The 144,179-nt window shown below is 44.3% G+C and overlaps 2 protein-coding genes across 2 annotated transcripts; one reads left to right on the top strand and one right to left on the bottom strand.

Annotated features, from left to right (window-relative positions):
- Positions 1-42,736: 42,736 nt before the first annotated feature.
- On the bottom strand, positions 42,737-89,029 carry PRAG1 (PEAK1 related, kinase-activating pseudokinase 1). The gene is made up of 6 exons (XM_051965824.1): positions 88,818-89,029; positions 84,561-84,953; positions 80,409-82,045; positions 61,626-61,786; positions 49,067-49,707; positions 42,737-44,051 (listed from the first exon to the last, which is right to left on the bottom strand). Exons 2-6 carry the CDS (start codon positions 84,876-84,878, stop codon positions 43,110-43,112), a joined length of 3,699 nt encoding a protein of 1,232 aa, XP_051821784.1. The 5' UTR covers positions 84,879-84,953; positions 88,818-89,029; the 3' UTR covers positions 42,737-43,109.
- On the top strand, positions 85,000-89,402 carry LOC127541496 (basic salivary proline-rich protein 1-like). Its single transcript, XM_051966737.1, has 3 exons — positions 85,000-85,143; positions 85,283-85,425; positions 88,565-89,402. Exons 1-3 carry the CDS (start codon positions 85,000-85,002, stop codon positions 89,400-89,402), a joined length of 1,125 nt encoding a protein of 374 aa, XP_051822697.1.
- Positions 89,403-144,179: the final 54,777 nt, after the last annotated feature.

Consider the following 144,179-nt stretch of genomic DNA (forward strand, 5'->3'; position numbering starts at 1 on the left):
ATTCTGCAAGGGTGAGAAGGGCACCCACGCCAGCACCCAGAATAGCCCTGGGACTGCTGGGTTTGCCCAGAGGGAAGGCTGGCTCTGCCAGCTGGGAGTTAGGAGAAAGGACAGACTTCCCATGAAGGTGATGCTGACCTTAAGCAAAGTCAGAGAGGGGCCCAGGCTCCTGCCTCCTCCATAATTCTGACAAAGATCTAAAAGGGGCATCAAATTGAATCAAAGCTGGAAGAAACAATAGAAAGCTCCACCTTCCATTTCAGGAGGGCATAAAGGCAGCAGAAAGCACAGGGAGAAGGATTATAAAAAGGAAGCCAGAAGGAGTACAGATCGAGAGATTGGAAGCCAGCTTTGGGCCCCAAAGTGGGGCAAAATCAGGCCCACATATGGGAGCAGCAGCACTTCCCACAAAGTTCCTTCTCCAAGCTCAGGAGGGTCAGAAGCAGGTAGAAACCCAGCGGGTGATGGAGAGGCTGCTTCAGCATAGGAGGGAGGGTCGTCCTTGGAGAGGGAGGCAGTCACTTCTGCAGGCACCGAGCCAGCAGCAAAGGTCGCCTCGAGAGAGCTCTTTTTTCCTGTCCTATAGAAAATCTGGGCCCTTCCACTGCTGCTCTGGAGACCCCCGTTCACTGCCCAGAGACAGCTTCTCCCCAGAGAGGGCTTGGAGCATCCAGAAGGGCTGTTGGGAGGCGGGAGGAGCAGAGCCGGGATTTCTGGTCTGGGGGCTCCTGCATGCAGCCCATTGTTTTGAGTTCTTTCTCTTTGTGCTTTCTTTTTCTCTGAAAAATGTCAGATTGTTGAGTGTCAATGGTCAGAGAATACCAGTAGCAGCACTGTAGTAATTTAGGTGGTGGAAGGTCCTCTTGAGACCTCACTAACTCAGAGACTAAAGTTCCAGCCACTAGGCTCCCCAACTGGTCACCCACAAATTAAACCATCAGGAGAGCTGGAGATTTGGCTGATGGACCATGAGGGGCAGCTTGAAGTAGGGAAGCTTTGGGACCTCTGGGGCCTGTCTGTGGACAGTGGAAAACACCCTGGACCAAGTTAAAAAGACCTCAGTTTGGATTTCGTCCCAGACTGGCTGCTGCCTGCCTCAGTTTCCCTACCTTTGAAATGGGGATCACACCAGCACCTAGCTCCCAGGGATGTAGTGGGGATCCAATGAGAGAACCAAAGTCCCCAAAGCACTGTTGTTTGCATTACAACAAAGCAGCCGCCAGCCCGATGGGGACAAAGTCCTAATGAGCAGAAAGGGTTATTTGGAGGGCGGATCTGTGAGCAAAAGAAGGATGATCGTATCTCACTGAGACACAAATGAGCAGCCTAGGAAACAGCTGGGCTCCTTTCTCATTCGGGCTCTGGGCTTCCATGAGCCCCTTGGTCAGCTGCTGACCACATGGAGGGACCACATTTATGGGGGCAGCCGTGGAGCTGCCAAATTAGCAGACGGAGGAAGCCCCCAGGTAGTCCAAGACTACCATCCTCATGGACAGGGGCAGCTGGGAAGCTCAGGACATGCGCACCGAGGATGGAGGGCTGGATGGCCTGGTGTAAAGTGACCCGGTACTTCCTACACAACCACACTGGCCGCAAGGGGAAGCCGTTAGGTTTAGGATTGCCTAAAAGCTTGTCAAGTGCCTCCTCCTTCCTCTCCTCCTCCTCCTCCTTCCTCTCCTCCTCCTCCTCCTTCCTCTCCTCCTCCTCCTCCTTCCTCTCCTCCTCCTCCTCTCCTCCTTCCTCTCCTCTCCTCCTCCTTCCTCTCCTCCTCCTCCTCCTTCCTCTTCTCCTCTTCCTTCTTCTTCTCCTTCTCCTCCTCTTCCTCTTCTTCTCCTCCTTTTCCTTCTCCAGCTCTTCCTCTTCTTCTTCTTCTTCTCCTCTTCCTTCTCCCTCCAGGGCCAGATTTCCTGCCTCCCCCCCCCCTTACAAGAGCAGAGGGGCTCTCTACCTTCAAGAGCTTTTATTCTAATAGTGAGAAGAGGGGGAGATAATGATAATAGTAGTGAATATAAATTAATGTTAACTAACATTCTTAGAACACTCTTAAGATTACAAAGCCCTCACAACAACCCTTCGAGGCATGTTACTAGGGTTATCGCCATTTATAGGTAGGGAAACTGAGGCAGGCAGCAAGGTTACATGACTTGCCTAGGGTTGCACAGCTCATTAGCATCTGAGGCAGGATGTATACTTAGACCTTCCTGACTCCAGGTCCGGTGCCCTATCCACTGTCCTACCCAGCTGATATAAATTTGAGAATTATCTGGCAGTTCCTTGAGCTAGTGTATGAAGAAGTAGAGGCAGGAGGCTAAGACTCAGATTAGGAAGGACCTCCAAGAGTGGGCCAACAGCAGAGAGTCACAGGAGGCTGGGCTGAGCCTTTCCTGGCTGCTACATGCTGAGGAGACCCGAGGAGAGAGCTGCCTCAGAGAATCAAGGTCTTCTTGGTCTTCCAGTGACATGACCAGGGCTGGACCCTGGCTTCCTGAAGGCTGGAGGGCCCCTGGGGCCCAAAGGGCATTTGCTTTCTGTTTCTGAAGATGGAAGAAGCTCCCTGCTCAGTGCATCTGCCCTTTCCATGCGCCAATCTGTGTATCTGCCATCTGGGATTTCCAGGGCACACCAGCCCATCTGTAACACAGTCCTCCAGAAGTTCTGTGACTGAAAAACGCCTCCCCAGGCCAAGGATTTAGGGCTGTTCCTGCCTGACCCTCCCCATGCCCCCACACTCAGCCTTGCCTGCTCACTGGGCCTGGTCTGAGCTGGAGGCACCAAGAAGGCCTCGGTCGGAGAAGGACCCACTGGGGCTGCACTGCCCACCTGAAAGGACTGAATTAGGCTGCACGCCATGGCCCTGCGTGCAAAGTCATTTAAAGGACCACCCAACCACTATTAGAAAGAAGGCAGAAAAGATTATTTCCTTTAAATCTAAATATCCCCACGGCAAAAAAGGTGAGAAGCCTTGGTGTTTCCCCTTGTAACAAAATTCTAATAACTGAGATGGAGTAAGGGAAGCCTGGCCTGAGGTATAGCACACGTGTGTGTCTGTGTGTGTAGCAGGGGTTAACTGGGTCCCCAGGACTCCAGAAACAAGCCCATCCCAATGCTGCTCACCTGAGTCACGATGGGCACAATTAGTGCTGCCTGTGCTGCAAGAGCACCCCCAGAACACCGGCTGATCCCGGGTGTGGAATAGCCTGGGGAAGCTTGGCGGGATGTCTCACGAGTCGGGGGCCTTCCCAACGTGCATTATGTGGGACACGGAGTGTCTGAAATGAAAACAGATAGAAGTCATTTCTTTGTCCCGGTGCACAGGCTGTGTGTCTACAGCTCAGATTGTACCCAGCTAAAGTCAGTTACCCAAAGGCCCTCCCCAAAGAGAGATGTCTCCGCAATAAGGAGCACCAGAAATATCCGTACCAACAGCCCCTTGGCCCCATCAGGGCAGATGGAGCAGATTGCAAGAGTGAGGAAAGAGCCAGCTCCACTTTTCCACAAGGGAACAGGGAGTCAGCAAACTATAGGCCGGTGAACCTGACTTCCCTTTCCATTCCAGAATGGGATCCCTGAGCATCATGATGGGTGGTAAATGCCTAGAAGAAGGAAATGCCATAGAGCCGGCCCAGCTTTGTTACAATCAGTGAGATACAATGGGTGGGGAGGGAAGGGAGAGAGAGAGAGAGAAAATTAAAAATAAATAAAAAACAATCAATGAGATAAAACCTGCAAAGCATTTTGTAGATACAAATGTTAGTCTGTCACAGAATAATATTCGCTATTAATATTACTAGTGATAGCTATTAATAGAATAACATCATTATTTTAGTACTAGTTGGTATTTCCATAGTGCTGTGCATGTTTCCTCTTTCAGAAGGGTAAGTTTTAGTAGAGACTGAAAAGGAACATACAAGACCTTCCTATAGATAGGTCATCTCAGAAGGGAGGTCAGCGAGGGAGACCACCTTCAGAAGGTGGAGTTTTAGTAGAGACTGAAAGGAAGCCAGAGAGATCAGAAATCAGAGAAGAGGAGGGGTAGCATTCCAGGCCTGGGGGTAGCCAGAGAGAATGGCTAGAGCCAAGAAATGAAGTGGCTTTTTAGTGGAACAGTCAGGAGCCCAGAGTCACTAAGGAACAAGACATGTTGGGGAGTGAGATATGAGGAGACTGGGAGATAGGAGGGGACAATAGGGCTTTGGATACCAGAACATTCTGTATTGGATCTTTAAGGCAATAGGAAACAAATGGAGTTTTCTGAATGGGGATGGTGATGAGGGTTCTTGTGAGTGTGTTTGCAACATGGTTAGAATGGGGCTTTAAGAGGATACTGATGTAGCTGTATGAGGCAAGTCACTTAGCCCCAAATGCTTTAGCAGAAGAAGGAGGAGGAGGAGGAGGAGAAGAAGAAGAGGAAGAGAAGGAGGAGGAAGAGAAGAAGAAGGAAGAGGAGGGGAAGAAGAAGGAGGAGAAAAAGAAGAGGAGGAGGAGAAGAAGAAGAGGAGGAAGAGAAGGAAGAGGAGAAGAAGAAGAAGAAGAGAAGGAGGAGGAGGAAGAGAAGGAAGAGGAGAAGGAGAAGAAGAAGAGGAGGAAGAGCAGGAGAAGGAAGAGGAAGAGAAGAAGAAGAGAAGGAGAAGAAGAGGAAGAGGAAGAGCAGAAGGAAGAGAAGAAGGAGGAGAGAAGAAGAGGAAGAGCAGGAGGAAGAGAAGGAGGAAGAGGAGAAGAAGGAAGAGAAGGGGAAGAGAAGGAGAGGAGAAGAAGAGGAAGAGCAGAAGGAGGAGGAAAAAGAGAAGGAAGAGGAGGAGGAGGAGAAGGAGAAGAAGAGGAAGAGCAGAAGGAAGAAGAAGAGGAGAAGGAGAAGAAGAGGAAGAGCAGGAGGAAAAGAAGACGAAGAAGGAGAAGAGAGGAAGAGCAAGAGGAAAAGAAGACGAAGAAGGAGAAGAGGAAGAGGAAGAGGAGGGGAAGAAGAGGAAGAGAAGGAGGAGGAGGAGAAGAAGAGTAGGGGAAGAAGAAGAGGAAGAGAAGGAGGAAGAGAGGAGAAGAAGAAGGAGAAGGAGAAGAAGAAGAGAAGAAGAAGAAGAAGGAGAGGAGGAGGAGAAGGAAGAGGAGAGGAGAAGAAGAAGAGGAGGAAGAGCAGGAGAAGGAAGAGGAAGAGAAGAAGAAGGAGAAGGAGAAGAGAGGAAGAGCAGAGAAGGAAGAAGAAGAGAAGAAGGAGGAGAGAAGAAGAGGAAGAGCAGGAGGAAGAGAAGAGGAAGAGGAGGAGAAGGAGAAGAGAAGAAGAGGAAGAGGAGAAGGAGGAGGAGGAGAAGGAGAAGAGGAAGAGGAGGAGAAGGAGGAGAAAGAAAAAGAAGAAGGAGAAGAAGGAAGAGGAGAAGGAGGAAGAGAAGGAGGAGGAGAAAGAGGAGAAACAGAAGGAGAAGGAGGAGAAGAAGAGGAGGGGAAGAAGAGGAGGAAGAGAAGAAGGAAGAGGAGAAGAAGGAAGAGAAGGGGAAGAAGAAGGAGAAGGAGAAGAAGAGGAAGAGCAGAAGGAGGAGGAAAAAGAGAAGGAAGAGAGAAGAAGAAGAAGAAGAGGAAGAGCAGAAGGAAGAAGAAGAGGAGAAGGAGAAGAAGAGGAAGAGCAGGAGGAAAAGAAGACGAAGAAGGAGAAGAGGAAGAGGAGGAGGAGGAGAAGAAGAGGAGGAAGAGGAGAAGAAGAAGAGGAAGAGGAGGAGAAGGAGAAGAAGAGGAAGAGGAGAAGAAGAGGAAGAGCAGGAGGAGGAGAAGAAGGAAAAGGAGGAGAAGGAGAAGAAGAAGAGCAGGAGGAGGAGAAGGAGAAGAGGAGGAAGAGGAGAAGGAGGAGAAGAAGGAGAAGGAGAAGAAGAAGGAAGAAGAGGAGGAGGAAGAGAAGGAGGAGGAGAAACAGAGGAGAAGGAGGAGAAAGAAGGAGGAGAAGGAGAAGGAGAAGAAGAGGAGAAGGAGGAGGAGGAGGAAGAGAAGAAGAAGGAGAAGAAGAGGAGGAGGAGGAGGAGGAGGAGGACAAGGAGAAGAGGAGGAGGAGGTAACAGAAAAGCAATTGCTGCAAAGAGGCTACTTGATTTCATCAAGCACAGATAATGTTGGACTCTGCTCACTTTCTTTCAGGATAGGGTTTCTAAGTGGTAGACAAGGGAAATGCTTTGAATAGAGGTGACCTACATTTCTATCAATGCTATTCTTGTGAACCAGATGGGAGAGTACATAGGGGTTCATTTGAAACTGCATGAATGGCTGGGTTAATAAGCATTACCACTAGAATTATGTCAACTTGAAAAGTCCCTAGTGGAGGGTAACAGAGACTTGTGCTTGACCTGTTCAGCTAGGTAGTGTAGCGGTGGAAAAAGTGCTAGGAGTCAGGAAGACCTGAGTCCAAAGCCAGCCTTAGAAACTGTGTGATCTTAAGCACTTCCCTGAGATTCATTTTTTTCAACAATAAATTGGGAGTGATAATAATAGCACAGGGTTTTAGTAAGAACCAAATGAGTTTTGTATGATCTTAGTACACTTAGTACAATATACACTTAGTACAGCATCTGACAACTTATTAAGTGCTATATAAAATCTTTCTCCTTCCCTCCCTTCCTTCCTAGATACTTCATTCCTTCTAAATTTCCTTCCAAACTTCCTAGCTTCCTTCCTTAGCTTATTTCTTTTCTAGCTTCACTTTTTCCTTTCTTCTTGTCCTTTCCTTCCTTCCTTCCTTCCTTCCTTCCTTCCTTCCTTCCTTCCTTCCTTCCTTCCTTCCTTCCTTCCTTCCTTCCTTCCTTCCTATGGTTTGAAAAAGACACTGATAAACTGGAGAAAGTGCAGAGAGTCCCAAGGACCTGTTAATTTAGGATTGGATGTTACAAGAACATGTGAGATCTCCTCAAGTGTTTAAAGAGCTGATACATGGAAGAATTTTGCACTGTTTAGCCCTAGAGAGGGACACAGCAGCAGTGAGTGCAAGTGGCAGTCAAATTTAGGAAATGAAAGGAAAATCTTCTTAGCAATGACAGTTATGCCAAAGTGGAAGTAGCAGTTAAGGGTGTTAGTGAGTGCCCTGTCATGAGAAGTATCCAAGTAGTTTGGTTGAGTCCTTGTCTGTCATATTATAAAGAGTTGGGAATTTTTCTGAAAAGGGGAAGTGTGTAGAGTGGTTGGACTGTATGGTCACAGAGTCCCTTTCCAACCCTGAAATTCTATGAAGGCAAATGGCAGGGCAATCAGGATTGGGGTTTGGTAAGATATGAGCAATGTCAGGACAAGGGGATAAGAATGTTCTAGAGTTTTTGACGGACATGGAAAAAGGTCACAAGTGTGGTCTAGAACTCAAAAACTCCTTCAGTCCTTTCTAATCCAGAGGAGGTCTTGGAGCTGAGCAAGAACATCTCCCAACTCAGGTCATTTGTCTTATGGCGTCTAGGTTCAGAACTGCAACAGGTTTATCCCAGCAAATCCAGAAGTCCAGTATTCCCTCTCCATGAGCTCTCTAACTACCTCTATGGTGAAGGTGGATTATGGCAATAGTTAATCAGTTAACAAGCATTTATTAAGCATCTATTATGTGCTGGGCACTGTACTAAATATTGGGGCAACAAAAAGTCTCTACCCTTGGGGCAGCTAGTTGGTACAGTGGACTGATATACCAGCCCTGAAGTCAAGAGGACTTGAGTTTAAATCTGGCCTCAGACACTCAACACTTCTTGGCTGTGTGACCTTGGGCAAGTCATTTAACTCCGATTGCCTCAGAGAAAAAAAAGCAAAAATTCTATACCTTCATGGAGTTTCCCTTCTAATGCAGCAGATGCCATGCAGATAAATATGTACAAACCAGCTGGAGAGAGGACAATTTGGATATAAATAACAAAAAGGGAGGCACTAACATTAAGAAGGATGGGAATGGCTTCCTGCAGTAGGTAGGATCTTAGGTGGAATGGCCCGTACTCTTATGACTCAGGATAAGGTCCCTGGTCAGAGAAAAGAAACCTGACACCAGTTGTTCCAGAAGCCTTCCATCTCGACCTGAGTCTGGGCCATTTTGGGAGAAAGATCCCAAAACTGTCTATTGTCTATATAAATCAGTCTTTCTAGAAAACATCAGGAATTTGTACCTTCTTCTTTTTCAACTCTGAAAATAAAAATGTAGAATGCAAGACACAGGGCTCATGGAAATGGATATCCCCATTTGGCCAACTGAGGCCAAATCTTTCTACCTCCCCAACATCTCCTGCACCTGGCCCCTTCTCATTACTCTTCAACTACCAGGTGAACCAGACCCTCATCACCCCTGGCCTGGACCAACAAAAAATAATGATAAATAAATAATAAAAATCATGATAATTATGAGAACAATAAGAGCTAGTGATGATAAAATGTCAAAGCTGAAGAGTTCCGCATTCAGTATCTGATTTGATCCTCACAATAGCCCTGGGAAATCAAAGCTGTTATCAACCCATTTTATGGAATTCATTCAGTGATCAAAAGTCTCCTAATTGGACTTCCTCCCCCGCCTTCTGCAATCCATGCCTCATAGCTGCCAAAGCAATTTTCCTAAACCACAGGACCCAAAGATCACTATCTTCCTTCCTAAATTCAGCTCCCTGTGGCTTCTGTTTGACATTTAAAGCCTTTCCTATTTTTCCAAGTTTATCCATTTCTCCCCTAGTCCAGCCAAAGTGACCTTGCTGTTGATCCCATATAACCCTTGATCTCCAGCCTGTGAGCCTTTGCTTGTGTCCACTCCCATTATCCCTCTACTTCTACAAGAAGCCTTCCATAATCAGCTCTCTCTCCTTCGGAGGCTAGTGCCTTGCTCCTCCCCATCTCCAATTACTGGTGTGTATTAGCAGGCAGAGAGTTTCTACAGCAGGCTTTAAAGCTAACATATGGATTCAAGTAAACCTTTGAGACATCCTGGCTGCGTGACCCTGGCCAAGGTCCTGAACCTCTCTGCTCCAAGGAACCCGTTCAGGCTAGAAGGTCCCAACCAGCATTGACAGAGGGAGTTTCCCACAGTTACAACCCGTATTTTGGGCCCACCCGCATGGCATATGTTCGGGTCTCTCCTGTTAGAATATATTCTTCTTGAGGGCAGACTGTTCTCCTTTTGGTCTCTATTATCTCCCACTACATGGCTGAACCCGCCGAAGGCGCTTAACAAATGCCCTTTGGTGGCCTGAGTGACTGAGAGATGAGTTTGCTTTGAGTGGTCTGAAATGTTCTTGATGCCCTCTTCCCTTCCTCTCCTCATTGTGGTCACAGGGCTCCCCCCCTCTCTGCCCTGCCTCCCCAGGTCCTGGAAGGGACATTTTCAGTCAAGCTGAAAGGTTCAGGGATACTTTCAATTCTTGCTTTGGTTTCACAAGCAGTGATCTTCATTAACCAACTGTCCCTCAGGGTCTGCTTGGTAACTAAAGTAGAAGGAGGGGGAAGAGGGCAACTAAGTGTCTAGTGAAGAAGCTGGTGACAGGATGGTAAAGGATGGTGACCCCATCCAGGGGTCCTTCATTTGGAGATCAGTCCAGGGATCCAGGAGGCTCAGTGGATAGAGCACCAGGCCCAGAGTCAAGATTCTTTTTCCTGAGTTTAAATCTGATTTTGGACACTTTCTAGCTGGGTAATGTTGGGCAATTCACTTCATTCTATTTGCCTCAGTTTCCTCATCTGTAAAATGAGCTAGAAAAGGAAATGGCGAACCACTCCAGTATTTTTGCCAAGAAAATCCCAAATGGGGTCACCAAGAATCAAACACAACTGAAAGGAATGAACAACAATCACCAAAAAGGGAGTCAATCCTGGAATGATTCCCAAGGGACATGGTGAGAGTCCGCACACATAGAAGGGGAAGGGGGATGTTTTCCAGTCCTAGTCTCTCGGTTCTCTTCTAGTGGATTTGGGGCCTCTTTCACTTCTCACAAAGCCCCGAGGCCCCCCCACCCCCTGCCCACGAAGTCCCGGGCACCGAAGGGTGGATTCCCTCCCACCCCCAAGGAATCTGGCCATTATTCTTTAAACTTTTTGTTGCAAAAGCAGAGGGACAAGGGGATCCAGGATTCAAATCCTGCCTCAAACGCTCCTAGCGGTGATACCTTCCTCTCGTTGGGTCTCAGTTTCCTGCTCTGTAAAATGAGGAGATTGAGCTCCATGGGGTCCCTCCCAGCGCTGGCTCCAGGATCCTCTAGGATGGAAGCACGGAAGGTCTGCCTTCCCCGCCAGCCCGGCCATCCCATCCTTCTCCCCGCACCTCCACGCCTGCTCCCCCAGCCCTCCTGCCCCAAGGGTAAATCTCGTGGGGCATGGGGCGGAGCGAGAAAAGGGATTCACACTTAACCTTGGAGACTGGGGACCAGGAAATAGGGCGGTTGGCGTTTTACCTCGAGCTGGCAGCTGCCACCGGGTTGCTGCGACCGGGACCACGGGCTGGGCGGGCCCTGCAGCGATTCCACGAGCAGGAGAAAGGAGGGCAGGCGGGGTTTCCAGGCCCAGATCCGGGGGGGCGGCCAGGACCAGGCTGGATGGCGGGGCAGGAAGAGTGCACGGATGGATGGACTGACCGCTGAACCGAGGGAGGGAGGTGCGCGGAGGCGGGGCGGGCTCCACCTGGAGGGGGGTCTTCTCGGGAAGGGGGAACAGGCGTGCGTAATGGATGCGTGCGTGTGTGTGTGTGTGTGTGTGTGTATGTGCGCGCGCGTGTGTGTGTGCTGGGTGTGTCTGAGTGTCTGGGGCGAGGCAGCTCTCCCCCACCCCCCCACCCCCTAGTATTTGTCCAGCTGCTCTCGACCCGGCCCCTACCTGCAAACCAAATAGGGGTTTCAGCGGAGGCTCTGGCCCCGCCCTCACAGCCAAGCCCTGCCTCCTGCAGTCCTCCCATCCTCCTCCTTTCCCACCTCTTCTCTTTCCTCCCCTATTCTTCTCTTCTCCTTCCTCCTCCTCCTTTTTTCTCTTCCCTTTGCAATGTAATCTTAAGACACTCCCATTTTAGATCTCTGGGAATCTGTTTTCTCCTCTATAAAATGGGTCGGTTGGCCTGTTTGTTCTTCTAGGGCTCTTACTTGACCCTGAGGAACTTAATTCATTGTGGAACTTGGGCCCATCCACCCGGGCATGAGTGACCAGGTTGTTTTAGGTGAAGATCATGTATAATGTTATTGCACCCAAGGAAATCAAGACCTGATAAAGAAGACTGAGAAAGAGGAAAGTCACCAAAAGTGAAGGCCAGTAAAGAAAGCCAGACCCAAATAATGGACCCCGGGAATATAGTACTGTAAATAAAATGATGACCTCGTGCAGCTGGTCCGGCCTGAGGGCTGAGGACCCAAAGGAAAGTCAAACTCCTTTGGGTGTCCTGAGAAGTTCAGTCCACAATAATGGACACAAGCTTTAAGGCTACAAAGTAATTTTTGTTGTTGTTTGCTTGTTTGTTTTGTGCATGATGTCATTGTTCTCGCATTACAATCCCAAGAAATCTGAAGTACAGTTATTAGCACAGAGGTTCAAAGACCGTTAAAGCAGAAACTCAGGGTTATGCAGAGGCCTGAAACACAGGCCTTCTAGACCAGATTAGCTCACGCCATGTCCGTTGGGTAAAAATACCTCCCCACATCCTCCCTCAGACACTCTCTTGAGATGGTCATTTCCAGATTTGGAGGTAATTTTATAAATTGCTGAATGGGAGCTCCTGGGTCCCTCATTGAGGAAGAAGCACTGTGCCCTATCTGTGCCCTATCTGTCATAGCCTTCTCAAAGTGGCTGATTCCTGCCTTACAGGGGAATGGGTCCAAACCAAGACATGTTTTGCCAGAAGACACTGACTTCAACAGAGCTATTTGTCTCAGAGAATCCAGATGAAGGTGACCTGGTCCCCAAAATGTTTCCTCTGAACATTTGAGAGAAGGTAACATGAGTCTCAGACAGCTCCTGTTTTAGGTCACCTGTCAAGGGGCACCTCTGAGTTTTTTGTGTTCTAAGCATTGTTCTCATGTGGAGGAAATAAATAGTTTTTTTTTTTTTTTTTATTCCCCTTTAGTTTGGATTCAAACCAAAAGCTTGGAGTCATTTTCCTCAGATCTTTGGGATGAAAGGTAATCCAAAGACCCTGATTCCTCTTTAGAGAGGAAAGCTTCCCCTGGGAATAAAGCCAAGACCTGTCTGAGCCTGAAGCTGAGGGACCCCTTCCTGAGAGAGGACATTCCCAATCCCCTAAATTCAGCTATGAATCCTGTTACAGACTGAAAAGTCTAAGGACAGAGATGATATGTGAAGGTTCCAGGGAAGGATTTAATTAGTCTTGATCCAGGCTGGCCCCTTTATAACTTGTTAGGCTTCCTTTGTCAAAAAGACTATTTTATGGAAAATTCATACAAAGCAAGCGCTTACAAGGTAGTCACAAAAAGCAACACAAGAACACTCTCAAGGTCCCTCTTAAGAACTTTAGAATGAGTTGTATGACATGGGGGACCCTGGGACAGGACTGCCCAGCACAGCGTGCCCACATCAGACAAATGCTGTGCTCTATGAGCAAAGCAGAATTGAATTAGTTCAGAAAAAAATGCAAGATGGGTAGTTATGGTGACCCCAAATGTTCATAGGGACCATCTGTGTCCAGCCTGTGGCAGAGCATTCTGAGCTCATTGGTCTGATCAGCCTCAGTCGTACACACTATAACTCTAACGTTGTGTTGTCATTTTGGTCCTCTTCAAGAAGAAAGGAAAACAATCACTATCACTCATTAGCCAAATTTATCTTCTTCAGAAATTGTTACTCTTTTGCTCAAGAAGCTTCAAGTATTCCCTGTGGCCTTGAGGAACATCAAGGATCCAGACAAACTGAGGGTCCTGCAGCATCTAGCAGGGGACTTCCTATGGCCTGCCTCCGTGGCTGCCTAGGCTGTCCCACACACCTGGAAGGTAAGCCCCAAAGCCCTCCAAGACCAGCTCAGGAGGCCCCCTTCCCTCCCCCCAGTTCTGTGATAGTTGTAACTTCCCAATAGAAAAAAAGCTACTGGGGCCTGGAACCACTTCAATTTTGTCTTTTCCTCCTGGTACAGAACAGGCAGCCAATCAATGTATAAAGCATAAGCATCTTTGGGCCACTGCTCTGAATAATCAAGCCTGAGGTATATTTGCCAGCCAAATGCACACAAACAAAAGTATTAGGCTGGAACCCCTCACATGGACTCAAATGCAGCAGGTTGTGAAATTAATTTCAGGGTGAGCATTTATTCCTCAGAAATAGGCAAACACTAAAAACTCAGGGCTTGCTTTATTATTTGGTTGATTATTTAAACTTAAGAAAACAATAGAGAAAAGATTAATAATGTAGCTTGAACTTCAAAGTGTGTGTGGGTATTTTTTTGGAGAGCTAATTATTCAATTAATTGAATTGTCATTCAATACTCTTGATGAACCTAAGCAAAAAGACCACCAAGAATCCAAAGCCAATGTATATGTGATAACCCATGCAGAGGATGAAATGAAAGTGATATTTTATGGTCACAGAGATAGATACCTCCCCCCCCCCCAACTCTTAAGCTTCCAACCTGGAGACATCAGTTAGAATTGATGTTAATTATACTGTCACTAACCCAGTCCTGAACCAAAGTTTCCTTTGAATGAAGACCATGGCCATCACATCCAGACCAATGGGTCCTCCAGCCTCTCCTAAAAGAAAGGCATTGAGGACTCCAGACTTTCTCCAGAAAGCTTTCTTTGTTGGGAAGCTTATCATGACATCAGATCTCAAGCTACCATTTTGCACCTGCTCCATCCACATCACAGCCCTTCAGGTACATGCAGACAACTCTCGTATTCATCCTAAAGCCTCTTCTCCTGGACAAGCATCCTCTCTTATCGTCCTATGCTCTCACTCCTTCCCTGTTTTGGCCAACCTCCTCTATTGGTCAATGTCTTCCCTGAAATGTGGTACCCAGCAGGCAATGCTACTTGCTCATGGAGTCTCAGCAGGACAGAATTCAGAAGAACCATGCTGTACCTTCTCTGGAGCAGGAGGGCAGAAGAGAGGGGCCAGGAAGGAATCTGGAGCCCCAGAATCTCCCTCTGCTGCCTATGTCTCTCCAGGAGACTGCCAGCAAATCTCCTAAACCCAGCATGCTTCTTCAAGGTAACACAGCCTTAAAGTGATGGATGGGACACGACTTGAGGCCCTCTAGGTCTTCCAGGATCCAGGTAGAGACTGCATTTCTTTCCTTGGCTGCTGTATACTCCCATAGGATGGAAGGCTCTTCACCACTGAAACCGTCTTCAGAGAAGTGCTAGTGCAAAGGAGATGTCATTGGATTTGGCATTGAGATAACCTGCACTTAAACCCTTCTTCTAACACTCACCAGTGTCTTAACTTTAGATAAGCCATTTTAACCCTTCTGTGCCTCAGTTTCCCCTTCTGTAAACTGAAGGGGCTGGTTTAGCTGGCCTGCAAGGTCTCTTGCAGATCTCTTCTTATGTGACCGTGCTAGCTAACCATTCTTCTCTCCTCAGCCCTTGCTGGCACCCTGCTGACCCTGCTGGTCCAGGTATGGCTAGCTAGCACAAAGCACTGCCCTGTGGGGAGGAAGCATTTTAGTGCAAGATCCCAAGTTTCTCTGTGTGTGTGTTTGTGTGTGTGTGATTACAACCTAATATAATATTCATGCTTGGTTCCTCTGACCAAGGTTTCTATTAAATTAATAAAATAGATTAAATTAAGACAATTGAAATGATTTGAATATATGACCCAAACATTCATTTCTAAGTCTAATTACAAAGGAAAAATGTCAATATCAAGTGCCTGACTCATTCCTCTTTCTCTTTCAGATGTTTGGGATTGGGATACTTGGCCTCTGGGGGCTAAGGGAGCAGAACTTAATGAACAAAGGCAGTATTTACAATTTAAACAGAAGACTCCAGAGTAAACATTTCTGGGAAACCCCTGTAGGAACTAATATGGGAGGTGACAGAGATAAAAGGGAGAGAGAAAGAGGAGGAAGAGGAAGAGTGAGAAGGGAAAGATGGGGGAAATCATAAGATTTTGTCTGGAAGGGAGTTTGGAGGCCATCATGCCTCATCACTTCAATTTACAGATGAGGAAACTGAGGCTACCGAGGAAAAACCACTTACCTAGGGAAACCCAGTCAGTAAGTGTCAGGGGCTGCATTTGAATAAAGATCTTCCTTGCTCTGGGTCCAGGACTCTCTGTATCTTGACTGATAAAGAGATCCCAGGGTGGTCCTCCATCATGGGGTTGGACCAGAGCAGGTGACCTGTTTGCCCAAAACTCCACCATCTGCCCTATATTTATCTTATCTGTCCTGATTTTTGTCTCCCCTCATTAGACTGTGGGCTCCTATTTGTATCCCCAGCACTTCACCCTGTGTCTGACACACAGAAAACACGTGTTAAGTCAATAAACATTTATTAAGTGCTTACTGCATACCAGACACTGTGTAAATCATTGGGGTTACAGAGATAGGCAAGAGAAAATCCCTTCGCTCACAGTCTTAACAGGGAGACAACATGTAAACAACTTTGGTGATTTTGCTCTTTATTTGTCCTTCATTTCCAAAGAGGTCCAATGACGTCACAGATTTAGGTCATGAAATTGGAATTGCAGAGTCATCAGCTTCTCTCTCTCTCTCTCCCAGAGTTGGTTCTCAACTGCTTATAACAGCGAGGAAAGTCTTCATCTCATTGATAGGTTTGAGTCTCCATCTGTCAAACAGTTTGCTGGGATGTGGCTGTCCCAGCTCCACTTCCTGGAGTCACAGGTGACAGGTGGACACCAAAGGTGGATGAGCAGCCATCCCTGAACAGCCCAGGACCCCCATCCTCATCCTGGACAACACCCCCTCCCCCCAATGACTATCTTTATACATGCTACGGGATGAACTGGAAACGAACACAGAGATGGCAGGAGCCTTAAAGGGCATCAGGACAGGTTTCCTGTAGAAGGTAGGATTTCAGCAGAGATGGAAGGAAGACAGGGAAATGGGGAGCCAGGAATGGGGGGGGGGACATTCCGGGCAGAGATTGGGACAGGGGGGACAGCCACCAAGGCTCAGAGACAGGCTTACTGGAGGAATAGGAGGCAAAGGTCACTATCATGAAGAGTTATGGGGGGGGTCATGTAAGAAGAGGAGGAGGTAGGGGAGGTAATGAAGGGGGATCATATAAGAAGAGGGGAAGGTGGGGAAGTAATAAAGGGGGGAGTCATATAAGAAGAGAAGGAAGGTGGGAATGGGTGGTGAAAGAATTTGATCAATCAATGGTTTTGACTGATTTGTGGAAAGAAATAGACATCACTGCATGGGTTTCCACATGTGCTCTGCATCAGGGAAGTAAGGGGTGTGAAGACCCCTCTGACAGGCCCAGGAGTACATGAAAGGGTCCTATTCTGGCTCAAGGGGCCACGCTGACCCCGATTTCCTTCTTGCTACTGTAGCAGCTGCAGTTGCTTCTTTTGCAAGGTCTAGCAGCAGCAGAAATGCTGCAGGGATGGGGAGTATAGGAATGGGTTCATTCCTGGGAAGGAAAAAATATGAGAGGGGAAGGATGGCCCTCATGCTGTCACTTGCTGTGACTGATCTTTTTTTGGAGAGACCATTGCACCGAGGGGGTCTGGGGCCCAGGCCAGACTTTCTGCATGGCCTTAGAACCACAGGGCTGCTTCCTAAAAATAAATAGCCCTTGGAAGATGCAGATGGTTAACATTTACATGACTCCTGCAGGGTATCACACACCAGGCTGAGCACTTTACAAATGGTGTCTCACTTGAATTATATAACAATGTGTGAAACAGGTGCTATGGTGATCCCCATTTTATAGATGAGGAAACTAAGGCAGAGTTAAGTGACTTGTATAGGGTGACACAACTAAAGTCAGACTTGAACTCAGTTCTCTCTGACTCTAGTCACTATATTGCCTTTTATCAGGTACCAACCGTCTGGCCCTGGTTGCAGGATTACTCTGTGTGGATGCCCTCCTGCCCCACACATGGTTTGCCCTGAATCCTGAGTCAAACAGGAAAGGGCAGAAGGCAATCATGAGGTCTGTGGAGTCCAAGCCTTGGTTCTGACATCCCTCACTGAGTGCAGTGGCTTTGTGGGGGGGGGGGGTCTGTTTGGTGTGGGGCAGAAATGTGCCCAGGGAATGTCCAAGATGGTCCCTGGCTGCAGGCGGGCACATGCTAGTGCATTCTACCGACTCGATTTGTTGTTCAGCTGTTGTTCCGATTCTCTGTGACCCCATTTGGGGTTTTCTTGGCAGAGATACTGGAGGGGTTATTTCCTTTTCTAGATCATTTTACAGATGAGCAAATTGAGGCAGTTACTTTCCCAGAGTCACACAGGTAGAAAACCTCTGAGGTCAGATTGAACTCAGGTCTTGTCCAGAATCCTATCCACTGCACTACCTGCTGCCTAGTGACTCCTTTTACAGGACGATAACTCCTGCTCTGAAAAATAAAATCTCTTAGAAACTTGACTTGAGATGAGAACTAAGAAATTAGTTTTTCAATTTCATGTGTATGAGAACACTAATTTAAAAAAGCAAAACCAAACCAAACCAAACCAAATGGGCAAATACTTATGTTTTTGGAGGAGTAAAGATAAGTACAGTATAGATTTAAAAATGGAGAAGGCTGAAATGAAACCAAAATCAAATGTTCAAAAATGATTCTTGAACAAATACAGGGTCTTAGAACTGGAAGGAATGAGAAGTTTTCTATCCTCAAACACTTTGATATACCCTGATACTATTCAATATTGTTTTTAATGGAAACCAATTGAGCTCCACTTGAAAAACTTCAGTTACCTCTTAAAGCAAGGAATCCCTTTTTGAGATACTCTCATCACAAGGAAATCATTCCTTATATTAAGGGCAAAATCTCCTTGTAACTTTTACTCCAACCACCATACCTCCTGAGCATTCTATCCCTCACTTACCATCAAGACTTTTAGCAGCATGTGGTCCAAGTCATTGTCCTGTCTTATCCACATCTGAAGAAGAATTCTCCTCACTAATCTCCTGATCACTGGTCCTCCAACCTTTGTCTGAAGACCCCCCAAGTGAGGTCCTGCCTTCCTATGCAGAACCCTCCACTATCTCAGCCACTCTATTTAGATGATCTCTCTTGTAAAACATGGGACCCAGAATCTCTTTTCCCAGCTCTTCTCCAGATGTGATCTAACCAGAGAGGAAAGTGAGCAGGGATGTCCCACACATCTCAGAGGAGCTGCTTTTTGTGCTGGCTCATGTCAGACCCCCAGTTCTCTGAATTCACCTTTTTCTGGTGGCCCCAGGTAACCCACGATGGCTTCCCCAGAACTATGTTCACCATATGGATTGTTAAGTCTAGACTTTATTTACATCTGCCCTGATCAATGACTCTTTATTAGACTCAGCCTGGCAAGACCCCTTTGGTGAGCACCCTGGCATTGGACCTGGTTGTCTTCCAAGACAAAGCCCTGATCTTTCCTTCACGCCGTGGGTAAGCATGAGTGAACATGGGCATACTCATGAACACATACAAGGTGGGGGTGAGGGGAGAGAGAGAGACAGAGACAGAGAGACAAAAAGAGAGGGAGAGGGAGAGACAGAGACAGAGAGAGAAGAAGGAGGAAGAAGGAAGAGGAAGGAGGAGGAGGAGGAGGAAGAAGAGGAAGAAGAAAAAAGGAGGAGGAAGAAAAAGAATAGGATAACGAGGAGGAGGAAGAAGAGAAGGAGGAAGAGGAGGAGGAGGAGAAGGAAGAAGAGAAGGAGGAGAAAGGAGAAGAAGGAGGAGGAGGAGAAGGAAGAGGAGGAGGAGAAAGTGAATCCCTGGCTTCAGTCTTAAATACATAGCTATGAAATATACACACATGCAGAGATCTCCAGGTTAAGAGTTTTCCTCCTTCTCCTCTCCTAGAGCCTTTCTGGAGCCCATTGCCAACACTTCTTTCCATCATTCAGATTCTCAGGTGACCATCTTCCCATTTCAATCTGTGGGGGTTTCCTCTGTTGCTGGCTATGACTTATGCCTCTGGTTGGCAGTGAGAGCACTGAGGGATCTCCCACAGTTTCCTAGACTCCTCTCCCATCAGAATACTCAGTCCCTGGAGAACAGGACATTTACCATAATCACTAACATTTAAAAATTAACATTAAGTGTTTTAAGTATTGCAAAATGCTGTAAGTTTTATCTCATTTGTGACTATTATCCCATACTACAGAAAGAGGAAACTGAGATAGGATTTGGATCCAGATTTTCCTGGCTCCAAGTCCAGTCCTCTGGACACTATGCAGTCTAAGTGTCTCCTAAGAATAAGCATGGAAAGGAATCAGAGATACCTATCTGTGGTGGAGGGATGAAGGAGTAGGGCATAGTAGTAGTAGGAGTCTCCCTTGTCACTAGGAAGGAACAAGATTAAGAGATCTAACTCTGTTTGATCCAGCAGCCCCAAGCCCTTGGAGGGGACATCTGCACATGATCAGTGTAGCCCACCAGGAAGGACATATGTGAGACGATCGTTGGCCATCTTTTGACCTCTAATATTATTGGAACCCCAGTGCCCATTGCTGTGGGATCTCCTCACTGATCTAGGCTTGCACTCCCCCTTCAGGCTGAAGGAAAAGCCAACAGGAGAGAACCTGGCCTTCTCCATCATGTCCCTGCCCCCAGCTTGCTACACTACAGATTACAGGGAGGTTCCCCTTGGGAGCTAGTTGAGTTACCTGGCTCCTTCACTCTCTGGCTGGTATCCATTCTCCTAGGTCCGCCTTCTCTGGTTTCTGTTTTGCTATCAGCTTGAATAAACGGGTTTCTTTGCCATTCACTATGTGTGTTCATTGTGGGACTGATATTTGGAGATGAAGGGGTCAAACCTTGGCTATAAACCTCTCCCGCTTCCCCAATTAATGAAAAGTTTATCTTGAACATGAAACTCCTATCTCTAGGCTAGATTTTTAAGGAAGCAGAGGTATGTCATTCTAGCCTGGTACCCCCTCTCTCTGAGGAGAATAGACCCCAACCTCCTGCTTCCTCTTCTACCAAGAAATAAAGCTTCTCTTAGAGAAAGGGAAAAGGGAAGAGGGCAGAGATGTCCATTCTGCCTCCTTTGGAGCTACAAAATGACATTTCATGCTACTATTGGGACTCTAACTGATTACACTAGATGGGTGGCTGACCTCCCAGAGAGGTCGCAACTCCCTCCTTTCCTCCTCATTGCAATTGCTTTTCTTTGTGTTTCTGGTTCATAGGATATTCCCTCTCCTCCTTCCGAACCCTTTGAAATGTACTCCTCCAGAACCTGGGGAGCATGCATGTGGGGGTCTCCTCAGATTTCCTTTCTTTCTCTATCACAAAGTAAGATGTAAAAGCTGTTGCCTTTGATGATTCTCATTTCAGCCTCAGAAACCAGATCCTCTCTCCTTTTTTATCTGAGGAAATGTGATGAAAGAGGGACCACCATCCGTTGTGCCGTGGCCCCCTCCGAGGACTAGGGTTCCTTCCCGCCTGATGTGCAGCTGAAACCTGCCCTTTGTTTCTCCTGCCTTCGAAGTGGGACTTCGAGGGAGCCCAGGACCATCTGACTTTTAGGCTTGCTCCCCAGGGGGTAGCACAGGGCAAAGGAGTGTTTTCCTTCAGTCCCTGCTGGAGAATGGATCCTTTGAGACACTCGCTTATGGCCATATGGCCAGGATCCCAAAAGACTGCCCCTGCCTCTCCCACAAGATATTTCTGGGGTATCCCTGGGGACAGCCATAGAGAAATCAGACAGCCCCTGGTTTCTAGGGCGGCACGTGACAAAGTCTTGGGAGTCTGCTGGGATAAGACAGAGTGTGTGGCTCACTGGGCTCTGGGTTACTTCTGCTCTGGGGACATTTAGGCAGATCAGCAGGGAAGGGGAGGGCACTCCTGGGATGGTCATTTCTAAGGTAGAATACACCATTTTTTAAAGGATGAATGGATCATTCAGGGCAGACAGTACATTGCAGATGTCTTAGATCCCAGGAAAGAGCCATTCAATCCATTTATTTCCTCTCAGGGGCGGCACAGACCTATATTCAAACCCAATCTCAGATACTTCCTAGCTGGGTGACCCTGGACAAGTCACCTTGCCTCAGTTTCCCAAACTGCAAAACAGAGATGACAATTCCTTCAGGATGTTTATAAAGTACCTGGCACACAATAGGTGCTTATTTCCTTCCCTTTTTTACAACAGAGGAAACTGAGACTGATGAGTGGGGTAGCGACATCCAGGGTCAGCGTGGTGGTGAGCCTCACGGGAATTGTGTGTGGGGGGAGGAGGGGGTGATTGACCCCGGAGCTGGGGCCCATCTGGAGGGCTGGGGTTCCTGGGTCAGGCTAGAGGACCTGCCACACTTTTCCCCGCCCTTCCCCCCTTCCCCACGTCCTCTGTGACCCCGGAGCTGGGGCCCATCTGGAGGACTGGGGTTCCTGGGTCGGCCTAGAGGACCTGCCACACTTTTCCCCGCCCTTCCCCCCTTCCCCAATGACCCCGGAGCTGGGGCCCATCTGGAGGACTGGGGTTCCTGGGTCGGCCTAGAGGACCTGCCACACTTTTCCCCGCCCTTCCCCCCTTCCCCACGTCCTCTGTGACCCCGGAGCTGGGGCCCATCTGGAGGGCTGGGGTTCCTGGGTCGGGCTAGAGGACCTGCCACACTTTTCCCCGCCCTTCCCCCCTTCCCCCCTTCCTCTGTGACCCCGGAGCTGGGGCCCATCTGGAGGGCTGGGGTTTCTGGGTCGGGCTAGAGGACCTGCCACACTTTTCCCCGCCCTTCCCCCCTTCCCCACGTCCTCTATGCCCCGGAGCTGGGGTCCATCTGGAGGGCTGGGGTTCCTGGGTCGGGCTAGAGGACCTGCCACACTTTTCCCCGCCCTTCCCCCCTTCCCCCCTTCCCCAATGACCCCGGAGCTGGGGCCCATCTGGAGGGCTGGGGTTCCTGGGTCGGGCTAGAGGACCTGCCACACTTTTCCCCGCCCTTCCCCCTTCCCCACGTCCTCTGTGACCCCGGAGCTGGGGCCCAACTGGAGGGCTGGGGTTCCTGGGTCGGGCTAGAGGACCTCCACACTTTTCCCCGCCCTTCCCCCTTCCCCACGTCCTCTATGCCCCGGAGCTGGGGCCTGGGGCCGATGCCTTCACTGTGCCCTTCTCGGCTCCCACAACTGCCGCCCGGGATGTGTCTCGTTTGCGTTCAGACCAGCGATTGTTCCACGTTGGCCCGGTAGCTCCTTGGGGGGCAGAGACCCTATTTTTGCCTTTCTTTGCCCCCACAGGAGTAACAAGAGGCAGGAAGCCGAAGTTCGGGGTTTGACTGACAATCAATGTTGGGAAGAGCTTAGATGGGGGCGGGTAATGTGCCTTCGTAAGATCACATGACTTCAAGGTCGGGGAGGGATTTGATCCCGGAAATCTCGCTTCGAATCCTCCTCATTCATAAACATCCCCGGCGAGGTGGAGTGACTGACAGCAGTTGCAGCCAATAAGAGCTCGGCCTTGAAAGAAGCCTTTCCCCCCCCCTCAGGGTGTCTAGTTACGCCTTTGTATCGGAAGCGACATATAACCAATCAGAGATCCCGGCCTGGATCATGCGATCTCTTTCGTCATAGAGAAAAACAGTAAGCCAATGAATAGTCTGATTTAAATCACGTGATAAATCAATTGTCCAATCCAGAACAGGAACGGGAGGGAGCGGTACCTGTGACATGAATCAAAATTCTCTCAAGAGGGTGGAACAGATTAAACATGTTGGCCACGGACATGAGCACGGTTTCCGGCTCAGGCACGGGCGCGCGCGCGTGCGTTGCCAGGGACTCTTCGCCTTACCTCCTTCCCTAGAATTACGCGCTCTGTTCCAGCGCCCCGCCCCGTCCCGCCCTCTGTGAAGAGCACGCTGCGCGCGCATCTGGCGACTGTGGCTTAGCGGTAGAGAGGATTATTCCTAATTAAGGGATAAGAACGCGCAGGCGCACTTTCCCTCCTTGTCTTGCTGAACGCATCCTCCAGGGGTCCTTATTTCACCGTGGAGCAAACTGCTGTGGGAACTCTGGGGGATTTGAATCTAGGTGGTCCTTAACCACACAAACACGGTGTTTCGTGGCGCTCCAGCGTCCACCTGCACACGCTCAGCCCGTGATGATGAAGATGATTGAAATGCAATGATAAAAATAAAAACAATATTAAGAACCCAGCACTCCCATGGCGCCGAAATCTCTCTGGCTTTGTGAATTTTCTCATGTATTGTTGAACCACAGTTTCCCTAAATTGTTCTGCCTCAGTTTCCCTAAATTGTCCTGCCTCAGTTTCCCTAAATTGTCCTACCTTAGTTTCCCTAAATTGTCCTGCCTCAGTTTCCCTAAATTGTCCTGCCTCGGTTTCCCTAAATTGTCCTGCCTTAGTTTCCCTAAATTGTCCTGCCTCAGTTTCCCTAAATTGTCCTGCCTCGGTTTCCCTAAATTGTCCTGCCTCAGTTTCCCTAAATTGTTCTATTTCCGTTTACCTGAATTGTTCTGCCTCAATCCCCCGGGTTCTAACCCCCTTTCCTGACTATTAGGACTGATATAACTTAGAATTGACTACTTTAGGGTCATAAACTGTAAATGTTTAATCTCAGATAAGGGGGAGATCTTCTATTTCAGACATCCTGGCTCCTAAATCCTCCTGAGTTATCAAGAATTTATGCTTCTCACCCCCCAACCTGTCAGAACCGGATTTATGGTGGTTCCTGGAAATTCCTGCTCACCAGTGCTCACTCTACATGCCCCTCCCCTGCCTTTGTGTCCCTTGATTGCTAGAACCCTATAAAAATCATTGGAACCTCTCATTCGATGCTGAATCCTTTGAGATGAAAGTCCAATTCATCCCTGAGGGCAGGATGGATTCTGCTCTGCCCCCAGACAATCACTCCCTCTCAGAAATTCAAATAAAAGATTAAAAACTCTCTAATCTCTATCTTGCCTCAGTTTCTCTGGCATTAACAAACATCTAAATCTGTCCTATATAGCGGTTGTTCCTATTTCTCCCCTTATCAGAGACTGTGGATTAATCATTGCCCTTGGAGATAGCCTATCCTGGGGCAGTGCATCCAGAAACAGCTTCTAGAAGAAAATGCTCTCCGAAGTCCTTAGGCTGAGGAGGCAGTGAATCCCCAGCATCTCCTCTTGGGACTTGAGCAGCCGCCTCAAAACAAGCCCCATGGTCAAGGATACTATGAGGACCATTTGGCTCAACTATGAGAGCATTGTGTGATAAATGGTGCTTCAGCCTTTGCTTGAAGACCTTCAGAGAGAGGGAAACTACCTCTTCCTAAGGCTGTCCTTTCCATGCTGGTGATAGGGTACAGCTTCTAGGGGAAGTAATCCTGAGGTCCCCTGACCTGAGAGTGCTATTGTTCTAATAATCTGTCTGTCAATGATTCTAAAGTCTTCCCACTTTAGGACAGTCCTACAAACATTGCTGAAGTCAGATAACTTGATGGTCATTGATAACCAAGTTCCTGAGACACAAGTGAATAGATCACTCTTCAGTTCTACCTCTGGACCATAAAATTATCGTATCAATGAAATGAAGAACCAAATCTCTCTGTCTTTTCCTATAAATTTGTCTTTTTGCTCCTGGTTCTTTGCTAAATTCTTTTGGAACTTAGCCTGCTTCAATGGGTGTTACAATTACAATAAACTTTGCCCTTGACTTGGAGATGGGTTCAGGTCTACAAATTCTTCTGAGACACCTCATGATACTGGTTTGTGACCCCAACCTCTTGGGGTCTTCTTTTGAACCGCAATACTAGGACAGCTGTCTGTGATAGGAAAACTCTCCTTTGCTGCACCCCCATGACTCTTGGCAACATCTTCTGGGGCTGAGCCCAATCAGGATACTTATTCTCCTACATAACAGCTCTTCCAGACAGCTCTTATGTTCCCTGTCTTCATAAACATAGACTGAAGGCCTCCCTCTACCTTGTTCCCTTCTCCTTCTGGATGGGTTCCAGCTTATGCAGGGCCTGACACTGTTCCATGCAAACCTGACCCTGCCTGGCATTCCAGATGTGGTCCTGCCAGTTGGGACTGCCATTATGATTCCTGAACGTCATGGCCCAGGAGCTTGTCTGCACCGGCTGTCCTGACTGCCTGGAAAAGCTGCCAGTGCACATTGACCTTGCCTGCAGGTCAGACTCTATCCTGCCCATCTGACATTTATGAAGTCAACTTTTCAAACCCAACCATATCAGTTTACCTTAGTCCCCTTTGATTTATTTATTTTTTTTCTGACACAATTGGGATTAAGTGACTTGCCCAGGGTCACACAAGTAGGAAATGTTAAGTGTCTGAGACCAGATTTAAACTCAGGTCCTCCTGACTTCGGGCTGGTGCTCTATCCTCTGCACCACCTAGCTGCCCCCTTATTTTTTTTTTTTAATTCAAACCTGAGCAGATCTTTTTGAATCCACTTTAGTGTGTTCTTCTCAGTCCTGTCTTTGTGTCTTCATATCTGCTGAACCCGATTTTCTAATGGAATGGTGACGGGCCTGGAAAGTAGACCTGAAGACGACCTGCGAAAGAAGCTGGTGGTAATCAGTTGAGAACAGTTGCAAAGGGCCTTGTCACTTAAAGTAGGTAAGTAAATGTGGGTCTCAGGCCTCTCCGGTTGTGCATTGGGAGCACAGATACAAACATGGAAGATTGGATGACCTCACAGACCTGACTTTTGACTGGGGCTGCATCAAGCAAGGTAATAAGAGTAGGGAAGAAACTTGAATTTCTGATAATGAGATGATAAGTTTTCCCTTAGATGGAAGTACTTGAAACTGCTTAAAATGAAACTCAAGGAGATGAGAAGGACATTCATTTTGGTCTTGGGACACAGCTTATGCCAGGATGTGGAGGCAGGAGCTGGAATTTCAGACTTAGAGAAAAGGCTAGCAGACCTGTTTGAATGGATGTAATGAACCCAAGGGGAAAAATTTGAAAATTTGGGGCTAGCTAATGAAGGGTTATAAATATAAGGTTTAAAATATAAGGCTGAAGAGTGTATTCTTTATCTAAGAGACAATATGGAGCTACTAAAGTTTACTTCAGGCGATATACCCAGACCTATATCTTAGAAATATTAATCAGACAGCAGTGTGAAGGCTCTGTTGAAGAAGGAGTAAACCAGAAGTCAGGCAATGTATAATAGTTCCAGCAAGAAGTGATGAGGGTCCAGTTGTGTGAGTGGAGAGGAGTGGGTGGCAATAATATTCTGATGGTAGAATTGACAGGAATATGGTGGGAAGATGAATAGGTGAGGACTCGATAGGCCAACAAAGTTGTGAATTATGGTGTCTGGAAGAACACCAGCTGACCTAGAGTCTTGTGTGTACATTGCAACATTTCACATGCACAATGAGTTTGGACAGTAAAGACTCTTCCCCAAGTCTAATGTACCTGACCATCAATGGTGCCCTCGACAATAATAAGCAATTAAGGGGAGAAGATTATGAGCACCAGTTGGTTACATTGGTAGATTGGTAACATAGCTAGGATATTTCAGGGAGTATATTATTGACCATGTGGGCCTAGGGTGCAGGAGAGAGATCAAGGCTCGTTATGTCATCTCTCTGAAGACAATTGGACCCAAGGATGGTAAGAATCAGAGAGAGACAGAGAGACAAGATAAAGGCATTAATCTCCTGCTTCTGGGACAGAGAGAGAAGGAGAGGAGAGGGAAAAGCGAGAGAAAATGGAATCACAACAGAAATGAGAGCTTCCCCCCTCCCCCCCAATACTTCCTGGAGAGCAGATGAGTGATGAATCAACAAAGCAAGTTGAGAAGCAATAGAGTCAAATAAGTTAGAAAAGATGGTTAATAATGAATCCAGTAATATCCAGAAGGGGCAGGGTAGGTGACAGGCAGTGCCAGAAGCATCACAGAAGTTGAAGAGGAAGAATAGGATGAGCAAAAGCCATCCGAGACAACTAGTGACCATTTATTTAGAGAAAGTGGAGGACTGGGGAAGCTGAGGAGTGAGCAGGAAACCACATGAATACATCAAATATGCTTCTAGAAATGCCTATTGGAAGGGAAGCAGAGGTATTGGAGTATGGCCTGAGGGATGTAGGGTCCCGTGAAGGTGACCTGGGCAGGCTGTTTCAGAGATCAGCCCTAGAAGGTCAAGCTAGGACCAGGGAGGGGAGTGGAGACCTCCTACCTCGCAGGAGCCTCGTTAAGCCTGGATAGGCTAATCCCTTGTCAGGAGGTTGCAGAAGGGCACGTTAGAGCAGATGCCCAAAGATCCTCTCACAGTTCAGAGAGTCCACAGCATCCAGCCTCCTCAGTGACAGCCCCAAGGAGGCCTGGCCAGTGGAGAATTCTGGCCCCTCCTGCCCTGAGTCAGATGCTAACACCAAAGTAGGGGTCTGCCTGGCCATCTGCATTCTGTTCTCCTGAGTTAAGTGCTTCCAGAGCTCAGGTCCTTTGTCCTGCTTGTTGGGTCGTTTCTGATGATGCTTTAGAAGAGGAAATGCTTTAGTTCTCTTCTGAACTCCCACAGGGAGGCAGTTGTGGGAAAGTGCATGGAGCACTGGGTCTGGACTCAGGAAGATCTGAGTTCAAGTCCCAGCTGAGTCATTTCCTAGTGCCCAGTGTCCCTGAACAAATCACTTAATCACATTTCCTCAGTTTCCTCCATATTAAAATGGGGATATTAATAGCATTGACCTGGCCAGGTTATTATGAGGATCTAATGAGATAAAATGTTTAAAAGCGCCCAGCACATAGTGGGCAATTTTCCCCTCTTTCTTTTGTTGATTGGGTGACTGTCAATAGGTCACCTTCTGTCAGAAGCTACCTGGGAGACCCTCCTGTTACCTTCTCATAGTGTCACTTAAGGGTATTGTCAAAAAAAAAAAAAGATATTGTCATCAGGACATAGATCCTGTCTCTCACAGGTTTTAAAAATGAGATGGACTATGTTAAGCACTTTGCAAATCTCCATGGTGGGGAGAAAGGGGAAGGAGGAGGAAGTGGAGAAATGTGGGTCAGCAGTTAATGACTCTGTCACAGTTGACTATTTCTGATAAACATCACTGTGGTTTCCTGAGCTACCCCCACTTTTAGAAGGGGAGATGAAGGCTTGTTGACATAGCTGCCTTCAGCCTGAATCTTTGTACATAATTTCCTTAATTCTCACTTTGTCTCAAGTGCCATTCTGCTCCCACAGATTATTGGGTGGTAAAGTCCAGAAATATTGGACCCACCATCGTCACTGAAAAGAAGAAATACCTGTAGAAATCATTACAGGATGGCCTGGGTTGTTTTTTTTTTTTTTTTTTTTTTAAAGCCAAAGTTGTCCCTGGGCAGGTCTGAGGGAGACAGTTTGAAGATGCACTATGAGAAGGCAGTGTTGCCAGGATGTCAAGGTCCTTGCCTGCCTCTCCATGAATAAGACAGCATGAGATTCAGACAGCCAGTGAGGGATCCTGTAGAAAATAGATGGACATGGTGGGAGGGGGCTCCCAATTTCACATCTCTCCACCTCAGCCAGGGGATGCACAGAGAATGACTGTAGCTTGCAGAGCAGTTTGGGATCAAATTAAATGTGGCAACTGGACAGGACAGAAAAGGTAGGGGAAATGGATATTTAGAAAGAGAAGATGCTTGAATTATTGCAAGAGAAAGAAAGTATCCTTTAGTGTAGCCATTTGCAACAGCACAAAGGAAGCGGTATCTTTTTTTTTTTTTTAAGTCAGTTGGTTAGCCAACATTTGTTAAGCCCTGACGTGCTTTATTGGAGAAAATAAAGGGAAGTGGGTGAGTTTCTGGAATAAGTCCTTTGAGATATCTTTTATAATAGAGAAGTAATTGGGAGAAGAAGGGAAGTGTCAAGCAGATGTTCAGATCCTACAAGTCACTTTTCAGACGTGGTTACCCAAACTCTAGTACTGACTCTAGTTCATCCTGGACTCAGGTTGGGTTTTAGAACCTTTTAAAGCTTACCATGTCACAGCCTAGGCTATCCCATCTCCCACTCTCCTTCTCTAAGATCCTAAAGAACAAACACAAATGCATAAAGAAATAGAGCAGCCATGAGTTCAAGGAACCTTGGAGGCCTGCAGGGAGAGACTTTCTCCCCATTCACAGGCTTATAGCTTGCTTTCTTTTAATCACTACCAGGAAAGAGAGCATTCAGTTCTTAATTTGCAGCTAATTAAAAGGCTTTTCTTCCCTATTCACTAAGTGGACAGAAAACAGCCACAGTATATATTGATGTACATTGACCAGGAAGCAGCAATTTCTATCACACATCCTCAGGTTCCCCACACCTCACCATGGAAGGGGGCAGCAGGCAGACCCCTCTCACATAGGTTTCCAGGACTGCAAAAAAGCACATTCACACATCACCACCACCAGTGGTCAAGACCCTTCCAATTAAAAATTTGGGATAGTAACACACAAATGTTCAAACCCACAAAATGAGCATCAGAGCAGGATTGCTCATCAACTGCACTCTTTTCTTTAACAGCCTTTTAACCATATTTTCTCTAAACTTTTTCTTCCTGTTGAGAATTTTGCTTCTTTTGGTCATTTCTATTGCTGCTTTGAGATTCTCCATCTTATTCCCTCTCCACTTTCTCAGAATTTTCTTCTGTTGCAATAAAGAAAAAATCTGGGGTTAGGGACTGGATGGTCAGGGGGGAAGACGGAAAGAGGGGGGAAGGGAATATCACAAGATATTTTTTGTGGTTTTGCCAAGACTAGCAGGAAGCAGTATCAAATCAGGGTCTGGACATGTTGTTAACCATAGCACCACTGAAGCTGTCTGAAGCTCCAGGGGTACCAATGGGGGAAAGGAATTATAGGGTCAAACAGTTATACTGGTCAGCCAGATCTACCTCTATTGAATATGGACTAGTTTTTGTTTTGTTTTGTTTTATTTTTGCAAACTGGCTTCATCAAGATTGACCTTATCAGCCTGATGGTGATGGTGAACCACACAGCTGTATTTTGATAGAAAAGAGTCACACAAGCTATTTAAGATTAAAATGAACATGAGATAGCTGGATATTGTGAACTGTGAGAACAATAGAATGCAGTGTGTCCCAGAAATGGACTAAGGGGTGTCACTAAGAGTGACTCTGTCAACAGCAATGAATTGGACTGATTCCTACAAAAATTTACCATTTATTATTTTTACAATATAATTTTATTGATAATTTTCATTTTACATTGCCTAAATTTCGTCTCCCTCCTTTCCCCTCCCACAGAATCATCTTTTATAACAAAGAATATTTTTAGAAAGAGAAAAAAACAAAGAAAAAAACAATAAACTGATTAATGCATTAAATAACATCTGATATATATATATGCAATATTCCCCACTCATAGATATGCAACTTGCAAAGAGTGTGTGTGTTTGTGTGTGTGTGAGAGAGAGAGAGAGAGAGAGAGAGAGAGAGAGAGAGAGAGAGATGTCCTCCTATCTTGTTTTCTATAATTCTGAAACTTTATGGACCATGACACTGAAAGGGAAGATCATATCTAAGAAGCACTATGGGTTAACTAAGAAGAGGTTATACCATATTAAGACCATTTCTCATTTTTGGCGTTCCTAGATCTGGTTCAAGTCTGCTTCTGATGGCTGATCTTATTGTTTGTCCTTCATTTTTCCAAGAGGACCAATGACATCATGGGATTGTGTCTTGATTTTTACATTGAATTGGAATTAAGTGAGGCAGAGATGCACAAAGTTGTCAGTCTTATTCGTCCTTTTATAGTAATTGAAATCCAATGGCAATGCAAAAGTCAAAAAGATTGGCAATAACCCAGGATGAAGTGGATGACCTTGCAGTCTTTGATGTCTCACCAAGCTCTGAGTGCTCCAAAGCACCTGCTTTAGCTGCTTGCATGGACCTTGGAACAGATTGTTCTCATCTACCCATTGTTGGGGTTAGACTCTTTCCTAATTCACTAATGGGTGAGAGACCTGTCAGTTACTCTGACTCTTGTTTGGCACTTCTTCCAAGATGATTTACTTCCACTTCCAAGACCAGTCAGCACCTTCTCTGCAATTTAGAATGTTAGAGAGCTGCCTCTTATCCTATAAATGTAGAATGTATTGTATGGAATATCTGTTGATATAACATATGTGTGATTATAATACTATCCTGTCTCTTTTCTCTGCCAAACTCTGATTCTGACTCCCTGAACCTCTCCATCACACCTCTGCTGCCTTCTCACTCTGGAAATTACCTTACACTTGTGACCATCTCACCTCAGAGCATCCTTCTGCTCTGATCCCCTTGTGGCATTGGTGAGTTGCTCTCAGAGCCTCCATTTCTGAGGAAGGACCCAGCTTGACATCCTTCATTTTCACTCCTGGCTCTGATTCTGATTTTCTGGGCTTTGCTAGTGCACTCCCACTCTGCCTTTCTTCTTCTTTTTAAAAATTAATATAGCTTTTTATTTACAAGACATATGCATGGGTAATTTTTCAGCATTGATTCTTACAAAACCTTTTGTTCCAACTTTCCCCTTCCTTCCCCCCTCCCCTCCCCTAGATGGCAGATAGACCCATACATGTTAAATATGTCAAAGTATATGTTAAATACAATATATTTATACATGTCCATTCAGCTATTTTGTTGCACAAGAAAAACCAGATTTAGAAATAAGGCAAAAATAGCCTGAGAAGGAAATCAAAAATGCAAGCGGACAAAAATAGAGGGAGTGGAAATGCTATGTTGTCCCACTCTACTTTTCACCATACAAGTGGAAGTTCCTCCAGGTCAGATATGGGTTTTCTTTTGGCTGTTATTTCTGCCCCAGCACCTAGAATGAAAGCTGGCGAGTGGAAAGTGTTTAACAAATGCTTATTGGCTTGGCTTGACTATCCGAGGTATCAGTAATTTTCTCCAGATCCCAAAGTCAGCATGTGTCAAAAATAGATTTGAATCCAAATCTTGCATGACTTGGATCAGGGTCCTATTGACTAAAGACAATTTGGGAGACATGGAGTTACCTCTTTTTGCCACCAGATGGCTCTTCTGTAAAGGGAAGATAAAACCTGGTTGTAGAGTATTGTGGGTGAGACGGAGTTGAAGGGGCAAGGCACAGATCAGGGAGGTTTTAATATCAATTATCCTTGATGCTAGTATTAAGAGTGCTGAAGGTGGAGTCTGAGAACCTGGGCTCAAATCCCACTTTGTGACCTTGGACAAGATATTTCAGTCTGGGCCTTAGTTCAGAGACAATAAGGGGTGGGTGGTCAGAAAAAGAATATAGGGGACCCTTTGCAGGCAATGGGTGCAGCTCACGCTGACTGGCAACTCTGTTGCCTATATAGACATCTGAGTCACAATTCCAGGGTGGAGAAGGGCTCTTGTGTTCAGTCACAAGAGAGTAGAACCCCAGGTCAGGTCCAAGGTCAAGAGGAATGGTGGTGCTTATGACAGTAGAGGAGGAGAGGTCTTTCATAAGAAAAGACTAGAGTGCAGACCTGGAGAGCAAGGACCACCTTCTCCGGGGATCATACCACTTGGTTAGCTCCAAAAATTTTCAGACCCCCAGAGTCTGCTCCAAAAACAATAGCATGAAAAAGCTTGAAACTTGGGACAATGCCTCCCGAGCCTGAGGTGAGCAGAGTCCAACTTTAACAAAAAGTTCAAAGTCAAGAAATAGACTTGAAAAATAAGCAAATAATAAAAGAAAAAAAACCTTGACTATAAAAAGCTACTAGGGTGATAGACAAAAAGTTGGGGGGGGGGACTAATGTTAAAACACCTGCAAGCAAAGCCTCAAATTAAAATGCAAGTTAAGCCCAAATTCATCAAGAATTCCTGGAAGATTTAAGGAGAAGATAATGGTAGAGGAAAAAATGAGAGAAAATGATAGTGATGTAAGAACATTTAAAAAAAGTAAATTAAAGTTTGATAAAAAATTTTAAAAGCACACAAAAATAATGAAGAAACAACACTTCACAGATATGGAACTAGCTAATGGTAAAAAAAAAAAAAAAAAAAAAAAAGGATACAAAAATTCACTAAAGAATGCTTAACAGCAGAATAGATCAAATGGAAAAAGAGGTATAAAAGCTCACTAAGGAAAATAAATCCTTAAAAATTAGAATCAGGCAACTGGAAGCTAATTACTTTATGAGATAACAAGGAACAATAAAACAAAGTCCAAAGAATGAAAAGACAGAAGAAGATGTGAAATATCTCATCAGAAAAAAAATTGTTCTGGAAAATATTTTAGGAAGAGACAATTTAAGAATCATCAGACTACCTGAAAGCCATGATAGAACAAAGAAAGAAAGAAAAAACAGCTTAAACAATATATTCCAAGAAATTAGAAAGAAAAACTGCCTCAATATCTTACATCCAGATGAAAAAAATTCATCATTATTCTCCTGAAAGGGATCTCAAAATAAAAACTTCCAAGAGTACCATAGCTAAATTCCAGAGCTTCCAGAACAGGGGGGAAATATTGCAAACAATCAGAAAGAAACAATTCATGGAGTCACAGTCAGGATCATACAAGATTTAGCAACTTTCATGTAAAAGGAGTGGAGGGCTTGGACTACAACATTCCAGAAAACAAAGGAGTTAGGATTGGAGCCTCATGAAAACACCAGAACTGAATGGAAAATGTGACATTCAAACACAACATTAAAGAGAATAATAAAAAGCTCATGTAAAGACGAGCATATCTTGTTCAGCTGCAGGGCTGTGATCTCTGACCCTCAGTTTCTTCATCTGTAAAATGGGAGCACTTTTCAAACTTATCAGGTCACTTGGAAGGAAGTCCTCTCTACCTTATCATGATAATCTGAGCTGATATTTTGCTGATCAGGAATGACATTTGTTCCCCTTTAAATTAGTACAAAACCAAATGAACCAGATTAAACTCAAACCAAGTGACCAACTCAATGATGGAATGACCCATGGAGATGCCAGGAAGCTTCTCCCTCTCCCCCCCAAATAAGGGTAAGAATGATGCTCTGGGAAAAGGAGGGAAGGAGAGTTTGAAAAAAGTTTTCTCACAAAACAGACATTCAAGGAAGAGATTTTAAAGAGGAACAGGAAATTGCAAAGGGTGTGGGGAGCCAATGCTTGAATCTCACTCTCATCAGAACAGGTTCAAAGAGGGAAGAATATATATTTACACATTCAGTTGGTTATATAAATCTGACTCAATAGGGAAATAGAAGGGGAAGGTGATAAAAGATTTGGGAAGGGGATAATAAAAGGGAGGGCAGATTAAGGTATTCAATGGTTAGAAGCAACACAGATTTTTGAGAACAAGACACCAGAATCCAATATATTGTTTACAAGAACCAGAGAAGAACATATACATAGTTAAAATAAAGTGCTGGTACAGAATCTAATGTGTTTGAGCTAAATTAAAAAGGCAGGAATAGCAATAATGATATCAGACAAGGCAAAAGCAAAAACAGACCTAATTAAAATGGATAATCAGGGAAACTACATTAGGCTGAAAGGTAGCATAGAGTAAAGTAATATAAAAATGTTTACACCAGTTTCTTTGATAAAAATTTCCTTCTTAAATATATAGGGGACTTAGTCAAATTTATAAAAATAAAAGCCGTTTCCCAATTGATAAATGGTTAAATGATATGAACAAGCAGCTTTCAGAAGAATAAATCAAAGCTAAATATAGTTATATGAAAAAATACTCTAGGGGCACCTAAGTGGCACAGTGGATGGAACACTAGTCCTGAAGTCAGGAGAACCTGAGTTCAAATTAGGTCTCAGACACTTAACACTTCCAAGCTGGGCAAATCATTTAACCCCAATTGCCTCAGCAAAAAATAATAATAATAAAAATAATAAAATAAAAATCTAAATTACTATTCAAAGAAATGCAAATTTAAACAACTCTGAGATACCAAGTCACACCTATCAGAAATGACAAATGCTGGAGGGGTTGAGGAAAAATAGGTATTCGAATGGCAGAGTTATGAACTAGTCCATTTATTTTGCAGAGCAATTTGGAACTCTGTCCAAAGGGCTATAAAACTGTGCATTCCTTTTGACTCAGCAATACTACTACTAGGTCTGGATCTGAAAGAGATAAAAAAAAAAAAAAAAAGGAAAAGGACCTATAGTTTTAAAAAAATTATATCTTTTTTTTTTTTTTTTGGTAGTGGCAAAGAATTGGAAATTGAGAGGATGCTCGTCAATCAGGGAATGGCTGAACAAGTTGTGGTATATGATTATGATGGAATTCCAATGAACTATAAAAAATTATGAGAGGACTGATTTCAGAAAACAAAACATGGTAAGTTCTATATGAATTAATGCAAAGTGAAGTGAGAAGAAACAGGACATCACTGTGCACAGAAACAGCAATATTCAGCAATGATTAAGTGTGAAAGATTTGGCTACTTTGATCAATACAACGATTGAAGAAGATCCCAAAGGACTCAAGATAAAAAAAAAAAAAAGCTAACTATCTTCGGAGAGAGAACTGATAAACTTTTAGTGCAAACTGAAATATAACTTTCTCATCTTTTTAAGCAACATGGCAAATGTGGAAAAGTTTTGCATGATTTCACATGTATAATGATATCATTTTGCTTGCTTTCTCAGTAGGTGAGGGAGTTGTGAGAAGGAAGAACTCAAAATTTAAAAAGAAAATTATAGTAAATATTTTTTTTAAAAGAAAGGAGAAGAAAAATAACTTTCTAATAAAGGAAAGGATTTAAATCAACTTTAAAGGATATAAAGTACTATCCTTTTGTATTTAAAAGTTTTGATTATTTAAAAAAAACTTGCCTGTGAAAAACTGTTAGAATATATGTATAAAGAAATACAAGTTTTCTGTTAAATCTAAGATCCAGACTCGTAGGAGGACTCTTTAGAGAACAGAGGGGACTTTTTTGAGGACAGAAAAGTGACTGAAGGCTATTGTGCTCCCACAACTCATTTGCATATAATTTTTTAGAACTTGAGAAATCACTCTCCCTTTTTCTTAAAAAAAAAATCATTGTTATAAGAGATGGCTTTCTGTGAGGGAGAGTAGAGTAATATAGGGGAAATTTTGGCAATGTAGAAACAAAAATATCAATGATTTAAGAAAGTTTATTTGTTACACTGAGGACAGGGCCTCTTTGCCTTTATATTCTCAGTTCATAGGACAGTCACATAATAGGCATTCAGTATTTTTTTTTTCATTAAAAATATTTTTAAAAAGTTAATGTGTGTATTATTATGGTTGATTGATTCTTTGTAAATGGAAAGAACACTAGGGGGGCTAAGAAATTAGTGGTGAGTGTGAGTATGCCTTCCCCTATATAAAGTTACCCCAAGAACCCAGAATTTGAGCTAAAGTCGCCTGATGATGTTCCTTCTCTGGGAACCCAGACCTGTTGGTGTGAGGGTAGACTGAGGTGAGTGAGCCAGCTCAGAGAAGCTGACCTAGAGCCCCACGAGAAGGGAGACACATCATATCACAAGATAGACACATTATAAATACAAAGTAACTTCCCAAGAAGTGGGTAGTGGAAGTATTAAAAACTGGCAATCAGGAAAATACCTCTTGAAAGAGACAGTACTTGAATTGAGCTGTGAAAAGAGGTAGAGGGTTGTGGTATATGATTGTGATGGAATACAATTATGCTGGAAAAAATGACAAAGGGGATAGTTTCAGAGAAAACCTGGAAAGATTTATCTGAACTAATTCAAAGTGAAGGGAGCAGCATCAGAACATCTACATAGTAACAGTGTTATTTTAAGGATAATCAAGTATGAAAGACTTAGTAACTCCAATCAACACAGTAATTCACTAGAATTCCCATAGGACTAATGAAAAATACTTTCCTTCTCCAGAGAGAATTGATGTTTTGATTAAAGCAACTTTTTTCACTTTATTTTCCTTGCTTCCCTCTCCCTCACGACTAAAGTAGAAATGTTTTGGATGAGTGTATATGCATAATAGGTATCATATTTCTTGCCTCCTCAATGAGTTGGGGAGTAGATAGAGGGAGAGAATTTGGAACTGAAAACAAAATTTTTTAAAAACTAAAAAAATAAAAGAGGTAGGGGTTTCCAAGAGGCAGATAGGAGGGAGGACATTCCAGAAATGGGGTTCAGTGTGGTATGGAGGCAGGATGTAGCATGTCATGTTCTGGAATGTGTGGAGTTAGAGGGGCTGAAGTGTAGAGTATGTGCCTGGGAACCATGTTTGGAAAGTCAGGCTAGAAAAACAGATTGGGCAGGACCTTAAGGGCCAAGTAGAGGAGTCTGCATTTGTATTTAAGAAATACAGGGCAGCTAGTTGGTGTAATGGATAGAGCATCAACTTTGAAGTCAGGAGGATCTGAGTTCAAATGTGATCTCAGACATTTAACACTTCCTGACTGTGTGACCCTAGGCAAGTCACTTAACTCCAATTGCCTCAGTAAAAACAAAACAATAATGCAGATTTCTTGAGTAGGGAAGTACCAAGGTCAGTCTTGTCCCTAAATGAGGGTCCACACTAGCATGAATCTTTGGATAAATTACCTCAGAGCTTTCTCAGAGCTTTTAAGCACATGGAGAGAATAAGTGTGGCTGCAGATAATGCATGCCTGTGATGCTGATTTCTTCCTTGTTCCTTTGGATGTATTCTAGTTGGAGAATCTGTTTGAAGGGCTGCAGGACTGCTGTCAACCCAGGTCAGCCTCTGCCTAACCACATAGCCCTAGGAAGGGGCTCAACAGCAGAGGGAAAAGTCCGGATCTCCTGTTCTGATTTTTCCTCATTCTCTCATCATCTATATGAGAGAATGGAAGAGGCTTAGGATTCAATAACTGGGGGAACTCACCCCCAGAGCTATTTGGCTGTTACCAAATAATCACACATGTCTTATGACTTATTCTTCAGAGATGAATTGGGATGTATGGGAAATGTGCACCATGAAACGTCCCGTGGAGGTCCTCTCAGAGCTTCTTGCTCTGCTTTATCCAAGAACCAAGGAGGCTTTTTGCCCATCTCGGACAATGGGGTTTCTATTTTTTTCTCACAGCTGGGTAAGTCCAGAGTCTGCCAGCTTTCCACTGCCCCATGCACCTCATCTTCACATAGCTGCTGTGGAAGGTCTCAGGTCAGAAGCACTCATGATGGGATACCATGGCAAACAGCATTCTCTCTGAGAGGTCCAATTGGACTCCCACGAGCCTTGTGACTTTCCCTAACCTCATGACTCAACTCCCAAGGGAGATATCTGTTTGGAGGAGGGAGAGGGGAAGCAGCGCACCAGCTGAGCTTCTGATCTCAAAGTGTGGTTCCTTTAGATTGGCATTAGTGTTGACCTTAGACTTTTTCATGCTTGTGTTAGGGATCTTGAAGGTCCCATCTTGTTTTTGTTTTGTTTTTTTCCTTCCCCAACTCAGTGAGCAGGGCCTGCTGATGTGGACTCTCCATTCTTCAATGGAACCCCGGCTTTTCTCCATCTGCTTGTGGGTTTGAGGTTTCCCCAAAGGAATTTACCACAGGATTAGGGGATTCCTGTCCACCTGACATCCCATGAGTCCTTCCTCTGCTGATCATGTTTCCTAGAGATGACACAACTTCTACAGCTTTTGGGCTGTGTAATTTTCTATTGGTAATATACTTATGCACAGTATGTATCTCTCCACTAACCTACTTGGTAGCACTGTCCTGGCTCCCATAGTTCCATTTGGCCACCATACCTGGAAGTATATGTGTGTATATTGGCGGGTGGAGGGTTTATGATGAATTGGGCACACACTAAGACAACAGGGGCTCAAACCTATGACAAATGGACCCTCCAGAGCTCGTTACCTGTGACTACTTGGATGGTGGCTCTATGCAGCTTCTGTCCTTGGGGTTCCTGTATGGAGTGTTTTGGTAGACATCCTGTGTCTCTCGAGTTTGTTTGTATCTTATATGAGTCATTAGGGACAACAGTCTGAGTCAGGGGACCGGGCAGTGACAATTAGGGCTTGTCGAAAACAGGTCTCTTTGGGTATGTTCTGACTCCCTACCCTGTGTCCTAGTGCATTAGCTCTGGAGAGATTGTGTAGTAGACAATATTTTCTTTGTTCTAGTGGAGTTCTAGGACTCCGGACCCTGGGTATGGGATGCCTACAAAAAGCCCACTGGGGAGCATACTGGATTGTCTGCATATGCACTTTGGAAGGAAGGATGGGATTAGGGGCTGGGGGTTCAGTATTATAGGAGAAAAGTCCACATGGTCATGTTAGAGACAAGCTCACAGCTGGCTCCTGTGGGGAGAAACCGTCCTTCTACCCCCAAAGGCTGTGGTTGGTCACACACCCCTTGAGTCAGGCCCCTACTTTGAAGGCTACAAGGCTTGACATGGATCTCTAAGATTCTTATGAGTCTCTGACTGCTGGGCTGAGTAGCAAAGGGGCCCATTGGACCACAGGGTGGCCACTCAAGCTCAGAGCCAGGAGGCATAAGTCTGATTAGGGTGAGGGCCTAATGAACCCTTCTAGGGAGGAAGGAATGAATCCTTCTTATCCAGGCTGAGGCAAGTGGGGTAGGCTCCTGGAAGCTTCAGATAACTGCTTAAAGAGACAAATGTGAATGTGATTCACATGATCCCAGGAGCTCAAGTTGAGGGCTGGGGACAGGGGACTGGGGAGGCTCATGATTGCCCCTAGCATGTCACTTTAGAGAAAGTTAGTGGTCAGAGGTGACTTATTCAAAGTTAGCTAGCTAGCAAATGTCTGAAACCCGAGAGGAATAAAGGGCTTCTGCTTCCGAGGCAAGATCCTTACTTACTACACCACACTGACAAGTACAATCAAGTAAAGTAAAAACAGTATTCTAAATAACTCCAAAGAACTATGGTTTCTCCTAATTTTTCTCTGACCCAAACTACACTTGAGACATGAGAGCAGCCCAGAAGCTTTTTTATAGTAGGTCACCCAGGCCTTTCTTTGAACATCTGGCTGCTGTGGTGCTATGGCCACGGTGCTGACATCTTCCACTGGCCTGGCCCAGGAACATTAAATATCCTGTTCCAAGGACTGCCAAGCAAACAGAGAGTAGATGTGAGGCTGGTCTGGTATGTCTCCTGGAGACAATGGTGCCCAGCAAGGGGTTGCCCACCCAAGCTGGCACTGAAGGACTGTTTGTACATCTCTGCTCACAAGCCTCTGTGTTCTCTCTAGAGGCAGACCGAGACGCCTCGCTGAAAGTGACCTCAGTGGCCATTAAGGCAGACCCACGCTGGGGCAGGAATCCCCTGGAGTGGGGCCCAGCATCCCGAAGGATGGGGGAGGGGTGGAGGCAATCCCTCCTTTGCTCTGATTATTACCAAGTGTTTCTGGCTAGAACTGAAATCTGCTCCCGAATCTCAAAGAATGTGCAAAAGAATTAAATTCCCAAATGAGAAAACATCCAGAGGAGCCTAGAACACAGAGGATTAATGGCATGGCCATGGCCCTAGTGAGTTTGCATTAGAGGCAGGCAGTGAACCCTGGGTCTTCATGCCTAAGTATAAGTGTATAGATGGGAGGGAGGCAGGAGAGAGACAGAGACAGAGAGGGGGGAGAGAGAGAGAGAGAGAGAGAGAGAGAGAGAGAGAGAGAGAGAGAGAGAGAGAGAGGGAGGGGGAGAGGGAGAGAGAGAGAGAGAGGAAGAGGGAGAGGAGGAGATGGGGGGAGGCAGAAAGAGACACACAGAGAGACAGAGACAGAGACAGAAAGGATACAGACAGAGAGATAGACTCAGAGAGAGACAGAGAAAGACACACAGAGAGACAGAGGAGAGAGAGAGAGAAAGGGAGACAAGACAGAGAGACAGAGACAAAGACAGATACAAATAGATATAAAGACACATACATATAGAGATAGAGGTAGCGGGAGAAGGTAGGGGAAGAGAAATAAACACACACAGACACACATACAGAGAGAGAGAGAGAAGGGGGCTTAGAGGAAGCAGCTATGTTTTGGTCACATGTTGTATGGATTCGGGTTTTAAAGAGAATTCGAGCATATGTACACAACAGGAAAGGAGTTATAAGGGGAGAGATGCTCTCCTCACCTCCCACTTCCATCATCAAATCTTTAATTTGCCTACATTCTTGTCTGACTTAATTATCTGTGGACATTTTTCATTCTTTAATAGAAAGCAAACGTTGTGAGAGCAGTTTTTTTTTTCCTCTTTGTATCTCTAGAATTTGGCACACAGTAGGTTCTTGATGAATAGGTATTAGTTGATTCAATAGTTGATGCAGTAAGGTGAGTGAGAAGCTGGATGAAGGGCCCAGGGCTGGGGTGAGATGGAGGGGCTTTTCACCTTCTGATGACAGGTATGGTCCTTGCAGAGGATTTTAAGATAGGGAAGATAAGGGTTCTGGGGGTGGAGGACCCCCACCTATTTTGTGAGGTAACAAGATATGCCATTGCAGATGGGGCATACAACTGGAGACCTGAGGAAGGGTAGGGTTAGATTAGTAGCTATGGGGAACATAGTAGGGAGTTGTTTGTTCTTCATTCTAGAAGAGAACAAGGAAATCAGGGAGGTGCTGCCATGATATTGGAGTGAATTGAATTTAAGCGAGAACAGGGCGGACTGAACAAGGTCACCTGCCTCACTTTCTCCTCCAGAGCCCTTTGGGTCCAGGGGCCAGATACAGATCAGGATGCCTGGAGATGGTTCTGGATGCAGTGGGGGACCTTGGCCTTTTTAAGCTAAGATCTTCAACAGGTCTCAATTTGGCTGAGGTTGAGTTAATTAGTGACTTAGAAAAGCTCTAGTTACAGGTAAGGCTCTAACTTAAATTGGGAGTGTCTTTAGTCACTCCACAGGCTGCTTAAAGGAGATAGCAAACTTCCTATCCCTGGGGGTTATTCAAGCAGAAGCGGGATGAATTCTGGGATCTTAGGAGAATGACTCAGTTCTGACTTTGCTGGTTCATTGGCTCCTTCAAACTCAGAGTGTAAATAAACTTATCAAGTCAATGCACAGAAAGCAATGGCCAAGTTTGTCACCAAGGAACTCCTTTGGGTTTGGATTTAGAAGAAGCAGGAAGCTTCTGTCTTGAGCCTTTCATGAGGCTTCTCATTTCTCAGGGATTTAGCTCTCAAGGTTGTATAATCCAATTCTTTTCTTGTGAAAATGAGGGAACAGGTGACCTGCCCATGAGCACCAGCCTCAGAGGCTGAGCTGGGAAGGCTCTGGAACCACCTCATCCAACCCCATATCTACTTTGAAGATGAGGAAATTGAGGCACAGAAAGGTGACATTCATCCTGAGCCAGGATGAAAACCCAGTGTTTCTGAAGCCACTTATGATGGTTTTTCTCCCACAGCTGCCCTTTTTGGTGGAACAGAAATGGGCAATGACCTAGAACTGCTGGAAGGTGAAGGGAACCAAGTCCTCCTCAGAGCAGAGTAGGGGCAGAGTAGAGCTTACTGGGACCCTGCCCTCTCCCCCTACCTGACATCCAGGGTGGTGCAGTGTATTTAAGTATTTAAGGACTTGGATCTGAATTCCAGTTTTGCCACTTATCACCTGGGTAATCTGGGCAAGTCCCCTCTGGGCCTATTTTCTTATCTGTAAATGAGGATTTTGATGACTACAGAGGACCCAGGAAGAAGCCCACCACCGGTGATGCCTGACAGAGGACTATGGCTGAAGGAGCCCCACATTCTGGACACAGCCAATCCTGCTCCAGGCTCAGCCTGATGGTGCAGTCATCCCCAAAGTCTCACTTCTTTTTTCTTTCATTTTTTTTTTCCCTCAGTGGGGAAAATAAAGACTCATTAATTTTAAAAGGTAGAATGAAATAAAAGTTCCATTAAAAAACAAACAAACAAACAACAGGGGGAGGAAGTGGGCTAAGTCGCCATGGAGGTCCCTTGCGCTGTGGAGGTGCCTGGGTAGGGGCCACAGTTCTGAGCTGTCCATGAGGGACAGAAGGAGGGCGGGTGGCCAGTCCCCACCACAGCCCGGCTGTGTGATGTGAGAGGAGTCTACAGGCCCCAGAGTGGACATTACCATTAACAGAGTGGACAGGAGTGACTCAGTGTGTGTGTGTGTGGGGGGGGCACACTCTGGGGGCCTGGGTGTGTGGGGCCAGGGCTCACTTCAGCTGCCCTCCTGCGCATATGCGCGCTCCGGGTTGGGCGGTCACAGGGGCTGCAGCAGTCTCAGCGTCTGCAGCAGGGCCCCCGGCTCCGCGGATGCCAGGTACTGGCAGCAGAGCCAGTCTCCAGCTCCACGGCCGCGCCGTCGTCCAGCGCCTTCTCGGCCAGCTTCATCATGAGCAGCGCGCGCTTCATGTGCAGCCAGTTCTGCAGCGGGCCCTGCAGCAGCTCGTGGCGCGGCCCCCACAGCAGGCACTGCAGGGCGCGCTTGGCTTCCGCGATGTGCAGCCGCTTGATGGGGTCGGCCTCGAGCAGCCTGTGGGCCAGCCGCTGCAGGCCGGCCGAGTAGAGGGACAGCGCGGGCAGGGGGGGCAGGTCCTCGGCGCGGTAGTCCTGCTGCTGAAGCTGGGCGCGCTCCTCGAAGGGGTTGGGCTGGTGCAGCAGCTCGTAAATGAGGATGCCCGTCTGGAACTCGTCGAACTTCTTGTACTGGGCGGCCGCCAGGATCTCGGGGGCCAGGCGCGCCTGGGTCCTCCTCTGCTGCTCGTCCGTTCCCCCCGCGCCGCCCCCCCGGGCCTGCTGCCGGGCCTGCAGAAAGTTGCTGATGATGAGGCGGGGGAGGGGCTGGTCCCCCGGGGAGGCCCCCGGGCAGGGCGCCAGCAGCAGGTTCTCCAGGCACAGCGCCCGGTGCGTAATGCCGTGCTCCTTGAGGCTCTCCAGCCCCTGGCACAGCTGCAGCAGCAGCAAGCACACCCGCCGCTCGTAAGCCTCGGGCTCGGCCCAGTGGCGGGAGGCGGAGTCCCGCACGAAGTCCGCGGCCGTCTGCCGCGGCACCTCCCGCGTGATCACCACCACGCAGTCCTGGTCCTGGGGCTCTTCCGGAGACGGCAGCATGCTGGACGGCACCGAGGCTACGAAGTGGCCGCAGTCCTGCTGCAGGTTGAAGTGAACCGGCACCGACAGGGCGCAGTAAGAAGCCCCCTTGGACACGGGCATTTTGCAGATCTACGGGGAGAAGAGAGAAGTCAGGGCGGCCGGGTTCCGTGGCCGGGCCCAGGTCCGGAAACTACCGGAGCTTTCTGGCGCCCAGATTCCTCCCCTGAAAGCCACTAGGGCTGCCCTGGCCAAGCGCTTCCACATCAGGAGCTCAGCCCTGTCTCCCCTCCCTCCCCCTCCCAGCCTCAGTTTGCCCATCTTAAAAGAGGTGGCCGACCTGATGGGCTCTAAACTCTTGGGATCCTAAGCTCCCCTTCCACAAAGAAGGTTGTGCAGAGCTCCTGGGATCAAAATGACTCGCGATTCCTGGGCAGGTGGGCTCCCACCTTGCCTCACCACCAGCCGGCCCTCCATCCTGACACTGGCTCCCAATCCTGACTGAAAAGTAGAGCTCAGAGACTGGATGGAAGCCTGCTTCTGCAGCAGTACCTTGGGCAAGGGGTCCATCGACTATGGTCACGCTTCTGTTACCAATTTGGAGACCTGATGGACCCTGCAGCCTTAGAGCAGACAGACAGCAGCAGGGCCACGTGTCCGCAAGGCTCCTTCTCTAAAGCTCTATGTACCCTGTGGGATCTTCTGGGTAATTAGAGGGGGGGGGGGGAAACCATTCAGTGACTCTTGGGTAAAATACAGACTCCTTGTTCTGGCATTCAAGGGCCTTGACTACACTCTGAATATTTACTTTTCCGGATTGTTTTCATGCTGCTTCCTTTCTTGCCCTCTGGTACTAGTCAAATGGAATTCCAGCTAGATTCCAATGAGTGAGAAATGATGGATCCTTTGATGTAGTTAAATGTATTCAGTTTTGTATTATTTGTATTTGATGACATAAAAATGGTAATAGAACAAATTAAAAATTATTTTTTTTAAAGTGGTAAAAGGTCCAGTGGAAATAGGCAGTAAGAATTTGATTAATATAATCACTTGGAGTGGGGACTCAGATCAGGGTGGCAGAATCTATATTTGTTGGGACTAGGATGTGCTATATAGTCCCCGACTTTTCCTGACCTCTTATTTGTTTGCATAGTATCTGTTAAAATATTTCTCTAAGAAAAAAAGAAACCCAGTCCTGAAGTCAGGAGGATCTGAATTCAAATGTGACCTCAGACACTTAACACTTCCTAACTGTGTGACCCTAGGCAAGTCACTTTATCCCAAATGCCTCAGAAAAAAAAAAAAGTTTTTTTTTTCCTCCTTCTAAATAGGAACCTGTATCTGAAAGACTTCTCCCATGAAACCTAAACTGAGAATGGGTAAAAAAGGGAGACTTTTGGGAGAGAAAGACACAGACATAGAGAAAGAGATAGGGAGAGAGAGAGGGAGAGAGAGAGAGAGAGAGAGAGAGAGAGAGACAGAGACAGAGACAGAGACAGACAGACAGACAGAGAGAGGGGGATTGTGGAAAGAGTGGTCTCAAAATCCAAAAGTGACTTGGAGCCAGGAGAAATTCTAGCTTTAACAGTAACTGTGTGACAGTGGGTAAGATATGCAAACTCTGAGACCAAGTTTCATTTCCTATAAAATGAGAATAATAAATAATAATAGTATCTATATTACACAATTATATGTAACATTAGGGACTCTGGTTAAAACTCCTAGAGGGTTCTTGCTTAAATGAGATCATGAATTTATTTTGTGAACATTCAAGCATTATGCAAATGTTAATATAAAGGCTGTCTTCTCATGTTTACTGGTCCTGGCCAGGGCCAAGAATTCCCAAAATGCACTTGGGTTCCCTTGGGAAGCACCCGGGTTTTAGCTGTGCTCATGTTTATACCTCCTTAATTAACCACGAACAAAACCCTGGAAATGGGCCAGCAATGGCAATCCTGGGCTATTCCTTGCCAGCTCCCAGGTACAAGTTGTCCTTTTGCCTTCTTGGGAGCTGATGGGGACAGCTGAGGCTTTTCCCAGTTTGGAGGATAACTGTCACTTGGAAAGAAGTGGGACTTGAAGGTTTTGCTCTCAGAGAGAGGGAATAGAGCAGCCCTCAGGATACGTAGGTTCTCTATCATCTAAATCAAAGTAGGTATGTCAGAGATTCCCAGTTCAGGTTTTCTGACATCCTAAATAGGATGTCTCCCATTTGTCCAACGCTATCATAAATGTCTTCAAAAAAAAAAAAAGGCTGATCAACTGTGATGAACTTGGCTCTTTTCAACAATGAGATGATTCAAGAAAATTCCAATAGACTTGTGATGGAAAGAGCCCTCCATATCCAGAGAGAGAATTATGGATATAAAGTGTGGTTCAAATCACAGTATTTTCACCTTTTTGTTGTTTTTGTTTGTTTGTTTTTTTTTTTTGTTCTCGTTTTTTTTTTTTTTCTTCTTTTGATCTGATTTCTTGCATAGCATGACAAATACAGAAATATGTTCAGAAGAACTGTACATGTTTAGCCTATATCAGATTGCTTGCTGTCTTGGAGAAGGAGGAAAAGAAAGGGAGGGAGAAAAATTTGAAACCAAGATTTTGCAAAGATGAATGTTGAAAACTATCTCTGCATGTATTTGGAAAAATAAAATACTATTTAAAAAATCATAGGGGATTAAATAGAGAAAAACTTCCGAGAAGAGTGAAGAGTCTTAAGAGCTGAGCTTCTTAATATTCCCCTCAAAAATGCAATAGAAACATCCAAGCTAAACTACCAGAGAGGAGGAGAGTTGGAAAGCTGGAGATATACCACTTTGGGGATTCTAGAGTTTCCCCTCACATACCCCCAAGATGGAAAATCTAAAGCCCAGGAAGGCTAACAGACGCTTGCCCAGAACCACACAGATAGATAGCTCCTTGAATATTAAATTCAACATTCTTTCCATTATAGCAGGTTCCTTTAAAAATGCTTTAAAAAAAAAATGAACAAAAGAGCTCTGACCCAATGAAAAAAACATGGCTACAAAGGAGCTGGGGAAAAAATAACAAAAGAAAACTAAACGACATTAATTGAAACACCAGAAATGAGACCAAGATTTTCTGCTGATAATAAACTAGTTAGTCAACACATGGAAGAAATTGGAAGGAGAAATGAAATTTGCCAAAGAAAGAATGGAGAATAATGGAGAATCAAACAATATGTAGAAATATCTATGGAAAAGATCAAATGATGGATCTGAAGAAACCAGAATTAATTCCCTAGAAGAAGGAATGGCTAAAACAAGAGCAGATGGGAAAATACTTGGCATGGATACAGGAAAAAAAAAATGACAGGTCTGGAAGGGAAAGCAACAAGGAGAAATATACAGATTTTAGGCCTAGCCCCCCAAACTACGTGCAAGGATATAACTATTTCATTTCAGGAAATGGAAAAAGAAACATTCTCAAAGATAGCGAAAGAGTTCTGAAATCAGGCCCCATCAATTTGGAAGATAGCTTGGAAGATACGGTGAGAGGGATAGAGATAGGGCTAACACTTTATTTCCCCCAAAAAAAGAAAGAAAAAAAAAGGCATTTAAAGAAAAATAGCATAAAATAAAATATAGGAAGTCCAGAGCAAAATGGACAGGTAAGAGCAGACTGGAATTTAAATACTGAATTGATTAAAAGAGAAGCAGCTGTGTGTGTGTGGTGACTTAGATCTGCTCTGCTAGTTTTTTGTGAAATACTCTTTCTGTTCTATTTTGGATGTGGAAAATCCATTTGTGTTTGTTAAGCTCAGAGTACATATTATTATAAAACAAAGAGAGGTGAGGGCTTCTCATAATGCTTACCTCCTTCCCTCATACATCCCTTAGAGATCATAAAGCACTGTGAGTCACATAGAGATAGGGAACCTTGGGCTTCAATGGATGGCTAGTGGGCTAAAGAACACAGCAAGAAAAACGATCCAAATCATCTATTTTTAAAATAAGGGAGAAGTTCTATGAATGCTCCAAGGGCAGGGGCTGTTGATGGTACTCTCAGTACTGAGCACAGGCTTGGCACACAGTGGGAGCTTAATAAATGCTTCTTGACTGATGAGAAAGGCAGGAGACATAAACCTTTGGACACGGCTACTGAAGTGAAGAAGTGGATGTCTGGTCTTTGTCTTCCCTCCTTTTTTTTTATTTTTTTGGTTCAATGGAGGTGGGCAGAATAAATATGGGCAAAACCAAACAGATCTGAATGACCATGTGAATGACAGAAGAGCCTCAAGCTTTTGTCCCTGGCTGGTGATTTTGTCTATGAGGTGGGCACAGTTGGCAGGTATGGGTACGTAGCTACTCTTGTGGGACCTGGGGGCCCTGAGATGAGACCTTGCTCAAGATCACCCTTGGGGTACTGAGGACAGAGGGAGGGTTTCAGGAGTTAAGCTGCCTCCTCACTCATCTCCTGTCTTCTGAACAAGTCCCTTCCCAGCTACTGCATTCAGGGAAACCCTCTGGTACAGCAGAGAGCCTGGTTCTCACACTCCTGGGACAAAGATTCTTTCTCCTGCCAGCTCCCTCCTGGCCAGATTCTGTGACTCTTCTAGAGGAATCTTTGGATTTTCTTTGGGCCTTTTTTCCCCCCTGAGCCAATTGAGGTTAAGTGACTTGCCCAGGGTCACACAGCTAGGAAGTGTTAAATGTCTGAGACAGATTCGAATTCAGGTCCTCCTGACTTCAGGGCTGGTGCTCTGTCCACTGCGCCACCTGGCTGCCCCTCTTTGGGCCTTTCTTGATCTCAGCTGGAGCATGGGCTTCTGGTGTAGCTTTCTTTCTGCCCGCCCCAGATCCTCAGACTGTCCCCCCCACTGTCCATCCCCTCCTGCTCCTGCCAGTGAGCCCTCAGGCTCGGACCCTCGTGCTGCTGCCATGGCCTTCCCTCCCCCCCATGCTCCTGCTTCACATCTCATCTCCCAGGCCCCAGCGTTTACTAGGAGAGGGGTCTCATCTCCTGTTGCTCCCCCCCATCCGCCCCTGGCCTGGCCTGGAGCTCCCTCCCGTGCACCCTCCTCTCTGTGACTGACGGACCCCTACCATCCCTTCCACGCTGACCACCTGGACCAGGGGCCTCCATCTGAGCCGGCCGAGAGTCCGGCCCGCCCGGTGGGAGGGACGTACCTTCACGGCGTACGGCCGGGAGGGGTCCTCGGAGCAGGTGGCGCAGTAATAGACGGCATCTCCCGAGTCGCAGCAAGGCTTGTTGCACGTTAGCTTGAAGAGGGACCAGCTGTTCTCGTTGAAGTGGGGCTCCGCGGCCTGACTGCCCATGAAGTGGCGCTCGCACCTGGCGGCCAGGCGCACCAGGGACTGGGCGTAGAGGCCGCTGAGCTTGGTGTACGTGGCCTCCTTGCTGGTGATGCTGCTGAGGAGGCTGTGGGGCTGCTGCTGGCCGCTGCAGGCCGAGGTCTGGCTGGACACACTCAGCTGGGAGGAGGAGGGGGAGAAGCCCTGGGACCCCTGCAGCTGGGCCTCCGGGCCCCTGGCGCGGCCCCCCAGCCCGGCGAAGCGAGACTCCTCGGGGTAGCAGATGTTCGTTTCGGAGTGGCTGGGGTTCAGCCTGGGGCTCGCGGTGCAGCGGCCTGGGGAGCCCTGGGCCAGGAAGAGGCCGTCGGGGGAGGACGCGGCTCGGCTGACCGTTTTCTTCTGGGGCAGCGGAGGGGGCTGCAGGGACCCACGTGGAGAGCCATCCTCTGAGGGGTGCCCTGTAGAGGCCGCAGGAGGGAAGGGAGAAGGGCAGGGGGCCGGCTCACAACAAAGTCCTGAAATAAAAGAGCAAAATCGTCACCCTAAGTGTGGTGCTGGGTCGGGGTGGGGGGTGGGGGGAAGGTCAGGCTGGGCTATGGGCTCCAGCAGCCGGAGGGAGACCCTGCCTCCCTGACAAAGGAAGGGGGCGGGGAGCTGGGCCACACCAGGGGAGTGGAGGGAGAACCAAGGGACAAATGTCCTAAAAACAGGAGTGTAAAACATAGAAAGACAGTGATAAAATACCCAGAAGATTTGGCTTTTTTTCTTGAGAAGCAATTGAGGTTAAGTGACTTACCCGGAGTCACACAGCAAATAAGTGTTAAGATCTAGGGCCATGTTCGAATGCTGTTCCTTTAGATTCCAGGACCAGGGCTCTATCTATTCTGCTACCTAACTGCCTCAAGGATTTTGTTTTTTTTATCCTTGAGAAGCAACCAGGGTTAAGTTACTTGCCCAGAGCCACACCTCCGTAAAATGTTATCTAGTGCTATCTGTGATGCTATCTAGTTGCCCCAAGGGATGGCTTTTAAAAAATAATAATAATTTTTATTTTCCACAATATATGCAAAGATAGTTTTCAACATTCACCCTTGCAAAACCTTGTATTCCAAAATGTTATCCCTCTTTCTCTCTCTGCCCTCCTCTAGACAATAAGTAATCCAATATAGATTAAACATGAGTAATTCTTCTAAACATATTTCCACACTTATCATTCTGCACAAGAAAAAATCAGATCAAAAGGGGGAAAATGAGAAAGAAGGAAGCAAACAAACAACAACCAAAAAAGATGAAACTACTCTGCTTTGATCCACATTCAGTCCTGGCAGTTCTTTCTCTGGATGTGATTGGCTCTCTGCATTGTAAACCTAATAAAATTAGCCTGAAATCACCTCATTGTTGAAAAGAGCCACTTCTTGTTGCTGTGTATATTAGGTTCTTTTAGTTCTGCTCACTTTACTTAGCAGAGTTAAGTGGTTCTGCTCACTTTCACTTAGTGAAGTCTTTCCAGGCTTTTCTGAAATCAGGGGTTTGAGTTTAAAAAAAAAAAAAATAATGAACTCTTTTGGACATATTGAGTTGGCGATTTTGGGGGAACATCCACCTCAAAGAAGTAGTCGATGCTGTAGACTCAGAGAGAGGGAGCTGGAATCAGCTGACTGAGGAGAGTGAGCTTTTAGGGAATGGAGCAGAGGAGGGTGACTAAAAATATTGTAGGAAAAACGATTAATCATTTTGTTCAGAAAAATTATTTTGCTGTTCCAATCTAACCCTATATCATCTGACCCTGGGATGATATAGAGGGATATTAGAGAAGATTACAAGGTATTTTGGATTGCCCCCATTTTTTGGATGCATCCAAATCATTCTTATTTTGGGGTCACCACATCCAGGACTTGTGATGGTGTTTCCTCAAGTTTGTGTTTTGGTCAACAAATATAGGTAAACCTTATATAATATAAACCTTCCACAGTCATATCCCCTTCCCTTTCCCTTTCCCTTTCCTTTCCTTTTTCCTTTCCCTTTCTTTTCTCTTCCCTTCTCTTTCCCTTTCCCTTTCTTTTCTCTTCCCTTTCCTTTTCCATTCACTTTTCCCTTCTCTTTCCCTTTCTTTTTGTCAAATTGGATAATGACCTCATAAATTTTTTTCTTAAACTATTTCAGATTTTGGGATCTGTTCTCATGAACAACAATATCAAGGAAGATTAGGGAGGGGAACAAGTCCTTTGGAGGAAGAATCAGGCAAAAGGAGAAAAGCAGTTAGCAAGAAAAGGCAAAGTAAATGAGAGGCACATGACGCTGTAAGAAGATAGAGCCAGTGGGAGATAGACAGATGGCAAACCAGGACAAAGGACAGGAAGGTACATGAGGGCTACGAAGCAGGAGAGAATGAGGAGAAGAAACTGAGACTCTTAAGAGGTGATAACTGGCTATATAAGACTTAACTAGAGGGCGAGGGTCATAAGTGATTACCAATCACAGAAAAAGGATGAAAATCACCATGATGGAAAATGCCATTGTCTATATCTCAGGCTGAGGCAAATGACAAGGAAGGATGGGAGAAGGAGAGGGGATTCTGAGGGTAGCTCTTCACTCTCCACATTGCTAGGAGTAATGAAGGATTCCTAAAGCAGAGGTGGGGCTGGGGTGGGAAAAGAAGGGACATGAATTGGAGGAAGGAGAGCTGGTCTTTGCTGGGAAGGAAAGGTTGTCCAGACAATCAGAGCAAACAAAGAGATTTAAAGGTCTTTCTGAAGTAGAAAGAGCAGGATTCTCTGAGAAGTGGGTAAGTTTGGTCATGGGAAAGCAGAATTTGGACCTCCTCCCCGAGAATTGGTGAATGAAAGCCATGATTTCAATATGTCCATTGGATAGGTACATGCTCTTCAAAAAAAAGAGAATGGCTACAAAGAGGTGGGAGCTGGACAGCATTGTGTACTAAGACAATGAGCTCACAAGAAGAGATCCAGGACTCAGGAAAGCATATAAGAGAGTATTTGGATGATGGTTAAAGGAGAGAGAACCAAGTAACTTGGTCAATGGAGTTTACTACAGACTACTCAGGCAAAAAGAAGAAATGAGATATTTGGGTAAAAAGAGTATAAACTGGCACGAGTAGAGACCTCAATTATCCAGACTGCTGGACATTTCTCTCTACCAAAATGAAGTAGCTATTATGCATTTCAGCACATATAAAGTACAACTGAGTAGATAGAAATGATGGGAACCTTGAGAGATGGAAGGGGAGGAAAAGGAGAATTATAGAATTTGCATTGGCAATCTGGGATTGGTTTGACAAGCAACTTAGGGTTTGGAAAGGAGATTTAATTCAAAGGATTCAAAGAAAGGTTAAGGAAGATGTGAAGGGCTAAAAGAGTATAAGGGGGTTCGGCCAAAGAATGACATTCTGAATACAAAATCATTAATTGCAATAAGGAGACTAGGTGAAATTTGTTTGAAGAGACCAGAGTGGTTGTGATGGGGACTTAGTCAGAAAGAAGTGCATCTGGCTACCATCAGATATAAGCAATTCCTAGACTATCCCGTTTGTATAGCGTGATTGTGAAAATGGAACCTTTATCAACCTCTATTGTATATCCCACAACCTGTGTGCATCTTTAAACAACCTTTCAGCTATTGATTAGCAAATCTTTAGACAAGTCTGGAACCTGGTTTGCCAGGGCATCCCATCTAGCTCCTTGATCCCTGCCCTTTTGAGTTCCAGCCTTAAAATTTCCCTGATTTCTCAAAGAATCTCAATCTCTCTCTGTCTGTCTCTCTGTCTCTGTCTCTGTCTGTCTCTCTCTCTCTCTGTCTCCTCATAGTGTCTTTCTTTTTACTCTAGTTAACTGGCTAGTCTGCTAAAATCCTTTATAGATCTAAACTGCCAGTCAATGATTTACTCCCACCTCATGGAATATTTCCCTTCTCCTGGTTAATTGTGAGTTTCCCTGGAGAATTTGTCTTTTCCTTGCTAACTATATGCTCTCCCAACTCCACTTCATATTTGCTACTTCTGATGCCTGTTTTACCTTCTGTTTTGTCTGTAACCACTTCCCTTAAATAAACCTACCTTTTGGCAAAGAGAATGGCTATTGTGAAGTTGTCACATGTATATTATAATAATATAAATTAGGAATTATTACCCAGGTTCATCAGCTACACAGAGAGGTCACCAACTAATTTAGATTTTTAAAAGAATTGTAGGAAAAAAGAAGCAACTCTACGAGGGGCAGGGAAGATCTATGTTAGGGGAAGAGTTCGAGACCAAACAAGGAAAATCAGAAGCTAAAACTATTTTACATAAACATAATGCAGTTAAAATTATGTGTGAAAGTTAACTGGAGAAAAAATTTTTGCAACAAGTTTCTGTGATAAAGGTCTCATTTCCTGGATATCTAAGGCACTGGTTCAAATACATAAGCTTGAAAGCTGTGCTCTAATTGGTAAATAGTCATAGAATATGAAAAGGCAGTTCCCAAAGGAAGAAATACAAGCTCTGAACAACCAATATGAAAACAAACAGAAGAGGAACTACGGATAGGGTTACCAAAATACATTAAAAAAAGAAGAAGATAAGAGGGTTATTGAAAGGATTTTTACAAATGCTCTGAACAGAACAGGAGGAAAGTCTGGTTTTTAAAAACCAGACACGCCAAGCAGGATAATTGTAAAATAACGTTGATTTTGTTGTCTACTTAGGATGCAGAAGAAGTTCAGTCCTCTATTCTGGCTCTGTTTTGTATGTGGAAATGCTTATCTCATTTGGCATTTGATATTTGGAATTTTTAAAAAAGGAAGTTAAAAAAAAAAAGGTCGGGGGTGTTAAATTCAGAAGAGAATGGTAAGGGATGGGGGAGAGACCTTGCACAGGCGTCTGAACTACATACATACTAGCTCCATGCCCACAGAGCTCAGTGAGCCCCAAAGAGCCCTGGATGTCTGGCTCCTCCCTCCCTTTCCCCTTTTAGCTCCAAGTCACACAATGCCTCGCATTGTTACTCAACTATTTCCTGTGTATAGGTCTTGGTCTCTCTCCAAGTAGAAGGGACCAGTTTTACTATTCTTCGGTATCACCCTCAGTGATTTTTACTGTCCTAAGGGCCCTGTAGGCATTTGTAATTACATCCTTACAAAAATAAGTAGTTTAAGTGAATGAATGAATGAATGAGTGTATGGATGAACAACTGAATGACCTGAATGACTTCAGTAACAGTGCTGGAAGGGGGGAAATATTTAATTGGCTAATTAAGCTACTAAAAAAGCTGCTAAAAAGGGAATAGAAGCAAGGCCAGGTGAGAGAGAATAATGGGTGACCATGGTTTTGGGAGGGTTGTGCCCAAGTGGCTGCATGGGGAAGTCAGTGATAGAAAAAGGTATTTCTCAGGTACGCCGGGACCAGAGGAGCGACAGAGGAGGAGTAGGAGCTGGGATCTGGGCACCTGGGGTGGATAATGATTTACTAACTGGCCAAAGGGAGAAGATTCAATACAAATATGGCTTCTGGCACAGCCAAGATGGAAGATGATAGCTGCCCATTCTTTCTGGCCCTGATGGAAGAAATGGTTCACTGTTATGGATCTGTGAAAGGTCACAGAAAAGGAAACGGCACCACGGGATTGCAGAAGGGCAAATATGGCCCTACTTTCAGAAACGGAAGAGAATAGATAATATTTGTAAGGTGCTTGGCACAGAAGAAGCACAATATCAATACTAACTATTATTATTAAATAAGGATGGGGCAGTGAGCTTGATTGAGCTTAGAGTGAGCATTCCAGAGCCAATAATTAAAGAAATTGCTGGAGAATATCTAGGAAGGAAACCAAGAAAGCAGCCTTTCTTCATCAAGCATATGGCATGCCATCTGAGCCACTTTTTTTTTTTTTGTGCCAGCATTAATAATAGTTAAGGATAATAGCTAACATTTAGTTTTTTATTTCTTTTCTTTTTTTTTAAATTTTATTTTTTATTTTCAAGACATATGCATGAGCTACACCCAAAGAAAGAACACTGGGAAATGAATATAAACTGTTTGCATTTTTGTTTTTCTTCCCGGGTTATTTCTACCTTATGAATCCAATTCTCCCTGTGCAACAAGAAAACTGTTTGGTTCTGCACACATATATTGTATCTAGGATATACTGTAACTTATTCAACATGTAAAGGACTGCTTGCCATCTGGGGGAGGGGGTGGAGGGAGAGAGGGGAAAAAATCAGAACAGAAGTGAGTGTAAGGGATAATGCTGTAAAAAATTACCCTGGCATGAGTTCTGTCAATAAAAAGTTATTTAAAAAAAAAAAGACATATGCATGGTTAATTTTTCAGCATTGACAATTGCAAAACCTTCTATTCCAACTTTTCCCCTCCTTCCCACCACCCCTTCCCCCAGATGATAAGTAGTCCAATACATGTTAAATATGTTACAGTATATGTTAAATACAATATATGTATACATATTTACAGAGTAATCTTGCTGCACAAGAAAAATCGGATTTAGAAATAAGGTAAAAATAATCTGAGAAGGAAAACAAAAATGCAAGCGGACAATAACAGAAGGAGTAGCTAACATCTATATAGCACTTTGAAGGTTTGCAAAATGTGTGTATGTGTGTGTACACATTCTCATTCGGTCTTCACAATCACTCTGGGAGGAAGGTGTTATTATGAACCTCATTTTTACAGAAAAGGAAACTGAGGCAGAGTAAAATAATATACCCAGGGTCACATGACTTCTAAGTATCTGAGGCAGGATTTAAATTTAGGTTTTCTTGATTCCAAGAGTGGTACTTTACCTACTGTGTCAACTTAGTTGCTAAATTTATTAAATTTAGATTAGACACCAGCCCTGAAGTCAGGAGGACCTGAGTTCAAATTTGACTTCAGAAGCTTAACACTTCCTGGCTGTGTGACCCTGGGCAAGTCACTTAATCCCAAGTGCCTCAGGAAAAAAAAAATTAAATTAGAAATTAGATTAATTTAAATTAGCAGAAGAGGGGAATGCTATAGATAAATGATGTAGAATTAGGCAAAGCTTTTGATAAGAACCTGACATTACTCTTATAGAAGAGAAGGTTAGGAAATAAGACAATTAGATGCATCCAGAAGTCTGTGTTAAGGCTTCCATGTCAATGAGGCAGGAAGTCTCTAGTGGAGTATTCCAGGGATCTGTGCTTGCTCCTTTCTATTCTTTTCTCTTTTTTTTCCCCTTCTTTTCTTTATTATTATTATTTTTGCTGATATATGGGATGTGCAGATGACAGAAAATTAGTAAGGTGAGCTAAGAAAGTAAATGGCAGAATCAAGATAGAAAAGAACCTTGTTTGATAGGCAAGTACATTGGGCTGAATCTAAGAAGATGAAATTAAATTGGGATAAATGTAAAGTTTCATACTTGGATCAAAAATTCATTAACACAAAATATAACATGGGGATGGTGTAGATAGGCAGTATTTGAAAAATAGTTTGGGACCATTATAGACTTGGCCTAAAAGACTATAAAACCGTGTAAACCCATTGATCTAGTAATACCATTACTAGGTCTATATTCCAAAAAGATCAAAAAAATATTTATAGTAGCTCTTTTTGTAGTAGACAATGAGGGGGATGTTGACCAACTGGGGAATGGCTAAACAAACTGTGGTTTATGATTGTGATGGAACACTATTGTGCTATAAGAAATGATGAGCAGACAGATTTCTGGAAAACCTGGCAAAATGAAGTGAGCAGAATCAGAACACTGTACACAGTGACAGAAACATTTGTGTGATGATCAACTGTGAATGCTGCTATTCTCATCCAGAGAGAGATCTGATGAACTCACTACAGATTGAAACAAATTTTTTTCACTTCATTTTTCTTCTTCCCTTTTTTTTTTTTTTTTTTTTGGCAACATGGCTAATGTGAAAATATGTTTTGTGTGATTTCACACATACAATTGATCTCATATTTCTTGCCTTCTCAATAAGTGGAGGAAGGGTAGGAGGAAGCGAATAAATTTGGAACTCAAAATTTTTTTTAAATGAATGCTAAAAATAAATAGCAAATTAGAATTTTTTTTTTTTTAACAATTGAGAGTTTTAGTAGACCGCAAGCTCAATGTGAATCAGCAGTCTGAGTGTGATTTGGCAGCTAAAAAACAAAAACTGTATTAAGAGAGAGCTCCCAGGAATAGGAATGTGATGACTACACTGTCTTTTTTCTCTCATCAGATCTTATCTGGATAATGGGTTTAGTTCTATGTGCCACAAATTAGGCAAGGCAGTTAGGATGGTGGAGTCCATTTCAAATGAGAATGGGCTACAATAACTGGGCTTAGCTGGGGAAGATAGAGGGGTAGACATTATGGGGAGAAGACAGCAGACTGGGTTTTCTTGGCCAAAGAGAACAGAGCCAAGAGCAGTGGGTTCAAGTGGCAAAAAAGCCAACTTAGGACAGATGTCAGGAGAACCTTTGTAACTCTTAGAGTTGTCCCAGTGTGAAGTAGCCCGTCAGAGGAAGGAGAGAGAGAGAGGGAAGCCCTTCCTTGATAGCTGCACATTTGTCAGGTGTGTTCTCATAGGGGTTCCCTTTTAAGGTCTTGTTTGGACTATCCTACCACTGAGGTCACTTCTGCTGGTGAGATTTGATGAAAAAAAGGCAAAATCAGAGAAGAGGGCCCAGAGGGCAGGGGGTGTGTCCTGAGAAAGAGGGATGTGGATGAACCAAGCAAGGAGATGAAGAAGGCACAGTCAGAGAGGTAGGAGGAGAACCAGGAGAGACCATGTCCAGATGACTCAGAGGGAAGGGAGTATCCAGGAGCAGCCATGAACCCTGCCAATGGCTGCAGAGAAGTCATGAAGGAGAAGGGGGCAAAGCCCTTCATTCAGCCTTTAAGAGCTCACTGGTGGGACAGCTAAGTGGGGCAGTGAGCACTGGCCCTAGAGGCAGGAGGACCCAAATTCAAACCTGATCTCAGATACAAGATACTGTGTGACCCTAGGAAGCCTCCCCCCCCAAAAAAAAAAAAAAAAAGAACCCATTGGTAACTTTGGAAAGAGCAGGTTTGATGAGAGGATGAGGATGGAAGCCAGACTGTAAGGAGTTAAGAAAGGAGGGGAAGGAAAGCTGTGGTGTGATACATGAAGGGATGGACCCAAGCAGGATCAGGGGAAGGAGGGATGAATGAGCGCCGGTCGTGCTTGGGGGCAGGAGGCAGGAAGTAGCCCATGGAGGAGAGACAAGCCTGCCGGACAGATGCGCTGGGGCTGGGCAGCCCTAGGCTGGAACGGTCTCCTGGTCCAGGCAATGAACACTATGACTCCCTTTCATAAGAATTGCCCGTCGGTGAAGTCACAGGTCCATTCTCACTGCTCACGGCTCTAGAGCACAATGGCAAAAGCTCCTTCCGCAGAGGAGCACATTGGAGCCCACAATAACAATAACTGTATGCCCCTTTTGGAGAGGAGGAAACTGTTTCTGAGAGAAATGACATGGCATGTAATTAGCATCACCTTGGCTCTTTCTGATTCCATGTCTAACACTGATCAATCACTGAGAGGACGCTCTGCTGGAGGATATGGGAGATGGCCTTGTCCCTCGGGAGAGTCCCCTTCTCTCATTTCTGAGCTGCTGGGGCTATCCCCCCCCACAGCCAACAGGGGATGGCAGGTACTATGGTTTGGGGCTCTGGAGCCCTATCCCTGAGCACAGTACGCCATATGGGGGTGAGTAGTACACTCTTCAGCCCCCCAAGCCCAGTCATTTCTCTGGGGGACTACTATGAGTGTTAGGAAGATTTTCCTGATGGCTCCCCCCGTAATTCTGTCCTTTGGAACTAAGCAAGATTCCTTCCTCCAAATGACAGCCCATCAAACATTTTAAGACAGCTCTCAGGGCCTTTGGGCCTTCTCTCCTCCGGGCCATCTCCTTGCACCAATCCTAGGACGGGCTCTGCATTGACCACCCCGGCTGCCCTTCCTTAGAATTGTCCAGTTCTCTTCAGCCTTTCCTACGCTGAGCACAGCCCTCAAAGCTGTGGGCAGTATAATACATCAGGAAGGATGGAGGCTCCTTCCTGACCTCCCAGACCCCTGGACACCATCTACTCCCCTCTGCTTCATAATACTTTCTGGCTTATCGTAGCTGCTCTCTGCTGGCTCCCGCCTCTGTTCCTGGTACAGATGTCACCATCCACCACTCCCTTATTGCTTATATATTAGGACCCTATCCTAGACCTTTCCTTTCTTTTTTTTGGAAGCTTATTAGCTCCTATGGACTAATTATCATCTGATAATAAGGAACCTTGCCTCCCATTTCTAGTCAGATGTCTCTGAGACAATTATACACAAGCCCTAATCTCCTTCTTGTACTTGAATTCTACATCATCAACTGTCTTGGACCCTTCAAACTGAATATCAGAGATATCTCAAACTCAACATGTCCAATTTAGATCTTTTTATCTTCCTCCCCTAAGCCCACTAACTTTCGTTTTGAACATCACTATTAATATTACTGTAGATATATAAAGGTGTAGGATTTCCTATAATACCCATTTAGTCACTGGCTATCCCCTGGGCTTGTTCTCCCTTCCCACCCATACAGGCAATCTCTCACTTCTTTTAATTCTCAAGTCAAGTGTTACCCTATTTGCATATTCCAAATCGCTTTGCAAAATAGTTCCCTAAATTTACAACTAGATCAACAATGTATTAGTGCGCCCATTCTTCCACAACTTCTCCAATATTAATTAACTATTGCCATTCCTCCCTCTCCCCCCATTTCTGTCAACTCCCTCAGGCTTGTTTCGATTTGGATTTTTCTTATTATTAGAGATTTGGAGCATTCTTTTAAGTAGTTTTAAGACTGCAGCCCTTGAAGAAGTGTTTAGTCATGTCCTTTAATTACTCATCCATTGGGAAATGAATGGCTGTTTTTCTAGGATTCCTCATAGCTAGCTGTGCTATTCTGTGCTTTTCTTCTCTGGACCTGTTTCCTCATGTAAGATCTTTATATAGATGATTCTATTCTCTCTAAGGTTATTTTTTAAATATTAGAAAAATATCTGCTTTCATGATAATTGTATAACTATGTATATATATACATTGGATTTAACATATTTTTAAAAATATGTTTAACATATATTGGATTACTTGCCATTTGAGGGAGAGCGTGGGGGGAAAGGAGGGAAAATTTTGGAACACGAGGTTTTTCAAGGGTCAATGTTGAAAAATTATCCATGCATATGTTTTGAAAATAAAAAGCCATAATAAAAAAAAAAAGGGAAAAAAAACACATCTGCTTGACACAAGAGTAACAAGATCTACCTGGCCCCCAGGAAGGCTCAGAGTAACTGACCCTTTGACATTTTCCTCTTTTCTCAAATCCCAGGACCCCGCATTATATCATCCTTCTTGCTGAGCCAGCCTCGGCACTGACCATTCCCAGCATCTGCCACCTTTCCTCATATTCACCTGCTGCTAAATGAAGCTGGGAAAAATCACAAAGATGAGCTAAGTTCACTACAAATTGATGTTCCATACCAGCTGTGCCCTGTGGCATTCCTCCCTAATAACTGCCCATCTCTCCACGCTAGCAGCTTTTCCAAATTTTTTCATCCTTCTCCCATGGCTCCCCCATCCACCATAAGTTTCAGCTGAGAAATTTGTCTCGAATTTTACTGAAAAACTGGAAACCATTCTCCAAAAGTCCTCTCTTCTCCTCTGCTCTGCATCTCCCTTCACTCATAGATCTCCTGCCACACTCCCCTTCTTCACTCCTGTCTCTCTTCTCCTTGCCAAGACTAACCCCTCTATGTGGACAAATGACCCCATTGCATCTCTTCTTCTCCATCATCCCCACTCTCTCACTAATCTCTCCCCATCTGCCGGCTCTTCCCTCCTGCCTACAAATGGGCTCATGCATTCTCCATCTTCAAACTCTCCCCTTAATCCCTCATCCTTGATAACTATAATCCTATGTCATCCTCCATCTCTTCCACCCTTTGTGGCAAAGCTCCCCCAAAAGACATCTCCGATGGACGTCTCTACTTTGTCTCCCTTTGGTCTCCTTGTAACTCTCTGCAGTCCGGCTTCCGGCCCCCTCGTTTAGCTTCTCTCCAAAGTGGTCAGTCCTTCAGAGAGGGCCTCAAACACCATCAAGAGGGACAAAGAGAGTTGGCAGTGAGGGAGGCTCAAAGCCTGGCCAACTGCTTTCTGCCATCATTCCATTTCAGAACCCATCAGACTTCATCTCAAGGATGGACAGATTTTGACTAAACTAGCCGGACATTATAGATAGAGAGCTGGCCATATTCAGGAGGAAACCCTTTTCTTCTGTCTTCCCTGCAGCTTGTGATAAGACTGGCCAGTGAGGTTTCCTTGCCCCAGAAGGTACAGAGGGAATACTGGCCAAGGAGGGGAGAACCAGAGCCATATAGATGTGCTTGCAGTAGCTCACCTCCATCGCTGCAGGTCTGGGAGTCAGAGGTCAGGCTGTCCGTGGAGCCAGTGGTGAAGTGAACATGGATGCCGCTGAACCCAGAAGGGCTGAGGCTCTCTGCCAAGCCAAGGCTGGCCTGCTCCAGATCAGAGCTGCTCTTGTTCATTCTCAGAAGATGCCTGGAAAGAAGAAGTCAGCAGAATGAGTGCTTGGTAAGAAGAGGGAGCCCAGGATGGAGTCATGGAACTGGAGTGGTAGAAGGGACTCAACCCACTCATATGTCATCAACAAGGGGACTATCATTGGCCTCTCCTTGGAAACCCCCCAGGAGGGAGCCAGCATCCCCCCCAAGGCAGACCCTTCCCCTCAGGGAAGCTCCCTTGTTGGGAAATGGTTGGAGGGTTTTCTCCCTTGCATCAGGTTTAAATTTATGCCTTGGACACTCTCCCTTTTGCTTTAAATTGTGTCCGACAGACCAAGTGAAATCCCTTCCTTGAACACTGGCCCTTCAGGCCACTGAAGATAGCTCCCCCTCCACAAGAATCCTGATATATTTATCAAAAGCTTTGCTAAAACCGAGGCAAGATCTCTCTACAGAAATCTTCTCCTCTACAGATCAGTAACACTGTCCTCAGTGAAAGCGAAGTGACTTTGACATGATGTGGGCTGGATTAAGCCTGGGAGGCTCTTTGGAAGCGCTGCTTCCCTTTCTATATACTAGGGAAGCATCCCTTTAATGATCCTTCCTACAATGCAGCGACTGAACCCATTACCCTTCATATCATAGTATAATAAGGGCAGAACCCCGTTTGTCACCCAAGAGTCAAATGCCTTGTTCAAGATCTCCTGTCAAGCCTTTCTGATGTCCAAAGAGAGCTCAGGGTCACCAGGGGTCAAAGAACAAATACCAGTATGATTAGACCAAAACAAAAGGAGGAGTGTAGGATTCGAAGGGGTCTGGAAGAATGTTACCCCCGTGCTTGACCCTGATGTCCCAAAGAAAGGAGCTGACCAGCACAAGGGCAGAGGCAAAGTTTTGCATCTTTTTGTAATAGCACAAAACTGGAAATCAAACCCATTTGTTGCAGAATAGCTGAATAAATTATGATCAAACAAATAAATGGTGGTCACATCACACTGTGATAGTGTATCATTGTGCTCTACAAATGACAAAGGAGATGATTTCAGAGAAATCTGGGAAGATTTGAATGAACTGATGCAGAGAGAAGTGAGCAGAACTAGGAGAACTATGTATACCAGGGTTTATTGAACTTTTCCCTCTCTCAATCCCTTCTTGCCCAAGAAATTTTTATGTAATCCCAGGTATATAAGTATATAATATTGGTATACAAATCAAACATTTATTGATAATAAATCATAATTTCCTGACCCCACATTCAGTAGGGTTGAGACCTACAGTTTAAGAAGCTTTGATCTATGAACCTGAGTTCAATTCCAGATCAGGACACTTAAACACTTACTAGCTGTGTAACCTTGGGCAAATAACTTAAACTCAACTGCCTTAAAAAACAAAGGAATCCGCCCTCAAAAAAAAAAAAAAAAAAGAAGCTTTGATCTATACAATGACAACAACTTTGTAAAAACAAACTTGTCTGAAAGACTCAAGAGAAGAGATCGATCACAATAATGGGAGGTTTGTGAAGAATGCTACCGGCCACAGAGTTATCTCTGTCTGGACAGGGACAATGACTTTTATTTGACTTTGCTGATTAGTTATAAGTTTGAATCCTGCCTTTTTCACTGTATGGCTTCACCTCTCTATACCTATTTTCACTTAAATATGAAGGTTAGACTTCACTGCCTCTGGTCTGGAATCAGGGAACTTGCCCTTTAGTCACTGGGGGCTGTCATTGATAGTATCTATAGCTTCATGAGTCCAGTGCCTTGTCAATACTTCTGTGGCATAACCCAGTGTAGGAACTGATTCATGTCTTTGACAATCTCACAATACAACAAACAGTATCAGAAAAAAAAGGAGTTGGACATAGAATTCAGATTCTCCTTGGAAAGCCACATAAAGGAGTTAGAGAAGGACCTGGACATTCTATCTGACTGTGTCCATAATGCAGTGCTCTCTTCCTGCTAGCTTCCCTGGCTCCTTTCACATCCACCTTCTAGAAAGAGTCTTTCCAAATTTCCTTTAGCTAGAGTCCCTCACTTCTCACCTCCTCTCACCCTCCAAATTACCCTGCATGCGGTTTGTACATAGTTGAAAGCATGTTTCCTTTCCTTTAGACTATTAGAACAAAGATCAAAATACTACAAATCTCACAGAGAGAATTCAAAGGTGAGAACAAGGTGCAAAATATTGCTAAAGCGAGTCCATCCTGACCTGAAAGAAGAAGTAGGATATGGATATGCAAAGGACAGATGCCCAAAGCAATGATGTCATATAGAAGTTTAAACTGACATTTAACTGCCCCATTGGCTTCCTTTCCATGTGGAAAGATGACCTTCAGAGGAATCATTGCTTTAGAATAAAAATATATTTGTGAAGTCTTACTGAGAGGGATGGTTTAGAATTCTGAGAAGTATTGCCTCCTAAAGCAGATGGGAATAGAAGCAGAGGATAAAAGTCATTTAAGGAAGGACTGAGAAGAGACCCAGCTCTGCCTTTGAGGGTGATGGTGGAAGAAGGACATACAAAAAAAAAAAAAAAATGGAAGCGATCTGGAAAGATTTTCCAACAAGGAAAATTTGTTTCCCCACCAGGAGAAGACAGGGTCATCCCTGGTTGTCATCCCTGCCATTGGCTCTTGGCGTCATCTCTGTATCATTCAACACTGACCATTTGAAAGCAATCAGAGAGCAATGAGCACATCAAGGGGGTGGCTGCCAGGTGAAGCCTGACTACCTGGGCAAGCAGTGAGGGGGTTGGCTGACATGGCACTTTAGGGAGGGGAGATACCAAGCATAAGGAACAATACCTGAGCCTCACTATGGGGAAAAAGGTGATTAAGTGCGTCCACAACCACTGGCCATCCGCTGCCTTCTCACAAGCCCTCTGAAGGGGGTCTCCATGAGGTTATTAGGTGGCAGGAGCCAAGCCACCAATTCCCTCTGTCCTTTCACACGGCTGGCCCTTCCTGGGAGGGATAACCAGACCTGGATTCACAGAGCAGAGCTGGTCCGCTCTTCTGCAGGGTCTCAGGGCACACACTGAAAGCTCCATGTAAAGAGATAGTCTTGTCCAGACAGGGCACGTAACTGAGCTAGTTGCTCACATCTGCCATCCTCACAAGGGGATCAGTGCAGGCAAAGTGCCTGTGGGTGGAAAGATTCTCTGGGTACCCTGTTTGTCCACTATGCTGGACTCCTCTGTCCCCACACTAGGATCTTTCCCAGTCATTTGTCCCTCCCCATCTTCACTCTCCTGCTCTGCAACTTCAGCTCAGGTGTTAGGACACTCCTTGGCACATGGGGCTCCAACTAGAAGGAGGGGGGCGAGCTCAGGACCTGAGAAATAGGGACAAGGCAAATGTGTGTGCATAAGTGTGAGGGGGGCGGGCAAGTGGGAGAGAAGGGGACCTGTCTCTTTTCCAGGCTAAAACTCTGGGTATAGAGGTAGGGATAGGAAGGTACAATTTGAGTCTTTTTGTTGCAAGGGGAAGGAAATGTTTGCAGAAACACTGAACCTCAGATATGATGGAAACTTTGGAGACTCCCTCTAGTCCAATCAGTACCTGAAGAAAAATCCTTGCTATTAGCTGCCCAACGGGCAATCACATGGGTTTTACATGAAGCCCCCAGAGAGCCATTACTCACCCTCACTATGTATCAACCCAACTTGATGAGCATTTGTTAAGTGCTGACTGTGTGCTGACACAAGACAAAAGCAAGAGAGGCTTTGATCTTATGAGGCTTATAAGATGGGATTGGTGGACAGTAGAAGCAGAGTGAGTAACAGGAAAGAAAGTGGGTTTTGGTTCTCATGAAGGAAAGATCTGGCAAGTCTTCCCTTTATTCTGTTCTCCTCTCCATAACCTTCAGGGCCATAAACTGTAACCAAATCAGCTCTGCTTTAGATGGGGCTAGATGGGGCAATGTGCCAATCTACTTCTCAAAAGCCCCATGTACGCTCCCAGACCACCATATGTAAGCTCCTTGGGGACAAGGGCTGTCTTTGCCTTTGGGGAAAACTTGGCACAGTGCTTAGCCTGAAGCCATTTAAGAAATGCTCATTTATTCATTCATTCTGTATTTTGTATTTCCAGGCTCAGACTTAACTAGCTTTGGATCTTAGACATATCAGAAGAGAGAACACTGGCTCTGGCTTCAGAAGTCCTGGGTTGCTTTGTACTTTGGGGGCAGATCTGTGAGGTTTGTTTTGGGGAGAATGCCACACAGAGACTGGAGAGGTAGGGGGCACAGAATGGTAGAAGCCCTCTCTTCTCCTTATGTTATTAGGAGTTAGGTCTTCCCCTCTCAGATTTTTTTTTTTTTTTTTTTGACTAAGCCATTCCTTGCCTCATGTGAAACATGCTAACTATGTAATATTCCTCAGAGCCTCAGTCTTCTCTCCTTATAATGGTCAATTTACTCATGTAAAGACAAGCTTATCTTGTTCAGCTGCAGGGCTGTGATCTCTGACCCTCAGTTTGTTTATCTGTAAAATGGGGACACTTTTCAAACTTATCAGGTCACTTGGAAGGAAGTCCTCTCTACCTTATCATGATAATCTGAGCTGATATTTTGCTGATCAGGAATGACATTTGTTCACCTTTAAATTAGTACAAAACCAAACAAACTGGGCTAAATGCAAACCAAGGGACCAACTTAATGATGGAATGACCCATGGAGATGCCAGGAAGCTTGCTCGCTGGCCGGCCACTCAGCTTTCCTCTTGGGATGGGCCTTGGTCACAGAGGAAAGGGCCTCCCCATGACTGCCATGGCCTCTTCTCCTGCCCCCGGCTGCCTCTCCCCCACACTTCCTTCCCTGCCTCTGGCTGGCTCTCAGCCGGCCGCCAGACCTTGGGAGAAGTGGGGGGCAGAAATTCCCGGGCCGGGCAGCCTCAGCGCCCTGCTTGCTGCAGCTGCCGCACGGATGCCTAGAATGGGGTTTTCCCCCCATTGTGCTTGGGAGGGCTGGCTCGGGACTGCCCGCCCCCAGACTGGAAGCCGGCTCAGAGAAAGCCAGAAAAAGCTGAGCTGAGCAGGAAGAAAGGCCATCTGCTCCACTTCCTCATTCATTCTCAGGAACAAACCACAGCTAAAAATATTGCGGAGCTGGGGAGCGACACAGGCTGCAGCGCGCAGGGCTTCCCGGCCCCGGTCGAGCCCTCCAGAGCTGGGTGCTAGGGGCGCACCTCGGAGCGGGGCGCGGGGACACTCTCGCTCCGCTGCTCATTTCCCGCTCCCCTAGCGCACTTCGGCCGACGTTCCTGCCCCGGGGGGGCAGAGGCACGACCCTCAGACCAGGCTCACACGCGAGGCCGCCTCGCACATCCAGGGGCGCACAGCCCCGGCCTCAGGGCGCGCGCGTGCAGGGCCCAACAAAGTACGGGGCCAAACAAGAAGACTTTTTTCCTTTGTAGTTGTGCAAGAGGAAATTGAAATGGCACTTCCCAGCCCCCTCCCCGCACCGTCCTTCCCCCTCCCCCCCGGGAATCGCGGCTCCCTTACCATCCTAACCCGCGGTGGCTCAGGGCAGCTCGGCTCTCCGCGGCCCTTGCCGCACCCCGGGGCAGCACGGAGTGGGGGGCCGAGGGCTGCCGCGTGGGTCCCCGCTCCGCCGGCTGCCAGAAGATGACAAGCAGTTCCTCCCCGGCTCTTTCTATAGAATGCACTTCCTCTGCCTCTATGACCCTATGGGGTTGGCCGTTCAGCCAAGGCTTTCCAATCTGGTGTGACTGACACTCCCGAGTCGTCATCCGCTCTACACATCCGCGCCCCTCAATCGGCGAACGAGGAAGGACGTCTCTGACAAGGGACAGTGCCCACAAACGCTTTTCATTCATTTATTCATTCATTCATTCACTCATTCATTTAAATTTCATCTTCTGGTTTATAGGGACTACCTCCAGTCCCTCCGGTGTAACCGTAGCCTAGGGCAAATAGTAAACACAAACAGGATGCCTACCATGTCCCAGACACTATGGCTAAATATTGGGGATACAAAGAAAGGCAAAAAGTACCCAGCAAAATGTCACAATTTCAAGTGCCTTCTCTGCTGTAGACTCTGCATTCGCTCCCTCTGAGGGAGTTCTGGGAAGCTGCAGAGAAGGAATCTGCCAGCTCCCATCATTTAATTCCACTTCTATATTCAAATACTGAGCTAACCCACAAAAGCTATTCAGCTCCATTCCCTTTGTTCACTCCCCTAGTAAACGCACACTCTTGTGGCCCCAGGTAGAGCCCTTAGCTCCCTTTTCCAATGGTTCTAGCAGCTTCTTAGCTGGGCCTTCTTAATATGTCTTAATTATAGTCACATCCAGGCCAGATGAAGGTGAAATGGGGACAGCAATCCTTTCAAAAAGATTCCTGGCTTGGCCTTTGCAAGCTTCAGGGTGAGAAAGCATCATCTTCTCCACTTGGGCACTGGAAGCAATGAGGGTTGAGAATGCCTAGGGGAGCTCTTGGTTTTCGCCCCTTGGGAATATGCCTGCTCCCTTCCCTGCTTGGGCCACATCCATCCTTTCAGGTCCAGCTCAAACATCACTTCTCCTTTTTCTTTCTTTTTTTTTTTAAATTTATTTTTTTATTAAGGCTTTTTATTTTCAAAACATATGCATGGATAATTTTTCAACAAAGCAAAACTTTGTATTCCAAAATTTCCCCTCTTTTCCCTCACCTCCTACCTTAGATAGTAAGTAATCCAATCTCATCTTTCTTAGACCTTAATTTAGTCCCATCAGATTTCTAACCCCAAATTAAACCTTCAATGACTTCCAATGTTGTTATATTTCAATCTTGAGGGGCAGTTAGGTGGCAAAATGGATAGAGCACCAGTCTATCAGGAGGACCTGAGTTCAAATTTGGTCTCAGACACTTAACCCTTCCTAGCTGTATGACCCTGGGCAAGTCACTTAACCCCAATTACCTCAGGGGAAAAAAAGATTGAAGAGAACCATGACATCAGGGAGGTGATACCATGACATGTAATGAATTAGATTTAAGTGAGGTAAGTCATCTGCCTCACCTTGCCCTCCAGAGCCATCTGAGTCTGGTGGCCAGGCAAAGATCAGGATGACTGGAGATGGTCTTGGATATAGTGGGAAACCTTTACCTTTTTAAGCTAAGGTCTTCAACAGGTCTCAGACTGACTGAGGCAACATCCATTCAGTGATTAAAACTGGGTAAGAAATGAGGCAAAGAATGGTTTCTTCAAAAAAAAAAATCTGGGAGGAGAAGACTTGATTCCTAATAATTTAACAAAGAAAGGAGAGAGGGTCTCTACCATGGTGCCCCCTGCCTCTCCAATCTTATTCTGGACTTCCTCCCCAAAACAAACTCCATAGATCTGCTCCCAACATACTTGTTTGCCCACCATTGCGCTGAGAATCTCTTTCTTTCCCTTCTCTGCCATCTCAATTCCCTCTCTCCTTCTGAAGCACAACTCAGTTGTCTGATCTTTGAGGGGAGTTCTGGCTGGCCTTCCCCGCTGAACCACTTGGGTTCGCAGCATAGAGAGCTGCATATCACCCATCTGAGGTTCTACACCTGGTACATAGCAGGCGCCTAACAAATGTTAGGAAACAGTGAGAACGTGCAAAAATGTAGCAGGTTATTTTTTTTTTGGGGGGGTAGCAAAGAATTAGAAAATTATTGATGTCCATCAATTGGACAAGCTATGGTATATAAAGATAATAAAATACTGTTGTTAAAAAAAATGATGAACAAGCTGATTTTAGAAAGGCCAGGAAAGATTTATATGAACCAATGCTAAGCGAAAACAAGAACACCAGGAATACATTGTGCATAAAACAGCAAGAATGTGCAAAGATCAAGTAGGAAAAGCTCGGTTCTTCTCAGTGGTTCAGTGATCCAAAGCAATCCCAATAAACTTTGGATAGAAAATGCCATCTGCATCCAGAGAAAGAACTAAGGAGACTGAATGTAAATCAACACATACTATGTTCATTTCTGCTTTTTTTTTTAATCTCTCCCATAGTTTTTCACTTTTACTCTGACTTTTCTCTCCCAACATGATTCATAAAGCAATGTGTGTTAAAAATAAATAAGTTTACTAGAAGTCATAATGAGGGCAAAGACCAGGATTAGGAGAGCGAGACATATCAGAGATGGAACAAAGAGCTGGAATGGCCAAAAGAGAGAAATGTCAAGAGTTTTGACTGAGGAAATACAGCCCTAAGGATGAGACCTGGGAGAGAGGGATGGGATTACAATCCCAGTTTGGGTTGAAAATGGAAGCGAAAGATACAAAGGTCATCTCACCACTTAGCAACAGAAACAGGATGGTTCAAGGATTTTCAGACAGTAACATGAATGGCAAAGGGTCATCTGGGGGAACCCAGGGGAGTGTGTGGATGCCAGAAAGCCAAAGGATCACAAGGAACATGAAAGGAAAAAGCCAAAAAAGAAGGGAATAAATGAATGGATGGATGAATAAATAATGAATTAAATAACAACCACACAAATCATCAGCATTTCTATATCTTACCAATAAACCTCAGTAGCAGGAATTAGAGCAATTCCATTTAAAATAATTACAGACAATATAAAGTACTCGGGAGTCTACCTGCTGAGACATACATATGGACCATACGAACACAATTACAAACACTTCTTACACAAATAAAAATCAGAACTAAATTATTGGAGAAATATTAATTCCTTATGGGTAGGTTGAGTCAATATAATAAAAATGACATTAACTAAATTAACTTACTTAGTGAGTGCCATACTAATCAGACTGCCAAAGATAGGGCTAGAAAAATTAATAATAAAATTTATCTGTAGGAACCAAAGGTCAAGAATCTCAAGGGAAATAATGAAAAAAAAAGTGGGCAGTACCAGCTCTACAACTATAATACAAAGCAATTATCATCAGAATGATTTGGTCCTGATTAAAAAAATAGAGAACAGACTGGGTACACAACATAAATAAATGAACCTAGTACCCTAATATTTGATAAACCCAAAGAACTCAGATACTGGGGTCAAGACTCACTACTTGATAAAACCTGTGGGAGAACTGAGCAACAATGTGGCAGAAATTACATTCAGACCAGCCCCTCATATACCAGATAAAAGATCCTATCATAAACAAATTCAGATCTATGTATGACCAATCATGGAATATAAAATCTTACCAAAAATGACAAGGACAATTCTATTTATATAAGATCAAAAAGATTTTGCACAAAAAAATCTACTTAATATTAGAAAAGAAACAGTTAACGGGGGAATGGAGGCACAAAGTTTATGGCTAATAAGGGAGAAGAACAATCCATGCAGCGAGTTCTTGATAAAGATCTCATTTTCAAAATATACAAGGAACTGATTCAAATGTAAAAGAATAAGAGCTTTTCCCCAATTAATAAATATTCTAGAGATATAAACAGGCAGTTCTCAAGGGATGTAACCTAGGCTACATAAAGCCTGAAAAGAATGCTCCATATCACTAATAATTATACAGATAAAAACTGAACCAATAGTTACTTTAATGCAGTGTTGGAGGAGCTGTGACAAGATCCAATCATTCTGGAAAGCAATTTAGGATATCATAAAACTACTAAATTGTACATGCCTTTGGATCTAGGGAGGCTATTACAAGGGTCCTCCCAGTTCAGACTATGAAGCTGGTGGCCATGGATGGGTCACCTGTTTCCCTCATTTCCACAATGAAAAAATTGGATTATACAACCTTGGAGAGGTTGTATAATCACCCATCTCCCCTACTGCAGTGCTAAGTCTCTCCCTCTCTGGACCTGTGTCCCGGTCTGAGAAATGGGAAGCCTCATGAAAGGCTCGAGACTGAACTTCCCTGGTCCTTCTAGCTCCAAACCCAGTGGAGTCCCTTGGTGACAACCTTGGCCACCGCTTTCTGTGCGTTGACTTGCCAAGTTTTATTTACAGTATAGTTTGAAGGAGCCAATGAACCAGCAAGGTCAGAAATAAATCATTTTCATAGGATCCCCAAGTCATCCAGCTTGAATAATCCCCAGGGATAGGAAGTTTGCTTCTCCTTAAGCAGCCCTGGGGAGTGACTAAAGCCACTCCCAATTTAAAATGGGCTTTCCCTGTAACAAGAGCTTTTCTAAGTCATTAATTAACTCAACCTCAAACTGAGACTTTAGCTTAAAAAGGCCAGGTCTCCCCGGGCATACAGGGCCATCTCCAGGGTTGGATATCCTTAGGATTGGAAGAGTAGCAAATGGTGGAGATTTCTAGCCACATTTCCTAGCACATAGCAGATGACTGGAAAATGGAAGCTGAGAGCTTTAGGCTTCAAAATCCAAGAAAGTGATGGTGGTAGTAGGCACAGGTCTCTGGAGCTCTGCCAGTCTCTTCCTTGAGGAGAAGAATGGGCTGGTCAAGTATCTGCCTACAAAACATTCCATTTTGCCTCTCTGCTCTTGCCTTCCCAAGACTCCACTCAGGTACCACTTCTAGTCCAAGACTTTTCCTGATTCGCTCAGGTGAACTCTTTTCCCCAACCACCCTGATCTTCCTCTGTATTAATTTTTGATGTATTTTGTATTCATCTCTTTGTTCACACACTGGGTCTCCCAGTGTAAATAAATAAATGAGTAAATGAATGAATTCAGCTTTCCTTAGAGCTTCTTATGTGCTAAGCTCTGGGGACACAAACCAAACAGGCGCTCTCTTCTCCTTCTCCAGGTTTATTTTGTCTCGATGGCTTATTTTTGTCTTTGTATTTCTAATGCCAGAACCTAAAAAATATTCGGTTAATGGAAGAAAACCATTAGCCAGCACTTAGAATGAAAACAGAGCTGAATTTGGAATTAGCAGGCCTGAGTTTGAATCCTGGTTAGGTCACTTTTAACTTTCCTGGGTCTCATGGCTATCCTCCATTGTAAGAGATGAACCTGAGTCTTGAGGGAAGGAAGCTGGGATTCTCTCTCTGTCTCTCTTGTCTCAATCTGTCTGTCTGATTTTACCAGCTCCAAGAGTTCAATGATAATCTCCAAATAAATGCCTCCTAGATCTCTAAATCCAGCCCTATGCCCTAATTCCCCTGATGATCTCCAGCCCAATATCACCAACTGCCTGTTGAACATTAATCAATCAATCAATAAGCATTTATTAATGATTATTATGTGACTAATTGCCCAAATAGAAACTCTTCCAACCTCCACCTTAATTACTCCAAAGTGTGCCAAGCTTAATTGCTTATTGATTGATTGATGAGCCCCTTTAATCTATCTTGTGGTCTGCCCACCCCCTTGGAGGTAAGTTCCCTATTCAAATACAAAGTGGACATACTTATTATCCAGTATTGCAGAGAAACACAGCCCAACTTTAAAATGATTTCATGCAAACACCACAGGCAGCTCAGAGTTACCTGGAGGAAAGGGGGAGACAATTGGATCAGAACACAGCTGTGCTTTTGAGCAGTCAGCACTCATAATGTAAAGCTTAAGAGGAAAAGAGATCAAAGGGAGATGAGACAAAAGGGGACCCTAAGGAAGGTGGGGTGCCACGAAGGGAAAGGGAGGGGAGGGAATAAGCATTTAAGCAACACCTAGTGTGCACTAGGCTCTGTGCCAAGGACTTTTTACAAATATTATCTCCTTTGGCAACTCCCAGGTAAAAGAGACATTGCAAAGATGGCCTCCAGTCTCCAGCCTCCCCACGCCCAAAGGCTTTATAGCTCCACAGTGACGTAGAGAGCAAGGGGGATTCCATCCATCAATGGCACTCATTGGTTGGTGTCACATGTTAGAGTGGTCCTGCCCCAGTCCCAGCAACCCACAGGGTTCTCAGACTAAATCATCACTCGGGGACTGGAGCTGCTTGGACTCTGGGGAAGCCGACAGTATGTCATGTTGCACAAAAGTCATGTTTTCATACTAAAAAGATCACAGCAAAGCCATAACCTGAGTCCCCTTTCTTAGCCTGCATCCAGATCTCAGCTCTGTCCCCCCCACACTCCCCATAGCTGGGTGGACTTGGCCACGGTGTCCACCCCTATAAATTAAGCAGGTGTGGCTCAAGGTCCTCTGACAGCCTTTGGGAAGGCACTGTGGTCTCAGAGAGAGTCCAGAAGTCCTGGATGCAGATGCCTTGCTCTTGATGATCAAGTGAGATGATATGTACATAGTAGGTACATAGAAATGCTTATTCCTTTTCCCCTTTCTCACTTTCTATGTGACCTCACGCAGCCTTCAGTTTTATATATGGATATAAATATAAATATATATACGCATACACATATTTTCTCTCTATGGAAAAATATACACACATATACAATATATTATATATATGTGTGTGTGTGTGTGTATATATATATTCTATAAAATGAGGGGCTTGACCCTGATGACTTCTAAGGACACTGTTAGTTCTGACAGTCTGTGAGCCCAGGACCTCTCAAATGCAAGGATGTTAAAGCGTGTCTTACTCATGCACCAGAGAGTGGGGTAGAGAACCCAAGGAAAGGATTGGACCAAGTCCTTACTGTTGATCTTTTCAGATGCCACGGAAGAGCAGGAGCCCACTGCCTAGGTCTGCTCTCCCATGAGCTCCCTCCACCCCCTCCATCACCCTCCCCTTCCTCCTCATGCTCAGGTCTCCCCCTCCGCCAAACCTGACACTTTCTTCTTCATCACGCAGGTTCATATGTAACCTCAGGGGTCCTCCTTGCTCTCTCTTTCATCCTGCAGCATACCCCCACAGCCCATCAGTTGCCATGTGGATAATACCTTCCCAACCGACTTTTATTTTTTTTTTTTTTTACTTCTGCCCCCTGGTCTTGGCTCACACATGGCCGCCGCTCAGGTCCCCAGCTTCTCTCCTTCTTGTCCAGAGGACCAGCCCCGCCACAGGCCTCCCTGCCTCGAGTCCCTCGGCACTCCAGGACATCCTCCATATTGCTGCCAAGGTCACCTTCTCCAGCTCTCAGACCTGACCACCTCACACCTCTGTTGCCTTGAGGATCAGGTCCAACCTTCCAGCGTGATATTGAAGCCCCTTCTAACCTGGCTCCAGACTTTCTCTCTAACTAGCCTATAGCCCTGAATTCACTGGATAGTGGACACAAAGGGCTTTCTTTCTCACAGTGACGTCTTTCCAAGGCTGCTCAGACAAACTCTGTCTTTGCCCTGGAGGTGACGCCTGCTGTGCCAGTCGGTGCTAGGACAGGAGCATTCTGGATAGGGTCCAGATGGCCCCCTCCCTCCTCACTGGGGTGGGGGCTCTCCTAAGAGCCCCCTCAAGCCGGGGATAGCACATACGGGATCACCTGGGAAAGCCTCCAAGGATTGCACCAGGGGAGGCAAGAAGAAGGCCAGAGAAGCCCAAACTGGAGCTGGGAGGGCAGCAAACATTGATGAAGGGCCTAACTATGTGCCACCTTGCAAAGTGCAAAAAAGAAGGCTTAGGGTTTACTGGTTTGACCACAGTAGGAAAACTGGGACAAGCTGGAGAAATAGATAGACTACTAGGCTCCAGATCAGAAAAGCCAACCAGAAGAATGGCCAGCTTCCCTAGACAAAGCAGGATGGTTCCAACCTAAGCAGCCTTAGGGGTGTTCCTGTCCTGGGGAGTTGTCTAACTGCTCTCCATGATGGGTCTCTCCATTCCTGGAGGTCTCCAAGCTGGGACTTTATGGTCACTTATCAAGGATGTCCTAGAGGGAATCCAGTCAGACTGGTTCTGCGCATCTGAAAAAGGGATGGCCGGAGGTATCATAGACCCTCCTAATCCCAGTGGTTGGGGGAAAAAGAGAAAGTCCTTTCATCTATTGTCCAGAGCAATAAAGGGGAAATTTTCTACGTTCCTACCCCCACTCCTATCTGTGATCATCCCATTTCTCATTCCCCATTCTGCCTCTTATCCAACACTTCCATTTCTACTGTGGCTCCTGCCTTTTTCCCTCTCTTTTCCCACATCCAAATTCCACCACCAAAGTGTGGACGCTTGGTTAAATGCACAATAGTCAGTCTATTATTGTGCAATTGTTTTCTCTGGCTTAAAGAATGATCCTTGAATTGGAAAAAATGAAACAGCAAAAGTCAAGAGGGAGATGAGAGAGAAGGAAGGACAGAGATAATAGAAGGCTTGGCTGAGTCCAAAGAATCCAAGTCACTTGGCTCAGGTAAATATCCTTGGGCTCTGAAAGAAATGGCCAGCAAAAGGTCTCAGTCCCTGCCAGTGATGTTTGGAACATCACAGGGAATGGGAGAAAAGCACCCAGATGGGACAAGGGGAAAAGGCATTTGAGTTTTCAGAAAAAGGAAGAGAAGTTTGTCAGCAAAAGACCAGTGAGTGTGACTTCAATTCCTGGCAAAATTCTGGGACCAATTGTGAAAGAGATGGTTAGAGGAAAACTAGAAAGGGAAGTAGTGATAACCATATGACCAAGAGCAGGTCATGCTAGGCTGACTTTGTTTCCTTTCCTGGCAGGGAAAGGATAAGACTGAGTCATGGGAAGCTAGAGTTCCTACTTAAAAGCATCTGCTGTTCGCTCCTGAGTATTGATGGTTTGGGTAAAGCCATGGAGGGAAAGCTCATCAAATCTGCAAAGAACCCAAAGAGAGTGAGCAAGGATCGAATAAAAAAAAAAAAAAAAAGGTGGAAGGTGCACTGAATACTCCGAGCCACAGAATAACCTGGTTATTAACGCTGGGGCATGTTGGTCAACAATTAGCAGCTGGTGCTCTGAAGGAAAGAATGCATGTATGGCATACTTTTAAGTTTAAAATGCCTTATTAAAATCTCCTACATCACTTTCTTAAGCCCTAATTTGTCGTGTATGCTGATTCCTGAGATGCAAATGTTCCCACTGAAAATTAAACAATTGGCTCCAGATTTCAGGTGTAAGCTGGTGCCAACAAAGTCTGGCTGTAGGGTTTTCCTGAAGGCAGAGGGCACTGGCTACCTGCAAGAAGCGGTAGCTGTTTGTCCTCCAGCCAAGGAGGATGCAGAGGATTGGGGAGAGCTCCTCTCCCAGAAGAAGATCCCTGGAATTGGTGACTTCCCTCAGAGGGTGCCTGAGGTTATTTGTTACCCTGCTAATGATAATAGAGAGGTACATGATCTTCCAAGGGTAATCACCTAATAAGGACCAGTAAACATGTTGTAAACATGTTGTAACTTGGATTCTTGAAAATCTTTAAATTGAGAGGTGGATAGAACACCAGTCCTGAAGTCAGGAGGACCTGAGTTCAAATCTAGCCTCAAACACTTAACACTGCCTGGGCAAGTCACTTAACCCCAATTGCCAAAGGAGAAGAAAGAGGAGAAGAAGAAGGAGGAGGAGGAGGAAAAGAAGGAGGGGAGGAGGATGAGGAGGAGGAAGAGAAGGAGAAGGAGGAGGAGGAAGAGGAGGAGGAGGAGGAGGAGAAGAAGAAGAAGAAGAAGAAGAAGAAGAAGAAGAAGAAGAAGAAGAAGAAGAAAGAAAGAAAGAAAGAAAGAAAGAAAATCTTTAAATTGAAAAGAAAGGTAGAAAGAGAAAACTGTCAAATAGAGAGATAGGTGGATAACAAATAGAGAGATAGGTAGAAAGATAAAAAGACAGATTTAGCCAAAGATAAATAATGGTTAGTCTTTTCTGGCACAATCTAGGGACCCCTTCTTAGAACAAGATTTTTAAATGAATAAAACCAAATATGCAGAATTATGAAGCCAATTATACTGAAATACAGTTATCTAAATATTTTAAAAATAAATGTACACAGACTCCAGGTTAAAAACCTCTGCCATAGAAGATGGGAAGATGAATAGCATTACAAATGCCCAGAAGTTCATAAGATACAGAGATAATAAGGACAAGGAGTCAGGAATAATACTTGGCACAGCCTGTGGCATTAGCAAGTGGTGAAAATGTTTGGACACCGGGCATTCCAGGGAAGATGAATCCCGCAAGACTAAAGAAAGCTGGAAGTGACTGCCAGATGCTTTCCCTGGGGAAAGCTGGGGTAGGGTCTACGGATGCCCCAGCAAACAAGGCAGTGGGTGATGGGAAGCTCCTGCCTCCTCTTAATGCCGACTGTCTTTCTGCAGAGTGTAAAGAGCAAACAAGAATGTAGAGGAATTTAGCCCTATTCTTAGACAATGCACCTGAGGAGATGGGCACAGATCATGGGGCTTTGCTTAATAAGAGTGACTTGGGAAGGAAGGTCAGTCTTGCACCTTAGAAAGTCTGGGACTTAAGAATCTCCATCTAACATGTCCCCAGTTTTTGGTTCCTGGGTCTGCTGGGGCTGGTCTAGGAAAGGGCTGTGCTCAGGGCTCCGACCCATGTTCTCTCCAGTCTGTGGCCTGGCTGCCATTCAGATCCAGCAAAGTCTAATCCATCGGCCCAGGGCTGCAGCTCCCCATAATGCTATATACACCCTTTCCTGCCACAGCATCGATGGACCCTAGAGATCAGCCTGCCTCAAACCAATGTCACTGAAGGCAGAAACGCTAAGAGAGCCGGCATTTCACTAATGCTCTTGTTTCCATGGCCAGGGATGGATCTGTAAAGCACTAGACCTAAAATCCCATGGGGCATCTCGGAGCTCGGCATCCTGGTCCTACGCACCTGAGCCCAACAAAACCTGATCTCTGATTGAAGTCCTAATGGAGCATTTCCCCAGTCGGGTTTCTATGGCAACCTGGATTCCCTCCCAAAGGCCAGAATTCTCAGACAGTCCAGCTTTAATCGCCACCGTTGCCAGGGTTCAAGTCTCTCATGGGACTGACCCAGGCTGGACTCTCGAGAGAGAGGGGAAGGTAAGAGGGAGAGCAAGTTCATTTGTCCAGTACAACTGAAGAAACTCCGTTCCCACACCCATCATTCCAGCCCTGTTTTGGTTTATACAACTTGGCCCCAGGCAGGGTCTGTGCCCCCCATTCAGTGATGGACAAGACCGGAAATCAGAGAATCCTAGCTTCTAATCCCTTCTCAGACACATGCTGCCTTTTCAACCTTGGGCTAAGAAAGCTTCTCTGAGATGCCAGTTCCTATCTGTAAAGTGGGAATGATAAAAGCCCCTTTCCTCACAGAGCTACTGGGAAGAGGCCCTGATTGGAAGGTAGAAGCCCCAAACAGCTATGGAAATGTCTGATTTCTGTCGCCAGTGACCTCCCCAAGCATGAGCAGAGCAGCGAGACCCTAAGCAGGCCCTAAGTCCAGGGGTCCAGCCTTCCAGAGAACTGCCATCTCAAGAAACAAGCAGGCTTTCTCATAGGGGGGAAAAACCCCAAAACTTTGATCTGACAGAGAGAAACCTTCCCCAGACTTTAAATTCCACGGGCAAGTTCAAAAGGACTTTTATTCTCTTTTCCCTCAGGAGGGATTTTGAAGAAGGAAAGCAGCAGAAGTCCCATCCTACAACATCTCCTTGAAATCCCCCTATCTCTGGCAAGACAGGGAGCTTGGTCCTGACTTTGCAGATATAACTGAGTGCATGACCTGCCCCCTTCCTACAGCCCACGAGGCTTCAGATCTCAGGCTGGAAGGGCCCTCCGTGGTCAAGGAGTCCAGAACTTTCATTCTCCAGAGGGTTAAGGGGCAGCGTTCTGGAGGCAGGATTCCCATCCGGGTCTCTCCTGTCCTAATGCCAGCCTCTGCCATGTGCCATGCTTTTCCCTTCTACTTCTAGGGCTCCTCCCTTTTTAGTGTAAATGCCCTCAGATAGCACACTGTCCAAGGTGACCGGAACAAGCTGACCACTGGACTCTTGCTGGGTGCTTGGGGTAACACTGTTGCTACTGAGAACAGCCTATGCTACAAGGCCTCCAACCTGATCCTTGGCACCTAAATCCCCCTTTGGCCTTTCCCTCCAAAGCACAAAAGACATTAAGTGACTTAGGAAACCTTGGGATCTGAGCCTATGATGAAGTCTCAAGCCAGCCTGGTGGAGGCAGGGGAGAGACCCGGGGAGAGAAAAGGGGCTCTGGGAGCCCTAAGAACCAGACCCCAGCCTCCAACTCGCAAGACCAAGAGTGCCCAGGCTGGCAGCACTGCCCACCCTGTCCAGGCCCCACAGGGAGCATCCCCTGGAGAAGGGACCAGGCTCCCACTCACCACCAACCAGCTGCCACCCCTTCGGTGGGCAAGCCAGGCTGGTGAGGCAACACCCCCCCCCCCCGACTACCCTCTCCCTTTATTCACGTGGGCAAAGCCCATACACGATGCTAGGCCCGGGAGCCCTCCAAACCCAGCTCAGGTCCCGCTACCATCGTCCAGGGCAGCCCAGCCTTGGCCATCACTCCTGCAGGGCTTGGGAAAGCATGTTCTGTTCTGTTCCTCAACGCCCTTGGTTTATCACATATTTCAACATCAGAATTATTTTTATCAGATGCCATTGAAGAGGGTCTATTACTATTGGCTTTGCAACTAGTGACACCCTGGGGACCAGGAGAGCCTCAAAGCTGAGAGCAACCTCTCCAGATGGGCTGTCTCTTCATTAGGAAGGGACCTCCCCCAGAGTCATGAGGACCCGAGTTCAAATCTGGCCTCAGACACTTGACCTTGGGCAAGTCACTTAACCCCAATTGTCTCAGAAAAAAAAAAAAAAAGAAGGGAGCTCCTTGGGAGAAGCACAGGCGAGGCTGTGGGCCCGGGTGCCAGCTCTGCCTGTGTGACTGGTGGGTGACCCTTGCCCAGCTTTGGTGGGCTGAGGGTCCAGGTTCCCTGTGCACCTACCTTGACTTTGGAGGAGGAGGAGGGGGGGAGAACTTCTCGGCTTCGCTCCTGTCCTTAGGGAATTCAAAGGCAAAGGAGGCAGATTTGCTCATGCCGGGCCCTGTGCCTCCCTCAGTCCGGCTGGGCTGCTCCGAGATGCTTTCGGCCCGGGGCCGCTGGCTACAGCTGCCTCTCTCCATCTCCCTCGCCATTCCTGGGCTGGGGGGGTCCAGTTCCCCCTCCCCCTCCTCCTCCTCTATCCTGCCCTGGTAGTTCCTGGCTCCCACCTGGAAGCGGGGTCTTCTCTGGTCCCAAGAGGAAGACTGAGTGGGCATGAAGCAGCGGGCGAGCTCCCTGGCGCTGGAGGAGGAAGAGGAGGATGTGGAGGACAGGGTGTCCGTGGGGTCTGGGATACCCGGCTGGCTCCAGTAGCCATCCTTGAGCTGGGCTAGGGGAGAGCCCTCCAGGGATCCGTGAGACCCCCCGGGGCTCCCCTTGCAGACCTTGGGGGGGATGGCGGGGCATCCCCTTCCCGGGTCCCCGCCCCTCGGGCCAGGCAGGTGGTTGTGGAGTGGCTGCTCCCGCGGGCTAGGCTCTGGCATTCGCGGAGAGGTGTCCTCCGGGCCCGGCCCAAGGTGCCCACAGGGCCACTGGACCCCCACAGCCGAGTCAGGGCTGCACAGGTAGATGGTGCGCTGATCATCCTCCGTGTGGGTAGCCATGATGGTCACCTTGGCCGCCACCTGGGGGGCCCCGTCGGGCCTGGGCCTCCAGCTTCCCCCTGCTGAGTCCTGGCTGTGCCCGGCCTGCCTGTTTGTGCTTGGCAGGCTGGACGAGGCCGGGCAGGGTTTCTTTCTCTTGGTGATCTCAGCATAGATGGGCTCTGGCGGGCTGCTTTCAGGGGGCTGGGTTGGGGACCCTGGGGGTTTGCTGGGGCTCCCCCCGTTGGGGCGCGGGCCATGGGATCTCCTCAGCTCGGGCTGCCTTGAAAGGGAGCAGTAGTCGCTGTCTGTGTGGCCAGCAGGAGGGCTGGATAGGCCATCGGACAGACTGGCTGCCTCTAAGGCCTGGGGGAGCTTCCTCTGGGCCAAGGTGAAGGGGCAGCTGTTCTCTGGAGAGTCCTGGCAGCTGTGTTCCTTGCTGCTCAGGCTGGGGCCCCAGCTCTCCTCATGTGGCGAGGCAGTCTCATTTGTAGCCCCAGGTACGGGCCCAGCCTTCCCGTGCCCACACCTGGGGCCCGGCCCCGCCGCCGGCGTCAGGGCGCTGGGAGGGCACCAACTGGCAATGGAGCAATATTCCCCCCCGTCGAGGTCTTTGCTGGGAGACGCCTGCAGATCCTTGTCCCTGGAAGCAGCGGGCAGGACTCCGCTGCGGGGCGTGGTGCTGCCCCCCGCCCGTTCTAAAAAGGCCGCCAGCTTCTGGTGGAAACTCTGGTGGGCAGGGGGTGGGGACTGCTGACGGGGAGGGGAAGCGCCCTCCTCCAGGCCCCCTTTGTCTGGAGGGACGGAGTCCTTGCTCCCTGGCCTTACCAGGCTGGGCAGAGCCAGGCGGGGGCTGGTTGCCAGGCTCTGAGGGCTGAGACCGCCGCTGGAGAAAGTTCTCGGGCTGTCTCGGGACTCCGGGAAGGGCAGCTTGCTGGGCGTGGGCCTCCAGAGCACCTGCACAAGTCCAAGGGTCAGAGATAACTATTAGGAGATAGGAGCCAGACGCAGGACGCCTTCCCTCCCTGCCCTGTCTGCCCCAACCCCACTCTGCGCCAGGCCCACCCCTGTCTCCAGCCCTCATGAAAGCAGGCAGCAGCCACCACCCCAAGCCTCAGTTTGTTCCTCTGTCAAATAAGGGTGATATCATGAATATAATGGAATTACTATTGTTCTATAAGAAAGGATGAGCAGCAGACCTGTGGAGAAGGAAGAGATTCATGGTCAAAGAAGAACCAGAGAACATTATGAAATGGAAAAATAGTTAATTTTGATTATATTTAAGTTTTTGCACAAACAAAACCAATGCAGCCAAGATTAGAAGAGAAGTAGAAAAGTGAGGAAAAAAAATTTCACATCCTAGAGTTCTGATAAATATATAGAGAATTCACTCAAATTTGTAAAATAAACTCCAATAGATAAACAATCAAAGGATATGAAAAGACAATTTTCATGGAAGAAATTAAAGCCATTTCTAGTCATGTAAAAATGCTCTAAATCATTACTGATCAGAGAAATGCAAATTAAGACAAACCTGAAGTACCATTTCACACCTCTCAGATTGGCTGAGGTGACAGGAAAAGATAATAATAAATGATAGAAGGAATGTGGGAATATTGAGACACTAATACATTGGTTTTTAAAACTTTTTAAATAGCTTTTTATTTTCAAAATACATGCAGTTAGTTTTCAACATTCACCCCTGCAAAGCTCCAACATTAATATATTGTTGGGGGAATTGCGAACTGATACAACCATTATCTTAAGAGATCTTAAAGGAGGGGAAGGGATCCACATGTGCAACAATGTTTGTGGCAGCCCTCTTTGTAGTGGCTAAAAATTGGAAACTGAGTGATGCCCATCATTTGGAGAATGGCTGAATAAGTTACAATGTATGAATGTAATAGAATATTATTGTTCTATAAGAAACAATCAGCAGGATGATTTCAGAGAGGCTTGGAGACTTACAGGAACTGATGCCGAGTGGAGAATGTTGTACATAGCAACAAGAAGATTATGTGATGATCAACTCTAATGGACATGGCTCTTTTCAACAATGAGGGAATTCAAGACAATTCTTATAGACTTGTGATGAAGGGAGCCATTTACACCCAGAGAGACTGAATATGGATCAAAGCATAGAGTTTTCACTTTTTTTGTTATTGTTGTTTGTTGTTTTTTTCTTTCTCATGGTTTTTCCTTTATGATCTGATTTTTCTTGTGCTATATGACAAATACAGAAGTATGTTTTTAAAATTGCACATGTTTAACTTATATTGGATGGCTTGCTATCTGGGAAGAGGAGGAGAGAAAAGGAGAAAAATTTGGAACACAAGATTTTACGAGGGTGAATGTTGAAAACTGTTTCCATCTATTTGGAAAAATGAAATACTACTAAAAAAAAACAAAACAAATCTAAGAACCTATTTGAAACAATGAGGGTGATACTGTGTGTCTACATTCCACTGTCAGGAGGGTTCAAGTGAAGGGAAGGGTCCCAAGGACACAGGACTCTGGAAGCAATGCCCTGACCATTTTGCCATGCTGCCTCCTCCCTTTCTGGGGCAGAGAGCAAAATGAATGGGAGAAAGGGGAAAAAGAGAAGAGCATTTATGTAGCACTCACTGCATGTGTGCTAAATGTTTAAAACATTATCTCATTTGTTTCTCACCAACAACCCTGGGTGAGGAACTGCCATTGTTATTTTATGGATGAAGAAACTGCAGCAATAAAGTAACCTGACTAAGGTCTGGATTTGAGGCTGGATTTGAACTCGGTCCTCCTGACTCCAAGCCCCAAGTTCTGTGCACTGTGGTGCCCCTTAATAGCCTCTGGTTCTTTTGGCCTGTTTCCACTCCATGGAGGAGTGAGACAAGCCAAGTTCACTTCCAAGGAGATTTAGCTTCCTGATAAGGCACTCAGCCGACCCCTCAGTGCTTAGCTGGGCCAAGGGGACTCTACTTTTGTGGATCCCATTTTTCTCATCTGTAATTGGCAGGGGGGTGGGGAGGGCAGCCGGAAGACCTCTAAGGTCCATTTCTAACCCTATGTTCTACAAACAGGTTGGGTTATCTTGTACAAAAACCCAATCTCTTACTGGGGGGATGAGAAGGAGTGTAAGGTGGGCAGGGCTGAAACCCCTCCACAATCCCCAGCCAGAGTCAGAGATGGGAAAGGGAGAAGCCCACAGACCAAGGTGGAGGGCTTCAGAGTCGACAATCTGGACCAATGGAACTCTTCAGGAGAGATCTGGGGGGCCACAAGCTGGAAGGGACCCTCAGAAGCTGGGGAAGCCAAACCTATCCATTGTATAGATATGGCGATCAAGGCCTGAAGAGAAGGGAAGAGATGGCCACAGGGTGTAATGCAAACCTGGCTGTCCCTGACTCCAGAGTGGAGGGAGTCCCATCTCTGACTCCCAGCCTCCATGGATGGAAGATGCAGGCCCTAGCTCCACAATGCCATGTCTCACCTGAGGGGCCTCAGAGCCCGCCTCCATCCCGGGCCGGGCTTCAGTGCTCTCTGCGCTCATCATGGTGGGCTTCACAGCGATGGTGGGCTTGGTGCAGGAGGCGGGGCCACAGCCCTCCTCCTCAGGGGGGCCCCTCCTGGGCCTGAGCGCGAGGCTGGGGGCCCCAGGCTGGACCACGGAGGACGAACGCTGAGGCTGGTGGTCACTCTGCAAGCCGAAGCAGTTCTTGCAGGAGCCTGGTTTCCAAATGTGCTCCACAAACTCATTGCAGGCGGACATCTTCAGGAGCCCCGTGGTCAGAGGGTCAGCCTGGTGCATCTTGGGTGGGAGGTCCCCGGGTTCATCCTGGGCTGAGCTCCCCACTAGGGTCTCTGCCTGTCCTTGACGTGCTCCCTGCAAAGAAAGGCCAGACGGGGCCTGGTCAGTGACTTCCAACGGTATGGCCTTCAAGGCTGCTACTGCAGCCTTTCACACAGCCACTGTCCACCTGACCAGGCCAGGGAAGCCTGAAACCATTTCCTCAGCCAAAGGGTTCAAATTCTGCTCCCTCCCTGGGCCTGGCCCAGACCAGATGGTCCCCGAGGTCTCCCCCTTGGGACCACAGGCCTTAATTTCCACTTCTGTCCCTCGAACCCTACATCCATCCCTGTTAGCCCACAGCCAGACACTGGACCCAGCTGGGCTAGGCACCTGGGACAGCTCCATAGCACCCCCCTCTGCAGGGGGGCAAACTCCTAGCCACAACCCCAGGGATGACCCCTGCTAAGCCCCGACCACCTCCAGACTGCGCTGTGCAACACAAGGGTCTCCTGGAGGGCCAGACCCCCCTCCTCTGGACAGCTGGGCTGAACCGGTACCAAAACAAGTATGGGATTGTTGATTGGACTCAGCCTGTGCGCTGGGCAAGTCATTAAATAGCAATTGGGGAGGAGGGGGGACACACCCTGCCCTGGACGAACTCACAATCCAGTGGGGGAGACCGCCTGTAACCAACCATGTGTCCCGAGCTCTGGACAAGATGAACTGCTGATAGTCTCACCGGGAGGGAGGGAAGGCCCTAGCCTTGAGGAGGACTAGGAAAGGCAGGGGGCATTCCGGGCATCAGGGACATGAGGGCAGGAGATGAGCAGGCTGGGCAGCATCCCTGGTTCCTAGGGCTCACAGGAGGATCAGGGTGGGAAAAGATAGGAAAGGTGGAGGCAGGGAGGCAGGTCATGAAGAGCTTTGAATGCCGAGCTGAGGAGTTTGTATTTGATCTCAGAGTGATTGGGAGCCCCTGCAGTTAAATGAATGGGAGTGGGGGGAGACTGACAAGGTCAATCTTTGATAACTTTGCTATCTGGTTCTCGGGAAGCCCCTGGATCAGCCAACGGTGACCTTCTATCTACAGCTAGGTGGCGCTGAAGCAGACAATTCTGGACCTGAAGCCAAGAAGTCCTGAGTTCAAATGCTGCCTAAACTGTGGGTTAAACATATGGTGTCACATAACTGAATGGGGGAGTTGTGAAATTATGATTTATTATCAGTAAATGTTTGATCTGTATACCTATTTTATATATCTAAATAGCCAGGGATGTATAAAAATTTCTCAGACAAAAAGGGGTCACAAGTTAAAAAAATTTAAGCCCTGGCCTATGCTAGCTGTATAATTCTGGTCAAGTCACTTAGCCTGTTTGTCCATTTCCTCATCGTAAAACTGGGATAATAATAGCATTTACCTCTTGGTATTATTGTAAGGATCGAACGAGATGCTACATGAGGTGCTTAATTCATGCAGTGCCTGGCACATAATAGGTGCCATATAAATGTTAGCTTATCATGATTTTTCACAGTGGCACAGAGAAAGTTCTTTTTCAGGGCCTCCCTCTGCTGCCCTGATACACCACCCAGGTGGCACGTACAGTAGACAGCGGGAGGAGCTGCCCTTCTAACTTAGTCCGGGCTTGCTTCCTCTCCAAGGAAGGCATTCAGAGGATGGGTTTCTGCCCAAGTCCCGGCTCTCCTGTCTTCCTGCAATCCTTTCTTCTGAGACTCTCCTGGCACCTGGTGTCCATGACAACAATGATATATTCTCACATCTACACACCTGCTAGTTGGGCAACCTCTCTTAAGTTCAGTGCCTCAGTTTCCTCACACATAAAATACGAGGTCTCTCGTCCTTTATGGCCGTTGGCTGGCTGCTGCTCAGATGCTACCAGGGAAGCCTGGGTTACCGCTCAGCCTCGGCCCGCTCCAGCTAACCTGGGAAGGCCGGCACCTTGCCAGCCCACATTCCATACCTCTGAGGAGAGAGGAGGCTTCAGAATTACGCAAGGCCCCCTCGGCAGTGGGAGGGAGGCAGGGAGGCTGCGGAGGAAGAGAAGCCCACTCTATGAGCAGCCCTTTAGGACCAAAGCTCTGAGAGGAGGTTATTGGGGTCTCCACAGGAGGGCTCTTGGTTTGAAGGGTCACTAGGGGAGTCCCTCAGTGGGACAGAGATCCATATATTGTCACGAGAAGACCTCAGGCAGAGGCAAGCAGCAGCCGACCAAGTTCCCCAGACCCTACCCTAGAGTTTAAAGAGCCAATTTCCCTGTAGAAGCCAAGCCAGGCCAAAATGAAGCGCCAGACCCCCTGGCTAAGTCAAGCCGGGCTAGGCAGGCTAGGTGTCTGCCCAGGAAAGCACTTCCATCTGGGGGAAGTATATGTATGTCTGCATTTCCACACCCCCCAGCTGGCCTGGGTGAGTTATGGAGGAAGTGACAGCCTTCCACCGGGGCTGGGGGAGGGACAAGTCAAGTCATGATGGTCCCATGGGGCTGCAGAAGCTTTTCTCTGCCCCGGGTAATCTAATCTCCAGGCAGGAATGTCGCGGAACACCCCCTGCAATCTAACTCTGCAGGATCCCCACCCCCATTCACACACCAAAAATAAACAAAAAATCTTCAAGGTCTCTTGTGTCAATTCCGTGGGGTTCAGGAAAAAACCCCCAACAACCCACCAAAGTTATATTGGCAATTAAAAGCACATGGTTGGGTCGGCACGGTCTGCAGCCCCCAACTTTGCAGGCAAGGCCTCTAGGAGCCTAGGGCTTTTGTGACCTGCTGGCTACCAGACAGGGGGCCAGACACTGAACCTCAAGTTTCCTCCTTTGTGAAACTGGGTGGAATCAAAGTATAGAGCGGGGCAAGCTCAGGAACTGTGATGAGGAAGGGATGGGGGGGAGCTACTTACTGACTGGTCCCCCACACCATCCCTCCTGCCCTTCCCAGGACCTGCTCATAAAGCAAAGGGGGAGTGGGGAGACCCAGAAATTCTTGCTGAGCCCTCCCTCCCCACCCCTGGCTGGAGGGAGCTCTGCTGACCAGATTGGAGGCTGAGAAGGCTCTGAGCCAAAGGTTCCATACAGGGTGTGAGCTTCCCCCTCCCAGAAGACCTTATCTCAAGCTATTTCCCCTGAATCTACTCCCTCGCTACTCCTGCCAGAATGAAGCTGCCAGAGTTTGCTGGTAATTTCCCACCTCCACCCCTTTGCTTCCAAGGTCTCCAGGGCCTCCAGCCCTCCAATCTCTCCCCATCCAGTGCAGCTCTCTGCTAGAGATCTGCTTTTCCCGGTGAGCCTGCCTACCCTAATTTCCCTGGGACCCCTCTGCCTGACCCTAAAGTGTCCCTCCCCGGTTATTTTCATTTTGTTATATATACGTCATTCCTCCTGGAGGTGGGCAGGCGAGGGGCTCTCTGCACCCCAAATTGGGCTCAGTGTTTGCACAACAGAAAGGAGCCCATTCAAACAAGGTTCAGGACTCAGGAAAACTGAGATCCAGGATGGGGCACGGTGGGAAGGCAAGATGGCACAATGGCTAAAGCAATGGACGTGGACCCAAGGGGCCTCGGGTTCAAGTCCCGTTTCAGACATTTCCTACCTGCGTGTGACCCACCCACCCCACGCTCTTCATTCTCTTCGACTTTGCCTGGCCTCAGTTTCCTCCTCTGTAAAATGAAGGGGGTGGTCTCTGAGGTTCCAGACCCCTGCAGGTCTCGGAGGGTGGGAGCCCCGATCTGGCCAGTGGCCACAGCCTCAGCGCCTGTGCCTCCCTGGCGCCCTTCTGCAGGCCTAAAGGAGAGTCTCCCCGGACTCTGGGAACGCCCCCCTCCCCACCCCCAAGCTTCTCAGCTCCCGAATTAGGCGGCTGGCTCCCACCCCCAAGGGTTCACGGTTGCCTCAGTTTCCCTGACTGTGGTCGGAGCTCCCCTCTCCAGCGTAGCTCGGAGACTCACCTGCAGCCGCCGCCTCCGGATCCCGGGACCAGCCGAGCGGAGGCAGGACCCCAGCCCCGCAGAGCCCCCGGCCGGGACACCGGGGGCATTGTTCCCGGGGCGCGCAGGCGCGCGTGTGCCCGCGTGAGTGTGAGCGCGTGTGTGTGCCCGCGTGTGAGTGTGAGAGCCCCGGTGGGAGGCAGCCCCGCCGCTGCTGCAGCCGCCTCGTGCACTCGCACCGGGCCGGAGCCCCAGCCTCCCGGGCCAGATCGCGTACCGCCCCGCCCCGCCCCCCTCGGGTCCTCCCCGCCCCCGAACGCCCCCGCCCTCGGACCGCCCCGATCGGCCCCGCCCCGCCCCCTCGGATCCTGCCGGACCTCCCCCGCCCCCTCGGACCCTCCGAGGCCGCAGACAGCCCGGGACAGCGCCCCCTCGGACCCTCTCCGGACCTCCCCAATCCCCCGCCGCAGTCCCCTTCGCGCCAGCAGTCAGGCAAGAATGCAGAAGCACACCTGGCAGCCGGAGACTGCCCCCCGCACCCCGCAGTCCAGGCTGACCCCTCAGGGCCCCCGGGGTCGAGCTCGCGGCCCCCTCGATCTCCCGTAACTTTGTGCCAGAGCCAGCCGCGCTCCTCGCTGTGCTCCGCAGAAAGTCAGGCTCGGCCTGGAGAGGTCCGGTGCGGGCTGAAGGGAGCAAAGGCGCTTTGGAAGTGAGCCCAGCGTCTCAGCCTCGAAGAGCTAGGGCCTGAAGGGTCCTCAACAACCCCGCCCTTTACAGCTGGGAAACTGAGGCTCAGAAAGAGAAGGAGGCTGGTCCAAGTTCACGCACAGGATACTAGATCTAGAGCTGGGAGGAATGGCAGGTGCTGTGGGCTCCAGGGAAGCCTGGCTTGCTGTCATAGACAGTATTAGGGCAGGATTTGCACACAGAGTAAGAGGGCAAAAAAACCAAACCACTTATGGCAGGTTACACGAGGGGTTCCCAGTTCTGATCGCTGCAAAGGCCAAGTCTAGCCTCTCTGGGTGATGGAAAGAGACAGCAAAGGGCCAGTGATCCTCTTTACCTTGCTCCCCTCTTGTGTCCTTTCTCCAGAATCACAGCATTCCTCTCCTCCCTAATTACCGCCTTTGGACTTGGAAATGTCATTCCAAGTCTTCACTGACATCTTTGCAATATTAACTCCACAGTGGCTCACCCTTCTTACTGACCAGCCACTTCTCTGCTTTCTTGTGGGCAATGCTCTGGTGACATGTTTTCTGCCTTCCAGAAGAAGGGCTCCTTCTCAGCCCCCTTCACTCAGTCATGATTCATCTCCATACTCCCATGTGATCATGCCCCAAATTTCTGTCCTGGGACACCTTTCTCTCCACCATCTTTTTTTTTGTCTACGGAATTTGGCCCATGGGTTCAAATATTAAGTTCTCCTCCTTTGAAATAGGCCTTTTGCTCCATTCCTATAACTTCATGATGGCCAACTTTGCTGTGATGTCCCTCAAATGTCTTCCATGTCAAGAATTCATCCTCTCCCTCTTTAAGCTTGTCCCTCCTCCAAACTTCTGGTTGCTGAGGTTGGTAAGCTCTAGGATCCCACTCCGGAGATTTTTCACTTTCCTTCACCAACCTTTCCTTTGACCTCATGTTTTCTGCCTCTTTCTCTCCTGTCCTTTTAGGGAAGAAGGGGAAAGTTGATGGAGAGTAGGACTTCCTTCTGTTTTGTCCTAATCTCCAGCTTTCTGTGGGAAGAGCAGTGAAGTAGCCTCTCATCTGACCTTGTAGCTCCCTTCTAATAATACTGTACTTTTGTCCTTTGAGAAGAAGAGGGGTGCTGTTCACACAATGTCGACCCTTCATATTCCTGGTCATACTCTTCACATACCAGATATGCTGAACTCCTGCGGATCATATCTAAACCTCATTCCCAGACTACCTCCAATTCCTTATTCCATCCTTTTTATTCTCTATCCCAATGGTTTTAACCAAACACAGCACAGGCCTTCCCCTGTGTTCTCTGAAATACTTGTCCACTTGTTTGTGGCAGCCTTTGTTGTAGTGGCAAGAAACGGGAAACTTGAGTGGATGCCTACCATCTGGAGAATGGCTGGATAAGTTATGGTATATGAATGTGATGGAATATTATTGTTCTGTAAGAAATGACCAGCAGGATGATTTCAGAGAGACCTGGAGAGAGTTACATGAACTGAGTAGAACCAGGAGATCATTGTAACTGGCAACAAGATTATATGATGATCAATTTTCTCTTCAGTAATGAGATGATTCAGACTAGTTCCAATGATCTTGTGATGAAGAAAGCCATCGACATCCAGAGAGAGGACTGTACGAACTGAGTGTGGATCACAATATAGCATTTTCATTCTTTTTGCTGTTGTTTGCATTTTCTTTTCTTTCTTTTTTTTTTCCTGTTTGATCTGATTATTCTTGTGTAGCAAGATAATTGTATAAATATGTATGCATAAATCGGATTTAGTATATATTTCTACCATGTTTAACATATATTGGATTGTGTGCCATCTGGGGAGGGATAGAGAAGGGGGACAGGAGGAAATTGGAACACAAGGTTTTACAAGGATTCATCCATACAAGGGAAAAAAAAGAATCCTCTCTTCCATCTTGACTTTTTGGTGAACCAATTTGGTGAACTCTATACTGTCCTCTTCTTTTGAAAGCCCAAATCTCTTATCACACCAAAGATTATATATTCAGCCAAGTCTCAGCCATGGACCTTGCTATTATTCACCATACCATTGCTTATAAATGCCCTGATCTAGAAAGATCTTTTTTTTAATTAAAGCTTTTTATTTTCAAAACATATGCACAGATAATTTTTCAACATTAACCGTTACAAAGCCTTGTGTTTCAAATTTCCCCTTCTTTCCCCCACCCCCTCCCCTAGATGGCAAGTATTCAAATATATATTAAACATGGTCAATTCTTCTATATATATTTCCACAATTATCATGCTGCACAGAAAAAATGGGATCAAAAAAGGAAAAAAATAAGAAAGAAAACAAAAGAAGCAAACAACAACAAAATAGTGAAAATACTATGTTGTGATCCACACTCAGTCCCCACAGTTCTCTATCTGGGTGTAGATGACTCTCTTTATCTCAAGACCATTGGAACTGACCTAAACCATCTCATTGTTAAAAAGAGCCACATCCATCAGAATTGATCATCATATAATCTTGCTTTTGCCTTGTACAATGATCTTCTGGTTCTACATGCCCTCAAGAGATCTTTAGGAGATGCTACAGTCACCTCTAGCCACTGTCCTAAATCTCTCTTCCTTTTCACAGCCAAATTCTTAAAAGCTGCCTAAGGATGGTTTTCATTCCCCATTCAGATCTACTTTTCAGCCAGACCTCATCACTCAAATGAAACTGCAAATGATCTCTTAAAGGCCACAGCTGGGTGGCGCTGCAGTGGATAGAGCACCAGATTTAGAGTCAGAAAGGCTCATCTTCCTGAGTTCAAATCCAATCTAGCTGTGTGACCCTGAGCAAGTCACTTACCTCTGTTTACCTCAATTTCCTCATCTGTAAAATGAGCTGAAGAAGGAAATGGCAAAACCATTTCTGTAGCTCTGCCAAGAAAATCTCACAGTCAGCTACTGCAACAAAAATGATTGCTTATTCTTTTTGACTTCTTACATGCATTTCCCCTTCTTTTTCCTAAAGCACCCTCTCCTCTGAGATATACATGATCTGATTTTTCCCCTCTCTGACTGTTCCTTTTTAATTGGTATCAACAACTTCTTCCTACTTCTGTAAGCTCCAAAGCTCCAGCTTGAGTTATAGTCTTGCTTCCTTCTACACAGTCTCTTGGAGACAGTCTCTGCATTCATAGCTTTTAATTATCATTTCTATGCTCATTACTCTCAAAAAACAGCTAGCATTTGCATAGCACCTATTATGTGCCAGGCACTGTACTAAGTACTTTAAAAATAATACCTTATTTGATCATCACAACAACCCAGGCTGGAGTGGAGGAGGAGGAGAGGGCTGTTAATTATTCCCATTTCCAGATGGGAAAAATGAGACAGACAGAAGTTAAGTGACTTGTTCAGGATCACACAACAAGTGTTTGAGGCAGGCCGTGAACCCTCATCTTTCTGACATTAAATCAATCAACGTATCTGAAGTAGATCTGACTGGTTAGCCTCTCTGCTATCTTTACCTACAGAAATTATTTTGTCTCATGTTTTTTTTTCCTTTTTGGTATAATTTTTCTGGTGCAGCAAGATAATTGAATAAATATGTATGCATATATTGGATTTCACATATATTGGATTACTTACTATCTAGGAGAGGGGGTGGAGAGAAGGGGAGAGAAATTGGAATACAAGGTTTGAGAGGGTTAATGTTGAAAAATTATCCATGTATATGTTTTGAAAATTAAAAAGGTTTAATAGAAAAAAAATGATTTCATACTCTGGAAGCATATTACAAACTTTTTTTTTTTAGCTTCTCTAGAAATCTAAAGAAATGATCCAGACACTAGGAAAAGGCCCAGGTTAAAAAAAAAAAAAAAATGAGTCTTAGGTCTTTCTTAGGGAAGTGCATTAAGAGTGATGATTACATTTTACTTTAATTTTTAAGTGATCAATGCTGTCCTCCACCCTTCTCCATTGAGAAAGAATTAAGATCTTTTCTGCAGCTCTCCCCAGGAGAGGAGAGTTTCTGCTCACTCAACAATACTATAATGTTAGCTCTGGTTCTATTTTTACACGTTGTGACCTTTACCTGGTTCAAAATTCCTAAAAATATTCCTGAGTTGCATTGAAGGGCATGGATTTACTGTGTAGGTCTGAACTTCTCTCTAAAGTAAAAAGGCATGGATTGAAGTGATGTGAAGTGAAGTGATCAAGAACCAGGAGAACATTGTATAGAGTTATAGTAACATTGTGTAGTGATGGATTATGATTGATTTAGTTCTTCTCAGCAGTTCAATTATCCAAGTCCTGAAGGATTTATGATAGAAAATCATCCATCTGCAGAGAAAGAACTGATGAAAGTCTGAATGCTGACTGAAACACACTATTTTCACGAATCTTTTCTTTTGGCCTATTTCTTTTACAACATAACTAATATGGAAATGTATTATATATATCATATATTTTACATGATTGTACATATATATAATATCCATCAGAATCATATACCACAACTCTTTTAACTATTCCCCAATTTATGGGCATGGTCTCAATGTCTAATTCTTTGCCACCATACACATACAAAAAAAGCTGCTATAAAAACTTTTGTACATTTAGAGTCTTTCTCTTTTTCTTTGATCTCTTTGGAGTATAGCTCTTGCAGTGATTTTGCTAGGTTAAAAGATATACATGGTTTTATAGTCTTTGGGACATAGTTTCAAATTGTTCTGCAAAATTATGGGATCACTTCATAGCTCTACTAACAATTCATTAATGTACCCATTTCCTTTTAACCTCTCCAGCATCTGTCATTTTTCTTTCTTTCTTTCTTTCTGTTTTTGGACAACTTTGTCAATCTGGTGAGTGTGAGATGATACTCCAGACTTGTTTTAATAGTGATGTAGAGTGTTTTTTCATTGAGTATCAAGAGCTGAGATTTCTTTCTCTGAAAATTTCCATATCCTTTGACCATTTTGCCAATAAATTATTATATATAATATAAACTATATAAAATTATATATACTACATATAGGCTATGTTATTATATTAATATGCTCTTCTATATTATACTTGTTAAAATAAATAAATAATAAATAAATAGTATAAATAAATAAATAAATAAAATGATTGTAGACAGTATTTATTGAAGTAATTGGAGCTGTGACTTGCCCAGGGTCACACAGTTAGTAATTGTCTGAGGTTGGATTGGAACTCAAGTCTTCCTGATTTCAGGGTTGATCATCTATCCAATGTAACACCTTGCTGTCCCTTACAGTTTTTGTAAATGGGATTTTTTTATCTCTTCTTGCTGGGTTTTGTTGATATTACACAGAAATGCTGATCATTTATGTGGTTTTATTTTACATCCTGCAACTTTCCTAAAGTTATTAATTGTTCTAGCTAGTTTTTTAAGTTGATTTTCCTGGATTCTCTCTATATAGCATCATATAATCTATAAAGTGTGATTGTTTTGTTTCCTCATTACTTATTCTTATTCCTTCATTTTCCCCCTTATCTTGCCATAGCTAGCATTTTGATTACAACATTCAGTAATAATGATGATCATGGATATCATTGCTTCACTCTTATTGGGAAGATTTCTAGTGTATCCCCATATGACATAGATTTGTAAAATAATCTTCAGGAGATGGAAACAAGTTCAAGAAACAGAAAATAAATAGGAAAGCCTAGCATTAAATAGTGTTGGAAATACTAAAAAAGCTCAGATTGAGTTGATGCTTGTGAGAGAATCCAAGGATAACAAAATAGGGCTCATTTTATTTTTTAGTTAAATTGAAGGAAAAAGTAACCTTGAAGAAGGGATAGGATCCTGAATTGGAGTGGATGGAACAATGGTAGTTGATAATGGGGAAGAAAAAATGGCGAATTCTCATTTTGTTTTCTATTTGTTCTGCAAAGGAGAAAGATGGAACAAAAATTACTAACAGGGAGGAGATACTCAAGTTAAGTAAAACAATCCCTAGCTACCATGGTAAATTCAAGTATCTTGGCTCAGGAGAACTACACTCTTGGATCCTAAAAGAAATGGCAAATGGAATAGATGAACCATTGTCAGCGACATCTCAAAGCTTGTGGAAAATGGGACTGGGGGGAAAAGGAAATGTTGACCTAATTTTCAAAAAAGGAAAGAGTCAGAATCTATAGACCAGTGACTTGGCAATTCCTAGGAAACTTTTAGAAATAGCCATTAAAAAGATGGTTGGCAAACATGTAGAAAGGAAAAAAGAAGTGATTACAGTCAGCCTGGCTTCCTCACACACAAGTTATACCTGTTTGGACAAGATGACTTAATTAGTAGGAGAAGGAAATGTGGCAGATAGAGATTACTTAGATTTGAAGATCCTAGACTTATAAATTCAGAGCTGGAAGGGATAATAAAGGTCACGGAGTCCAAGTCCTTCATTTCACAGATGAGGAAACCAAGACCCAGAAGCTTGGGTGCTGCATATAGGGTTACATGGCTATTAAGTTCCTGAGCTGATTCTAAGTCTTCCTGACTTTAAGTCCAGAATTCTAACCCTCTCATGATGTTCTTGTAGAGAAGATGAAGAAATATGAATCCGACAGCAATTAGATGAGTTTAGATCTCATTGATCACTCATTCTCAAAGTAGAGAGTACTTGTTAATGGTTCTATGAGAGTGGGGGTTCAAATCTGTGATATTTAGCATTTTTATCAATGACTTAGAAAAAAGTGCTCATTGGATTTGTAAATTCCATCAAATGGCAAGGGATGGTTGACACAACAGAATCAAGACCCAAAAGGATATGGACTAAATAGTACATAGGGTAAAATCTAATTAGAAGAATTCAATAGGGATAAATTTCAAGTCTCACACTTGGATATAAAAATTCCACTTCTCAAACAGAAGATGGAGGAGACATGACTAGACAGATGTTCTGAAAAATATTTGGGGGTTTGAGTGGACTACAAATACAGATGAGTCAGCTGTGTGATGTGGCAGACAAGAAAGGTAATGGAATCCGAGCAAGGGTGCGGCAGAGCCAGCGCACTTGAATTAGTTCATAAAAGCCAATTGTTAAATTTTCAGCATGGACATTTATACCCTGTGTACGCCTACATTTCCTCCCTCTTTCACCCCTTCAGGGCCATGGGTTAGTTGTTTCTAGAGAATATTCCTGAGTCTGGGGCTGCATTAGAGAGGCAGGAGATGAAGGTCCTCTTTGGAGGTATCATTTTCAGCTCTCTGTACCGAGGTTTATGAATGATATTGAGAAACTAGAGAAAGTTCAGAGAAGGGCAACCAGTCTGAGGAAGGGCTTTGGAATCCATGATATATGAGGACTAGTTAAAGGGCAAGCTTGGAAAAAAGAAACCTGGGATGGGGAAGAAGCCCTGTATTGAAGACCAGGATCAGGCTTGTTTGTTTTGACCCCAGAGGGCAGAACCAGGAGCAAGAGGTGAAGCTGGGGGAACCACAAGGAGGCCCTTTTAGGTTTAATACCAGGGAAAAGCTTCCTGTTTGGAAGAGATGCCCAAAGGTGGAGTGGTCTGCTTAGAGAGGTTGTGGGTTCTTCAAGCAGTAGGATTCCTTTGGTGTATGCTTTGGACTTGAAGCTGAGAAGGCCTGTTTCAGCTCTCAGATTCTGTAATTCTGTGATTCCTCCCTGAAACCTCCCCCCAAACTCCCAGCTCTCTGAAAGCAATCTCTTCCTCCTGCAATATCTCCTAGCACATTGCATGATCCTCTCTCTCCTCTTATCTTTTCTTTGTATTATAGACATGTATATAATCTTGTAATCAAACACTCTGAGAATTAAAAAAGCCCAGGGACACCTGATAATTTTCTCTTTCATTTTGCTCAGTCTTCTACTTAGTAAACTTACCTAAAAAGGCAGCTGTACGAGAAAAGCCAAAGTGATTTCAGAAATACTGGGGTGCAACCTGGCTCACTAGCCCATGTGAATGTCACTTTTCTGTACCTCAGTTTCCTCATCTTCAAAATATATATGGGATTGGATAAGGTAGTCTAAGGGCCTTCCCAGCTCAGACTCTGAGGCTGGTGGTCATGGGCAGGTCTCCTGTTTTCTCATTTCCACAATGAAAGGATTGAATTATACAGCCCCTACTGCTGTGCTAAGTCCCTCCCTCTCTGGACCTGTGTCCTGGTCTGAGAAATGGGAAACCTCAAGAAAAGCTCAAGCTGAAAACCTTCCTGCTCCTTCTAGCTTCAATAGAATCCCTTAGTGACAAACTTGGCCACCACTTTCTGTGCACTGACTTGCCAAATTTATTTACACTCTGGGTTTGAAGGAGCCAATGAACCAGCAAAGTCAGAACTGAGTCATTCTCATAAGATTTCAGAATCATCTAGCTTCTCCTTGAATAACCCCCAGGGATAGCAAGTTTGCTATCTCCTTTAAGCCCTGTGGAGTGGCTAAAGAGTGACTAAAGATACTCCCAATTTAAGCTTACCTGTAAGGAGAGCTTTTCTAAGTCACTAATTAACTCAGCCTCAGTCAAACTGAGACTTGTTGAAGACCTTAGCTTAAAAAGGCCAAGGTTCCTCATTGCATCCAGGATCATCTCCAGTCATCCTGATCTGGACCCAGATGGCTCCGGAGGGGAAAATGAGGCAGGTGACCTTGCCCAGCCCTCCCTCACTTAAATCTAATTCACTTGCATGTCATAGCATCACCTCCCTAATATCATGGTCCTCTTCTAAAACAAAGGACTAATAATTCCCTACTTTCAATAATTATTCAAGTAGGAAAATGAGGGGAAGGGTACAGACTTCTAACTTTGCTGTAGATGGTATAGAGGACTGGGTAGAGAGCCAACCTTGGAATCAGAAAAACTTCTCTGAGATATTTCCTGGCTATATGATTCTAGGTAAATCACTTCTCCTTTCATTTTCCCCACACAACTTTCTAAGCCTGCAAGTTGTGAAAGAGGTTCCAGTCTGCGCTGATAGGGGGAATTTCTTCACCTGGGGAGGTACCTCCACCAATGAAATCAAAGATTCAATTCTTAATCCCTTTCCCCCTCATTTGATTGGAGGGTAGACCATATATAACTTCCATCACTGAAATGAACATTGACTTTGCACATAGCTGTCACTGAAAATATTTCTTAAAAGTCTATGGCTGCTTCAATGTTTCCTCTCAGTTACACGCAAGATTACTTACTATTGAGGTAACTTACATATTTAAAAACCATAGCTCTGAGTCCCTACTAATATAGGTATCAGACCAAACCAGATAACACAGTAATTCAAGTCAAAAGATATTTAATTAAATAGAATAGAAAGGCAAATCATAAAGCAAAATCTCTACTCTATAAAGAGCCACAATATCCCACAGGTTCTCATGCTTACTGTCATTGAAGATTGGCATAATTCTCCGTGGATGACTCACAGCTAGGACAACATCTTAATTAGAACTCTAATGGTTCTCCTCCCTTCACCCATCTCTGATTCTCAGTTTCTTTGTTTTACACTTAAATTGCCATCACTCTTTCCCCACAGAATTGCTAGATTTTCTGTCCCTTCTGCAATTACCCTATATTGAGTTGCTACTATTTGCTGGAGACATCCTTAACTTCTGGGACTTTTTTCATGAAAGGGAGTATTTATCATTTCTGTGTGACACTACTCATGCCTAAGAGCTATTTTTGCTCTTTTGTTGCAGATCCATGGCCAGCCCCATTCAGCCAGCACAAGCAATTCTTTAGATCATTCAGGGGAGAGATGGGGTAGACCTATGGCTTTTTTGGAACAGAGAATTCTCAAGTGAGGAACTTCTCTCTCCCGAAGCAATTTCTTATCTTAGAGAACTTCCTACACCACAGAAATGTAAAGGGATTTGCCCAGGCTCACAGAACCAATAAATGGCAATGAGAGTTTTCAAACTGTGGTCTTTCTGACTTTGAGGTCTATTCTCTAATTACTGCTTCAAACATCCTCTCAGCCCCAATGCTGCAGCCAGCCAAGCAAGGAGGCTTGGGGCACAAAATTTTTGAACAGTTTCATTTCTGCTAAGTGGGAAATCCCCTATTTCTTTTCTTGATATTTAGGGTGAGCTGAATAAATTCTTTTCAGTTTCCATCATGCCTCTAGCTACAAGAATAAGAAATAAGCAAATTGCTTTATAATTTCATGTAAAGCCATATATTGCTCTCCGTGAAATCAGTGAAAGGTATTTCTACAGCCAGAGTTGAGGAGACTGTACTTCAGTCATGGGAGATGTCCTGAACAAATGCATGGAAGTAGGAGAATGTGGGGCAAGAGCTACAAACAGGAGTTAGACTGAAATCTAAAGTATGTTAAGGATACTTAACATGCATTGGACTACCTGCCATCTACGGAAGGGGATTGGGGAAAGGAGGGGAAAATTTGGAACACAAAGTTTTGCAAAGATCAGTGTTGAAAAATTACCCATGCATATGTTTTGTAAATAAAAAGCTTGAAAGAAAGAAAGAAAGGGAGGGAGGGAGGGAGGAAGGAAGAGGAAGGGAGGAAGGAAGGAAGGAAGGAAGGCAGGAAGGAAGGGAGGAAGGAAGAAAGGAAGGAAGAAAGGAAGAATGGAAGGAAGGAAGGAAGGAAGAAGAATAAGAATGTTAAGGGAAAGATGAAGGAAAGTAAAGGGTAGAGGGAAGACTGTCTGTGGTGGCTTCATGCCAGGCTGAGATGCTTATATTTCATTCTATGGCCCCTGAGGAGATTTTGAGTAATCTCCTTATGATTCGACAGACCTGGAAATTAGGAAGATTGTTCAACTCCAGCCTCTGTTTCCTTTCCTTTAAAGTGAGGAAGCTGGGCTTGGTGCTCTACTCTGTAGGAGTTTCCCAAAGCTGGTGTCCTTGGTTCTGTGAGATTCATCTGCAACATCAATGTGCCTTTGTTTACCATTCAAAATTCATTCAGGGACAGCACGTCCAAGATGTTGGGCTAGGGGCCCCTCTCTGATTGTCCACGAGTCCCTGGAAATGGATCTGGCCTTTGGCTACACCTCCTTATGCTTCTGTTTATGTTCTTATCTTTTTCTTCCTTCCCCAATCTTTCTCCTCCTTCTTCCTTCCTACTGGTAATCAGATTAAGGAGAACACATAGATTTTAATGACCAATTCAGATCATGTGGCCCTTGTAAAGCAGGGGTTTGTTGTCACACATAGGAAAAAGTGAATAGGAAAGGTCACCCTCTAAGACCTGGGCACACTGAGACAAACACCCCCAACCAGAGCATTCTCCACATACGATCATGGACATAGAAACCAGTCCTTGGGTGGTATAATGTGAGGCACATTGAGTATGGACCAAGGGCTTGAGCACACGCTCAGAGGGATTATTATTGGGGTGAGAGAGTTAAAAAGGACAGTGGGAGTCAGTGAGCGGGATTGTGGGTATAAGCCAAGTGTAAAATTCCAAGTATGTGTATTCTTGGAAGTTTGGGGTGTATCCTGGGGCAGCACAGAGACTAGAACAGTTCAGAGGTCCAGGAAACTCAATTTGCATATGGGACCTCAGTGATCTCTCTTTGAGTATTCTAGCTTTCCAGAAGGATGAGGATAATTTGCAAGGGAGATAACTAAATGATCCTCTTCTGAACCCCAAGTAGTCTCTTTGTGGGAAGGAAGAGTTCCCAAGGATGAGAGAGGGGGGCTTTTATGGACTTAGGGACATAAGTGTCAGATTCCAGAGAAGCCCAAGCAGGGCTCTGGTAGGCCCAATAGAACCAATGCTCCTGGAAATTACAGAGGAAGACATCTCTGAAGGGTTGGAGGGAGAAGACAAATAATAGACTTGAAAAATAGCTTGCATAAGGGAGCGCTGGTTCTAGAGTCTGAGGTTCTAGTTTTGAATCCTGACTCTGTCACCACAGACAAGTCCACCATTAAGTCAGGGTTTAATTTTCCTCTTCTTCAAAACGAAGGAGTTGCATACAGTGGGGAGGGGCCCTGCAGGTTGTGCTCCATGGATCTAGGGAACATTGGTGTGTGGCTCTGTACAGGAAGAATGCAGAGAAGCATGGAATATTGAGTGCCCCTGATGCAGTGAAGCAGAACCCAAGTCTGCAACCAGGGCAATGCACATAGAATCAAATCAAAAAAGAGAGAGGAAACTGTATTTCCCTTTCTTCTTTGCAGAAGTGAGACTGCATGCAAGAGGGCCTTTACAGTTACTGGCAAGCTCAGCTGGCAGGGTGGCTCATTCAGCCAACTTGCTCTTTTTCTTATTAAGTTGGTGCAAGGGAAGCTCCCTGGGTAGTAGAGAGAGGGAGGGATATATTGGAAATGATGGTGGTTTTATTGTTCTTCAGTAGTATCTGACCCCACTTGGACTTTTCTTGGAAAAGATACTGGAGTGCTTGGTCATTTCCTTCTCCAGCTCATTTTATGGAGAAACTGAGGCAAAGGCGGTTAAATGACTTATTCAGGTTTACATAGCTAATACGCGTCAGATTGGATTTGAACTCAGGAAAATGTGAATTCCTGACTCCAGACCCACCACATCGCCATGAAGTGGAAGTGAAGCAAGAACAATGAGGAAAGCCACAACATTCAGTCCAGGTCCACCCTCCTTAAAAGGAGAAGTCAATCAGACAAACTCTGATTAACTTTCAGCACCCCAGGCCCTTTTCCTCATTTCCTCAAGTCCCCATTCCGTGGGTCCCATGATCCTTCAGTCCCTCCTTTTAGCTGATAAAAACTAATACTGTGCACCTTTGGAGCCCCTTTCCCAGGACTTACTCACCTCCCTAAGCAGCCTTTTGTCAATACTCAGTGTCTCCTGTTTGTCCAAATCAGTAATGGCGCAAAGAAGAGGCGCCATGATAATCCCCTGGTCTTTTGAAGTTCCCTGGCCTTTTTCCGGAGCAAGGAAGTTCAAAATTTTACTCATTTCAAATGGGGAATGGCCCTCTCAAAAATAGCCTCCACAAAGCGGAATGTGTGACATTCCAAAGTCCAAAAGGAGCATTGTTCTGTCCCCTTGCAAACAGGACTTGCCCAAGAGGTGAGGGAAATGTCAGGGAGGCAACACCCTGGGTGAATGGAACTGCCCAGGACAGAAAAAAGAGGGGTCCCAGAAGGAGCAAGTGGGAATAGAAGGAGCTCAAATTGATGGCTGGACACCTTGGTGAGGCTCAAAAGGGAAGTCAGGGTTGGACAAGGGTTTTTAAAGAGATTAGAAAGAGAAGGGGCTGAGAACAGAGTCCTGGGGAACCCCACCACCCCCAAATCATCAAGCCTAACTATTAGCAGTAATAGTAACTCTATAAACTCCTGGGGTGAGAGAGTTCATGGCTTCTCAGGAGAGCTGAAAAGTGTCCTTGCTTTAAATCATGTCTGTCTAAACTTCAGGATACTGGGTTCCCTTTCCTTACCACGGCAGAGGATCTACTCTGTGACCAGTTTGTGGATTTAAGTGTTTTACTGGGAAAACAGTAGGAATGAAGTAACATGCAGCTCGCCTCTGTAGGGTGGACATTGGACTTGTAAAGAAGAGCCACATTCAGATTTGGCCCCAGACACCCATTTTCCGCCTTTGTAAAATGAGGGGCTTGTCTTCCATGACCCTGAGTTCCCTTCCACTTTTCCGTCAATGGTCCCATGGTCCTAGAAATCTGTAGTTCTCGGCTTCCTGGGAATCTCTCACCCTCATGCCATCACATGTCAGACACAGTCCACTAGCCTTGCAGTGACCAATGGCTCGGGGCCATGTTGCCAGGCAAAGGAGAGGGGCAACGAGACAGGCACGGGCTCACAAAGGAACTCCCGGAGAATGGCTCTTTTGAGTGAAAAGGCAGGGTTTTTTTTTTTTTTTCTCTCCGAGATATGTGGGGATCAGGGGAGGAGGAGAGGCAGGATAAGGGTCAGAAGACACTGCTTCTTACACAGGGATTGACTAACAAGCTGCCTTTGTCAGCAGCGGCTGGAGGGCTGGCACCTGCAGCTGATGCCAGACCGTCTCTCAGAGCAAGGGCTGGGGCAGCACAGGCTCCCAAGGGATTCTGAGAAAGAAGAGGCCATCTGGACCTTTGTGAGGCAGTGGGGCAGGAGTCCTGAGGCTGTGGGGTGCTTGGTTCTCCTCAAACAGGGACCAGAGAGAGCATGGACCAATTTCAAGGCAAACATTTTTTGAAGTAGTGCTTCCCCTAACTACTGGCACATAGTAGGCACTTAATAAATATTTATTGACTGACTAATAGTAGCCATCCATGGTGGAAGCACTGGAATAGCTTACATTTATATAGCACTTAAAGATTTATAAAGACTTTACATATATATATATATATATATATATATATATATATATATATATAATCTCACTTAATCCTCACAATACTTCTATGAAGTTATTGTTCAGTCATTTCAGTTCAATCATTTCAGCTCTTCATGATTCCATTGGGTTTTCTCAGCAAAGATACTGAAGTGGTTAGCTATTCCATCTCCAGCTTTAATAACTTGCCCAGTCACTTAGTGTCTGAGGCTAGATTTGAACTCATAAAGATGGGCTTTACCGATTATAAGCCAAGGTTCTCTTTATTGCTTCCATTTAGCTGCCCAAATCAGAAAGTTCTGATTTAGGAAAACTCAAGTTCAAATCTAGCTTCAGATTCACATTATTAGCTGTATGAACATGGTCAGGTCACTTACTCAACTATAAAATGAACACTTACCTTGCAGGATTGTGGTGAGGATTAAATGTGATAATATTTGTAAAGTGCTAACCACAATGTCTAGCCCATAGTAGGAACACTATACATGTTTGTTCATTCACTTATTTAATTTTTATCATTAATCATTTCTTTTTATTTTAGATTTTTATTGAAGTTTTTTTTTATTTTCAAATGATATGCAAGGATAATTTTTTCAACATTGACCCTCGCAAAACCTTGTGTTCCAATTCCCCCCCTTTCAACCTCAACCTCCTCCCATAGATGGTATGAAATCCAATATATATTAAACATGGTAACACCATAAATATTTATTTCCTCTTAATTTTACTATATCATCTTACTAAATACTTTGCTCCAGGAACTAAAAGGGAGGGAACAGACTAGTGGGGGCTCAGGAGTCAGAATTAATGCCCTTGGAGTTATCCCTGAATCCTGAAAGTAAGTTATATTTGTTTTCCAGTGATCCCAAACTTTATTTTGCCAGTGTGATTTGAAGAAAGTGGTCCCAGACACATCTGTGTGAGCCTTCTAGCACTATGATCTCAGGCTCCACTTTTCTCCATTCCAAATAATCTTCTCCAAGAAGCACCTGGAAAGAGATCTTCCTGGGTGGGCTCTTGATGTCTCCTCTTGGAACATGATAAGATTAGTGGATGAGATTGGAGGACAGAATTGCTTTCAATGGTGCTTTCTAACCCCAGAATTGCCTCTAGGTCTTTCTTCTTTTAGTGAACTGGTACTGATAAAGCTCAGCTGGGATATCCTGGCCCCTCCCCAAATGACTCAATTTAGATAGACCTCATACACCAACGCAGCCTCTTGTGGAGTAGAATCAATAGCTCTGAACTGGATTCCTGCCCCTGACACACCCTTGAGCACCTTATCCAAATCACTTCTCACTAATGAGCCACTTGCTCTCCTTACTTCATGGGCAATTGGGAGGCAAATGCTCAGTGAAGAGGCGGTGTGAAGAGATTACTGCTTTGTGAGAAGGAGGACCCAGATTTCCTGTCCCTGAAACTGGATTGAAAAGACAATGTATTCCATAGGAGGAGTCCATCACTCTGGAATAGGCATAAGTACTGGGAGCTGATGGGCAACATGAAGCCACTTCAGACAAGTTTGTGCTTGGATCCATGCCCACCAAATGGGCACCAAAGTTTTCAGTTTGTCTTGATAGCTGCTGGTCATTCTTGGGGACATGATGAATAGGGGCTCTCCATACTTGGGGTCAAGGGGGAAGGAAACACCTTGGACTCCAGGTATTTTTTTAGAATAAACATCCCATCTTTTGCTCAAACAAAAATTGGGCAGGTATGACCGACAGTTTCCCTCCTCCTTGGTTTCTTTAGCTATTGAACTCATCCCACCATTCAGTGGGAACTTCCTAAAGAATACTGGTTCTAGTCCCGCAGGGGATGGTTTGCTGAGGAGAGATGGCAAAACTTTTTGATTAAAGTCTTTATATTCTTGACAAGAAAAACTTGTTTATATTCTGGTGACTTCTCATATCTCTGGATTATCTCCCATACATACCTGGGAATTTCAGTATCTGAATCTCCTTCCTTCCAAGAATTGTTACCAGCTCCCCTTAAAAGCACATAGTTTTATAAGGCTCAAATGGCCTGAATGGTTTTAATTATAAGCTAACTGAAACAAATTGGCTATATGCCAGTGAGCAATACTCCCCTAAAAACCTGTGGGTTTTTTTTCACTTAGAGTACAACCAGAAGAGTTTTATCTGGGAGCACTTAGGTTTTTTCTCTCCCTATAAATGCTCCCCTGCCCATTTTTTTGGTCTCTTTCAAATTATTTATTTAATTTATTCATTCTTCCGGGTCTTGGGACAGAAGACAAATCCGAAGAAAAGAACCTTGGTCTCTTTGTCTCTGTATTCTACAGCCAACAGGAAGCAGCAAAGCTTTCCCCAATGTTCCCAGGTTCTTGCGCAGACATTCTGAGATGACCACCTATATTACTGCTCTGAAACCTTCACTCCTCTGTTTCCCATACTTTGGGATAGTAATTAAATTTGCAGCCCCAGCACTCCATCACAACCATCTCCCTCAAATCCATAAATGGATCCCAAAGGAAGCATTTGTTTTCCAAACTGGAAAATACCAATAGACAGGAAAAAATTTATCTGTGTGACTATGAGTTGCTAAAGACAGATCACCTACTTCAAGAGCAGAACTTGGCCACATACTTAAGGTCATTTGGTGCTGTGAAAAAAGCAGCTGTCCTGGGGGATAGGAGAATAACTTCTAGTCCTGGCTGTGGCTACTGTGGGAAAACTTTAGCTCCCCTGATCTTGGTAGAGTTGGGGTAGAGTGGGGTTTAAGGGTGGGTTCTGGAAAGGATAGTGTGTGAGGTAGAGGATTAACACCATCTGGATCATTATTGGGTAGGAGTTTGTGACATGGAGTATTACTACTCAAAAGAGTGCTGTCAGAAAACCCTTTAACACCAAAATGCTGTGGGAATGAGTTACCCTCTGGTAAGCCAGAGTGCTTTAGAATAAGGTCATATATTTAAAGAAGGAAAGAGATAGAATCTAGAAGTTAATGAGTCTAATCCCTCATTTGACAGATGAGGAAACTGAGGCAGACAGCGGCTAAGTGATTTGTCCAGGATCATACAGTTATTAAGAGTCTGTGAGATTTGAATCCAGATACTAAGCAGAGTTGGGCGGAACCTTTAGGAGTTCTGTTTGTCAAATTTATAGCTCCTAGGGAGAAGATTCAGAAAGATGTCTGGATGGCTGCAATCTTCCTGCAATCTTCCTCTTGCTTCCATGCTTGGGTAGAACCCACAGAGCTAAATCTCCCAGACAAAACTAACCTAAATCTTCCTGGTGTTAAACAGCATGTCCCTAATGATCCATGTTCTTTCATGCTCCAGAAAGGACTCTATTAAGCTCTCATTGAGCCAAGACAGTTGGCCAGGTCACAGCAAACCAACCATGGACAGAGTGATTGCCAAACCTCTCTCCTTGGTTACTCACATTCTTCTCTTTATTGGGAAGTGGGTCTTTGAAGGTATATATATTTTTGCTTAGATACTCATACACACATATCCACAGAAGCACACACTCATATATACACAAGCACACACACATACATGCACAACCTGCGTACAGATAACATGCACACATACAATCTTGCCAGAATTTTGTGTTTCTGACTTTGCATCCTCAGAAGGTCCATTGTTTTTCACACTGTCTGGCTGTTCAGGGGTCCCACACTACATATACATATATGGGCACTGAGCAGTACTGTTGGGGATTCAAAAATGTTGACCCCATCTGAGAGGGACCCTTGTTATCTTCCTTCATGTGGAATGATGGCTGGGTAGTGTGGTGGATGGAGCACCAGGAGGTTCCTTCCTGTGGCAGATGTATGACCTATGGATGGTAATTTCCCCTCCCTGGTTCTTGGTTTTCTCATCTGTAAAATGAGAGGGTTGGACTCAGTGGCTTTTGAGCTCTAGTTCCTCACCATACTGTCTGTTCCTGACTCAAATCCTGTCGCCTCCAAGAAGCTCTCCTGCCTACTTGGCTCAGAAATGGCTTCCCCCGGTCTCCTCCATGCTGATATATGGGGCCATATCTCTCTAACATATATCATACTGAGATTTGGGTTCTTCAAGGGAAGGGAACATGTCTTATCTCAGCCCCAAGGAGCATGAGGACACTGGGTAGTTTTGGGAAAGGGAACCTGGTTTGGTGGAGGGCAGAGGGGGTTGAACTGGGATCAAGTCTCACCTTTAATTGTACTGGTGCTGTAACTCTGGGCAAGACTCCAGCCGGGTCTCTTAGGCTTTCAAAGGGAGAGGAAGTACTGACTCACATGGGGGAAGGGAGGGTTCAAGTCTGGCTCCTTTCTGTGGGTAGGAATTAAGTCCATGTTCTGTGCTTTGGGCAGAGATTTATTTTATGTCATATGGAATGGCATAATGTGGAGTCAGGTCTGGTGCATAAGGTCAGTAACTAGGTTGAGGTCACAATGCCTTGATCCTAGGATGGTGAGGCTGTTTTTTTCCAAGAAGGCTCCCCACACCATTCTTTAGATAGTTAATGAATAAGGATTTGTTAAGCAAGAAAGTCAAAAACAGTCTTTGTTCTCAAGGAGCTTCTAATATGTTGGAGAAGACAAGATCTAAATGCCTATGGATAGACACAATCTCAATCCAGATAAGCTGGAGATAGGCTGAGAGGGAAGGCATTAGCTTTTAGGGGGATCAGGAAAATCTTTCTGTAGAAAGTGGGTTTTGAAGCCAGCAAAGTTGGGGGGCAGAGTTGAGAAGGAAGAATAATCCAGGCTTAAGTGACAGTGAAAATGATAAGATAGAGTATCTAGTTTGAGAAACAGTGTTACTAGATTGAAAAGTGTTTCTGTTTCTGGTTTTTTTTTTTTTTTTTTTTTTTAAATTTTTGTTTTTTGCAAGGCAGTTGGGGTTAAGTGACTGACTTGTCCAGGAGTCATATAGCTGATGAGTGTTAAGTGTCTGAAGCTGGATTAGAAATCCTGCTCCTGACTGCAGGGCTGGGGCTTTATCCACTGTGCCATCTAGCTATCACCTTGAAGAGTATTTCTGGAGATAGCATAAACCCTGCAATCTCCAGAGAGCCTGGAGGGTTTCAGGCCCTTGTGGAATGATTGTGAATAAGTGGCTAGATGAATTGCCTCCTTCCCTGTGGCCCCTCTAAAGAATGTGCAATCCTGTTCCATTTACAGAAACACACGGGGCATTTGGGGGTTTCAAGCTCTTGTGGAATGCACCTTGATACACTTCAGGGCACATCAGTGGGAAGATTTATTTTTTTCAATAGTATTTTATTTTTTCCAAATACATGCAAAGATATTTTCAACATTCACCTTTGTAAAATCTTGTGTTCCAAATTTTTTTTTTCCCTCTCCTCCCTTTCCCTTTCCCCTTTCCCAAGACAGAAAGTAATCTGATATAGGTTAATCATGTGCAACTCTTCTTATCAATATTTCCTATCCCTCATGTTGTGCAAAAAAAAAAAAAAAAAAAAAAAAAAATCAGATCAAAAGTGAAAAAAACAAGAGAAAGAAAAAACAAGCAAACAAATAACAACAACAACAAAAATTTAAAAATACTATGCTTTGATCCACATTCAGTCTCCATAGTTCTCTCTCTGGATGCAGATGGCTCTTTCCAAGTGGGAAGGTTTATTTCACCCAGGGTTACCAGCTCAGGGTGAGAACAATGAGGAGGAATTTTCTGGATAAAAGCCATTTCCCAAGTGTCCCAACAACACAAAGGAAATCCTCCATCGCTCTGCTGTGCTCTTGATCCATTCTTCACTGATTTTTACTCAATTATCAGAGGAAAAGACAGAGACATCTTGATCTCATATGTCATTGGTCTCAGACTAAGATAGATTCTGGCCATTGCTTGTCCACGGAGTGGATGGTAGAGACCCCAAACCAAAGGGACTGTTCACTTACATTTTCTCATTTATTGATGCACTCAGCACATCCTCCTCTTGCCTGGAGGCCCAGCTATTGTTCTGAAGTATGATTGTGTGGCTTGAGAGGAATCATTTTGGTAGATTTTATGTCTTCTTTCCAAGCTCAGGAAGTCTCCTCTGTCCCTCCATCTTCTCTTCTCCCAAGATGGTTATTCTGAATATTTCCTTTCTTCCTCAAATGTCCCAGTGCCCTTTGTCTGAAAATTTCCTTTTGAATCCTAGTCTTCTCACCTGTACTATATTTATCTGTGTAGATATCATACACCCCAAACCCCCATCCTGGGACACCGAAAACTTCCTTGAACTGAAACTCCCATATGCTTTTTCTTTTTCTCCCTAATGCCTAATATAAAGAATACTAGGTGATATAAATAGCTATCTCATTAAGATAGCTCCTCCATCTTAGTGATTCCTTTGGTTCCTGGAGTAGTTGGAAAGGACCACAACATCATTCAAACTTTGCACCCCTTTTGTTGACTGTCACTTTAGTGTAGGTGGTCATGTATGGAGACAAGCATGGAGAAAGGGTAGAGGCAAGCAGGCAGGAAGATATAGGGTCAGGTAGGAAGGTATGGAGGCAATTGGAAGGTATGGAGGCAGGTAGGAAAGTATGGAAGTAGGTAGGAAGATGTGGAGGCAGGTAGGAAGGTATGGAGGCAGCTAGGAAGGTATGGAGGTATGTAGGCAGATAGGGAGGGGGCAGGGAAGTATGGGGCAGGATGATATCTCCATTTATAGCTTTATTGACTGGTTCCTGAGGAGTGAGGAAGTATACGATTCTCAGCATCATTCAGCACCAAGTGCATTCTGTGGCTATGACAAAACCTCAGGGGTTTGCTGATGGGCTCACCTGCTTTTGACCTTGGCAACAAAACCAAATTCCTCCAAGTCTTCTTCCTGAGGAGAATTGATCTCAGAGACAAAGCTCTGGGGTTTCCTTACTTAGATGGCGTGACCTTACTTGTGGTCACAACGGATAAAAAACAATATTATCACTAAGTGCTTTTTCCATTATGCTGACCAAGGTAGCAAATAGTATCATTTTTAGTAGTGTGACCTTTGCCAAGAAAACCCTAAATAGTTCACTGAAGAATTGGCCACAACTGAAATGACCAAACAACAACAAAGAATGATTACAATGTCCTCTGGCATTCAGTAAATAATTGTTGAGGGTCTTTAGAAGGCTTTGAGTTGCTGAGCTGATGCTGGGGGAGGGGGGTCTTCCCTGACAGCTGTGCATTCATGACTATATTTAAGCCCCAACTCTTGAAGGAATTCACTGCTGGGTCCTGGGCCTCCAGGAACCCATTTTTAGATCCTCAGCTGGTATGTTCATCAAGTCCCAAGTGATTCCAGAAGGACTCCACTTCTAAGAGACTAAGATGATCTGGGATATAGATGACCAATGGAATTCTACTGGTGCAATCAATCTTTCTCTCTCCTTGAACATAAAAATGTGGATCCTGGGTAAATTCAACTTGAGTAGCTAATTTGGGATGGAAGAAGAGGAACTCAGGAAATTATGTCTTCCCAGAAACCATTAAATGATAGAATTGAGATTGGTATAGAGAGGGGTCTCTTCCTGCTGTCACTGGCCCATGCTGAAATTTGATCCATCCCGACTACCCCCCTTCTCTAAAGTCCAGCTGGCCCTGACAGCTGTTTCCCTTAATAGAGCAGAAAAAATCGGGGGCCGCTAGGTTAGATATCTATTCTAGGTATGGCAGTCACGTACTTCATGGACTTTAAAAAATATATTATTTTTATTTTCAGTTCTACATTCTCCCTCATTCACCCCTCCCCTACTCATTGAGAAGGCAAGAAATAGAATACTCATTTTATCTATTATACTCATTCAAAACATACACATTAGCCATGTTCTAAAATAAAATCAAGAAAAATACAGAAAGGGGAAAAAATACTTTAATCTGCACTCAAAGATCCACCATCAAATCCTCTCTTTCAGGAAGTGGATAATGTTTTTCATCACAAATTATGGAGGGTCATTATATTGATCAGAATAACTAAGTCTTTCACAGTTGATCATCATATAATATTATTTATAATTTTCTCCTAAGAGAAGAAGAATGCAGGACTGAAATTTTACTTTGTATCAGTTCATAATAAGTTTTTTCCAGGTTTTTCTGAAATTATCTGCATCATTTACCATAGCACAATATATTCCATCACAATCATACACCACAACTAGTTCAGCCATTCCCAACTGACAGGCAGTCCCTTGATTTCCAACTCTTCACCACTACAGAAAGGGCCACTCTAATTATTCTTGTGCATACGTCCTTTCCCTGCATTGACTTTTTCCATCTTATCCCATGGTAGGGAAGGACCCTAATTTGAGGTCAATGTCTCTTACCACTGAATCCAATTCTCTCATTTTCCAGAGGAGGAAACTGAAGCTGAAGAAAGGAAGTGGCTTGCTAGGATAAAGCTGCAAGTCAAGCCCTGAATTCAACTCTAAGTCCTCATTCTAGCTCCAACTTTTCTAGGTAATAGAGGACTAAGGTAAATGGGAAGAGGTCAGAGGGTTCATGGCCTCTCTGCCAGAGAGAGAGAGAGAAGAAGAAGAGGAGGAGGAGAGGAGGAGGAGGAGGAAGAGGAGGAGGAGGAGGAGGAGGAGGAGGAGGAGGGGGAGAGATTCCATTGCGTATTGTGAGTTCTCTCTGGTTAGCCCAGAGGGTCTGGTTCCTCTGTCTTAGTCTGGGGATCTGGAAGCCTGCATCGGGGCAAAGGCAGGGAGAGGAGAGGAGGGAGGAGAGGAAACAGAAGAGTGGGCTCATGACAAGAAAAGAGAATTAAATAATCTGGAGACTAGACACTGCTTATGAAGGGGATGCTCATTTGAAGAGACCATGTGACTCAATTATGACATCCAAATAGAATCGTTGCTGTTAATTGAATTAGCTTCTCTCTGCAACCCAGATCTGAGCATTAGAATGAAAAGAAATCATAAAGGTATCGGTAAACTTGTGAATGAAAAAGGGGAGCTAGCTGGCTTCCAGGTGGAAGAGCTGACTTCCTGTCATATTTCTTTCTTCTCTTCTCCCCACCCTGTTCAGTGCTGGGCTCCTCACTCTTCACAGTGAATCTTTCCTATCTCAAGTCTTCTTATACCCTTCTCCTCTCCACATACTCTAGGATCTGGTGAGCATCTTGGGGATACCTATGGTTCCCATTCCAAGAGAATGAGCTTCCCCCCAATCTTTTATTTCATTTTATTTTGGTTATACATGGGCATTCACTTTTTTAAAATACATATTTCCTTATGAATCTTGTTGAGAGAAAAACATCAGAACAAAGGGGAAATAACACAAGAGAAAAAAAAAAGAAGAAAAAGGAAAAAAAAGTGAACTAGCATGGTTGATTTGCATTCAGTCTCCATAGGTCTCTTTCTGAATGAAGATGGCATTTTCCATTCAAAGTTCATTGGAATTGTCTTGGATCATTGAACTGCTGAGAAGAACCAAGTCACAGACAATGATCTTGTCATCAGAGTATCTCTCTTCTCTCTCTTCTCTCTCTCTCTCTCTCTCTCTCTCTCTCTCTCTCTCTCTCTCTCTCTCTCCTTTCTCTCTCTCTTCCCCCTCCTCTTCCCCCTTCTTTCTCTCTCTCTTTCTCTTCTCTCTCTCTCTCTCTCTCTCTCTCTCTCTCTCTCTTCTCTCTCTCTTTCTCTCTTTCTCACTCTTTCTCTCTCCTCTCTTTCTCTCTCCTTTCTCTTCTCTCTCTCTCTCTCCTCTCTCTCTCTCTCTCTCTCTCTCTCTCTCTCTCTTCTCTTCTCTCTCTCTCTCTCTCTCTTCTCTCTTCTCTCTCTCTCTTCTCTTCTCTCTCTCTCTCTCTCTCTTTCTCTCTCTCTCTCTCTCTCTTTCTCTCTCTCTCTGTCTCTCTCTCTCTCTCATACACACACACATACTGCTGACTCAGTTCTACCAATTTTGCTTGTAATTATCACCCTTTGGGGCAAACTCTTTGTACTCCATGGACTGCCTGAGTTTGGATTCAGATCCCAGCTCTGCCACTGTACAGCTAAGTCCCTATCCCTCTTTGGGGATCAGTTTCCTCACCTGTCAAAGGAGGTGATTATATTCTATGGTCTCTAGGGCTCCTCTCAGCTCTAGATCCAGGATTTTGTGGCCACCTAATTTTGTCCCTATGGAGAGTCTCCAAGAAGTTTCTATAGAGAAATACTTGGCTTGCTTAGTTCTTGGCTAACAGGTTTCTCCTGAGTATGGAAAAAGTCAAGTGCTCTCTCTGGTTAGGGCTCTCTCTGGGACAGTTTACTGGCTAGGAAAAGGAAGGCTCTGTGTATAAATGGAGGGAAAGGAAGCTGGTAGGAAAAATGAGCCCTAGAGCTGTCTAGTGGACTGATGGCTGAATGTGCAAAATATGTGCAGCACTGTGTATGTGTTATGCTTGCTTGAGAGGGAAGGACAGAAGCAATGGGGCATAATGAATGAGGTACCAGATGAGAAGACTGGGTTTTCAGTTACTTCCCAGCTGTAAGATCTTGGGTGTCACCAAACTTCTCTGTGCCTCTTTCTTCATCTGTAAAAATGTATACTATGGCCTCTGAAATTTCTTCTAGCTCTAAATCTGTGATCTTATGGGAAAATCAGTGTGTTGATGGGAAGGTTAGGAGGTGGGTAGCAGTTGTTTACACAGTCATGGTGGCGAGGATGAGCAAAATATTTCAGTGGCCTGGCTGACCTAACTCTTTGCAGAACTCTTGAGTGGTATACAAGAAACAGAACTAGGGACCAACAGGGCCTGCAAAAGGAAATCCACTTTCAAGGGCACCCAGATCCCTGATCCTGGCAGGCACTCTTGACATTTAGGTCAAGGCTAGGATTCCATGATGGAGGAAGTCAATGCAGATGCAGAATGTTTTCTGCAGAAGAGGGAACTCCTAGCAGTATGGAAATGGATTTATCAGATGGGCAGGTAATTATTTCCATACTTGTGAGCTAGAGAGATTGCCAAATCAAGTTTCCCTTGGGAAGGTTCCAAACATTTTTTTTAATTTGGCACTTCATGGGGCTGTATGTATACACTTTCTCCCACCCCAACTTAGATTCGGGGCTCTCTCTCTCTCTCTCTTTCTCCTCTCTCTTTCTCTCTCTCTCTCTCTCTCTCTCTCTCTCTCTCTCTCTCTCTCTCTCTGCTGTCTCTCTCTCTCTCTCTCTCTCTCTCTCTCTCTCTCTCTCTCTCAACTGGGCTTAAGTGACTTGCCTAGGAAGTGTTAAGTGTCTGAGACCAGATTTTGAACTCAGGTCCTCTTGACTTCAGGGCTAGTGCTCTATCCACTGCCCCAACTAGCTGCCTCTGGGACTCTTTTTTAAAACTGTGGTAACTCTAAAACACAACAACTGGGAAGCTTATTTCTACTCATCTATCTTCTAGATAGAAGAGTCCAAGGGGTCACTGGGAGATTTGAGGAGGGAAATAGAGACAGAGAAAACAGTCACTTCTCTTCATGGTTCCTGAATTTCTAGGAGATGCGTACTCAGAGGTTAAGGGAAGGACTAAGCATTTCATCCTGGTGCTGGATATGTGCTTGCCACAACCACCAAGACCAGCAATGCTTCTGCTATAGAACCAAAGTAAAGGTTCTGCCTAGGTTTATGCCCAGCATGGTGGCTAATAAGGCTCCAAGGGTTGGTATCCCTTATCAACCTCCATCCTTTCTTGCTCTCTCAGTTTTCCCTATGTTCATTTTTTCAGGGATGTCTCCTCTTCAAGAGAAGACATAGGCTCTCCGTGCTTCTTCAGATTCTTGGGGAACAATTTTATTTTGGTCTCTAGTCTGAAGGTTATCCCTCTGTTTCCACCTCATGCTACCCCTACCAGAACTCCAGCTTCAGGGAAGAGTGAGACGTTCTTGCTGGGCACACCACCTGAAAGGAATCATCGAAGTGCTATGTAAAGCTGACTCCATCTGTGCTAGCACAAGACAACTTTGACCTGCAATTGTCATCTTGCTCTCCCAATTGGGATATAGAGACTTTTCTGCCTCCTGACTTCCAGTGAGTCCCAACAAAAATCCCACCTTCTATAGGAAACCTTCCCCAATGCCTTTAATTCTAGTGCTTTTCCTCTGTTGTTTTATGTTTAATCTGTATATAGCTTGTTGTTTGATTGTCATCTCCTCCATTAGATTGTGAGCTCCTTGAGGGGCATCCTTTGGCTCTACATTGCTTAGCACAGTGTCTAACAATCAACAGCAAATGTGATTTTGTTTTGCTTCTGTCTTTTCAATGTGGGGTTTTTCCTTAGACAGATGATGATGTATCTCCCACAATAGACAATCCCCAACCCCTTGGATGCTCAGGAAAGGGGAAGATATGTGCTGCCTTTCGAGATGGCTCTGCTATTTTCTTATTGGATACTCTTGGAAATTGGAAGATTTTCTACTTGTTTGCTGTTGACCATTGATTATGTATTTTCATCTTAAAATGCCTTCTGGGTGACTTGAGGCTTTCTTCAAGTGTTTTTTTAAAAAAATGTAGTCACTTTGAGAGCCTCTGACTTACCCATGGATGACATTTAGGGCACTCTTTTTCCAATTGAATGATTATCTCTATCTCCTAATAGAAGAATTCCTTCATTCTCTATTATTTGGTATATATTCTCTTTTGTCTATCTTCTCTGATTTCGATTTTGCTATTGACTTGGATTAATGAGGTTCTTTGCTACTTCCCATGGGTATTCAATGGGAAGGCAGCCAAGCCTTAATATAAATTGTGGGGTCCTGCTCATTTTCACATTAAGAAACAATGATTTTAGTTTGAAATTTAGTTTGAACCTGAAAATTATATCCCATGTAGTAATAATATTTAAAAGAACAGATAGATATCAGTCTAATATGATGTCCCCTCTCTTTGAGGAGAGCAGAATGGCTAAGCAGAGTGACCCCAGCCTCCTGCCTTCTCATCTGGCAGGAATTAAAATCTTCCTTGGAGAAAGGTGGGTAAGAAAAGGCAATATTTGGTTTTATTTGTACAAAAGCTTTGAATTTTAAGCTATTAAAATTATCTGTTTTATCTTCCATGGTTCTCTCTATCCCTTCATTGATCAGGAATGTTTCCCAAATCTGTTAAGTAGAAAAGGCCATTTTTTCCTTGCTCCTCTCATCTGTTTATGTTGTAGCCTTCTGGAATAAACATGTGACATCATATATCAAAGAAAGCTTTCAATGAATGAATGACTTAGATGTGCATCTTATTTCTAGAGGACAGCTTTTCACTTTTCCTGGTAGTTTTTTTTTTTTTTTTTAAGTGAATCCATTGCCCAGTAACTGTGATATTTGGATTTATTTAATATCAGGCTCCTAGGTTTGTTGGCTTTTGAATGTGGTACACCATTCTGTGCCATTCTATCCAACTCTGTCTTAACCAAACTGAATAATCATTGTGATGGCTATTGTGTTGTAGTAGAATTTGAAATCTGGTACTGATAAACCCAAATGTTTCTTACCTTTCCCCATCCATTAATTCTCTTGATATTATTAAGCTTTTGATTTTCCAAATGAATTTGTTAATGCATATGTATGTATTATGTGTATGTGTGTACACATATATAATATATATATAATCTTTAGGTAATTTGGTTGGCATGGCACTGAACAAGTAAAGCAATTTATATTAGTAGTTCAATTTTATTATATTGTTTCTGCCTTCTGATAAGCAATTCTTATTTCTTAGTCTCAGAAGAAAGGCACTAAAATTAAGGAGGTTCAGGAAAGGCTTTCTGCAGCCAGTAGGACTGTCATCAAAGATGTGAAGAAAGCCAGGGAGGCCAGAAGGGAGAGGTAAGGAGGAAGCACTGCAGGAAGTGGGGACAGATCAGCTCACAGAGTGAGCTTTCCTTGATTACATCAGCAGAAATGAGGATTCTCTCTCCTTCAGTGGTTTCAGACGCTTCCTTTTTTTCTCATATCTCCCTCCCTCATGCAAGAATGATCAAGAAACATGCTTCCTCAGTAAAAATATCTCCAATCAGTCAAACCATTCTAGAATTTACACAAGAAGTGGACTGCTCTTAATAAGACCTGTAGTCCTGTGCTTGCACTCCACAGGAAGGCTACGTGGGCTAGTTTAATCACTAGTTTCTCAGACTTATGTCTTTCCCTGTGTTGTGACCTTCTAGAACAACAAACTTGTTACACACCACGTACCAAAGAAAGCTCCCAATGGATGAGTGATTTAGACATGCATCTTACTTCTGGCTTTTTACTTTTCCTAGTAGTTTTTTTTTAAGTGAATCCATTTGCCCAATAACTGGAAATTGGGTTTATTTGACACCAGGCTCCTAGGTTTGTTGGCATCAGTCCCATGAGGCAGGAGTCCCAGAGGTAGAAACAGAGGGGCCATTGACCTGAAAGTGAAACACCCTAAGGACAGAAACTGTTCCTTCTGTATGTAGTATGTGTGTGATGCAAGCCCATCTCCAGCCCCTGGTCTTTTCCTGTTAGAGTTTAGCCCATGGCACACAGAGCCCATACCCTGGCTCTATACTGAAAGATCTGGTGCCTAAGTATGATATCCAAAACCTTGGATGGTGTCATGGACCCCAAGACAGGGGCAGGAGTACTATGCCATTAAAAAGGGGAGAGATATTCCATATGACTGTCTTCCTTTGTGTCTCTGAAATTTCTAGTCCAAACTACTCATTTTACACTTGTGGAAACTGAGACTCAGAGAGGGGATTTAACTAAGGTCACAGAGTCTCATGGAGTCGGCTCCAATTCAGTTCTCTTTTTACTATATCACTGCTTTTCAATCTGGATGGAGTGTCCCATTTCTGTTTTCAGATCCATAGGGCCTTTCCATCTGCCAAATTATCACACTTTCTAGATCCCTAGGCTTTACCATCCCTCTTGTCAATGAACCTGCAAATCCAGCTAAGAGCTATGGAGCCTCTCCAAGTACTCTTCAGCTACCCCTTCTCTATGGGTTTCCTTCTCCATGTGAGATTCTCAGGAGCAGAGATTATTTCACTTTTTTATTTGTTAATATTCCAAAGGCTCTAATTAGTGCTTGGTGATTGGTAATCAAAGAATTGATTGAGCTCCTGATTAGACACATTAAATATACCTAGGAGAGCGGGGATCAAGTATAAACCAACCAGACTGAAAGGTATTGCTGCTGAGGTTCAGAGAGCAACGGGGTCATCCTCCCTCCCTCTCTGCCTCACTGCTGGGGCTTGTTGACAAAGGGTGAGGCAGCAGATTGTTCATAGGGCCAGCTTCCCAGGGAGACCACATCACATCCAGTTCCGAGCACTGGAGGTTGGACTCACCCTGGGGGCAGCTTTATATTCTGGCTGTGCAGAGAGAGTGCACAAAGCTTAAGCTTGGGCCAATCCAAGACCAGGAGAAGAAGGAAGAGGTGCTTCACGGGGCCTCTGGACCCCCTCTCCACACAAAGAAGTCCCCACTAATAGTGGCTAATAATGATAGCTACCATCTTATAGCATCTGAAGGTTTGCAAAGTGCTTTATAGGTATTATCTCATATGATTTTAACATCATGCCCAGGAGTTAGGTGCTATTATAATTCCCATTTTATAACTCAGGAAATTGAGGCTAAAAGAGGTAAAATCATTTATATTATGTTATGTTATGACTTTAATTTAAGGTCACATAACTATTAAATGGTCTAAGGCAAGATTTGAACTCAGATCTTCCTAGTCCCCTGCCTAGTAGAGACTATGTCCTTTGGGAACTTCTAGTGTTGATCCTGTAACGGGTCAAGGAGATCACAGCGTTGCTAGTCTCAGTGACATTTAGTGGGTGATCCTGGGGGATAGGAGCAGGGGGCATGGAGAGGAAATCAGTTTCAACAGATTGGCTTTTATTCTTATTAGTGCTTAGAATCAACAAGTATTGATTAAACAGTCAAGGTTCTAGGAACACAATCAAAACAATTCCATTTGGAAAAACAGTTTGTTTGACAGGTAAACATACTCCAAATATCTATAAAATACCAGATAATATTAATGGAGGAACTGCCCCTTGCAGCTGAGGAATGAGAAGAGGTCTTTTAGTGAAGGTGGTGTTTGGGCTATTATACAAATGGGGAACTGAGTCAAATTAATATTTTTTAAAAGCCATTTTCCAATTGATAAATGATTAAAAGATACAAACTATACTAAAAGATATAAACTATACACATATCCTTTGACCCCATAATAGCCAAAAGACATTAGAAAAATATTAGGAAGGAGGGCACTTGAAGCATGAGGTACAGCCTAGGCAAAGGCTCAGAGGTGGGATATGGGATGTTGTGTTTGAGGGGCAGCAAGAACACTACTTGGACTGCACTCGAAAGTGAGTATAGGAGAATTTTTATAGAATACATTTGGAAAGGAAGTTTTGAGTCAGCTTGTGAAGGGCTTTAAATGTTAAAAGAGTAAATCTACTTAATTTTGGAGGTAGCAGGGAGCCACTGGAGTTTATGAAGCAGTTCTTATGAGGCAGGCTTATTTATCAGGAATATCGCTCTGGCCATCACATGGAGGATGGGTTGAGAAGTGCAGAGAGCCAAATTTGGAGGTCATGGCAGCAGCCTAAGGGAAGGGTAAGGAGCACCTGCACAGGACTATGGCAGATATAGGATAAAGCTGAAAGAAGGGGGATGGATGGAAGAGAGATTTTGAGGTAGAATCCACTAGATCTGGCACCAGGAAATGGATCCTAGTAAGAGCATGGGATTTGGAACTAAAACTCCTGGCTTCCTATTGGGGCTTTGGGACATTATCGGCTGTGGGACATCGGTCTGAGCCACGGTTTTTTTCTCTGGAAAATGAGGAACTTAATCTCTTTTTTTCCTAGGACTGAAAAGTTTCCACCATTCCCTTTCTCCAGACTGACCCAGGGAGAAAGAGTTGGTGATTGCCAACGGCTCCCAGAAGCAGGTCTCTGGGATTCCTGGGCTCTGGCTCTGCTTGCCAGGAAGCTCCAGCTTGGGATGGGAGGGAAGATGGCACCTGTGAAGTGCCTGGGGCCCAGGAGGACTATGCAGGAGGCTGGGCCTCTGGGATGTTTGCTGCCTGCATAGCTGAGACGGGTGTGTCAGGGCCTGGGACACGGGGAATGTGGGAGGGCAGGCTGCTGTGGCTCAGCCTTGGCACAGGTACTGGCACTTCTCCACTTTCTCCATTTCCTAGCACAAGAAAGTTGCTCCCTGGAGATCCCCGACCGAGGACTCATCAAGCCAGGAGGAAGACCAGATTGCCTCTGAGCAGGGAAGCCCACCATTGAAGAAGCTCAGTGCAAGGGCACCTTTGAAACCTCTGTGCCAACAGCTGTGTATTGGGTTCCAAAGTCCCCGTCTCCTGGGCGTCCTGAAGCCTCCAGTGGACAGCCCTACATGACTCAGAACTTCCTTTCCAAATTTATTCTGTCCCATTCTATATTTTCTCTCAAGTGCAGCCCCAAATACTACATCCAACATCCTACCTGTGAGCTTGCCCACGTGCCCCACAGACCTCGTACTGGCTCTGCTCTCACTGTCTTTGGGTCAGCCTAGAGCCGGAAAGGCTTTCACACTCCAAACCCCTCAAACCCCCAATGATGAAGGAAGCAAAGGATCGGGCGCTGGTGGTTAAATGTCTGGGGTAAGCTAGTTAATGTCTGGGGTGAGACTTGAACCCAGGCTCCCTGATGCTGAGCCTGATGCCCTCATCCACTATCTAGTAAAACTAGAAGGGAAGCTGGAGTTCTATGAGGCAGGATGGTACAATGGATGATGGATGGAGCTGAAATAGGGAAGATCTGGATTAGATTTTTATGGTTGTTCAGTCATTTAAAAGGTCAAGATCATACAGTTAGTAAGGTCAGAGGCAGGAGTTAAAACCCAGACTTTATCTAGGTCTTTGCTGACCAAGACCTAGGGAGGGTCAGAGTCACAAGTTGAACACAAGTCCAACACCGGCTTCCCCTTCTCCTTGGAGGCATCCATCGTCCTTACTCTTTGAACTCTTCTCTGTTTAAGCCAGGACACTCACTCCTCCAGCTGCTTCCCTCAGCATCCCTCCTCATTCTCATGCCGTCCCAGCAAGTTCAAAGTTGGGTCCCCCTCTCTGCCAGCTCCTTCTCTGGACTCCCCAGGTTGCTCCATTGACCTGTCTAGAGGTATTTGGAGGGAGGAGGAGCTGGTCCATAGGTGGAGCCAGGCTCCTCAGAGTTACCCTTGGGGGTCACGTCCAGCACTTCAGGAGACCCTAGTGGAAACATGTATTACAGAAGAGGACATTTGCAGACACAGGGTCCTCTTGAACTCTGGGTTCCACTATTCATCTTTATGGGTCTCACCTGGCTTGAAGTCCTGGCCCACATCCAGGAGAGTATGGAGGCCAGACTAGGAGGCAAAGGAGGAGTTGGGAGGGTCAGTGACTGGGGCAGAAAAGGACCTCAGAGGACTTTGAGGCCCTGACTGGGCTCTCTTATAGAAAAAAGTCAGGTCTGGAGGCTGAAGCTACTGGCCTAGAGGTCTACAATCAAGCCAATGTTTTCTTCCCTTTTCCTCAGCCCCATTTCCATTTTGCTACTTTTTCAGTGTGTTCATCCTTCTTGGTCGTTCCCTCCTGCCATATTTATTTGAGTCTTAGTTCTCCAACTTTCTACCCAACCGTACAACTTCCTACTTTCTATCTTTTCAATTTTCTTTCCTATTTTCAGGGATGTGCTAGTAAATGTTTAACAACCGGCTCTGTAAAATTTTAAAGTTTGATCTACATTATTCACATTTTCTCCAATCATTTCCTTAAAACTAGATACTGAGAAAAATATTAAGTAAAATCTATGTAGCATTGACTGACTTCCAAGGTATAATTACACTAAAAATTTACCTCCTTCTCATTGATATGAACTGATTCTTAGCTTCCTAGACTCTTTTTCACTTTCCCTGTTGCTCCAGGCAATTAAGTCTTGTTAACCCACTTTGTGGATCCTCTTCTTTCCCTGGCAGAGAAGCAAATAGGGACAGGGAGCAGGGTAAGAGAGTGGGGGATTTGGGTCCCTAGGAGGGAGGCTTGCTAGGACTGATGTCCCAGGAACCAAAGGGAGCCTGAGAGATGCAGAAATCATGGGGTGGTTGCCTCTTCCCTACCAGAAGGCTCCCCTTACAACTTTTTGATCCCGCAGGACCAAAGGGAGAATGACCCCTTAAAGGTCACACAGATCATTTTGAAGTAACAGAAAAACTCCACTCAGGTCTCCAGGGCTCTTGCCATGGTCATCCATTGGTAATGGTGCACTCCAGGCTAGCCAGCCAGAAGTGACTCATGCCGGCATCTGCTAGAAGAGGAAGGGCTGGGGATCCTTGCAATCAGAGGCCTTGGGGAAGGCCCCACCTGGGCCTAGATGCCAAAGGAGGGCAGCCAGGGTGGAGAACAGATGGAAGAATTAGCTCATAGGAAGGCTCGGCATCCTGGGAACTGGCTTGGCAGCAGAATTAGAGCAATGGGCTGAAAGGGCAAAGGAGGAGATGCTAAAGTAGGGAGCTTCCCCACACTAGGGTTATTCAGGCAGAGAGTAGTTGACCCATTTAATGACTGGTCCAGGGTTACTCCCACTTCTGTTCACCATTTTCCTTCTTTCTTTCTTTCTTTCTTTCTTTCTTTCTTTCTTTCTTTCTTTCTTTCTTTCTTTCTTTCTTTCTTTCTCTCTCTCTCTCTCTCTCTCTCTCTCTTTTTCTTTCTCTCTCTCTTTTTCTTTCTTTCTCTCTCTCTTTCTTTCTTTTTCTTTTTCTTTCTTTCTTTCTTTTCTTTTCTTTTTTTTTTTTTTGCGGAAGCAGTTGGGATTAAGTGACTTGCCCAGGGTCACATAGTTAGGAAATGTTAAGTATCTGAGAGCAGTTTTGAACTCAGGTCCTCCTGACTTCAGGACTGGTGCTCTATCCACTGCACCAACTAGCTGTCCCTCTTCACCATTTTTCAATGAATATGTGGAAATTCTTTCTCCAAGTAAAGGAAAAATCCTTTTGTAAAAGTTAATTGATGTTAACTGTTTAATGGAACTGAGACATTAATGTCTCAGTAATGACTGATGACTTATAGGGAGAGGAAGAGGAGAGGGTGTGTGTGTGAGTGTATGTGAGTGTGAATGTGTGTGTGTGTATACATGTAACCATATAGGGAACACACATATACACTCATGTATCTCACATGGTGAGATCTCACAGTGGCGTCTCAGTTCCATTTAACCAGCTATGGGGGCCAGAAGCAATACTATGAAAGAGAGACCCACCTCCGAGGGAAAGGACCCTCTAGATCTGAAGCACAGGTTCAGGCCAGAGTTTTGCTACGGCCACCATAGAACCTTTTCCCCACCCCAGTCCTCCTCTTCACCTCCTTTCCTTTGTAAAGGGCCCCCCTCTCCTTCCAGGCACCCAGCCTTACACCCTTTCCCTCCTATGCGATAATGAAGTCTGTCAGACCTGTCTCCACAGCATCTGTCTCATGTGTTCCTTCTCCCCTGTGGCCACAAGCCCCATAAAGGCCCTCATCATCACCACTGCGTTACTTCTGCAATCCAATCAATCCAAACTCACTACAATTGCAAAGTGATGTGCAGAGCACATATATAACCATGTCACTCCCATGCTCAAGAAGCTCTAGGGGCTAACTCCCTATTGCCTCTGGGTCAAGTTACAAACTGTTCTGTTTGACATTTAAAAGCCTTTATATCCTGACCTTGGCCTATGTAGAGTCTGGGATTCCCAACCAAGGGAACTGTGAGCCTCCTCCCTCTATCCCCAACCCAGGGGTGAGCCAAATTCTACCAAAGAAAGAGATAGGAGCTCCATTATTATTCTGAAAGTGCTTTAATAATCACAATGAGCTGTCTGCTGGAAGGTGTTAGACAATTCATTAGATCTCTGATCCCTGCCATGTGATCTGGAGTGGCCTGTTTACTCAGTGGATCCTTGCAAAGACCTCCCCACACCCCCAAAAAAAAAGTCTCATGGAGAAGAGGAACTGCTAAATTCTACCAAAGAAAGAGTTAAGAAACTCCATTATTATTTTATGAGTAGTTTAATAATCACAATGGACTGTCTGGATCTCTGATCCCCACCATGTGATCTAGGGGGTGGCCAGGTTACTCAGTGGATCCCACAAAGACCCCTCCCCCAAAAAAAGTCTTATGAGGAGGAGGAACTGTACAGCATTATCACGTATGACACTGTGGATTCGAATTTTGCTTAGCGAGCAGTTCTAATTTTGGCCCTGGGTGAGTGCCCAAGATTATATGGTGGACACAGTGAAGGTTGCATTCTGGTCACGGTGTCCTTGTTATGTCATGCTATATTTGCACCTGCTTATTATATCCTTGTGATGGCTTTCAACCCTTATTAGGGACCCCACAGGGCCATGGTGTTGGTCAATTTGAGTAAATTTACAGACACATATAAGGCTATTTGCTAGACACAGTGTCCCAGCTTTCATGCCCAATAGTGTGATTTTCACCAGTCCACGGTCCAGCTTTCCAATCTTATTACATATCACTCTACATTCATACACTTTTTTTTTCTTATTACATATCACTCTGCATTCATACACTTTTTTTTCTTATTACATATCACTCTGCATTCATACACTTTTTTTTCTTATTACATATCACTCTGCATTCATACACTTTTTTTTTCTTTTTGCTGAGACACTTGGGGTTAAGTGACTTGCTCAGGATCACACAGTCAGGAAGTATTAAGTGTCTGAGTTAATCTGAAATCAGGTCCTCCTGACCTCAGGGCTGGCACTCTAACCACTGTGCCACCTAGCTGCCCCCCATTCATACACTTTTAAACCAAACCAAACTGACCTTGCTGTTTCTCCCACATATCCTGGAACATTTCCTCTCTAGTCCCTGTTTTTGCCTAGGTATTCCTCATGGCTGGAATATACTTACTTTCCACTTTCACCCCTCAATGTGTAATTCAAGAGTCTTTTCCATGAAGCCTTCCTGACTTCCCAAGCTGCTTGAATTATATTCTGCAAAGACTTATATGCACATATAGCATTTTGCTCCAGTAGATTTTGGTTGGGATGGTTTTCCTTTTATCACCGTATCCCTATGTCCCAATACAGTGCCTGCTCGCTAATAAATGCTTAAGGTTTTAGCTCCTCTGAGGCCATCCCATCCAGCCCTCTACTCTTCTTTTTGCAGACAAGAAATTGAGCATAAGCCTTGTAGCTAGCCAAGGTTCCCACCCTGATTCTCTGCCTGCAGAGGCAGTTCCCTCAGAGCTGTTCTGGTCATCTGCTGCTCTGTGAAACACAGGAGTAGGTAGGTAGGTTTGGGGACTGAAGCCAGGGTAGCTGTGGGATGAACAATTTCTCTCCAAAGGAGGTTGTATCAGCTTGGATGGAGGCCAGGAGGCTGGCCTCTGCTAGAACCTGGTAATAAAAGTAGAGTCCTCTGGTGGTTTAAAAAAAAGAGAGAGAGAGAGAAATGGGGACATTCTTCTGGTGAGGTTCAGCCCTTAGCCTTGAACTACTTCCAGAGTGAAAGACATGAGCTGAGCTGGCCATTGACCTACTATGGGTCTCACAGTTGAGAGAAGGTCATGCTGACCAAGTACTCCCTAGATAACAGGCTTTGGGGGGAACGACTGTGGGAGTCCTACCACAGAATGTTTGTGGTCCATGGGAATTGCAATCCTTCTACTGAGCTTTTCTTCCACTGATGGACCAATATGGTACATGCATTCTTTTGGAGGAAACAAGATGTACATGGAAAAGCAAATACAAAACAAATACAAAGAAGGTTTAAAAAATTAATTTTGATCTATGGGATGGGGAAGAGCAGAAGGACACTGGGAACCAGGGGATTAAGGGCAGACTTCATGTAGGAGGCAACACTTATGTGAACTTTGAAGAAAATCAAGGTGGAAACTGTGAGGCAGAAATGAGAAGTGTGTCTTTGGTTTGGGGAACAGCTTGTGCAAGATGGAATGTCTGGACAGAGAATGAAAAGTTTGAGAGTGTGGAGGAAACTTTTGGACACTAAGTCTGGAAAAGTCATCATTAACCAGTTTGGGAAGGGCTTTAAAAACTGAGCAGAAGAGCATATAGGATATCTTGAAGTAAGTAAGGAACCTTTGGAGCTTCGTGAACTGGGGATGAAACAGTCAGACTAGCTTCATTACATCAAGGATGATTTGCAGGAGATACAGAGACCTATTATGTTTTCAATAAGTTTTTATGTCTCTTTTTCCAATTGGTTGATTTTTTTTCACAATTTTCTTGATTTTCTTGCATTATTTTTATGTCTTTTCCTGATTTTTTTTCTCTCCCTCCCTTATTTGATTTTTTAAAATCCCTTTTAAATTCTTCTAAGAATTCTTTTTGGGTTTGTGATCATTTTACACTTTTCTTTGAAACTTCACAAGTAGCTGTTCACCTTGTAATAGTTCTGGTGAGACACTGAAGTATGGCAGTATGAGTAAAAAGAGACAGATGAGAGAAATGTTGTGGAGACAGACTTGGAATCTGGATATTAGAGAAATAAAACAGAAAGATGAAACAAGCATTTGAGAACCTGGGTGATTGAAAGGATGGAGTATTCTCCATGGGGGATGGGGAGGTGGGAATGAAGAGATATAACTTTTGGGTATGTTGACTTTGAGGTGTCAATGGGACATACACTTGGAAATACCCATAGATAATTTGGAAACTGAATATATTGTCATCTGCACAAAGAAGATCATTATACCCATGGGAGCTGATGAACTCTCCAGGCAAGAGAGAAGGTAGCTCAGTTTAGAGATTAGGGGTATGCAATGGTTAAGACAAGGAAAAGGAAGAGGAGAAGTGGAGGAAGATGAGGTAAAGAGTAGGTGAGAGGAGGAAAAACAGGAGGAAGAGGTCACATTTTTATAACTCTTCAGTATAGATCAAGGGGGAAGCAGTCATGACTGCAGGAAAGAAGCTCAAGGGGAATATTTGTGATAGTGTGTTCTGAGAATCATGGAGATTGTGGATCTCATCAGTACTTCTGTGAGGAAAATAATGGAAAGTGGCTGAACATTCTATATCATTGTAGACCTCCTCTCATGTACCTTCTCTGTCTTTTGGCTATCCTAGGAACCTGGCTCCATTCAGATGATTGCATATTCCTGGCCACCCTCACAATGGGCATGATGTGCGAATATGACTTGCTCCCCATTGCCACTTCCCAGCAATCTTTCCTTTAAAGTCCGTGCTATTTAAATTTGTCACCCACTCTATCTGGATTTTGTCAGCAAGCACCCAGTTATTCTCCTGATTTTCCCTCATTCAGTGCTTAGTTCTTCCCCCTTTCCATAGATGAAAGGACTTCAACAATAATAATAACCCTCCCAACATATTAATCTTGATCAGTGCAACACCTGGAGCATCATGCCATCATCTTCCACCCCAGCTACTCACAGGGATACCAGTGCTCTGTGTCAATCACCAACAAGTGCTACATTTCCAAATGCATGATGCCTGAAATTTCCTTATCCAATAATAACTTTATTATTTCACCTCTCCCTGAAACCTTCATCTAAATATTAATTTTCATCATCATGCCTTATAATTCTTCCAAACTTTTCCCAGCCCATGAGCCGTATTCTGGCCACAACCTGTCTCTCTACTTTTGAGTTTATCGGTTAAACTCCACCCTGTCCTCCGCTCATATAATCTTGGTAACTTGCCATGCCTTGCCAAAATCCAAATCTGGATTGTTCCCATCATCCTGTTCCATCATGTAACTAGAGAGATAGGGTCCACTATATGTTTTTTTTTTTCTTTTTATCTAATCTCACTAGGGTTCTCATTGAAGCAAAACAGCTCCCTTTCCTTTTCCCTAATCAATTCTCTTGAACAATTTTTTTGTTGTTGTTACATTTTAAGTTTCACAGTGTCCTTCCCTCCCTCCAGAGAAGGTCAACATTTGATATAGATATATATGTGAAACATATAAGACATACTTCCAAATATCAATTCTTTCTCTGAAAGAAGATAACATTTTCCTTCTTAAGTCCTTTGTAGTTGATTTGAGTATTTAAAGTACTTAAAGTAACTTAATCATTCACAGCTGCTCTTTAAACAATATTGCTATAAATATACATGCATACATATAAACACAAATATGTAAAAAAATATATATGTATATGTACATAATACAATATATTGTTATATGCATTTATGTAGGATGTTATATTATTCTTGATGTCTTATGAAATCATTAGCTTTTCCTTGCCCAACTATAATTTGTAAGATTTTTTTTTCAATAAGTTTTTGTGTCTTTTTCCAAATGGTTGATTTTTCCCCACAATTTTCTTGATTTTCTTGCATTACTTTTATGTCTTTTCCTGATTTTTACTTTCCCTCCTTTATATGATTTTTTAAAATCCCTTTTAAACTCGTTTAAGAATTCTTTTTGGGTTTGTGACCATTTAACATTTCTCTTTGAAAGTTTATAAGTAGCTGTTATAACTTTATTGTCTTCTGAGTTTGAATCCTGATTTTTTTCTATCACCACACTAACTTATTTATGGTCAGGTTCTTCCTCTGTTCTTTATTCACTTTTTAATGGGCTTTTTCTTGGCTGTTAACTTTATGTTAGGGTTGGGCTTCTGCTCCAGGGGTGTCAGAGATAATGTTTCAGTCTTCAAGTTTTTCTTGCTGTTGTTTTCAGAGCTGTGTCTAGGGGTCTTTGACTTTTTCCAATGTGTTATGATACAAGGGCAGGTGGGATCACTGCTATTCAGTCTCAGGCCCTGATCTCAGGTACTCCTTTATCCCCAGAGCCACAACCAGGAATCCCAGCACTGCTGCACCACAAACACTGTCACTTCCTGTGATTTCAGAATGCGCACTAGTTTCACCCAATTGGAAGTATCTTTTGCCCCCTTAACCCCTTTGTCCTGTAACCAAAATTAGGGACTCTAGTCTCCTGCAAATAACCATATCCAGCAGGACCCCTGACCCCCAGCCTTGTAACTTCATTCACTGGAGTGTGCTTCAATGTGTCCACCAATGCATTCTGTCCTCTGTCCTCTCTTCCCCACAATGTTCCGCCAATCATCTACCTAATCCCTATAATAGCAGTGGCTCAATAGTTCCCAAAGGTCCAGACAGTTGTACATGGGTAATTGCACTTCACTGACAGCCAGACCATCACTCCATAGGACTGAGCTTTCCTAATGTCTTCTCAAGTTGTCTTAGGCTGACAATAAAAGACCACAGGTCCTGAAATCATCTATACCAGCAGTCAAAAATGAGGCCAGTGGCCAAAAATGTCATATCCAGAAAAAATTTTTCATAATATTGAATGAGAAAAAAAGGACATTCAATGAACTTGCAGATTTTCAGGACTTTCTATCAACAAACTTGACCTCAATAGAAAATGTAATATATATGTATCAATCAATATCAAAAGTCAATTTCAAGGAACTTGACATGGATAAATTGTTTTTTTCATAGAAATATATATCATATGTTTAAAATTGACATCAGCAATAGGGTAGCTCAAAAGAAATATTGGGACAGAGTTAAAATAAAAATAGTAATTGTTTATACAAATGAAGTACAGGGGAAGAATAACTAGAGGCATTTGGGGGAAAGGAGGATTCATTCTGAAAAACTGCTGACATAGGGGATGGGTTAAATAGGCAACACTTCATGTGTACCATGGAGGATATAGCATCCTTTGAAATCAGTAAAGAAATAAGGGGGAAAGAATGGGTGGAGGGGGAAACAAAGGGTAGGGGAAGAAGACAAGGGAGTGATCCACAGGTGGGGGAAAGTTAAATAATAACCATGGCAAGTTAAAGAGTAGAATTAATCAAAGAGTTAGCAGGAATAGGGTGTGTGTGTGTGTGTGTGTGTGTGTGTGTGTGTGTGTATACATAAATATATTCTTGCTTAACTATAGCCTGCTTCAGGGAAGTGGTGAGGACAAAGAGAGGAAAAAGAATAAAGTAAAAAAAAGTGTGAAGCAGAGAATTAAAGGAATTAAAGAAAAAAATGGAACTCATGAATATGATTTCTCTATTATTATATATCCTTTCTTGAACCAGTAGTTTGTTGTTATATATTCTGAATCTCTCCTGACATGCTGCTGGGAACATGACAATGTTCTGTTTTGTTTTGTAATCCTTTCCTGTTTTTCTTCTTATTTTTTTTAATAAAATAAATGTATATTTTAAAAAGTTGTCTTAGGCTGGATGGCTGCTTTACCACAACTTTTATGAATAATTCTAGGTCCACAATTAGTCAATGTAAATCAAATACAGTGGTAATCAAAACATCACAGTCCACACATATCCCTGGGTCACATTCTTACAACGAGACACACAGTGTCCATGAGAGAGACTAGGATGAGTTCATCTAAAGTCCCTTCTGCTCTAACAAGTTATAATTTGTGAATTTGGAATGAGCTGCCTTGGAAACGACTAAGTATGCTTTCTTTAAAAGCTAAATGCCTGATTTTCCTGTAATAGAGGGATTCTTGTTCAGTTATCAATTGGATTAGATTGGAATTTATGAACTTTTTTTTGTGTGTCTTGGGCTGCTTTGACCATCGGTCTGGTGAAGCTTATGGACCTCTTTTCAGAAACGTGATTTTAAATGATTAAAATAAAATGCATTGGATTATAAAGGAAATCAATTATGTCAAAATTATCTGGCTGTTTCTCTGTCTCTTCTCTCTGTGTATGTCTCTGTCTCTGCCTTTCTGTCTGTCTGTTTCTGTCTCTGTCTTTCTGACTCTCTGTCTCTGTTTCTCTTTATCTCTCTGTCTCTCTCTTTCCAAGTTTATGGAGGAACTCATGGGGAATCCCAGGTTAAGAACTCCCAGACTAGATGAAGGCCACAGGGATGATTCTAACTCTACAACTATAATATTCTTTGTCTTTACTCCGCCATCTTGGCTCTACTTCCCCTATAATATTCTCTGATGAAGTAAAATGCACATGTGTGATTACAGGGACTTCATTCCATTTCTTCCCAGACCCATCATTCAGTTCTAGTCACCCTGGTTCACAGTGGGGCTAGAAGGAAATTTTAAGATCACTAAACCTAATACCTCATTTTTACAGATATAGAAACTGAGCTTCAAAGAGCACTTGGGAGGGGGAGGAGGGGTGGGTTAAGAGCCATATACTGGTAACTATAATGTATAATTTAGGATCATAGAATTTAGGGATGGGAGGGATAAAGAAAAGAAGGGAAGAAGAGAGGAAGAGAGGGAAAGAAGAAGGGAAAAAAGTAGGAAGGAAAGTAGTGAGAGAGGGAAGTAGAGAGAGAGAGACAAAGAAACAGAGACACACAGAGAGACAGAGAAAGAGAGAATAGAAAGACAGACATGATAAATGGATGGATAGAGTATTTCTGAAGGGTTTATTCTATCACCAGGCCCTATATCTTGTCTGAAACATTTGGCAGCTCAGAGGAGCTGACCTTTAGAAAAGATAGATTCTGCAGGGATAAAAGGAGTGAGCTTTCCCTGCAGTTCCAAGGTACAGAGGAAAGCAACCACAGGGGAAGGGAAGCTGTGAGCCTATGCCTTTTTAAATGCTGTCTGGGGAGGCTCTGAGATCCCTCCTTTCTTTCTGCCAGGACCGCACAATCCATCCACATTCCAGAGCAGGAGAGGAAGTGTCTTAGCAATACTCACATTCCTGGGAGCTCCAACAAGGCCATTAGCCATTATCTCCCTGCCCCCACAGCCCCTAGCTCCAATTCACTTCCCAAGAAGACTTGAATGTTTCCCACACTGGGTTTATTCTTAAGTCCATTCAAGAATGCCCCCAAAGTCCCAGTGTTAGCCATGGCCAGGACAAACCCTCCTCCCTCTCTCTAGAGCATGGATGGATGGTCCCATTGAACTCTAAGTAGGAAGAGGGGGAGGAAGAAAAAGAAAGAGGAAGAGGAAAAGGAAGAGAAAAAGAAGGAGGAACAGAAGGAGGAGGAGAAAGAGATGAGGGAAAGAAAGAGAAGAAAGAAAAGGAGAAATAAGGGAAAAGGAACTAAAGTAAAGGAAGAGGTAAAGGAAAGGGATATAGAGGGGGAAGGGTTATTTGGACCACAAGGGCCCCACATTAGCTAGAAAGCCTTTCCCAGAGACTGCTAATTATACAGAAATATGCATGAAGTGGCTGTCCTGGTCCAGTGGGGACAAGACAATGCCTGCTTCTAGTGGTAATGGCACCCAGAGCACATGCCTATCTACACAGTCCATCCCAAAGCAAAGCTTACAGCAATATGTTCAAAAAATTACAGATTCAGACCCCCTGCCTTACCCCCCAAAAGCCCTTTTAGGGATACAATGGATTCTTTTTAAAATGTGATATAACTCTTGCACATCCCTAGGAACCCATAATATCACCCTAGGAAGAATGGATATACAAGTGAAAATGGAAGGCAGTGTGGAGGTGAGCAGAAGACCTGGCTTCAAATCTCAGCTCTGCACTTACTGATCTATGTGACCTTGGGCATATATATGCTTGAATATATATACACACACACACACATATATATATACTTGAGTATATATACACATATATATACATATACTTGCATATATATATATATATACATACACATACACATATATATGCTTGAGTATATGAATCTGTGCTTGAGTATATATATACATATATATATACTTTACCTCATATATGTGTATATGTATATACTTTATATATATATGTGTGTGTGTGTGTGTGTATACTTTACCTCATCTCTAAAATGAGGAGGAAAGAGAAAGAAATTAACATCTGGTCCTTAAGAAGTAGCCAGGGGAATATTATAGACAATGAGAGGCTTGGAATCAAGAAAAGCTCAATCTGAATCCTGCTTCAGAAACTTAATTAGCTGTTTTGTTTGGCCAAATCACTTCTTTTTCAGCCTCATTTTCTTCACATAAAATGGGGATAAGAATAGTACATGCCTCAATGAGTTGTTGTGAAAGTCAAATTGTATAATGTTTGTAAAGCACTTTTAAAACTTTACATTAATATACAAATGAGTTATTATTAGCATTATCATCATCATTATTGCTACCATCACTACCATCATCATCCTTGAAGTCCCTTCCAGAAGTGAGTTTGTTTTCCTGTGATAGAAGATATCTCTTCTTCGTCCCAAAATGAGCATTTTAGCTGCTTTCTCTTTTCTCTCAGGGCCAATACTGGGACACTGGGACATGGTAATTCTAATGTCTCTATTCTTTCTCATGTAGGCTGATAACCAGAAGAGAAATGATGAGAACCTTCACTGGCAAATGAACATATTTTGTAAAAATTCTGACACAAAAGGAGACTAAGACACAGTCCATCAAGCATCCTCAGCTTTCAAAGAACAGATTTCTGTGGGTTCAAAGAAAGGAGGTAGAATTCCGTGTTTGCAAATTCTATAAGCAGAATATTCTAAAAGAGATGAGAAATCTTCACCAATCAAATTCTAACAACTGAAAAACAAACCACTTCAAAAAAAGAAAAGGAGAAATTGTTAGAAGAAACTAATGTAGGAATTTCATCAATTTAAATATTTAAAAGACACACTGATAAGATAGAGACAAAATAATCCCTACTTGGTGATGATATACTTGTTTATTTAGAAAACCCCAGAGAATTAGCAAAGAAACAGATACAATGAACAACTTAGATAGCAAGATACAAAATAAGAACAGAAAAATTACCATCATATGTTTGTAACAATAACAAAATCTAGGAAGACATAATAAAGAAGGAAGCCTCGAAGTAACTGACAAAGATGCATAGCATAGCTGACATTCCATTACTATAGTACTCTCAAGGACTAGAGAGATACAATTACAAAACATTCCTCAAAAAAGGAAAAAGTAACTTAGATGCTTTTTATAGCTATTTGAAGCTTTTATATCTTTTCCTAGACTTGGAAGAAAAGGAGCATGGCTTGGAGTTTTTCAATGCAACAACTTTTTAAATTGTTCAGAAAAAAAAAAAAAGTATTCCTCTTTGTAATTTATTGCCTAACAAAGTAATCAAATGATTAGTTCACTTTTGTTTAGAAGAAAGAAAAAGCGCTCTGAGCTATCATCCTGGACAATTAGATTCCAGTTTACATTTCATTACCAACCAACCCTGGGACCCAAGCAAACCACTGTGATTTCTGTTTGGCATTTAAACTTCTCAACCAGACATCTTCCTACCTTTCCAACCTTCTTGACTTGGACTTTCTTCCATTTTTTCTATGATTTAGCTACAGTGGTCTTATTAATTAGAGAAATGCTGATTAAAACAATCTTGAGATATCATTTACCCGTACCCAGATTGAGTCGATCTCTCCTTTTTACACATTTTCTTTTCTTTTCTGGAAATTTTATTTATGCAATAAAACAAACATTTTCATAACATAGTACAATAAAAAAAGATAATTATACATGAAGCTATAAATGTACTATCTATACAACTTGCTATTCCTTTCAAATATACAACAAAATTATCTTGTAATTTTTTCTAGCCCCTTCCAAAGGATGGTTAACATTAGATAGAAATAAGTATATATATATATATGTGTGTGTGTGTGTGTGTGTGTGTGTGTGTGTGTGTGTGTATATAGCCATGGATTTCTCTCTCTCTCCTTTCTTTGAACCCACAGAAATGTAAGTGTATATTATACATACACATACATATAGAAATATGTATGTTTATTGATCAGTTTTTCTCTGGATGTATAGTGTCTTTTTTCATATGTTCATATGTTCACATCTCCAAATTTGTTTCTGTCTGGTTTCCAACTGGGAACCTTTTGTGTGTTAGGCTGATGTGACAACCAGGATAAGATACCAGGCAGAGAGATCCTTTCTCAAATTAAACTTTCAAGCATTCAAACTCTACTGCAGAGATAACAACTCCAGTGGGCTGACCATATTGTTCGAATACCAAAGGTACGCTTGCCCAAAAAATGATTTTATAGAGAACTCACACAAGGCAAGCCCTCACAAGATGATTAGAAAAAGCAATACAAAGACATTTTCAAGGTTATCTCTTAAGAATTTTGGAATCAATTATATGATATAGAAGACACTGGCACAGGACTGTCCAGCATGACATGCCCTCATCAGAAAAGGTGCTGTGTTCTGTGAGCAAAGCAAAATTGAATTAGCTCAGAAGAAATACACAATGCATAAAGTTATACAAGTCACCCCAAATGTTCATATGGATTATTTGTACCCAATCTGTGGCAGAGCATTTCAAGCTTATATTGGTCTAATCAGCCATAGTCAGACAAACTTTGTCTCAACTCTAACATATCCATGTGTTAATTAATGGAGCTTGTCTATGATTAATCAGATAACACATCAAAGCAACAACAGAAACTGGGCCAGTATATATAGCTAAGGCTGTTGGCAAATAACACCTTGGGATATCTAAACTTAATGATAGAGAGCAGGGCTTTGCCATCTCCAGTCATCCAGATCTATATCTTGCCACTGGACTCAGATGGCTTTGGAGGAGAAAATGAGATTGGTAACTTTGCCCAGCCCTCCCTCATTTAAATTCAATTCATTTGCATGTCATGGCAACACCTCCCTGATATTATGGTCCTCTTTGAGAATGAAGGACAAACAACATTTCCATATTAGTCATTGTTCTGAAAGAAGAAATAGAACAAGAAGGAAAAAAACCACCCCCAACTAGCCTAAAGCTCAGTAGATAGACCATTTTGTCTGGAGTCAGGAAGACCTGAGTACAAATGTGGCCTCAGACTATCTAATATATAGAGGCTACTAGCTGTATGACCCTGAGCAAGTCTGCTGCCTACCTGTCTGCTTCCATTTGCAAAACAGGAATAATAATAGCACTTACCTCCTGATGTTGATGTGAAGATCAACTGAGATAATATTTGTAAATTTTTTAGCATAGTACCTGACATATAGTAGGAGCTTAATAAATGTATCTCTCCTATTGATTAGAGAAATGCAAATTAAAACAACACTGAGGTACTACCTCATACTTATCAAATTGACTAATATGATAAAAAGGAAAATGGTAAATGTTGGAGGAGATATGGGGGGAAATTGGGACACTAATGCATTGTTGGTGGAATTATGGACTGATCCAACCATTCTGGAAAGCAATTGGAACTATGCCCAAAGGGCAATTAAACCATCTGAGTCTGAAAGAGATTAAAAAAAAAAAAATTCAGACTAACTCGACTGTCCTATGGATGCTCTAGGCCAATACACAAAGAAAAATAAGCAGATCATAAATGGTTGGGAGAAGGGTAGTCCCTGGATCATTTTTTTTCTCTCTGCTTCGAATTCTCCCTTTTATCTGACAGGTGTGCTAGTGACCAGCCTCCAGGCTCTAGGGAAAAAAGGAGTTTGGCCAGTTCTGGTATCTCTTTACTCAATAAGTATATTTTAAATGGAATAAGTTAAAATTATAATAATGATAATGGGACCTCAGATTATAATAACAATTAGCATCAACAATAGCCACAACAATCTGAGTTACTATTTTTTTCTCCCAATTTACAGGTAAGGAAACTGAGGCTGAGAAAAGGTAAAAGATTTACCTAAAGTCACACAGCTCATAAGGCTGAGGCTGGATTTGAACTCAGATCTTCCAGGATCTGACTCCAATTCCAGCTAGACCTGACATGCCCCTTGGCTGTCCCATTTACATATAATCTTTGAGTATTTGAACATATACATACTTATTGTATCATTTAATCTTACAATAACCTGGTAAGGCAGCCCCAGTGGGTTTGATTGTCTGCATTTTATAAAGAAGAAACAGATTCTGAAAAGGGCAGTGCTTTGTCCAGGGGCACCACTTCAGCATCATTACCAGGCTAAGAACTCAGGTCTTATGAATTCTAATCTATTCAGAGCCAACTCTAGAAGGAAAGGATACATTTCCAGTGTGAGCATTTATATCTTGGAAGTGGTCACATACTAGAAATCAATCAGGGCTGGATTTGTTGTTTTAGTGCTTTTCTAGACCAGAAAAGGATGGAGAAAATGTTAATACAAGTTTGACTTAAAAATATGTCCTACATACCTTTCTCTTCTCTTAGCCGATTGTTAAACATTTATTAGCCCAGGCTGACTTCATTGCTCTTATTTTGAGACATATTTTGGAAGGAAGGATTACCAAGATACCTCTATTCAGGCCCTTGCTTCTTTGAGCCTGATTTTCTCAGAACTTCAGTGCCTCTCTCTTTAGGGTTCCCCGTGTCTATTTCCTCATTATTGGTCATCAAAACCAGTCTTCTGAAAGGCTCGGGAAAGCCTTCATGTCCTGGGGCAGAGCAGCTGGTGCTCTCCATTTAAGGGATTATCCAGGGGATACTGGGGTATCTTTCTGAACATTAAAGAAGGCAGCTAGCTATCCAAATTCAGCCCAGGTTGCAGCTGGGGAGCCGGGTGATCACTGCCTGCCCAGACAGCAGGGTGGGGCTCCCATCTGCAAGCTCTTCTGCTTACCAATCTGGGCAGCACCAAAGCCAGCAGTAGCCAGAGGGGAGGGCTGGGCCATTCCACAGCGGGAGAGGCAACCTAGAAAGAGAGCTGCCCTAGCCTGACAGGGCTGCTGGGTGGGGCAAGCCTAGAAAGACACCCCTACTACTGAAGGGAAAGTTCTCCCTCCTGCTGTCCAGCTTGGACTGTTTCATATTAGCTAAACAAGCTGAGATAGACCCCCAAAAGACAGGGATAGGAGGGGGAGGAAAGGCTGGGTTGAGTAGCAGAAAAGAGAGCCAGTGACTATGACTCAGGGTGATCCCTTCTCCTTTGGAAGCCTCAGTTTCCCTATCTGTAATTGGAACATTGGCCTGGGTGATTTTAGAATCCCTCCAGCTCTGCTATTCTGTGAATCAATTCAGCACTTAACAGAATTCAGGTCTCAGCTGGGGTACACCGTCTGAGAGTTGTCCCTGGGCCAGGAGGGGAGTGTAGGGAAAGGACAGGTTAGGGCTTATTTCTTCTTACCCTCATCCAGAATCTACTTCTAGGAAGATTAAGATAATTTTTGTGGTTTGTGAGGAAGACATTGATTTTTTATGACTTTGTGATATTTAGGCTTGCATAATTTAGCCAGATACTTTGATTCTTTATGATTGATTTAAAAAGAGAACATAAAATTCAGCTTTAAATATTTTATTAAAAGGATATAACTTTTAAACTATTTTGTGATGGATTAAATGCAAACTGCCTTTCTGGCTGATGATGATGATTGCACTTGCCTTATCACTCAAAATATTGAAGTTGAACACACAGGTCTGGATATGTCACTTCCTACTCAATAACTCTGGTGGTTCTCTATGACCTCTGGGAGCAAACACAAAATCCTCTGTTTGGCATTCAAAGTCCTCCATAACCCAGCCCTCTTCTACCTTTTCAGTCTTTTAATACATTACTCCCACCACACTTTTCAATCTGGTAACACTGGCCTCCTGCCAATCTCCTAAATTGTTTTAGGCTGAAAAAATATCTGACCTGATCTTTCCTTGGCTTTGCCACTCTAGAATTCTACTTGAGATTTTATTTTAAAGCTGCTTGAAGGGAATGTTGGGCTACTACCTCTACTTTAGCCTCTTGGCTCTGACAGCCTTCTACTATTAATGGAACCTTGGAACTGCTGTTCCATTACAGGATTTGATGATAGAGCATCTTGGAACTGTCCTGATCAGGACAGGACTAGATTACAAATAGCATGACAGGAGAACCAATGTCCTGCCATAGAGAGATGCTTTGGACATAGTGACTAATAGCTCACATCCTCTTGGTACAACATTGGGCAACAGGAGTGGCGTTATATGTTGTCAGAATTACATTTAAATGGATCAAAATGTGTCCTTAATTGAGAGTCAAAAGAGTGTATTCCTACTTAAATTGCAGGTTCAAGATCAGGGGATTGCACAGTGTCAGAAAAGTACATTTAGTCCTAATTCTGCCCTCCATAGGTATATACTATTTGCCCCAACAGACTATCAGCTTCTTCAGGGCAGAGACAGTTTCACTCCCCCCCCCCCCCCCCCCTGCTCCCCCCTCTCACACACACAATTGGGGTTAAATGACTTGCCCAAGGTTACACAGCTAAGAAGTGTTAAGTGTCTGAGGTCAAATTCGAACTCAGTTCTTCCTGACTTCAGGGCTGGTGCTCTATCCACTATGCCACCTAGCTGCCCTTGACTGTTTCACTTTTATCCTTGGTTCCTACAGAATAAAGTAGGTGCTTAATAAATACTTATCGATTGATGGCCCACAGTGATCATTTAACCACTTTTATTCATAAAAATAGGGCAGAAAGGAAGACAATATTCTTCAAAGGCTGCATGGCAAGAAGAGGGACAAAAAGCTCCTGGGTCAGCCTGGCTCATTCTTGGTCTTTGCCTGACTTGCCACAGCTGTGCTATGGCATTCAGCCTAAGTCAGGGGCATAAGAGGAAGAAGGTTCTGGGAAGGGGTTTAGGATATAGTGGACAAAGCCCTGACCTGAGGGCCAGGAGGCCTGTAGTTTGATGGCTATTCCTGCCTTTTTCTTCCAGGATATGTCATTTACTCTTCAGTAATTCAAATCTAGTCAGAGAGGGTATAGACTAGCTGTATTTCCAGATCAATCAGATGGGATTTGAGCCAAGAATGCTCAGTTTTATCAGTCAATTCTCTATCATTAAATATGTATTAAATACCTATTATATTCCAGGCACGGTGCTAAGCAATGGGATACAAAAAGAGGCAAAAGATAATCTTTGCCCTCCATGATCTTACAATTGAGTAGAGGAGACTATATGCAAATATATGTGTGTGTGCATGTATATATATATATATATATATATACAGACAGAGACAGAGAGACAGAGAAATAAGAGAGAGACACAGAGAGAGAGAGAGAGAGATAGGGGAGAGAAAGAGGGAGTGAGGAAGGGAGGGAGAGAGAGAGACAAAGAGATATATACATACATATATTATAAAAAAAATTAATTAACAGAGGAAAGGTCCTAGAATTAAGAGGAGTTATGAAAGTCCTGCAGAATAGGACTTCTTCAACTTTTTCCATTTATGACCCGTTTTTGCCCAAGAAGTTTTTACACAATCCCAGGTATACCACTATATAAAATAGGTATACAAATCAAACATTTGCTGATAATAAATTATACAGAAATTTATTTTAGAAAAAATCCTTTAGTATACATATCATTTTATCATTTATTAAAGAGAAGAAAATTTGCATATCAATGAGATGGATAGGCTTATTTATTTTTATATAAAGAATTAAATTTTGACACAATGTTTAATGTCTTTTGCTGTTACCAATTTTTTTGCAGCTCCTACATTTAGTTACATGACCCCACATGGGGTCCTGATCCACAGTTTAAAAAGCTTTGCTATGGAAGATAGGGTTTTAGCAGGGACTTAAAGGAAGCCAGGAAAGTTGGTGTTTAAAATAGAGGGATATCATGCTAATCACAAGGGACAACCAGAGAAAATGTCTTAGCCAAAAGATTCAGGATCTTAGTGGAGGAACAGGCAGGAGGCCAATGTCACTATAGTGAAGTGTTTTTGTCAGGAAGCAATGTGTAAGCAGATTGGAAAAGAAGTAGTGACTGAGTGGTTGGATGGAAGATTCTAAACACCTCCAGAAAATAAGAAGATATACTCAGAATACAGGTCGAAATATTTTTTTCTTTCAAAGTTGTTTGTCTTTAGGCTTTGCTCACTTTATTCTATATCAGTTCATATAAGTCTTCCTGAGTTTCTCTGATATCATCCCTTCATAATTTCTTATAATAGTATTCTTTATCCAACGATCCTAGGAGTAATTTTTTCTATACTTCCTAATTTACATATATTATTACCCTTTATTTCTAATTCATGTACCCATTTTGCTTACTATTAGTTCTTTCCTTAATCTACCCTCCACTTCTTCTTCCCCATTTCTCTTATTTCCCTGTTGAGTGAAATGTATTAATTCCAAATTCTGTGCTCCAGCCCTACTTGTTTTTATAGATAACTATGTGTGTACTATAATTATGATAATTTTTCCTTAGCCTTTCCTCCTACCTATTCCTATTCTACATATTTGTCTTTCCAATCTTCTCTTTAATCAAAACAGCAGAATTATTCTTGTGTTTGTTTAATTAGATTCCTTCTAAGACCCCTGGTGATAATAGGATTCAAGGGGATACATGTATAATCTCCCCATATTTATAAGTAAGCATTTTATCTTTGTTTAGTCCTTTATCATTATTATTGTTTATTTATTTTCCTTTGTGCTTCCCTTCATTTCTATAATTGAACTTCAAAGTTTCTTTGCATTTCTGGTCTTTTTTTCAGGAATACTTAGAAACTCTAGTTCATTAAAGACACATTTCTTCCTTGTAGCATTATACTCAATTTTGCTGAATATGTTATTTCTTGACTGCAAGTCCATATCCTTTGCCTTGTGGAATATCATATTCTAAGTTCTTTGCTCCTTTATGGTGGTGGCTGCTAAATTATATGTGCTTCTGACTTTAGTTCCTTAATATTTGAATTCCATTTCTACTTCATTCTTTTTGTAAAAAAAGTAATTTTTGTGAGGGTGGATGAAGACAATCAGGGTAAAGTGATTTGCTTAGGGTCACAAAGCTAGCTAGTTTCTGAGTACAGATTTTAATTCAGGTCTATCTGATTCCAGTTGTTTTCTTCACTGTGCTGTTTAGCTGCTCCCAACATTAGTTTCCTTTTACAATTTTTTGATGACCAATCAGATTGGTTAAGATGATAGGAAAAAATAATGATAAATTTTGGAGGAGATATGGGAAAACTGGGACACCAATGCAGTTGTGAACTGTTCCAGCCATTCTGGAGAGCAATTTGTAACCGATGCCCTTTGATCCAGCAGTGTCACTACTGGGTCTGTATCTCAAAGAGATTATAAAAGAAGGAAAAGAACCCACTTGTGCAAAAATGTTTGTAGCATCTCTTTTTGTGGTAGTGAGGAATTGGAGACTGAGTGGATGCACCTCAAGTGGGGAATGGCTAAATAAATTATGGTATATGAATGTAATGGAATATTATTATTTTATAAGAAATGATGAGTAGGCTGATTTCAGAAAAGCCTAGAAAGACTTACATGAATTGATGCTGAGTGAAACGAGCAGAACCAGGAAAACATGGTACACAGAAGATTGTGATGATCCACTATGATAGACTTAGCTCCTATCAGCAATACAGCAAACCCAGACAATCCCAATAGACTTTGGATAGAAAATGCCATCCACTTCCAGAGAAAGAATTATGAAGACTGAATGCAGATCAAAGCATACTATTTTCTTTTTTTTTTTTTTTTGATTTGGTTTTTCCCTTTCTTTCTGATTTTTCTTTCCCAACATGGCTTATATGGAAATATGTTAAAAATGATTGTACATGTATAACATATATCAGATTGTTTATTCTCTCTTTTTTATTAAAGCCTTTTATTTTCAAAACATATGAATAATTTTTCAGCCCTAACTCTTGCAAAACTTTGTATTCCAATCCCCACTGCCCTTCTCCCATACCCCTCTCCTAGATGGCAAGTAATCCAATATATTTTAAAAATTTAAAATGTAAAAATATACATTAAAATCAATATATAGATTGCTTATTCTCTTAGGGAGGAAACAGGAAGGAGGCAGAAGAAAAAAATCTGGAACTCAAAATCTTACAAAAAATTAATGTTGAAAACCATCCTTACGTATGAATATACTATTACAAAAAAAAAAAAAAGTTTCTTGGATGTCTAGCCTCTATTTTTTTTTTTTAGGTATAGCATTCAGAAAGTCTAATCCTTCCTCCTCAATCTATTTTTCTAGATTATTGTTTTTGCAACAAGATATTTGACATCCTATTTCTGTCACTCTGCTTTAATATTTCTTGGTGTTCCATAGAGACATTGGCTTTTATTTAGTCCATTCCCTCTCATCTTATTTATTAAAAATCAGTTAGATTTTTTTTTAAGGTCGTTTCATCTCTTTTAAGAATTCTAATTGAATTTTTACCTAGGCTGCATTATTTTTTTCTGAGGCATTAGTTGGTAATCTTTAGTCATCCTTTCCTTCTGTCTTTATGTCATCAATGTTTCTGCCATAATAAAGCTCTTTTTGGTGAGATTTTCCCCTAATGTTTGCTAATTTTTTCAGCCTATTTTTTTTTTTTTTTAATTTCAGACTTGATGTTTGGACTGGGCTCTGCTACACTTTTGGAGGGAAGATCTGGTCTAGTCCTGCTGTTATATTCTTGATAATATTGGATACTGTATCAGTTCAGGGATATCTTGAAAAGGCTAATGTGCTCTCAAAGAGAACTGATGTGTATGTTTCTGATTTATCTTAGGGTCCAAGCAACAGCAGAATACTACCATACTCTGTCTTCATCCACCCGTTGGAAAATTCTGATTCTGAGGCACAGAAGTGTAGGCCCTCTTTAGTGTGGAATTACTGCTATGATTATTCCTTTCTAGGATCCAGATTTGGATAGACCTTCACAATGACCCCACCCTGCTTCTATGATCTGAACCATAGCAGTGCTATTTGCTTCTGAATTTGCTCCTTTCT

The sequence above is a fragment of the Antechinus flavipes genome, chromosome 6, assembly GCF_016432865.1.
Source record: "Antechinus flavipes isolate AdamAnt ecotype Samford, QLD, Australia chromosome 6, AdamAnt_v2, whole genome shotgun sequence".
Lineage (NCBI taxonomy): Eukaryota > Metazoa > Chordata > Mammalia > Dasyuromorphia > Dasyuridae > Antechinus > Antechinus flavipes.

What these genes read in the sequence shown, in the direction of transcription:
- PRAG1 (XM_051965824.1), bottom strand. Translation starts at nt 84,878, where the DNA reads ATGCACCAGGCTGACCCTCTGACCACGGGGCTCCTGAAGATGTCCGCC. An exon ending in CGGGCTCTGAGGCCCCTCAG is followed by an intron (nt 82,046 to 84,560) that starts GTGAGACATGGC and finishes GGACTTGTGCAG; the next exon opens with GTGCTCTGGAGGCCCACGCC. An exon ending in CCCGGCCGTACGCCGTGAAG is followed by an intron (nt 44,052 to 49,066) that starts GTACGTCCCTCC and finishes TTCTCCCCGTAG; the next exon opens with ATCTGCAAAATGCCCGTGTC.
- LOC127541496 (XM_051966737.1), top strand. Translation starts at nt 85,000, where the DNA reads ATGGCCTTCAAGGCTGCTACTGCAGCCTTTCACACAGCCACTGTCCAC. An exon ending in CAGACCAGATGGTCCCCGAG is followed by an intron (nt 85,144 to 85,282) that starts GTCTCCCCCTTG and finishes CCCCCTCTGCAG; the next exon opens with GGGGGCAAACTCCTAGCCAC. An exon ending in CTGAACCGGTACCAAAACAA is followed by an intron (nt 85,426 to 88,564) that starts GTATGGGATTGT and finishes CTGAGGTTCCAG; the next exon opens with ACCCCTGCAGGTCTCGGAGG.